The 144,179-nt window shown below is 40.6% G+C and overlaps 6 protein-coding genes across 9 annotated transcripts; 3 read left to right on the forward strand and 3 right to left on the reverse strand.

The window, feature by feature from the left end:
• The first annotated feature begins 2,342 nt into the window (after nt 1-2,342).
• Nucleotides 2,343-46,420, forward strand: tmem131 (transmembrane protein 131). The gene is made up of 41 exons (XM_050054569.1): nt 2,343-2,661; nt 7,512-7,573; nt 8,044-8,084; nt 12,808-12,876; nt 15,078-15,198; nt 21,495-21,611; nt 21,704-21,826; nt 23,991-24,071; nt 24,179-24,329; nt 24,414-24,470; nt 24,554-24,615; nt 24,700-24,808; nt 27,339-27,447; nt 27,545-27,698; nt 27,799-27,969; nt 29,824-29,934; nt 30,332-30,466; nt 30,997-31,101; nt 31,192-31,278; nt 31,434-31,586; nt 31,676-31,751; nt 31,833-31,947; nt 32,184-32,322; nt 32,453-32,562; nt 32,651-32,723; nt 32,860-33,011; nt 33,090-33,232; nt 34,417-34,603; nt 38,440-38,625; nt 39,017-39,172; nt 39,789-40,228; nt 40,323-40,507; nt 41,715-41,845; nt 41,934-42,052; nt 42,132-42,284; nt 43,031-43,181; nt 44,594-44,709; nt 44,810-44,891; nt 44,978-45,081; nt 45,199-45,347; nt 45,426-46,420. The coding sequence occupies exons 1-41, from the start codon at nt 2,490-2,492 to the stop codon at nt 45,690-45,692; spliced, it is 5,424 nt and encodes a 1,807-aa protein (XP_049910526.1). The 5' UTR covers nt 2,343-2,489; the 3' UTR covers nt 45,693-46,420.
• A 4,178-nt stretch (nt 46,421-50,598) lies between these two features.
• si:ch211-201h21.5 (uncharacterized protein LOC555526 homolog) lies at nt 50,599-58,540 on the reverse strand. 2 transcript variants are annotated; one of them, XM_050054587.1, is made up of 6 exons: nt 58,477-58,540; nt 57,195-57,383; nt 54,778-54,960; nt 54,585-54,696; nt 53,808-53,944; nt 50,599-53,726 (listed from the first exon to the last, which is right to left on the reverse strand). In XM_050054587.1, the coding sequence occupies exons 2-6, from the start codon at nt 57,375-57,377 to the stop codon at nt 53,364-53,366; spliced, it is 978 nt and encodes a 325-aa protein (XP_049910544.1). In that variant the 5' UTR covers nt 57,378-57,383; nt 58,477-58,540; the 3' UTR covers nt 50,599-53,363. The 2 variants fall into 2 exon arrangements, with proteins under 2 accessions (XP_049910544.1, XP_049910545.1); XM_050054588.1 differs by lacking the exon at nt 58,477-58,540 and adding an exon at nt 57,630-57,650.
• A 171-nt stretch (nt 58,541-58,711) lies between these two features.
• On the forward strand, nt 58,712-64,919 carry LOC126396470 (basic immunoglobulin-like variable motif-containing protein). 3 transcript variants are annotated; one of them, XM_050054582.1, is made up of 10 exons: nt 58,712-59,040; nt 59,993-60,553; nt 60,632-60,761; nt 63,092-63,187; nt 63,274-63,378; nt 63,477-63,571; nt 63,656-63,788; nt 64,250-64,333; nt 64,414-64,510; nt 64,607-64,919. In XM_050054582.1, the coding sequence occupies exons 2-10, from the start codon at nt 60,067-60,069 to the stop codon at nt 64,907-64,909; spliced, it is 1,530 nt and encodes a 509-aa protein (XP_049910539.1). In that variant the 5' UTR covers nt 58,712-59,040; nt 59,993-60,066; the 3' UTR covers nt 64,910-64,919. The 3 variants fall into 3 exon arrangements, with proteins under 3 accessions (XP_049910539.1, XP_049910537.1, XP_049910538.1); XM_050054580.1 differs by having other exon boundaries at nt 58,712-59,033; XM_050054581.1 differs by having other exon boundaries at nt 58,712-58,918.
• A 2,818-nt stretch (nt 64,920-67,737) lies between these two features.
• zgc:172121 (uncharacterized protein LOC337599 homolog) lies at nt 67,738-73,968 on the reverse strand. Its single transcript, XM_050054590.1, has 8 exons — nt 73,683-73,968; nt 71,292-71,359; nt 70,765-70,937; nt 70,573-70,676; nt 68,855-69,016; nt 68,549-68,754; nt 68,055-68,134; nt 67,738-67,969 (listed from the first exon to the last, which is right to left on the reverse strand). Exons 1-8 carry the CDS (start codon nt 73,785-73,787, stop codon nt 67,881-67,883), a joined length of 987 nt encoding a protein of 328 aa, XP_049910547.1. The 5' UTR covers nt 73,788-73,968; the 3' UTR covers nt 67,738-67,880.
• Nucleotides 73,969-74,452: 484 nt separating this feature from the next.
• On the forward strand, nt 74,453-108,655 carry nme7 (NME/NM23 family member 7). The gene is made up of 12 exons (XM_050054589.1): nt 74,453-74,563; nt 77,269-77,370; nt 77,626-77,792; nt 80,030-80,140; nt 84,245-84,295; nt 84,506-84,713; nt 84,826-84,931; nt 90,640-90,704; nt 92,259-92,327; nt 93,426-93,527; nt 106,240-106,347; nt 108,058-108,655. Exons 1-12 carry the CDS (start codon nt 74,561-74,563, stop codon nt 108,088-108,090), a joined length of 1,125 nt encoding a protein of 374 aa, XP_049910546.1. The 5' UTR covers nt 74,453-74,560; the 3' UTR covers nt 108,091-108,655.
• Nucleotides 108,135-118,142, reverse strand: atp1b1a (ATPase Na+/K+ transporting subunit beta 1a). Its single transcript, XM_050054591.1, has 6 exons — nt 117,891-118,142; nt 113,269-113,397; nt 111,722-111,877; nt 111,373-111,557; nt 109,606-109,689; nt 108,135-109,502 (listed from the first exon to the last, which is right to left on the reverse strand). The coding sequence occupies exons 1-6, from the start codon at nt 117,982-117,984 to the stop codon at nt 109,245-109,247; spliced, it is 906 nt and encodes a 301-aa protein (XP_049910548.1). The 5' UTR covers nt 117,985-118,142; the 3' UTR covers nt 108,135-109,244.
• Nucleotides 118,143-144,179: the final 26,037 nt, after the last annotated feature.

Raw genomic sequence — 144,179 nt, forward strand, 5'->3', positions numbered from 1 at the left:
AAAGGCTAATTTAGACTTAATATGCAGTGTTACCATAAGGCTCAAATATGTTTTGTGGCTCCAGGCAGATTTTTTTGGTCAAAAACGTCTCTTTTGATAGTTAAGGTTGCTGACCCCTAGTTTATGTTTTCCTTTGGAAAAAATTACATACACAATCAGGAATAAACAAGAATGGTTTCAATGTATCTGGGGCCCATTTATAAGATATTTATTTTTATTTTATTTTTTATTTTATATACTTTATTAATCCCCGAGGGGAAATTCAATTCAATTTTTCAGATATCCTAGGGGTAATGATTTATCTTGTATGTTGGACATAACTGGTGAAGAATAATTACAACCTCTGCAATAAAAGTCATTTAAACTTAATAAAGACAAAGTAAATGTAATATACTGTATGCAATGAAGGACTTGTAACAGTGTCTGTCATATAGTCCGCCAATGTAAATTATTCTTTTTTCTTTTTGTATTTTCCCTTTTCATTTTTTTCATTTATTTATTATTGCTGTTTGTGTCCCTATTTATTTATTTTTGTCTTCATGGGTGAGTGTGTGTGCTATAATTTTTCAACTGTTTTGACACAGCTTGTCACCATGTATGTATGTATTTTAAACAAATTCCAAGACTTTTGTAAACATTCATACATATTGTATGTATTCTGTGTTCTTTATTGTATAATGTTGAAAACTTAATAAACAGATTGTTGAAAAGAATTAAATAAAATATATTGAATTAAATTAAATGGAATTGAATTAAATTAAATTCAATTAAGTTAATAATGTAAACATTTTTTTTTTTGAATGAGTTACTGTGATGTAGAGCCTGTTCACTCCACTGCAGCAGGCAGCAGTATATACTGCTGTGAGAAACTGCAAGACGTTTGTAAACATTCATACATATTGTATTCCATGTGTTTATTTTTGTATAATATTGAAAACTTAATAAACAAATCATTGAAAAAAATTAAATAAAATATATAAAAATAAGATAAAACTGAATTAAATTAAATTAAATTAACTTAAATTAAATTAAATTAATAATGTAAACATTTTTTGAATGAGTTACGACTCTATGTGTTTATTTTTGTATAATGTTGAAAACTTAATAAACAGATTATTGAAAAAAAATTGAATAAAATATATAAAAAATAAAATAAAATAAAATTAGATTAGATTAAATTAAATTGAATTAGATTAAATTAGATTAAATTAAATTAATAATGTAAACTTTTTTAACAAGTTACTACTCTGTTTATTTTAGTATAATGTTGAAAACTTAATAAACAGATTATTGAAAAAAATGAATAAAATATATAAAAAATAAAATAAAATAAAATAAAAATAAAATTAGATTAAATTAAATGAATAACATAAACTTTTTTAACAAGTTACTACTCTGTGTTTATTTTAGTATAATGTTGAAAACTTAATAAACATATTGAAAAAATGAATAAAATATATAAAAAATAAAATAAAATTAGATTAGATTAAATTAAATGAATAATGTAAACTTTTTTTAACAAGTTACTATTCTATGTGTTTATTTTTGTATAATATTGAAAACAATAAACAGATTATTGAAAAAAAATGAATAAAGTATATAAAAATAAAATAAAATAACATTAAATAAGATTAGATTAGATTAAATAAAATAAAATTAAATTAGATTAAATTAAATTAATAATGTAAACTTTTTTTGAATGAGTTACTATTCTGTGTGTTTATTTTTGTATAATGTTGAAAACAATAAACAGATTATTGAAATCAATAAAATATATAAAAATAACATTAAATTAAATTAAATTAAATTAGATTAGATTAGATTAGATTAGATTAAATTAAATTAAATAAGATTAAATAAAATTTAATTAAATGAATAATGTAAACTTTTTTTGAATGAGTTACTATTCTTTGTGTTTATTTTTGTATAATGTCGAAAACAATAAACAGATTATTAAAAAAAATGAATAAAATATATAAAAATAAAATAAAATAATATTAAATAAGATTAGATTAGATTAGATTAAATAAAATAAAATTAAATTAGATTAAATTAAATTAATAATGTAAACTTTTTTGAATGAGTTACTATTCTGTGTGTTTATTTTTGTATAATGTTGAAAACAATAAACAGATTATTGAAAAAAATCAATAAAATATATAAAAATAAAATAAAATAACATTAAATTAAATTAAATTAAAGTAAACTAAATCCAATTAAAATAATGATGTTAATGAGTTACTGTGATGTAGAGCCCGTTCACTCCGCTGCAGCAGGCAGCAGCATACACCGCTGTGCGTCAGCCTGTGACGCGTCACCCATGAAGCGGAAGAGGAAGAGTAGAAGAAGAAGAAGAAGCAGCAGCAGAAGAAGAAGAAGAAGAAGAAGAAGAAGAAGAGAGGCCAACGTCCTGTTCAGTAGTTAGCTGCTGCTCAGTTTTTTTCCCCTCACGGCTATGATTGACAGAGTCAGCAGAGGTTTACACGGGCATGTCCGCTCACTCGCTCGGTTGTTATCGTAACAGACAGAACTGCAGCATGGCGAGTCAAGAAAGAGCCCAGAGTTCTCGCCACTCAAACACAAGAACAAGAACACCATGTATCGGATTATTGAGGATGTTATTTATTGCTTTTATTCACACGACGCGGGCCAATAAACAAGGTTTGTAACTTAGCTGGCTACGTCCGCATTAGCTAACTAGCGCTAACTTCCGTAGACATTTCTACGAAGTGTGGGTTGAGGTTACATCAACGGGCCAACTTTAACACAGCTAGCCTGCTGCCTCGCTAACATTAACACCTCTCCAACACCGCTCAACTGTACTTACTTATCTCTGCCATTAACGAAATGTCACTGAGCGCTGGGTCAGGTTGACGGTTGACCTGGCACATAGCGTTAGTTCAGAATGAAAGTGCTACCTTCAGTTAGCTAACTATATGTGGCCTTTAACGTTACAGTAAACGTTAGCTTCGTTTGTAGCTTGTTGTCATGTTGTCATCCCGTCCATATAAGGCTAAGTTAGGCTAACACCAAACATGCAAAATAATACAAGGCAGAGACAGAAGGAGCAGCTTGTTAGCATCATGGCTAGCTCTAATGTTAGCTTGTGTCAGCTACTGAATGATCTTAAATGATTTGAATTAAAAGACAATGTTTTAAGACATTGTTTTAGATTTAATGTCAGAAAGATACTTTATACTACCAGTAATGGACTACACTGATAGCATTAACCTGAGCACCTCTAAAACTGATCTTACCTTCAGTATTATTTATAACAGACTCTGCAGACTTTTACTAGGATGCTCTTTTAAATACCATTGCACAATATTAAACACTCAGGTGGCTCCTTTTAGATACAAGACGTCAGTTCCAGTGGTGTCAGTTTATTGTAAATGCTTTGCCAAAACAAAGTTCTGCTCCTCATATGACAAATTACTCACCAAGACGCTCAGATGAGATCCTCTTTATAGCTCATTTCATATCAAGGGAAGCTGCTAAAAAGCTTTTCTGATTAAATTAAGTTAATTGTAAAGTTTGTCAGCGTTCTGCTTATCTCATCTTAAATTGCCTGTCCCATGTTTATTTATGGATGGACCCTTTATCTTTTGATTGTGCTTAGTCTGAGGTTGTAACTCTCTCCGTTTGCTCTGTTTGTGTTGTGACTTACTGTGTTGTTTGTTTGATTATTTGCTGGATGTTTGTTTTGTCTCAACTGTTCTGTTTCCCATTTGTTTGGTGAGTCTTAGAAATGAGACGATACATCTCAAGGGGTTTACCCGGAGATAATACATCTCTGACAACACTAATGGCAGCATCGCCTCTCTGTCGCTGCGTGGCTGTCTGACACTAGTTCCTCAAACTAGACTCAAGAAAAGGAAATGTTTGAATCTGTCAGGTGACCGTTATTTGTGAACGTGGCTGACAGCGTTTTGATTTTCATGCTGGGTTTGGTTCCAGCTTGCCACTTGATTGGTCACGGGCCAAATGACAGCCGCATGTTATTTATCCAGCGCACTGAAGTGTCCAGCTGTCAGATCCACTGATCATGTCAGGTCACAGTGATAAGTCTGCTGGTTGTGAGTGGACAGCTGCAGTCCACATCCAAGATAAGCTGTGCCAACTCTGAAACGTGTCTGGTGCCTATAAATTGTTTACATTGGGTCCATGCACTTGCAACACAATCTGAGCATTTATCCAACAAGAAATGTACTTGAGCGATAAAGGAGGTTATTTGGCAAATGTTGTGAGGTCACTTTGCAAGTTTAGGAGATAGAGTCAGTGTTAACAAGATCACTGCTAGTTGTGCTTCACTATTTAAACTATCAGTACAGATTTCCACAGGCACATGGCAGGGGAAATGATGTGATTTATGAGAAAAACGGATCCTGCTTACTTTTAGCTTGACAATCACCAAGAAACCCACGGTTGCACTTGGCCTTAAGCCCACTGCTACTGGATGTTTTAGGCAGAATAGCACCAGTGAGAATTTTTGTTGAGGACAGTTTGGATATTGTCCTATTTGTTGTTTTGATTGTGGTTTTCTAAACCATATGCCAAATAACATGAGATGTAGTGGTTCAAAGTGATTAAAAATACTAAGTTTCACTTTGTGTAGACAGTCAGGGTTCTGGTAATCCTGTGTAACTTTCACTATTGCCTTCCCTTGTTTAGTCCTGCATGTTCCACTGAGGTACAGTTGGAAAAGTTATTTCTTTCCACCATATTCTTACCAAAATAGTTGACTTGAAGTTGGAAACATTCATTCCAACTCTGACCAGATGCTCACACATGGCAGAATAGCTTTAATGGCGTGTGGTGTAGTATTCGTGTAATGTCAGTGGTGGTATCTAAAACAGAAATGAAACTGTGAGTTGTTGCATGGGGTGATCAGATCACCCGGCTCTGCTGATGCATTTTGATGTAACGTGATTCTTGACCAGCTCGAATTAAAACTACAGTTGATCACTTTTATAAAAAATAACTTCTTTCATATTTGCTGAAATGGTCTCTATAGTCACACAGCACTTAATGAGACAAATCTGTGGAGAGAAAAAAACCTATTCCTCTGCCTACTCTGTTGCCTTGTGGCATATCTAAGAGCGGAGGAGTCTCACATGCAGCTGTCAATCATGTCAACCACCGCTTGTTAACTGCGGTCAAGCTAGGCAGCACTGATCAAATATGAATCAAGATTTTGTTTGTTACTGCATCGCCTATTTCTCACCTCAGATGTTGGATACAGTTAAACGGGAGTACCAAGCACTGCCCACCAGACCAGACTACTTTCTCATTTTCCAGCTAAACAGTCACAAAGATATGTTTCTGAAAACACTGGAGGTGAGAAACAGAATCTTGATTCATATTTGATCAGTGCTGACTAGTTTGACGGTTTGATCATAGTTCATGGGGCAGTTGACATGATTAACACCTGCATTAGACACTCCTCTGCTCTGACTGGTTGTTGCTGACTGCACTGCGATCTGGTTCTAGCAAATGCCATGAGAAGCAGTCAGAGGGGGGAGTAGGGATATGAATTTTTGACTATGTGTCTCATGTTTTTCTCTGACAATATTTTTACCGTTTTAGCAAATATGACACAAAGTTACTTTCATAAAAGTTAGCAACTGTAGCTTTAAAGCTGTAGTTAGTAACTTTTACTGCCTCCTCTTTGTACTTCTAATAGCATTTGCAAGAATCCATTGCACTTGAATGGAAGCAATCATTCAGAGCCGAGGAGTCTCGAACGCAGCTGTCTATCACTGCTCATGAACTGTGGTCAAACTGTCAAACTCGGCACAGCTGATCGAGTATGAATCAAGATTCTTTAACCGCATTCCTTATTTCCCACCTCAGATTTTTTATAAACATATCTTAGGACGCATTCGCACTGCCGCTATTTGGTCTGCTTTAAACGAACCCCTGTCCGCTTCCACGGATAGTTCGGTAAGTTTGGAGTAGTGTGAACGCTCATTTGAACTCTGGTGCGGACCAAACAAGCGAACCCTGGTCCTCTTGAAAACTGGGGACCTTGTTTCACTTGCAAGTGAACCCTGGTTTGGTTCGCTTACAGTGGGAAATGCACACGGACTATCTAGCGGACCAAAGAAGGGAAGTGAACCAAAGAGAGGAAGTGATGTAGAGCGCAGTGCATTTTGGTGTTTGGTGTTTTTGTGGTGACCAAGCCGGCCGTTTTTTCGGTCCTGGCCAATCGATGAGCCGGGTTTTCTTCTTCCTCATGCTTTTTTTCTTCCTCGTCAGTGGTCGTTTTGGGCAATACCGCCCGCAAACGAGCAGCTGTCGGAACGGCGTGACATTGCCCAGGTGGTTTGGTCCACTTTAAAAAGTGCAGTGTGAAAGTGAACTGAACCAAATGAAGGTGTGAAATTTTTTCGGCATTCCCCGCCCAATCGAACCGAGTCCCCCGGGCTATCCTGGTGTAAATGCGCCCTTAGTGTACTGTTTAGCTGTAAAATGAGCATGTTTGTGTCACGACCGCCATGTTGAAAACAATCAAGCGAAAACAAAGCATTACCAAACACTGCCCACCAGCCGGTGCAAACTTTCTTATTTTACATTTGAGGTGAGGTGATCGGCACTCCTTGGCTCTGATTGGTTGTTTTCCAACAGCTATGTTCGATTCTGGCAAATGCCATTAGAAACACTACCTAGAGGAAGAGGAACATGATTTTTTTTTTCACAGAAGGGAAGGCGAAGGAACAGAATTAAGTTACCATATGTAGCTTTAATGCAATGCAACAGTTTAATTATCCAACATAAGGGCAGGTTTCTATGCTGAAAGTGTGTTGTGAACATGACCCGCAGAGGCTGATCTTGTTGTGTGATCTCGGTGGCGTCAGGTGCAAAGCTTCTCATTAAAATGAAAGCGTAATAAATGCTGAGCATGGAGTTGAATTTTAGGCTCTCCAAGCGTGTAGATTTATACTTGGAGAGGGTCATATGACAGCCAGTGCAAGATACATGCGTGCCTAAAAAAACCTGTTGATAATAGTGTGATAACTAAAGATTTACTACCCTTTTAACACACTACTCAAGAATATGAGGGTGTGCTTCTGTTGCAGAAAGAAATGCATGATGGACGAGTATGTAATGTGTTCATAGATGAAATCTTTCTTCTCGGTACAACCCAGGCGCCAAACTTCACCAAACAGACTGTGAACATAGATCTCAAGCCTGATCTTTCTCTTGTCTCCCGTCTGCTGTGAAAGTACAAGAGATTAAAGTTCACGCAGGGAGTTATCTTAACTAGTAATAAAACTTTGCAGTACAGGAAGCTATAATGACCGCTAACTGCTGAGGAGATTTGGGAGGAGGAGCTGCGAGCAGAACGCTATTTTTAGATATGTCAAATTCTGCTATAGTTTCACCTTCCAGTGTTCCTTCCAGTAATTCATGAGGGTTAAATATTAAAAACTCTGCTGTTGTTAGAGACACAGTGTTCAGTGTGGTGATAATACTTATAATGTCTTCCTGTTTTTTTGTTTTTTTTACAGCATTCATTCAGTCAGACACAATTCTAGAAGTTTTACATTTTGGTGAGGGAAGCCTTTTACAGGTAAGTGCTGTTACTTTCTTTTCCTCTTTGAAATTGAACCGTTACTCACCACAGAAGCAGAAACAGTCACACCATTATAGGGCATGAAAAGACAGGAAAAATAAGGCCATTTACTTGGTTCACTGGTGATCTCTGAACGTAGTGGTCCTTTTTTTTGAAGAGAAAAAACGTTGGCACACAATAATTTTATCAATCATTAACAGTAGTTGGGGAAGTAACGAATAAAAAAAGGATCCATGTTGAATTTTAGTGAAATACAGTTCAGCACGATAACATCAGCAAACTCTTCTGTGCTAATTTCCTCTATAAATTATAATCATTCAATGTTGTTTAACTCAATATTTCACTCACCTGCAGTGGTTTTATGACTCCCCAGGGTGGCCCGCCCCACAGTTTGAGAACCACTGTCCTAATGTAATAATGAGTTAAAACACATGTAGATAATTGCTCATGTCTCTGTTCTTTTGCAGGCAGATTCTGACATTGATTTTAGTTTATATCACCAACAAAGGTATGTTTTTATGTTTTGCTTCAGAAATATCCTTCTCTCTTTTGCTGCAAGTACTTCATGCATGTTTATGTAGTTGAGTGTCATTATTTGAGTGTAGGTGTAGTCAGGTATGCAAGTGCTGTTGTTACCTGGATTGCATACTTATGCTAGTGTTGCTGGAAGGGGAATGAGGTCTTGAACTGAACTGACACAACACAACACAACAGCACACCTAAAGTGGAAATGGAAACGTTTTCTTTTCCGTGACACCAATGACACCATCTGTATTTAAGGTTTGTTTATATTAACACAAGATACAGTGGCGCGGGACTCCGTTGATCGCATGCTCGTAAGCATGCATAGAGGTGTTCATGCTCGACGCGTTGTTTGTTGTGATATACTCTGAAATGTCAGGGGTGTACAAACAAAATATTCTGTCGATAAGCAAGAAGTTGATAAGTTTTATGAGAAGAATGTTACTGGAGAAGTAGGCTGCCTGGCAAGAGAAGTAAACACCAACGTAAAAGCCTCTTCTTTCCCCAGTGTGGTGGCGATTTCTTTCCAATAATTTACCTCTACCATCCCTGTGGTCTCATTATTAAGAGTCGTCAATAGAGATCATTGTACAGGCAAACTTGCTCAGCGAGTCTTCCCTCAAAGACATCCCCGTTGAATTGACAAGCCCAGCGCACTCAGTTGGCGCCAATTTCAAAAATTCAGAGGTGTGTGACCAGGTGTGACAACTCTCAGAACCTTCATGGCCAACGAGCAGGCACTGATTTAGTCATTTCTGACATGCAAAACTCACGCCAGGGACTCAACGGCAAGTACGGACCACACTTTAGATTTAGATTAAGCTTTGCTTTCACTAGACGTTTCTGTCTGATGCTGGTTACGATCTCTGGGGAATGAAGGCTTGAATTATGGCGCAAAGGAAATGCATCAAACAGGAAGAAGATGACACTTTTCCCCCCAGTAGCTAATGGTAGCTATCTTTAGTTACCAGAAAGTATCAGTGTAAGTTCTTTGCAGTTACTATCACCTGTAGCGGAAATGGTTGACTGCGAAACAACCAAAGTAACTGTGGGATGCATTATCAGTCACTGTGGTCGTGTTAACAAGCATGTACAAAGAGTTGTTTTGGTCGAGGCTAACAAACCTGGGTCTGCATTTTTTTTGTTTGCATCTGCCTGGCCGCAAAGTATCAGTTAACAACCATATATGAAAAGCTTGAGCACCATACTCACAAGATAACGTGAAGCCACATTAACATGTTTGGTTGATAGCATGAAATCAGGATCCAGTTAAGGATGTGGTTTATTGCCAAGTTGGTTTACTAAAACTAAAATGAATGTGCAGTGCCTTTTATAGAAGTGGTAGTTTGTGCATAAATGTGCAAAACTAACAAAGGTGCAGAGTATGAAGAATGAATATATAAAAATAATGTCCATAGCACAGAGACGTACAGATATGTGCTGATGTTAAATCATTTAGAGAAAGCAAGATGCAAAGATCTGTTTCCCCTGAGATCATACCCATACAACCCCCTCGGCTCTCTGAAACGTGCTGGTTGTGACACGAGTCGTCAGGGAAACTGTTCAGTCTGTGTCACCTGTTGCTCCACCAGACCACAGTGTGCCTCTGTACTGCCACAGCGACTTGGAAGAGTTGAGATCTGGCAGGGCAGACCGCAGAGACAGCCAATATGAGTTTGACAGTTTGTACCCACACTGACAGGGCAGAGCGGAGCAGAGCAGACAGGCAGATGGGTGTGTGTTTTTATTACTTCAACCAACGGAGCGCCACTTCTGCTACTGACAGGCGTCCCTGGTTAGGTCACATTGCCTGTTAGTCGAGGATCGCTCAAATGCCTCGAGACAAACATGACTGAGTGAGAGTGAGAACTATAGAAGCTTTCTAAGAACCGTACAAAGTTCACTGAAATGCTCAGATACTGCACAGATTTTGCAGTGTGTGTCTTAAATGTTTGACCTGCTGGAAAGGGCTACGTGGCTCTGTGTCCAACAGGTAGAACTGCCTGAACAAGTACGCACTGTTTTTGAGGCAGGAAACATGTACAGCACAGTTGACTTATTAACATCATGACGTTCACATATAATCAATACTCTGTCCTTAATTGTCCCTACACGTGTGTTGTGTCTCAGTTCAGCGTACAACAGCAGGCCTTTACTGTTTGTACAGTATGTTCTAATCCATAAAAGGGTTATCTCCCACAGGCATAGCATGACCGCTCCCTAGAGTTAGGGGGGAGGAGGGTATTTTACTGTTTGACTGTGTTGTTTCAGGTTTTTCAAATGTTCAACTTCCCCTTTTCCTCACTGTGTGTGTGTAGTGTTTGGGAACTGTTGGGTGTAAATTACAATCTCTTCTTTATATTCAGTGTGCTCCTCTCACTCTTCTGTACAGACAGTTGTCAACATGGTAGTCACCACCACAGGAATTTATTTTCACTGTCACTATGTTTTCTTTTAATGCACTGGTATTAAGGTTAGCCTGACACTGGGCATATGCCGAGCTGAGGCCAAGAGGCACAGCCCTCCTCATGATCTCCCCGGCTCCTCCAATTACACCCTGACATTCAACACATTAGCTCTGAAGCGCCGAGCGAAAGGCCGCGCAGAATTCACAGCCAGGATCCATCCGAATCCTTAATCCCGCAAGAATTTTGTCAGCCGTTGTTCTGTTAACGGGAGAAGCGAGGACAGGCTGCAGATGACAGATTATCCAGGAGGAACAGTGCATGGCCGGGGCTCTGTCTGGATTACTGTGCGCCTCAGGGGATGGAAATCCATCCCGTCTCCTGTGAGCTCTGCTATTGGAGCACGCTGCTGCAGCCATTGTCTGCTCCCATACTCATAGGCCTGGTAGTAAATAGGTGAAATTGATCTCCGGTTAATTGTCTGACTCCAGGGTGATATTAGCGCAATTGCATGTGAGTGGTGTGTTAGTGGATGGCATTAGGTACCACCACATCCATTCTGGTGCGAATACCACAGTGAGAGTATGAAAGATTTCAGCTATAGTGTTTCTTTGCAGGTAATTTTTTTCTTGGCCATCTTAAAGGGACAGTTCACACCAAAATCCAAAATACATACGTTCCAGATTGTGTTGGTGTGAGTGTTGTAGATACCAGTTGTAGAGATGTCTGCCTTCTCTCCAACGTAGTGGGACTAGATGACACTCAGCTTGTGGTGCTCCAAGTGCCAAAAATTACATTTGAAAAACTCCACAGCAGTGTCTCTTTCCAGAAACAATGACCCTGTTACTATAGATAATCCACAGACCTTGTTGTGAGCAGTTTAATGCAGGAACTATTTTCTGTCTACCGAGCTGCACAACTGCGCAGAAGGAAGAGTGCATCTAGTGCTAGCTCACCGAGCATCACTGAGCTAGCTCACGTTAACCTCAGCTGAGGAGGACGCCATTAATGTTTACATCTCGCACAAGCCTCTTGTCCAAGAGTGGATGCACGCTTCCTTTTGCATGGTCATACCGTGGATGTATAAAGTGAATTGGACCTTCCAATCATTCCTATGAAGTTGCTCAATGGTGCTTGAAGCCAAAATAGCTCAATGTCTGTGGTATGATATTACCCGGATCCTCTGCGTGTTTGGGCCCATTGAGTACGCACATCAGAGACTTTTTGCAGCCAAGAGGCAAACTTCCGGTTTAGCCTTCTGCTAACTTGTGGAAAAGTTGTTTCAATTGTGCGGCTTTTCTAGACCAGGTGGATCAAATCCTGATAGTGAAATGAGTCATTTCACAGGAGTTGTGACACTTACTTAAAAGAAGTCTTCTTCACTATATAAGTCTATGGCAAAAGTTCTTATCAGGCCAATGGTGTCATGTGACAGATGCAGAAGTTGTAATTCTTCGTTTGGCCAATATATAAAAGTGGCTTCAAAGCCCTGCACTGTTCCTGGAGGCTTGACAGATACAGTTGGCACAGGTATAGCAAGGAAATATTTCCTATGTAAAACAGCTCACAACAAGGTTTGTGGATGATTGAACAACTAGGTCATGATTTCTGGAAAGAGACACTGCTGTTGAGTTTTTCAAATGCATTTTTTTGAGCAGCACAAACCAAGTGCCACAACTGCTTCATATTCTTGGTAAACAGAGCATGTGACACTCAGGTGTTTGCTTTTCAGCCATCAAATCACATAAAGCTCGGTTATGTGCCACGCCCGCATCACTGATGAACTTCTCTCCCTCTCTGTGAGATTTACATAGAGGCTCTCATTACACGCATTCTGTTGTATATTACAAAGAGGAGTTGCTTCTCTGCAGGGACGGCCATATCTATTGTTAAGTTACACCTGTTGTGGAACAGGTTTGGTGAGTTATGAGTGTGTCCTCATCCAGGCGGTTGCAGCCAATGCTCAAAAGTAGTCGACTTTGTTTGAGAGAAACACCCATACGCTGAAGGCTACAAGGAGAGATACGTGTTTGTTTTTTTGGTTTGGTTTTCTTGTCCGGTTGATTTATTTTTTGTATCTATGGATTTTCATGGAAATTTTACATATGGAAATATTGTGCCCTATATGGGAGTGGTCCCATGGCCATCTTAATGCTTTGTTAAAAGAGCCTGGGCACAGACTGCGGTGTCTGTGCTTGTGTGTTGAGCCTCTCATTTGTTTGAAATGCACATAAACATGGATACTGTTTTTCCTGTCCTGCTGTTGCTGCTGTTGCTGCTGTCACATCTTGATGTCTCTCACAGCACGTCCCCGCACCGTGGGAACTGCCGCCCTATACGATTTGAACCTCCAATGTTGGATTTTCATGAACAGTGAGTCTTTAACATTTTTCTCCAGTATTTAATTATATATTTCTTTGTATAATCTGTGTTTGCTAAGTTGCTTTTTTGACATGAAAAAACTCATCAACTCGAAATATTAGATCAGAAACAATCTGATAAATTACAAAACATTTTCAAAACCAAATGCATAGTTTACAGACTGCTGCTTCTACAGTTTGTCCTATAACTCTTCATAATGTCTCAGCACACCATTTGAGTTACTCCGAGGTGTGTAGCTTCTGCCTGTCAACAGTGTATGCATCACCGAATAAGCATTTGACTCCAACAAATAGCTTCACCTGCGGTAGGCTTAATAGATCACATTCCACTCTGACAGAGGGTGCACACCCATGTAGCGTGACCCAGCTTCAAGCGTAGCCTACCCGAACAGGGTGCAGAGTGCAAACGATTGAGCAGCTCTCAGAGGAGCGGAGTACCCTTACATTAACTCACAGTGAGAGACCCAGCTATCTCAGCCTGCCCTCCCCTATCCTACTTCCTCAATAAACAATTCACTTATCAGCCGTGAATGTTTTGAGGGCATGAAAATGAAACCTTGAGAAATTGTCACCCTGTCTCTAATACACTGGAAAGGAAGGCAGGGTTGGATTAGAGGTCTTAAATAAATCAGCCCATAGAGGCTCAACTCTATATGCACTTCATTTATGATATTAAGATGATGGACATGTTTACGTATGTCTTAATTATGTTGGAGGAACCAGACATGCGTCGTTATCCACCTTGTTTAAAGGACAATACAGGTGACTTTTCAGGTTTAATCAGATGGCCTAGAAACAATCCATCACCATGAACATGTCATGGCTTTTGTCCTTGAGCCAAAGTTACTTCGTCATTGCATGATTTTGTATTTTTGAGAAGGGAGATTCAAAAACTTTCAAGTCCCTACAAGTTGATTTTTATGCCTTATTGAAATAAAAAACCACAGGCTGCCTGGAAGGTAGGAATCAAAAAGTATATGACGTGTGTGGGATGCTGCTTAGCAGTAATGTAAAGTGCAACATATACCTTAGATGGGTTGTAACATGCAGAACTACTTGTACGGGCCTTTACAGTAAATTAGTAATTCGGGTATGGTAACCCAGAGGAATGTCAAATATCCAAGGGAGGTTACATCGGAGTGTCTGTTCATATGTTCGGTGTTTCCCCTATATGGATTTAGCAGTGCCAGAAATAGTTTGAAGGCCGATCAGACGACAGAAAAAACATTTCTCTACACACATCACTAAAATAGCTTCACCAGTTCTGACAAACTGTAGCTCACACTGCACACTCGCTGTTACATTCATGGTTTACTGCTAGCCTGATGTCCAGCTTACCTGCCTGTCCCGACTGCAGACACACCGTCACTCTCTCCTCCCTTGCCGTACATACAGCACTCAATGTATCTGTTGAGGCTGTGATACACGCCGCTGTTTTCTGACAGTGTTTACATTCAGCTTTGTTTGGTCCTGTATTGTGCCCAAACAACCTACATGACATCTATTTGTATCCCAGCTCTTTCTCATCTGCGTTTCTCCAGAATTTGAATCTGTGTTTTAACAGTCAATTGTTTTTCTACAAGCAGTGTAAGAGTCACAGTTTTGATTGAAACACTAGAAGGCAGCAGCAAGTGCGACTTTAACAGCATATGGGGTATCTATGAGAAGTGGCATCCACAAATGTGTATATGTATGTGTCTGGAGCCCTTCTCTTGTTAGCGGGTGCTAACAAAACCCGCTAAAACCCGGATTCTTCTAACATCTGGGAAAGGTTAAATCAGCATTCACACCTGAGTCAAATGACTCTGCGGTAGTCACAGGCATTTATCGGCTCCGGCTCTGATCTGCATTTATGGAAACATCTGGGTGAGGATGCTAATTTTAGCCCTTTTACTGGTGAGATGCAGTGATACCGTCTGTCTCAACACTTTAGTATTGATCTACATTAGTCTGCACAATTGTCTGAAAGAAAGACTAAATAAGTATGATGGTTACTTCTTTTTATATATCTGGTTTTGATTTGATGGCAATTGCAAAGGAGTCTATTGCCTTTTTTAGCGGGTTTCCTGTGTTGAAAAAACATGTACACGTGCTAATTTCAGTGGAAAAGGAGTAGGAGTATCCTCTAGCAGTGCAAAATAAGTGCATTGTTGCTAACTTGCTCTGACAAATGCTTCTTTTCTTTGTTTTCAGGCCCGTTGGAATGCCAAAAATGGAGAAAGTTTATTTACATAATCCTAGCTCAGAAGAAATTAGTTTGATATCAATATCAGCAACAACAGCACATTTTCACGCATCCTTTTTCCAGAATAGGGTAAGTACTTACTCACTCAGAAACATAACATTGATTTATTTTTTTTGTCACAACAAATCTAATACTTTGAAAATGCAGATTATTCTGTTGTTATATAAAAAAGCAGTTCCCTTCGTCTTAAGTCATGTGGCGTGTGTTGATGTCACCCTGTTATTTGATAATCATGCTTCATGTAGCATTTTTTTCAGTGTGATAACTTGGCTTGATTATTGTAAACAAGGGACTAATCAGAAAACACAGTGTACTGAATCCTCCTGTCTCTTACGTGGCATTTGCTTTGTGTCTTTCTTTCTTTTTTTAACTGAAGTAGTCAGGGCCCTTCTTCAAACACCAACAGCAGAAGTGTAAACAGCAGCATATAGACACTGATGATAAAGTGGGAAGTCCCCATGCAAATCATGAGTCATTAGAACATGTGACCACACCAAAGAAATGAAAGGCAGCGCATAGAGACAGTCCCAACACACAAACACACAGTAAACCAGACTAGGACTAGACACAGTTATTAAACATGACACACACTCTTCATTGGCATTTATTAGAAGACACTGCAAAAGTCATTTGAACCCACAGGATGCAGTGTCCCAAGAGGATGGGTCCAAAATAACTGACATTGACGTAAAGGGCCTGTTTACCTCATGCGGCTTCTTCCTGTTTTTATTTATTCCACCTCCGGTTTTATCTTTTAACCTCCAGTTGACATTGACAGCTCCAGTATGTACGAGTAAAAGATTCTTATCAATTCACATAACCTACTGTATGGTTCTCAAAGTTGGAAACACATGGCCACATTTATGAGGACACCACCGCTTATACATTGGATTAAATAATATGACCTCTGGGGCGACCTCTAGCTCACCCAGCACAGCGTGTGCCCCATCTAGATGTAGGCTGAGTCCTTGTTAGTGGTCAGGGTTCGAATATGACCTGTGACCCTGTTCTGTGTGTTACTGTGCGTGCTGCTTTATAATAAAAGGGCAGTAAAAAGCGCCCCAAAAATCTAAAAAATATGATCTTTAGCACTAAGTTAAGTTCAGTGTTTGCTTACGACCAATCTCAGAACCCATCAGATGTTGGTCGGACAATGTTTTAGCCTCTGGGGCAACGGCTGATTTTTCAGGGGTTGCGATGTAGCCGGTGTAGCTTCTTCTTCTGTGTGCTGATCATTGTTTACAGTCAGATTGTCAACTTTTTGTAGATGTTTTAGGTCCAGACGACATTTAGGTAAATCTTTATAAACAGATATTTGCATATAAATGGAGATAATTTAAAAACACTTAAAAAAAACCCAACTAAATTCTTGTCAGATGGTTTACGAGATTTTGATTTGGCCTACGCGTCCCGCCTCTTTTGCTCTACACACAGACTGTTTACCAAGTGAATCACAAGTTAAATAATGTTACGATTTTATGCTGATTCTTTGGATAATGACATGATATTTGCAGAGACTGTCACAGTACAGTTTTGATTAAGATCAGGTGCTTGTGATCGATATAAGAGGATATCGATTAATATCTTCATTGTCTTTTTCTTGGCTGTGTGCCATTTTTTCCTTGGCGCTAGGCTGCTAGCACTGTTTGAATGTTTAGGAAGGAGGCACACTTGGACAGAAATGGTAATACAGACTTGCTGAGGTGAATCTTAAAGATGACGATATGTATCAGTGTTTTGACTTTGCATCAGTGCTGTTTGATTGTTGATCATTGAATTGATGCATTGATCCAGATCAATATATTGTTACATCCCTACTGTTTTAGTGCAGACATTTAAAACTAGCTCAAACATGATTAGTCAGTGCTACAACAACACAATCCTTTAGATACCAAAATCTTGTTCCTGTTGCCGACAGATTCTGCATTCATAGGTGCCAATCACACAGAAAGCATTTTGCACCACCCCATCACCTACTTACCCTAACCTTCCCATGTAATAAATTTACCATTTAATTTTTTTTTTCACAGTTACTAGTAGTTCTAAAATGTTGAGGCAGAGGGTACTTGCTGTAGCTCTGGTTGAGGGTGAGAGGCTGTCAGCAAATAGTTTGTAGGGCACAGGGAAACAGAGATCTGAGTGGGTACATGAGACCCTAAAAAAGAGGGTGGATCATGGGGAGTACCACCAGTTGGTCCAGGAGCTTCTCCTCAGTGATGGCTGTTTCATGTACTGCACTTATATGCTTCCAAGCCTGTTGATAACTGCAGTTTGTAGTCATATAGCTCTGGGTATCCAGATCTGTGTGGGTACATGAGACCCTATAAAAAGAGGGTGGATCATGGGGAGTACCACTAGTTGGTCCAGGAGCTTCTCCTCAGTGTTTCAAGTACTGCACTTAAATGCTTCCATGCCTGCTGATAACTGCGGTTTATAAAGTCATATAGCTCTTTGTATCCAGCAACCGCTACCACCATTTTCTCTCAAATCATCTGATTAGACAATGGGAAGAAAGTGGAGATGATGTGGTGCACTTTTCCACTCTGCACATAAGTTTAATTCCCCTTAAAAACAATTACAAAAAGCCATAGGCAGATATCTCTTTGTCATACAACCAGCTGAACTAGCTCTGTGCTGCAGCAGCTATTTCTATGATGAAAATGGTCTGAACAGCTCTGATCTAACTTATCAGAACAAAATAGAATAATAAGCTTGTTATCAATAATCACTCCACGTCATGGAAAACTGGACTGTGCAGTGTAAGAGTGCAGCTAAACAAATGAGTCTCCACAGTGAAAATATCACGTTAACACACTCACACAGCTTCTGCCATGATGTCATATTATTACAAACAAATATATTACCATCTGACCAGTCACCATGACTGGTATGACAGAAAGCTGACCAAGTGATCCCAGAGCTGTGCACGGGAACTGATCTTATCAGCACTGCTACATAAATAGCTGTCGATGTTTGTCAGACTGCTGTTCAAGAAAGTCTTAAGTTCAAAGTTCAGCTTTAGCAGCCCTTCACTTTGTAGGTTACAGAGCTGGTCAGATATTTGATAAAGTCTAGATGCAAAGTGATCACAGGCAGCAGATGTCTATCTACACAACACACACGCCACTTTCAGAAGTTAAAAGACAAAATAGCGGCTTTGGGCACGCATTAGATCAACAGGATAATGACCTTGATTTAATTGTTGTTAGCAGCACTGTGATGCTTTTCCAATATATGTTTTTCATCAGAACGTATTAGCAAATATATCATGTCGTCTGCGCTGCATGTAAAGGCTGCTCTGACGGGAAAGAACTGTTCTATCACTCTGTTTCTGCACACATGATTTACTTACTTAAGATCACAGAGTAGTTTAGGTCAATGTATAGCCCTAAGACGTTGATTATGTAAGATATGTCAAGAGGAGGATGTTTGTTTGTGTTTTTGTCCAAGTGGTAATAGTTATGTCTCTGTAGGGCAGTAATCTGTATATCAGTGGTGAAAAATGAACTCAGCCTCAGGACACGACAGTCTAGTTTACAGAGACATTCAGGAGGAAGGAATTCAGTGCTGGTTTGAAGATAACAACCTGAGGCCTATCGTCCTCTGTCATGAGATATGTTTGTATAAAGGCTTTCTACATTACGGTAGATAAAATCACATCTCCAGGGAGATTCTCCATTTCACAGATTTTATTTTTATTAATGACGTCATCAGGTTTTATCAGTTGAGTTCAAAGGGAAGATTTTGGATCTATAGCTTTGTGTGGTAGTTTATTTGAAACGTCACGTCTCTATGAATTATTGGCAACTTTAGGAGCAGGGATTACAGGTTGTTTGCAGTTTAGAGAGCTGATATGCGTTAATATTTGGTTCTGCAAGCACTCAGACTACCCACTCCTCTTGCTCAAAGGCATAGAGCTAATTTATCATCCTAAAAACCTGATGGGAAAGCATACTGTGTGTGAAAGCTTTATTTTGGACCCATCCTCTTGAGACATGCCATGCTTTGATTTAACATGGATGTGTTTTTCTTAAATAAATGCCAAATACATGTTCACTTTATTAGCTGCATGGAACCAATGCATACCTTTGAATCTATTTCTGATTATTTCGCCGAGCGTCATTTTCCACCAACATTCTTCTTTGCACTCAGGCCCATATATAGTTGGAGAGAGAACAATCCCCAGAGATCTCTGCTGTGGTCACATGTTCCAGTGGCACACGTGTTACACATCAGACCAAGTGACTGTCAGCGTTTTTAGGTGTATCCCAACTTCATGATATTTATCAATACTTTTAAGTGTAATTTTCTTATGCAGTATAGTTTTATGTGCAACAAATGAATGTGTTAAACAGTTGGAGCACAGCTGCCACAGAAGAGATTGGGAACTTAAAGCAAAATGTTATTCCAAAGATATAATACTTCTTCCTCCTAAGATGTTCCCAGAGTTGTCTCTTTCTCCTTTTATTAGTTTCCAGCTATGTGTCACTTCTCTATTTCCTGTGTGCATTTTAAACCCTCTTCACACGGGGCTAGTATTACCTGAAGGCCTGTAGTAATTTGAAATAATTGCAGAGGTGGTCTCTCTGTGATCTTAATCCCGTGTGAATCTGCTGTGTAGTAAAGAAATTCTACTGCAAGTTACCATATTTCACCTAATACAGACATCATGCGAATCAGCATGTTGGTGATGTGGGGTTGCATTTAGGTTTTTGTTTCCTTCACACCTCTTTGCCAGTTGACAATCGCGGAAGCTGTTGTAGGGATTATTTTGTGGTGCAGGAGGCTCATCTTGCTACACAACATGGAGTCCCATTTGCAGAAAAAGCGAGCTCAAATCAAATCTGAAAAGATGAAATGGATGATGAGACAGTGTGTGGTAGAATCAGCTCAGTGTGAAAAGAAGAACTGCGTTTTACCTTGGAATGAACCATTTATATTTACATACGGAGCAGGTTCCCTTTTCACAGAGTTCGCCTTGTTGTTTCTATAGTAGCCCTGAACAGACTGACCAAACACTGCTCTTGATAGGGCCATTTGCATTTTGCCTAGGCCACCATAATTCCTCTATATGCTCGGCACATGGGAGAGGTTTCAGTTGGTTGCAATCTGCCACTAAGTCCTACACACTGGACCTTTAACCCACATTAAAAAAACAAGGGAAAAAAGGAGGTTAACACTGCACATCACTGTTGGTAATGCAGGAAATAATGTCAGTAAATCCCAGTAAAATACAACCTTTGCTTATCCTGTGCGAATGTGCTGCACAAAACACAGACTGAGGGTATTTTCTAAATCACACAAGGTCCCCAGGTAATAATCCTGTGCAAATAGGGCTTTAATTATAGTTAAAAATCTCCTAAAAATGACACATGAGTAGATCATCAATCAGAGGTGAAGCATGTGCAGTAGAGCACAGAACTCTGTGTACTAAAGATGCAAACACAAGATTATCTGTTATCTCTGTCAAGGAAACTAAACATAGATTGAAGAAGGTTTAGTGCATTAATAACAGCAGAGGTTTAAACAGTATTTCTGTTTTTTTATTTTTGTTCTGCAGCACTGTCATTATCATGGAAAGAACGACAGCCAGTTTAATTATATTTCATTTTAACCCGAAAAACATGCGGAGGAAGAGGAAGTAGATTGTTCTAAGTGTGTATAAATGCAGGATATATATGTTCACTTGTGAAACCAAACCCATGCCCCTGGGATGTTGATGAAAATGGCACAGCTTATATATAGTTTCCTGCTTGAAGAGGTTTCCTGACTGAAAAAACTTTCCTTGATAAATGAATAATGCACAGGTTAGAGTGTATGTTTCCTATTAGGCTTTATCTTTTTGCTCCTGCACTTCCACCAAGCCTTTAGCTGATGGGCAGTAAATTTCTCACGCCGAAGTGGCTGTTAAAAATGTTTTTAAAATCCCTCTGCCCTTTGACTCCCTCCACTATCTGCATTTTGAGACTCTCTAAACGTTCTGAAGCAGAGAAGATGACACAAGAAGATCTGTTCTGTTACATTCGTGCACAACATGATGTTTCAGTTTGTACGAATCAACAAGATACTCTTTCGGTCTGCAGATGTTCATGTTCGTGTAAACTAACAGGAAGGGATTCAGGGGACTCTGAGTCAAAACTCCACTCAACATTCACCACTTGCAAAAACAGTCACCACCAAAATGCTAAAGTTAAGAGTGTAGCTGTAATGTTTTTGTAGCAGCAGGTCTTTAAGGTCAGGTGTGTTCAGATGTTTCAGGCTGCCCAGCTGTTTGGGGGGCAGCACATACTGTAAACTGTATTCTGCTCTGTTGTACTGCACATCATGTTTAGTGTCCTAATTCTTTTCATCTGTTCTCTCATCAGATAATTCCACCAGGAGGGAACACGTCATTCGATGTCGTGTTTCTCGCTCGAGTAGTTGGGAATGTAGAAAACACTTTATTTATTAATACATCACATCATGGAGTGTTTACATACCAGGTACGGACTAAAATAAACAATACTTCATTCCTCTATAAAATGAATAGTGGAATTAATGTGACTCATTTTGCGTCTCTGTCTCTGCCCTGAAGGTTTTTGGGGTCGGCATCCCAAACCCCTACAGACTGCGGCCCTTCATCGGGGCTCGAGTCCCAGTAAACAGCAGCTTCTCACCTCTAATAAACATCCACAACCCGTTCAGTGAACCACTGCAGGTAAAAAGCTCAAACTGTCGAATGTGCACTTATTTATTTTTATATCTAACAGCTGCTTAAAGGTAAAATTCACCACCGTTCATGTTAGTGTTGATGTCAAGTGAAGCACTAAATTCCTCAGTGCTTGCTATAGTGACCAGGACAGTTGAGGTCATCCTTGGACATAAAGGCACTGCTGGCAACACTTCTGGAGCAGGAGAACTTTCTAGATTGGAGCTTCCAACTACTAACTATCATGTGAAATGACGGCGCTGGATGCACGAGGAACTACAGGCTGGATTTCGCCTGTGTGACAGACGGCACTAAAAAACAGCTGCTGTATTCACAAAGCTTGCTTTTATTTCATTTATGAGGACAACTCACATTAATCAACATTTCAATAAATGTGCCAGTGTTAGCCAGCTGTTTACTTAGAATTTCCCCTTAAAGTTAAGACTATGTCCTTTTAAAAATAAAAGTTATTCACAAAGCATCTTAGACCTTAAAAGAGCTCCTAAGGTTAAAAACTAGTAGGAGCAGGGAGGAGGACTTTTAACCCTATGGGCCCTAGGCGTTTTTGGGGTATTTTTACTGCCTTTACTTTTAAGCTCATATCACAGTCATTATAAAGGCTACATACACATGCTATATCTTGTTTTTTCAGGACAATCTGGGCTACCCAGATTTGCCATCATTACATGTCCTTCTATGTGCCTATATTTTGTATTGATTTTTATATCAATGAAAAAAACAAATCTGTGTTACTAAATTCTTACATTTTTACATGTATCTCACCATAGCAAGTTGGAAGTTGACATCTTCTGCCATATATGAAGAGGGGAGACTCTCTGGAATCTGGCAATATAAGAACCGTGATGGTGGGACATTCTGTCACTTCACAGTTGTCCAAAACATGTGGTTTGTGCTAGGCGGACAGATGACAGCATTTCTGTGCAACCCTGCATTCGTTGTGAAAACATTAGACTACCGACAAGTGCTTGGTCTTATCAGAAAGCTGCGGTTCCGCTGTTTCACGTGATATGCGTGGCGTCTCGCTATGACGCACAGCCGCGGAGAAAATCAATAGAACAGGTGTGAATTTGGACGATTCGGGCCCATAGGGTTAAGAGGCTCAAGAGTTTCTTAATCAGAGGAGAAAATGGTGGAAACACAAAGAGGTCGGAGAAATATTCTCCAAACACTGGAGAATACACACACATTTCCCACCTAACACTATTACGCCAGAAATAAAATGATCACAACACTAAGATATTTGGAAAACTGGAAAAATGCAACCATGCAGCAGTGATGACTTGAGTCTGTCTCAACCTTCCATCAGCAGAGTGATCACATGAGCAATGACAACACTGTCACAGTCAGCAGATCATTTCATTTCTACTACGTGTCCACACCTTACAGGCTCACAAAAGGGTGTGTCTGTGTCAACCAATCACATGTGTTAAAAGAATGCACCACACCTAGCAACAGCGTCAACCACACCTCCTCACTAAGGTCAAAGTCTCTGTCCCTTCCTCGCTCAGAGCTGCTTTTTAAACTTTCCTAAATCACCCCTAAGCTAGGACTCCTTACTAAAAACTTTTAGGCTAAGTTAGGAGCGCTCTGAGATTGTTCTGAGAATGTTTGTGAATACGGCCCCACTTTTATTTCAAAGATATGTTTCCAACAACAAATCATGTCATCCCAAAATATGAATGCAGAGGGATACATTTTACATGGGCAGTTTTTGGTGGATGCTGTTGCTGACGCCAACCCAGAGAAGACCCGTGTATTTGTTACTATGCACAAAGGTTTGACTCCTCACTTTGACAGAGGCGTATTGGAGACCTGGTTCCAGAATATGAATTGGAAAAGCCAACCAACACTAGTAGGACTGAGAGGGCAGATGACCAATGAATGAGTGTTTTTGTCACCTAAGGCTCTGTTTTGACTAACAAAGTAATAGCTGTAGGCTATAAGCTAACCGCTGCGGGCATTGGCCTGTGTTGGCACAGCTGGCACAGCTCCACAAGCAGGAGGAAGCAGCTGCCTTTGTCAATACAGCACACACTGAGGAAGTTAAAGCCGTGACTAGACATCCAGATAAAAGGTGGTGAACTTTGCCTTATGTGTTGGCGGATTGATTTGATAGGTATGGGCTGTGTTCCCTTTTCTTGTCTTACTCCAGGTTGTTGAGATGTACTCCAGTGGTGGGGATCTTCATCTAGAGCTTCCCACAGGTCAACAAGGAGGCACTGGAAAATTATGGGTTAGTCTCAAGTCTCAGTGTGTTTGTTCCAGTGTTTGTGTTGAAGATGAACGATAATCTTGCACAGAGTTGAGTCACCGTCACTGACACTGAGCTTCTGTCACCAGGAGATTCCTCCATTTGAGACAAAGGGGGTGATGAGAGCCAGCTTCTCTTCGAGAGATGTCGACAACCACACGGCTTTCATCAGAATCAAAACCAATGCCCCCAATGAGGACCAGTTCATCATCCTCCCTGTAGAGGTGGAGGTCACATCAGGTGGACTTTCAAACCTTTGTGAATTTGTATCACCCACACTATCGTACATTTATTGTGGTACTGAATGTTCTTTTGGTTCTGCAGCCCCTGGTATATACTCCTCCACAGAGATGCTTGACTTTGGTACGCTGCGATCACAAGGTGAGGAGTCCTACAAAAGAAGCAACATTTAATCTTTCTCTGTGCTTCTTCGCTCACTCCCCCGTTCTCTCTCTCATCTACAGATCGTCCAAAACTGCTGAATCTACACCTTTTAAATTCAGGAACAAAAGACGTTCCAATTACAGTAAGTATCTGTAGGCGCCTCTTTATATCCTTAAACTGTTACCTTATCGCTCGTCTAACTCCGTCCTTTATTTACGCTTTACAGAGTGTACGTACAACACCATCAAATGAAGCAGTCACAGTAGATTTCAAAGCAGTCACACTGAAAGCCGGGGAGAGCCGATATACCAAAGTTGCAAGTATTAGTTTTGACGGTAAGTATTGTTCTTTAATGTGGCAATATTTGACATTGTTGTTGATTCAAATATATATGATCGTTTTGGAGTCTGTAGTTTGTGATACTGTTGTATTTCATTATACTGACAGGTGTTTATATTATTGATGTATTTGAGTGTAGGATAAATAGCAGACTTTTCAATTAGACTGCATTAGTTTTAGCTTGGTGTACCTAATAAACTGGCAACCAATGGGCAAATTCACAAAAGAATTGTGCGGCTTTTGCGGCCACTAAACCTGCACAAATAAGACAAAAAGGAACTGTGTTACTGCGCTGCCAATCACATTGTGTCTTGGTGCTCCTGTGCTATTTGCATGTGTATAAATTTAGTCTATATGGATATATTTGGTGCAAAATCAGCCCCTTTCTATGCAAATAAACTGCAAAAATGGTCCAGTTCACAAAATTGCAGTCACAGTGAAAGTATCAGCATCTCCGGATAGTTGGTGGCAACTGAAGCGTGTTTCTTCTGACATGTTTAAAGTCCCAGTGAAAGAGAAAGAGAAGTTAGAGCGTCTTTGGCTTCTGTACTGTGACAGATTTCCCCGTGAAGTGGAACATTCAGTACAGATACAAGAGAGGTTTAAATCAAATCCTTCGTATTTGATTGGACCGCTAAAAAGTAGGCAGGCTTAATGTGATACAGATCTACAGGGCTGAATCCCTCTGGACTTGCGGACTGAGCCATCAGGGACTTAGTTGTACGTAGCGTGTCGTATTCACCGTCATCACGTAAAGTCTGCAAGGGCAGAGACTGCAAGCGGCTGATAGACAGCCCTCGAGACTTTTTTACCTGTTGCCGTGGAAACGTTCAACTATCTCTGCTGTCATATTCATATATATGTCGTGTAAATTGATGAACAGTGCCTACTCATCTGTCCCTGCAGATAACAAGATAGAAATACATCTATGGCCTTTTTTGTTACTGAACAAAAACATATTCATACGTCTCTATAAAACAGGCTACATGCTTTCAAAAACAGAAATGTGGATAATTAAATCAGTAAACTCTGCTGAAGTCTGCATCCCAAGCGGACTCTCTGGAAGTCTGCAGAAAGTCTGCACTCCCGGACTTCCCAGGAACGTGCCAACAAAGTCCGCAAGTGCGTTGAAGTCCGGACATTTGGATTCAGCCCAGCAGACTGCCGGCTCCACACACACCTCTGTTGCTACCGTTGTGATAGCTTCATGTTTAGTATTTTATGGTGACGTTAGATCAGGAAGAAGATGAGAGAGAGATGAATGAATTAGACCTCTGCCACGTTGTTTTGGAAATGAAAACAAAGGTTTTGCCCGCTGATATCTAAACGCACATCTCTTCCTGTCTCTCTCCATATTTCTCTGTTAGCTGCTACAACCCATGAACAGTGAAGTGTGGTTTTATTTGACTGGTGTGACGAGCGAGTCGCCCAATGTCTCATCTGATTGGACTGTAAACGCCCAGGAGTGCAGGATGAGTCATCAGACTTGTAAAACAGATTAGAATACCTCAATACTGATTTTTTTGACTTACGTTTGACATAAAACAAGAGATTAATGATCAGTTAAAACAGGATTAAAACTGGGAAAGTCTATTTTTCATTTCACTCGGTCTTTAAATTTCTTGCCTGAAGTTTTGAGGAATGCCTTCACACCTAGTTTTTTCTTTTTCTCTCTGCAGTTGTTCTGCCTGCTGTGTACTTGGTACAAAGGCACCATTTATACTCTGCCACATGGATAATTGCAATCAGATGCAAAAAAAAAAACAAGGGCAAATTTTAATCAGTTGCAAAACTTTATTGGCGTATTTGTGCTGGTATATTGTCGGTGAATCGGACCTTGAGACGGGACAGCTGATAGTGTTATCAGCAGCCGCAGCCATTCTTTGTGAATACACCCCAGAGTGTACATCTCATTTTATTCCTTAGTTCAACTCTTATCTTTTCTGCTTTAACATATTAATTCATATTAGATGTTTTTAGGGAAATTTAATTGCAAACTAAGCCGTAAAAGTTAAATATTGTCAAAATTAAAAAACATGAGCTGCCATACGCCTTCACCGCTGCCTCCAGCTGTGGTTAACCAAAAGATCTTAACTGATGAAAGTGCAGTTGTTCAGAGTCACTTTAAAATAGTGCAGCTAGATGAACCATTTCCACTGAAACTCCAGATATAGTGCGAAGAGCATGATGTCAATTTCCTCCTCTTGGTCTTCACCGGTTGACAGTGGCACAAAAAGTAATCTGAACAAGTGCGTTAAACTTCTGTCTTAGACTCTCCTATTTTAACTGAATTTTAGGTTTATTCATATACTTGGGTGAAAATTAAAAAAAGGAATCAGAGGTCAGTCCCCCTTGTGTGTGTCACAGAAATGAACTGGTCATGCTATTCTTCAGCTGTGAGAGTTTTACATCATGTCCTTACTTGAGCACTTTTTAGTTTGCACAATTTCCTCTTGTGGGGCCGTGTATATCCTTTTTCAGTGAACTTATCTGCTGTTTCGATCTTGTTCTTTTTATTCCTTGCAGCTTCAAAAGCGAGAAGACCATATCAGTTCTCTGGTAAGATAACTGTCAAAGCGAAAGAAAAGAGTTACTCCAAGCTTGAAATCCCTTACCAGGCAGAAGTTTTAGATGGGTGAGTTGCTCTGTGGATATACATTGAAAGAGTGGCGTCATGTATTATGTATGTGATAAATGTTCCTAATAAATGGTCTGTTTCTGTCTTCTGGCAGCTACCTGGGCTTTGACCACACAGCAACATTGTTCCACATCAGGGACAGCCCCGTCGACCCAGTGGACAGACCCATCTTCCTCACAAATGCCTTCAGCTTTGCAATCCGGATACACAACGTGTCCCTGCCCGAAGAGGCTAAAACCATGTTTAATGTGAGAGTCAGCAGGATGAGTTCACAGAGGTCGCTCAGATTGTGATGTGTGTGTATGTACAGAGGTCATTATGAGATCACTTTTCCTCTTCTCTGTTTAGGTGCAGAACTTCAGCGCGCCTATCCTTATTCCCCCACACGAGTCACGTTACATCTTCTCCCTCCTCTTCCGGCCAGTGCGACCCTCCATTCACATAGACAGCAACATCCTGCTCATCACAAATGCGTCCAAGTTTCACCTGCCTGTCCGAGCTTACACGGGCTTCCTGGAGGTATACAAAGGACACACAGTTTATCTGGAAGAGAGCATCCTCTTTACATGGAGCTAATTGACTTACATCAAAGTGGCACCGAACAAAGAGCAAATTAGTCTTATCAGAGACACCGACAGCCTTTATCCTTCATACAACACTGCCCTACAGAGGTTTACAGCATCAACTGCTGAAGCTGTGAAGTGGGAAAAAAGGGTTTAATGTTTTTAGGATAGCTGGCAAACTGCATCACAGATGGAACAGTTGCGATAACTTCATTTTTGGTATTTTATGGTGACGGTATTTTAATCAAAAATGATTGCAATGCAGCCTACATTATACCCAAACATGCTGACATGGCACTCTGCCTTTGGATAGGGAAACTTCTATGGAGGATGAAAAATGCCATAAGTATCAATAAATAGATAAATAAAGACATTAATAAATAAAAGAGCAAATAAATGCTAAAATAAATATTTGCAGAGATTGGACCCTATTTATAGTACAGTCACAGAAATACAGAAATAAATAAATGTAGTACAAAAATGTAGAAATAATTTAAGATATTTATTTATTTATGTCCTGTTTGAATTATCAGTATTTATTTATGTATGTATTTAACCATTTACATATTGATTTAAACTTTTTATTTATTTATTGTTTTATGAATTTATTTATTTTTAATTATTTGTTTATGCATTTATTTATTTCAGTATTTATTCTTTTTTTTTTTTTACAGGATTAATTATATTCCTGCATTTATTTATACATTTATTTATTTAAGTATTTATTCATTTTTATAGAATTAATTAGATTCCCGCATTTATTTATACATTTATTTATTTCAGTATTTATTCATTTTTTTTTACAGAATTAATAATATTCCCACATTTATTTATACATTTATTTATTTCAGTATTTATTCATTTTTATAGAATTAATTATATTCCCGCATTTATTTATACATTTATTTATTTCAGTATTTATTCATTTTTTTTTACAGAATTAATAATATTCCCACATTTATTTATACATTTATTTATTTCAGTATTTATTTCAGTATTTATTCATTTTTTTACAGAATTAATTATATTCCCGCATTTATTTATACATTTATTTATTTATTACATTTATTTTCATGGGACATAAATAAATAAATATCATAAATTTATTTCTACATTTTTGTACAACTACGTTTAGTTATTTCTGCATTTCTGTGTCTATATGTTAATGAGGTCCCAGTCTCTGCTAATATGTATTTCAGCACGTATATATTCCTTTATTTATTAAGACATTTATTTATTTGTTTATTTAATTATTTATTGATACACGAGTCATTTTTTTTTCTCCTCCATAAGCCACTCTATCTCCTAATAACACACGTTCCCTCAGGTTTCTTGCTCGTTTTAACTCGTTCTTTGAGAGAATAAACTTTATTCTGTATTTTTTTAACAGCCCATAGCTTCTGGGTACTAAATGTATTTCTGTTTTGCTAAGTGTCTGTCCTTTTACTATAATTTTTTATACCTAAATCAGAATGAGGAATTAGTTTACAATTTAATACATTTAAAACATTAACCACACCACAGAATTGCATGAATTCCACTGGAGTCAAAAGCTCAGACAGCAGACTGAGATCTGCTAAGCTGAGAATGCAGTAACGTCACAACCAGAGTGTATCAACTGTGGCTGTTAGCTCTGTCTTTTTATGGCAAAATGATTTGCTTTACAGTAAAACAGAAGTCAAGAAGTCAGATTCAGGTCTTAACTAAATTTTGACCTCTTTTGCCTGTTGTAGGACGGAGTTGATGTCATGACTGTTAGTGAGTGTGTCTGTATAACGTGGTGTTTGTTTTTGTCGCCTGCTGTGAACAGCCTCTGGTCCTGCCTCCCAGTCTGAAGGAGAACATCCTGGACTTTGGCGTTCGCAGTGCAACAGACACCAGCAGCATCACATTTGTGGTGGTGAACAGTAATCCCATAGAGGTGAGTTCATGCAGCATTACCACAGACATTGCTACAGCGCACAATACAAGAAACAATAGCTGATTATGTAACAGCGGTCAGGTTTTCTAGACAGTGATTCTTGGAAGGAAATTTAAAAAATGAAAGAGGGAAGTTACTTGCTGTAGCCTCACACAGTTAGGTCCATTGTGTGAAGTGGTTTTACATGGTATTTGAAATATGCTGACTTGTGCCTTCAAATATTTTGAACAGTTAAACCTGTTGCAACATCAGCCCTTATAATAACACTCGATTCCCCAGTAGTAGGTGATGGGTGAGCAATTTTAAGTACTGTCACAGCTTGTGACTCCAATTGTAGTGCGAAGAAAATTCTGCACTTTTCCTTTCTGTCCTTTACAAACCGCTGTTTGTCCTCCAGCTGGAGATCAAGTCCTGGCTGGTGACAGGAGACAGCCTGTCCATGGAGCTGCTAAAGACAGAGAAAGGAAACACAACAGTGGCCCTGAGTCGCCTGAGAGAGCTGCAGAACACCTCGGCCTCCAATCACAAAACAGTACGTTTTTCTCAGACTCCAGCTGCTGTGAGAGGCAGCAAAACATCTTTTATTTTTGTAGTCACAGTAATAAAACTCTCCACGGTATGAACATTGGTTACATGAGCTTCAAAACCAGCCACAGTTCAGCCCGGAGCAGAGTGAGCGTCCTCTATTGACCAATCAGACTGCAGTGTTCACAGCTCCACCGTTTAGTACCAGATCTGTGTGCTAGGTATCCCAACAGAGGGGGGACCAAAAACAACTCAGACACCAACAGTCATCACTCCTAACTGTTTTCAGTAAATACAGAATTTGATTTGGGATCAGAAAAGATTCATGAAGCACAAAAAAGAAAGGTAGCATAGAGAAACAAAAGTAGGAGGTGATAAAACATCAGCAGAAATTGACAGACATGTTAAAAGAAGAAAGAGGTACTTTCTAGCTAACAGCTTCCTCATGATAACAATCTGCAGCCTGAGCACTTTGAGGTTTTTGCATTATTATTAAAAAGAGAAATGAAACTAACACATATTTTTGTCCCTACAAAGGTGATACTAGCATCTGGCTATTATGCAGCATTCAGAGTGACACTTGTGGCCAAGGCGCTGGAGGGCACGTATGACGGAGCCATACACATAACCACAGACTATGAGGTAGGTAGCCGGTCACATCTGCTGTTTACTCTGTTCCCTCAAAGAAATGCACAAGCAGTTAGTCTAATGGTGACTTTCCTTTTCCCTCAGATATTAACCATCCCAGTTAAAGCTCTCATCGCTGTCGGTACATTAAACAGCTCTCCCAAGCACATCGTTTTACCACCTTCATTTCCAGTAAGTAACAAATTCATGAGTTAGATTTCACACCTGTACTGAGCTGGCAGCAAGCAGATGATGAGATGAAATGTCACCTGCAGAGGGCACATTCCTGTGAAAGACCTGCGGCGTTTTGACACTTAACATGTCTGTATTTGTGTTTTTGTCTTTAGGGGAAAATCGTTCATCAAAGCTTCAGCATACAGAGCTCTTTTACTCAGAAAGTGAGGCTACAGCAGATCCGCTCCCTGACAGAAGATATACGCTTCTATTACAAACGGCTCCGCAACAACAAAGACGAGCTGGAGCCAAGACGTAAATCAAAGGTAGACCCTCATCTGACCGAGCAAAACATTAGTGAGCCACAAGTGTCCTTATAAACATGAACTTATTTTCTTTCCTCCATCTTTTTCAGGTGGCTAATATTTATTTTGATGCCAGCTTGCAGTGTGGTGATCACTGTTATGTGGGGCTGCCATTTGTGCTTAAATGTAAGTTTTTTTTTGAGTGTGTGTAACATTAAGATCTCGTAAAACAAGAGTCTACATTAAAAAATATTTTAACTTTCACAGCTGAGTCAAAGCCTCACGGGCTCGCGCTCCAGGAGGATATCTGGGATGCTGACGTCGATCTTCACCAGAAACTCCTCAGGCGATGGAAAGAGCTGAAAGAGCGCTCGGGCCACAAGTAAGCATGTTAAGAGTTAGGACATTATACTGTTAAATTAGACTGATGAATGGTTAGCCGTTGACATCCCACGTGTGGAGAAACTATCACTTATTTTGCTGTTCTCCGTTTACAGCAAACAATTGTGCCCCAGTTAGCCTGACACTCATTAACCAGTAACTAGCAAAAGTAACTGAACGAACACCCCTGCTCCACAACAGCAGTCTAATTACAGATGTTTTCTTCTCTCACTGAAGGATTGAAGCCGTCTTTGAAGTCAACACTGACCTGCAGAAAAATGTGCAGGCTAAAATAACGGCACACTTGACCTGGCCCTCACTGGTCAACTCCTCGCAGCGAATTACATTCCCTCTGACCAACACAAACAGCTCCTCTGTGAGTACAAACAAATCACCCGCCTCTTGTTAGTACATGTGCACAAAAACACACATGCACGAACATCTTAAGGTGTTGTTAAAGTTCTGTGTTGTGAACTAACACGGGACATTTTTCTGTATTTCTGCAGGAGGAGGAGGTGATTCTGCAAAATCCGGCCGACGTCCTCGTCTATGTCCAAGTTCTCCCCCTGGCCCTGTTACCCAGCCCCTCTGTGTTTACTGGAAAGCTGGCTGACAGGTGGGAAATCTCCACAAGCCCAACACGTCCTTGCTCTTCACCCCCTCGTCTTACACTGACGATAATCACCTCTGATTTTATCTTCCAGGCTTCCATTAGCAAATTTGTCCAACATCAACATTGAAACAAACACCTTAGAGTTCCAGGTTCACAGAAATCAAGTGAGTGCTACACAAATTTTGGAATTCAGAGAATCAGCTGGTTGACATATAATTGCTAATCACAGCCCTCTTGTCCGTGACGGAGGCAGCATGTGGAAGCTGTTTGTCTCTAACAGGCGCTCTGTTTGTTTGGCAGACATCCCTAATGAAGAGCAGTACAGGGTTTGTAGAGGGATCAACCAGACCCTTTGTGTACAACCTCCTCCTGCTGCCCGGAGAAGTCAAGTCGTTCAGCGTGAGGTTCACTCCCACCAGCAACCACAGTGTCTCCTCCCTCCTCATAGTCAGGTACGTTTATTCTTTAATGAAAGTCAAACAGTCCCTGCAGTAAATTTCTCTTCTGACATTGTGCGCTTCACTGTTTAGGAATAACCTGACTGTGATCGACACAATCGTACTTCACGGCCGAGGTACAACGGAGAGCCTGAAAGTTGCAGGGAAGCCTCCGGGACAGGGCAGCTCGCTGAGGTTCAAGATGACCGAGGCGCTGCTGAAAGACTGCACAGAGAGTGAGTTCATGTCGCTGCAGTCTCATCAGTGTGACTGCGGGCCCAGTTTACATTCGCCATTTTATTTGTCACGTATCCAGATAAAATCCAGATGTGATTTAATACAGTTTCATTTACACAAAGCCACATATACACTGAACAAATATGTAAACGCACTTTTGTATTTGCTCCCACTTTTTCACAAGTTGAAGTCGAACATGAAACACTTTTTTGTGCTCACAAAATCCTTAGAGAATACTACGCAGGTGTGCCTTGGGCTGGTCATGATAAAAGGCCACTCTAAAACGTGCAGTTTAATCACACAACAACACAACGCCACTGTTTTTTTGGTTTTTTTTGCACCCTGACGAAGACCAGAGAGTTGAAACTGGTCTGTGTTTTTAATGTAAGCAGCCGTGTTTTGAAATAAAGGCTTCATTCAAACGCATCTGTTCCTGCTCCACGCATGAGTGCCTGAAGTTCATCTTTTGTTCCCACAATGTCACGGATGTTGCAGGTTTTGAGGGAGCGTGCCATTATCATGCTGACTGCAGCAACGTTCACCTGAGCTGTTTCCAGTGAACTGAATGTTCATGTCACTACCATAAGACATCTCAGATGCTGTCTCCAAACCTTGCACATCAAACCGGCCTCACAACTGCAGACCACGTGTAACCACACTAGCTCAAAACCAGCGTCTTTACCTGCACGATGGTCTGACACCAGCCACCTGTACAGCTGAAGCAACGACTGGTTTGCACAACAGAAGAATTTTTGTGCAGACAGTCAGAATGTGTGTCAGGGAAGCTCATCTGCGTGCTTGTCATCCTCAGCAGAGTCATAACCGACTAGTGTTTGGCACTTTGTACAAGTGTTTTCCTCATGAATAAATCCCATGTGTGTGACCATAGCCCTTATCATGTGGAATCCATTGTTCAGAGCGCCCAGTGAATTTATTTTTTTAAGACAAAACCACACATTTTAGAGTGGCCTTTTACTGTGGCTACGTCATCACTTTACACATTAAACACAGAGTGGTAAAACAAAAACATTATGATTAGGATTAAAAAAGATCCTACAAAACTGTGTGACCTGTCTGAAAGATAAGTCATAAAAACAACTGACCTGCTCTGAATGATATTAAAAATGTCTCTCTCTGAAATGTATCCAGTGTCCATTAATTACTATCCTTTCATTTATTTCAGAGACAAAAGTCAAGGAGCCAAACTTCACCCTGAAAAGAACCTTCAGGGTGGAGAACACGGGCCTGCTCCCCATCACCATCAGATCGGCAGAAATCAACGGACAAGCTTGTGAAGGATATGGATTCAAAGTTCTCAACTGTCAAGAATTTGCACTTAAGCCAAATGCTTCAAAAGACCTCATCATACTGTGAGTGAACAAACGTGTCGTCTGTCTTTGTCCACGAGTGTTTAGCTGTGTGTGATCTAGACCCAGAGTTGGAGGGCGGTTTAGGAATATGGTTACTGCATGGGAACTTCAGTGTGTGTGTGTGTGTGTGTGTGTGTGTGTGTGTGTCTGTGTGTTCTCCCCATCTCCCAGAAGCTCTATTAATACTTGTCCTCAGCCTCTCCAGCTGAGTAAGCCTTCAGTAAGAGGATGAATTGGCGCTCTGTCTCTCTGAAGCCTCAGCTTGCTCCCCTCAGGTCTTATTTTTCTTCTTTGCTTAAAGTTCACGTCCACGCTCAAAATGAACACATATTCACTTGTTAAATTCTCAAATGTTTGCTAGGAAATCTCAAATATTGAAGTCAGGACAGTCATCTTCAAGTTTTACTCAAAAGTTCGAGTGACACCAGCTCTGTGGGTATAAATTGTTGGAGCGAATCTGTTTGTCAGGGTCCTGTGTTCCCAGATTCAGTGTTCTCTTAACACACATTAACCTTCGTGTTGTGTTCAGCTCAAATTTAATAAATATTATCCAGTTAACTTATGCTGTATTAAATGAATACAGGGTGGGGGAACATCTTTTTCAGGTTCCCCTGATAAAGCTTGGAAACACTGGACCCTGGGAACTAGAGATGGGGCAGATCAAGGCTTGTTTTAACTGATCAGTATTGTCATATTGAGCCTGATCGGATCCTTTTTTTTAAAGTCAGCTGTTACACAGATGTTTTAACTCGTGAAGCTTTCATACACAGCAGCGCAGAGTGAACTCCACTGAGCTCCTCTGTGTTTGTAAGAGCAGGGTTGAGCTCTTCCCCCAGCAAAACACCACGCACCATAAATGACCACAAACTGCATTATGTTTGTGTTATGTACCTCAGTGGTGTTACTTGTTTAATTTTAGCTCAGTGTGAGACAGTCTTGCGTGCGGTAGAGAGCTAACTGGTCAGCGAATGAAGATTATTTTCTATTTCTATTTTAAAAAATTCCCCGACCAGCTCTTCTGACACATCATTGTTGTTCTGTGGCTGTCACCTGCTGGTTTCCTGTGAGAGATAACATCCTTCTTACAGCAAAGGTGTTAAAAAAAAGTCACGGTAGTGCACAGCCACCAAATGCCACGAGTTTGAAGATCAACTCTTCTTTCCTGTGATGCTAATTTTAAACTATGAAACTGCTGTAAACTCTCAACAAGTAATTTGCAATTGAAATGACAGAATTTGTTTTCAAAATCTGAACTTGAGTGTCATGTTGTAAAGATGCTACACATCCATGGCACACCCTAAAGGTGTTTCCATGTGTTTGCCTCATTGCAAACATAATCTGTTGTGGATTATTTATTGCTTGCAAACAAAAGCTTCCATGGCTGCCTCGGGGCACACGCACATGAGACTGAAGTAGAATTGCAACCTATACTTGAATATCACTGTTTGTTGCAAACAGATGCTTATCAGCTCTCACCTTCTGCCTTTGCCTCTGGGGAACTGTCTCTCATAATGCTCTCACTGTCTTCACCTGGCAACAGTTGTCATGCAGTTGATATGCAAATTGGATATTTCCACAACAGTGTCTTTAAATCTTACTGACACACAGAGAGAGGCTTGATACTTCTCCAGGCTGACATGATATCATCACAGTTTCATGTCACTCTCAGGTTACACTTCAGTATCTTTTGACACGTGTATTTTAACACAACACTTCCCGTAACGACCTCGTTCTTGTAACTATGTGGGTGTGAACTGACTGTTTAGTCACACTTGTTGGGGCGGGGCAGTTTACACCACATTCTTATTGGGTGCATGATCAGCCTTTTGACACGTCACAGTAGGTGTAAATATTTTGACACACAAACACACAGGTTTTAATTATTTATGATCTTTACAATAGTATTCATATTGGAAATGAGCAGCATTTGGAGAAGAGTGGTTCGGTGAGATCTGGAGGTGACTGCTGATTAAGGTAGCTCCGAGGGGTTGCAGGTGGGGCTTTTGGGTACTGGTACAGTGCAGACTGTATTTTGCCTCCCAGTAATTTAACAGACACATTTACTTCCAGTTGTTTGCAGAGAGTTCAGTCTTGTTGAAGTCTGAGTGCCAAAACCATGAGGTTGTCCAATGTTTAGCCAGTTTAATAGCGGGGGTGGGGTCGTACTCTCATTCAAGGGTTGCCTATGTGACCATTTGTCGTAAGCGTGTGAGTTAAAATTTCACATGGTGGCATTTATGCGAGGGCATGGTGATCATTATCACTGATGCCCCACCTGGCCCGTGATGTGCGCGTGCATCATAAAGCTCAATAGTTTAGTTTATAGTTTGTTTTTTTTAAAGCTATTAAGAACTCAAAGGTACAGAAAGATAAAGAGCAATACATAAAATAATACAGGTTATAACAAACTACTCATAGCAAAATAAGTTTGATTGCAACAACAAAAACACAGCAATAGTAGTGTCCATTTAAGAGCAGAAAATGTGAGTATATGATGTTTAAGTCGATGTTTGTTTAATTAGGCGTGTGCATGCGTACGTGCATGAAGGGAATATTACTTAATACTGTGTTGACTAGGGCTGCAACGATTAGTTGACTAATCAATGACTTATCGACTACTAAAATAATCGGTGACTATTTTAGTAGTTGACTAATCAGTTTGAGTCATTTTTCATAGAAAAGTAAAATACTCTTATTGCAGCTTCTTACGTTCAAATATTGGCAGCTTTACACACTCTCCCATGACGGTGAACTAAAACCCTTTGGCGTGAGTACAAAACAAGACATTAGATGACGTAATTTTGGGGTTTGGGAGAGACAGACCGACATTTTTCTACATTTTTCGATAAAATGATTAGTCGACTAATCGAAGAAATAATCAACAGATTAGTTGACAATGAAAATAATCGTTAGTTGCAGCCCTAGTGTTGACTCTTGAACAATAGTGAAAATGCATCACAATGAGTAAAACAAATTAAATTAAACCATTAACCATCTCCATTAAACGATGGAGAATGATAAACACATCATCAGAACTCGAACCTCCGTCACTGCTTTAAGCAAACGCCTGAGTTTGCAGCAGTGTTTCCATTTGAAAAAGAACAGTGACGGAGTCGGCCTTTAAATTGCACATTTGATGATAACTGCTCATACTAGTGCAAATGCTGACTGATAACTAAATCATGTTTTTATTAAACACGTATGGAACAAAGCTCGATGAAATTTAAGAGCAAAATCCTTTTTGTCTCACTGTGGTGTAGACTTTTCTCATGGCAGATATTTTGCCTTGTCATAGCAGGAAAAGCACAGGTGGAGCTGAAAACACTAAAGGCCTTTGACTGTTTTATTCTATTTATAGTGTCACTGACAGTCGCTGCCAAAGCACTTGGAACTGGCACCTGAATGGAATGTAGCCATTGTTAAAGTCATTAGTTGCTCCTTTTTTCCTCACTGCTATAAAAAAAAAGCCTGAAAAGTCATATTGGCAAATATATTAGTCTTCTCCAACTTACAGCTTGTAAGAGTAAAAACTTTTTACCAAACTGCACATGTGCACATGCTGTAGATTTGCCCGCATCAGTGCAGAGGCAGAGTAAACAAACATCCTCTCTGGAAGACCTTCACTTCCTCGAGTTTGTGACTAACACATGCTTTGAAAATTAGAGCATCAGTGGAAAATGCGGCAGCCTTTCTCAAACTGGTTTGCTGCATGCCTCACCTCAGGAATGTTCAATATAACAATTGTTTGTCAGACAGTCAGTAAAGGCCACACAAGGACACAGGTTTTTGTATCGTAGAGTGAGCAGCCTTTTAACATGTCCTTCCTTTCCTCACAGGTTTACACCCGACTTCACCTCATCTCGAGTGATCCGGGAGCTGAAATTGGTGACATGTGGAGGCTCTGAGTTTGTGTTTGTCCTGAACGCCTCCTTGCCCTACCACATGTTAGCTGCATGTGCAGAGACCCTGCCCAGACCGAGCTGGGAGCTGGAGCTCTACATCATAGTGTCTCTCATTATGAGGTGGGAACCACTCTGTACTCACAGTGTAGCATTAAAAGGGACCTATTGTGCTTTACCTCATTGTCTGTCATATATATAATGTTACAGTGTCAGATGTTGAGGTGAAACGTGGCCAGAGTTTCAAATAATGAGGCAAATGTATGTAAAAGTTATCCCTGCGAGCACCAGTCTCAGTTTCCAAAGATTTTTTTCTTCTTCTGAGACAAGCTGACGTCAGCTCGTTAATTTCTCTGTGGTCAAATTTTTACATTACATAGACTGCTACATGTAGCTACATGCTAACGCCAGGAGACATGTAAACTCGGGTGCCAGTGTTGATTTTTGTGCTACATTTTGTTTTGTATTTCAACCTGACCAACAGTTCATATTTGTTTTGTCTTCATGTCTTCAGTTCCATGTTTCTGTTGGTGATCGCCACAGCCTACCTGGAGGCTCAGAGCATATGGGAGCCTTTCAAGAGACGTGTCTCTGTGGAGTCCAACTCCACCTTGGAGACTGGGAGACCATTTAATCTCAGGGACATTGTGCAAATGGACAGTGATTCAAAGTAAGTGTAATGTAGAAGAAGCTGAGTAACATCTCGGGCAAAGGCTGATCAAATCACATGATGTCATCAGTGTACAGAGAGAGATAATGTTTATCTAATGGAGAGGAAGAGAGATCTAATGTTAAAAACAAAGTATTAAAGACTCAAAAGGAAACAGGCCAAGATTTTGTCAACTGTTGTTGAAATTGCTCTAAAATTCTTTTACGGATATTCTATCATTCTGATCGATGAGGCGTTAAAGGGACTGTGACACACAGACGACAGTGAATGTCTGTTGGGCCGTAGTCAAGTATCTGTGACGAACCATTGTCCACAGTTCTGGCAGTGTCTGATTCCTTCTGAGATTATTTCCCATCCTCCGTCTGGTGGAAAATATTACATCAAACTTCCTCAACAATTCCTTACAAGTCCACAAAAACACCTAACTCTAGAAACACAAGAGAAAAGTATGAAGTATTCTTTTTTTCTGCCACAGTATAATCCATAAAGCAATACCACACAATGCAGCACTGAAGAGATCCAAAGGAAGTTGGTTTACGTGGCAGAAGATATAACTGCAGAGGGGAGGTGCAGCATGTACAGTGTGTTTGAACAGGAATTTTATTTGACCTTTCAGGTTGAACGATTACGGCGACCCTCCCCAGAACTCCAGAGGAGTATATGCGTCCAGCAACGGAGCAGCCCGGGTCGGAGGCCGACAGGGCAACAGCCGCACCTTATCCGACTCAGACAGCCAAGATAAGAGGTCCAGGATCGGCTTCAGCCGCCCAACTATGCAAGCAACTTCCTCGCAGCTGACCAAAGGAAGTGCAACCTCAGGCCAAGAAGGCCCTCCAGCTGGCTGCCAGCTCACCAACCGAAAGGCTCGGAGCACCAAACAACTGGACCTCCAGGGTCAAAGTTTAGCCGGGTCATCGCTGCCTCACAGAGGCCTCTGTCCTGAGGATGCAGAATACGCCAACCTGATAGGAGCCATGGACAACGACCTCGACCGTCCAGATTCACTCAGTGTTGAGACTCTACAGGAACAGAGCACTCAGTCATTACAAAACAAAGGTACCCACATTTGTGTTTGTCACAGGAGAGTAGGACAGAACGCCTCTGTGATCATCTACAGGTCTTTTAACATGTGTGTTAATATCATGTGCAGTGTTGGAATCCAAAGGGAAGCTGCGAGGCAAAACAAAAGCCCAGAGGAAGAAGGAAGAGAAAGAGAAGAAATCCACAGTAAAGACTCAGGGAGACGAGCTCAAAGATAACCTGGCCGATAACGACGACAGCTCCTCCACCACCACAGAGACCTCCAATCCAGATGTGGAGACAAACATCAAAGAGGTACGCTCACATCCTGTGTTGGACATGTTTTCTGTCAAAGCTGTCTCTTCATGCATTGCATCTACCAGAGCCGGAGACTGGAGACTTGAACACAAAACTCTGAGGAGACTTAACTTGTTTACTAGAGATGTTCTGATGCTCCGCCGAGCTTCCGATTGGAGGACGACCCGCTCTGCCTCTTAGCCACGGCCGCCCATTCTTATAGCCCAGTTCTGACCAAAGATTCGCAATGAGACGAGATGAAACCTTTGTACATCATTGCAGAGGAAAGTTGCAGCGGTGTGAACTGGTCAGTCTGAGCTCGACTCAAGCCAGCTGATGGTGCCACCTGCAACTCAGCTGGGCAAATGGCCGGCGGCTGGTTTTAGAACATAAAGCACATTACCTGTTTCCACCCCCCTCACACTCACACATCTCATTGACTGATTAATTGGTGCTTACTTATGTTATTATGCCGTATTTATTATGAATACAGTCCATCTGATGCTCGTTTTGTTTCAGTTATTAGCTGTTTCATCACTACTACAAATGCAGCTGTAGCCAGTATCTCACTATCACTATCCTCAGTCATATTTTAAGAAGCTACAAATTATATTCAGCCACAAAATAAACCTGAAAAGCTGCAAATCAGAACTAAAGTACAGAGAGTTGTTGCATAGAGATGATACACCGTGTCATCTAGTTGAATTGGTGTGAACTGGCAGGTTTTCAGAACATCTCAGAATGGCACATTGGAAACAGCTGCATGTTTCATCTCTTCTCGTTGCGAATCTTTGGTCTGACCTGGGCTTTTAAACCTACCACTTACCCAGATACTGTTTTTACTTATACCTGCACTTAGCTGTCGGCAAAATGTGGATTAACCTAACTCACTCTAATAACCATATTATCTGGAAGGGTCGTAAAAGGCATTAGATGTAACTGTCTGATACCTGTAGACACCTTTTCTCAGTTGCACCTTCGTTCTCATCGGACTATTTAACACATTTAGATGCTTTGATTCATTGCTTGTGTTTAGCCCCCTGTTTTCCTGTGAAATGAAGTATTTGGAGTGATTGTGGCCTTGCTGTTATTATAATTTTCATACTAGCACTGACAGACTAAAGAAATGTAAGAAGACTACAGAAACAGCTCTAGCATCTACTGCTATGGAGATGAAATCATAATAAACATGCTGTTATTCTGCTTTTCTGAAAATTTTTTCCAGGAACCAGTGAAAAAGAAAGGAAGAACGGCAACAACAGGAAAAGTGAAAGAAGAGACTTCAAATTTCCTAATCAAACCCAAAACCAAGAAACAAGGAACCATAAAGAAAGAGAGCCCCGTAGAAAAATCCAGGTCTGTTTATTTAATCACAAATAATACCATCATCTTTTATTCACTGCATTTTTCAAACCTTTTTATGACAAATCTTTATTGTCCTCAGTTCTCTGGAGCTGCCATATGTCACACCGCTGGAGAACAAACAGCGCAAGAGCTTCACATCCAAAGCTCTGCACCCTCTCACCAACATCCCAAAGACAAGACCGCTGCAGAAACAGAGATGTGAGTGTCTTCACCTACATGTTGTCACGTTGCTGTCTGCTTCAGTACAGATGTGTTAGTGACACATTTGTTTTGACAGTTGATGGGAAGCTGGAAGAAGGGCGCCCCTCTCTGTTGGCCAAACTGTTGTCCAGCGGTCCAGTGCCAGAGTTGGGCCACAGCAGCAGCTCTGAGGGGGAGAAGGAGTTTGCTTCTCCAGAGTGGGATGTACCACTTTCCAAAAACAGCGTCCGTAAGTCAAGATCTTTTTTTTTTTTTTTTTGGTGATCAGATTTTTATTTATCAATGCTGGAGGTTTGATTGGATGTGAGGCCAGAGATATACTTTTAAACCATGGGTTTGCGGAGACGACTGGCTGCATCGTGAACGAAATCATTCACATACCTGCCCATGTGCTGTGAATGTTACTGGAGAATTCCACTAGAGGGCACACTTCCACTGTCTACTGTACTGGTGGTGGGTGCGGTTTAAAGGGTCGTGCCGCGTAGACTCTAAACGAAATGTAACTGCAGCTATGCATGTTTAAAAGTTAGCACGTCCACCCAGATGTCATGTTTCCATCACTGCTGGTCAAAGCCAGAGCTGTGACCACTGCAGTCATTTGTCCTGGAAATCAATCAATCAATCAATTCAATCAATTTTATTTATAAAGCCCAATATCACAAATCACAATTTGCCTCACAGGGCAAAGACATGAATGCTGATTGTAACCTTCCCCACTCAAGACAGAAGCCAGGTGTTAGTGGGCGTTAGTGGGTTTTGGTCTAGTGGGAAATGAGCTTTATTTGTCCCTCCAGTCTTTAAAATTTCCCCTCCTCATATCTTGGTGATGATTTGAACATTTGTATACCGTCACAGATGTTGTTTCACAGTCTGGGTAATTTAACATTTAAATTCAGACCTGAAACTGTCCTGTCATGTTCTGTGTCCTTATTCAGACGCTAACTGGTTTGATTTTCTCCTGTTCTCCATGTACAGAAGCAGATAGTCTTCAGCAGATCTCCCTCCAGACAATAAACGCAGACCCTTTCCTGAAGAGATCCGTCACAGCAGGGACCTGCTCCCCTCCACCCACCTCCCCCAGCTTACTGTCCCGAGGCACCTACAGCAGCGTGCTCAACAGTAGCAGGTATCCACTCGGTCAAATGTGTAGCTAAAACAACACCTTGTTTTGTTCATGTTTGAAATTCTGAAAGAACCAAGGTCTCTGTAAAAAAGCTCTCACAGGCGCCAGGACCTCTTGTTTCCCCACCATCACTGCCAGCGACTGTCAGAACCAGACACATATACGTTAACGCCACATTGACTGTGTCAGCCCATTGCAGTGATACGTCAACATCATATTAAAGAAGGCGAGACTTGCCTGTAAAGAAATTAGTCAGGGGAGAGGCGTTTTTTTCTGGATATGAAGCATATAACTAGGGATGTCATGATCTGATCTTTATGATGGTATCAGGGTATCAGAGCCAATCAAGGCATTTTTTAACTGATTAAAATCAGCTGTATTGAACTATGTACTATGTTTGCTATATTGAACTGAGATTTCCTCAGGAGGTTTTTGCTCTTGCATTTTTAACCTTTATAATCACAGCAGTGCAGCAGAGTTTCTCAAGAAAGCCAGCCTTGACCCTTCAACCCATATTTAAATTACCACTTTATCAAACATTTTAGAAACGGTTAGGGCTGGGCCATATAACGACTATGTACGATATATCCATATGTTTCCAGCAAGATATAGATTTAGACAACAGCTTTTATATCAATATAGGGTCAAGTTGCCTTACATAAAGCAAACCAATGAACATCGCTCCTCTCTCACACTCTCCGTCCCACTCACTCACTCACAAGTTCTCCAGCAACACTCACAGAGCTGCTCCTCTGTTTAATCTGTCAGTTAGTTAGTCTATGTTGGTCTATATGTTGCACATGCTGCGCTAAATCAGTCTGTGAGATGAAATTACAGCAGCAGATGTGCAATCCAGCGCTGTACTCCTAGTTTATGACTCTCACTCCTTCCCTCCCTCGGCCTCTCTGTTAATGCTCTGTGCATAAATAAGATTAATAGCTTTAATAAATGAAAATATTTAAATCATTTTCCAGCACTAGATTCATTTGAAACACTCATGTTATAGTTTTGTGTCCTGTGCTGCAAACCTTTAAACCTCTGCAGCTCCAGTGCTGTGTGCAAAAAGTTAACCGTACAGCCCTGCTATTTATGTTACATAATTTTTCATTCACATGTTGTTCAGCTGTATATTTTCAAACAGGGTATAAAATTCCTGTTTTTGCATTTTATTTTGATCACAGTCTGTTTTTATAAAAGTGCTTGTGACATTTGAAACGTGGCTTTGACTTGCAGCTGAAAACATGTCGCCCATTTTGTAGAAAAAAACCCCAGATATGTGTTGTGTGTGCTAGTCAGCCTGTAAATACTGAGATAAGAATTTTAGCTTTTATTATAATAAAGCATGTTATTTTGGTTTGGTATTTTAAATGTGTATCTAAAATCTAATCCAGATTTTTTGTGAATTTCTGTTGCAGTGAGGGAAACCAAAAGAAGGCCCCAGGAAATAAATTGTCTGCAGCCACTCCACTCCCAGGCAAAAATGGGAACCCCACCTTCGCTGCTGTAGCTGCTGGTTATGATAAAAGCCCTGGTAAGTATGAAACCATGAACTAACTCTCCATCAAAGTGTGTTCATTGTTGCTATGGTGGTTAGTTTATGGGACAACACTGATGTTTGATGTCGCTGACAGGTGGCTCTGGCCCAGGTAAAACTGACAGCCAGGGGAAGAGTCTGGCACACATGACATCAGTGGAAAGTGACAGCTCTGACAGGTAATGTGACAAAATGAATACATTTGCATCCAGACGTGACATCAAGATTTAGCTCATTTAAAATTCTGCTTTTCTTTCTCCCATAGCTCTGGATTGTGGAGTCCCATTGACACAGCCAGCAGTCCAAACTTCCATTCGGCAAACTCATTCTCTGCTTTTGGACCCAACAATTCCTTCAACCTGACAGGAGGTAACCCGTGCACTTTGATTTACCATCAAACAGAAGAACATAGAATAACTGGTGTTACAGGTTATAGCTGACTGGCTGCGTCCAAACTGAAGTGTGTGTGTGTGTGTGTGTTGTTAGTTTTCAGTGGAATGAATCTCCCAAAGTCATCAGAGCCTCAGCAAAGCTGGCCTGAGTTCACCTCCGCCTCCTCCATCTGGGACATACCGAGCAGTGACTCTCTGCACTCCTGGCCCAGCAGCTCCAGCTCACCGACTGCCCCAACAGCAGTAAGATCCCTTATTTGTGTTTAACGTAGCTCCTCGTGCTCGTGATACTATTGTGAAGCTTCTCTTCTCTTTTTGAAGTCACTCCTGGGAAACACCCGCAATCCCTGGTCTGCAGCCACACCCTTCGGCAGCTCCATTTGGTCAACAAGCGCAGATTCAGCCTTACACCCTTTCCCTCCAACGACCAACTCAACAACGCTCACCGACCTGGTCAGCAGTCCCACCCCGTCGCCGCCAGCTTCAACGGAGATGAGTCGGACCTACAACCCGTGGAGCATGTGGCGCCCCACCCTGAGCAGGCGCAGCTCTGAGCCGTGGCCCAGCTCCTCTGACAACGGCAATTAAACTGCACATGACTGCACTTAACAGAAGCACGTCATGGATTGGATGTACTCTGTACGCTAAATCTAATTCTTTTATAATCAGAGAATCCCAACAGAAAGCAATGTTACCTGAAGTGTAATGGGTTGGGTAGCCCAGTGCTGTAGGTTACCAGCCCAGCAATTTAGTTCACTGCAGCTTTTTATTCATGGGGGGCAGAACTTTTTATTTGGATTTGTTTTAACAGGTGCCCCTAAATTAAAAATGGTAATAGCATGGTATGCTAACGCCAGTGCAAACGTTTTTGCTGTTATAGAAAGGCTGGTAATGCTGCATTCCTTCTCAAAGTTGGGTACACGGCGCGGAGTCTCTGGTGTTCAGTATTAATGTTGGAACAGACATCTTATTTTAAGCCATCGGTCTTCTTTTCACAATCATTTTGGTTCTTATTGGTTTCTTATACAAATTGGTTTGAAAAAGTCAAATTCACAAACATCTGCATCTAAATCATTGAACTAGTCTTTTATTTGGCAGCAGCGACCTTTCATAATCTGAAATGTGATTCTTCAGAACACCAACGGCCCCAAAAGCTTCATGGACATTCATGTTCCCATTTTAAAGCGGGCTCTGCCCTGATAATATCGAAGCCTTCGGTGAGAATTAATTGGTGATCAAAGAACACTTGCGTTTGAGGTTTGTATTGTACATCACCTCTATTTGTCAGCAAATTTAAATAAAGGATTTCAGCAGAACATCTTGTTTTTCATGTCTTTTTGTATTCTGTTTAAACCTGCAATAACTGTTTTCTCTTTCCCACATGGGAGCATTGGAAACACGTCAGTTGTGTAAAGCTGAGGAAAGATGGAGACTCAAATCATACTGTACATTTTAGTTTCTGTGGAAAAGTGGCATGTGTGCTGCTTGATTGGCATTAGCAGTTAGTGCTAGTGATTAGCATAAGCGAGTCACAGGCTAATGCTAATAGAACGGCTAACGGCTGTCATTAAATACCATTATGATAAATTATATCATTGCTGTGCACATTTATATAAAGTCAGCGACATTTGTGTGGGTCTCGTTTTATACTGTGAATTTAAGTTTACGCGTAAAACTGGCATGTGTGCTAGCTGGATTAGCATTAGCGAATAGTGCTAGTGATTAGCTTAAGCGAGTCACAGGCTAATGCTAATGGAACGGCTAACAGCCATGACAGTTAAATGACAGTTTGTATCAGTGGAGTCAGGAGGCTCTGAACTGTTTCAGTTCCCCGTCGAAAAGAGCTGTCTGACGGCCAAGGTAAAGTGGTGAAAGTATTCTAAATATATTTTAAGACCACTAAAACATAGCCTATAATATATAATTTCACAGACCTCTGGAGCACAGTGAATTTATTTAATAATATAAACACTTAGGGACATTTTTACACGCATTTAAACACAAAAACATATTTTAGCAGGTCAAACAACCTAAATAAACACAACATTAAATGAAACAACAAAGCATAAGAAGAAATGAATACATGAATAATTTAAACTTTTGTAAAGTTTGGAAATGTTCCTATATTATTTGACACAGTGGCAGCAGCAGATAATGTCCTGTGTGTGTATCTGCAATGGTCTGTCAAAGGTCAGCAGAGGGCGCTCTGAGCTCAGCTGTGTCAGGGTCCAGTTCACGGTCAACAGCCGATGCACGAAAGATGGACGTTGACTTGAAGGCCAGATATGAAGAATGTTAGTGACTATTGTTACAGAAATGTCCAGGTAAGGGTGCTGTAAAGGGGCTGTTGTTGTGAAAAAATACGATATAACGTTAAACCACTTGGCATAAATAGTTTAAACCCTTAAAAACGTCTGTGAAAACAACAAACATATGTGTTATTATTAACTACATTATATTGTTAATATGTAAATTCTTATTAAGTCATAAACATTTGTGTGGGTTTCAAGTTATACTATGAGTTTGACTTTACTTGTAAGACTGGCATGTGTGCTAGGTAGATTAGCATTAGCTATTAGTATTAGTGATTAGCATAAGCGATACACAGGCTAATGCTAATGGAACGGCTAACGGCTATAATTAACTACATCCTGCCATTGCAATGTAAAGTCATACAAAGTTTTGAACATTTGTGTGGTTCTCAAATTATACTGTGATTTCAAGTGTACGTATACAATTGGCATACGTGGTGCCAGATAGATTAGCATTAACGGGGGTCAGCCCTATGTTCCCACAGCCCTATGTTCCCACATTTCTAAGATTTTTCTTAAAATTAGGCCCTATGTTCCCACATTTCTAAGATTTTTCTTAAAATTAGGCCCTATGTTCCCACAGTTCCCATATTTCTAAGATTTTTCTCAGAATTAAACCCTATGTTCCCACATTTCTAGGACATTTTCAAAATTAGGTCTTGTGTTCCTACATTTCCCTTCAATTTAAGCCCTATCGTCCCACAAGGGTTAGGGGTTAGGGGGATAATTAATTATTAATATTATTTTACTCTTTAAATCTTTAATTTTTAATTTTTCCTAATCTTACATTTTTATGCATTTTATGATTACTTTATCTCATACTTGTTTTATGTTATCGTATTGCCTTTTAGTCTTTTAGTCGTGTGTGTGTGTGTTTATATGTGGGGGTGGGAGGGGCGGGTTTTCAATATGTATGTATTATTTTTGTTTGTTTTTATTCTGTGAAGCACTTTGTTTAACAGAGTTTTAGTTATTCAGAGCTGTGTAAAAGTTAAAATATTGCTAGTACACAGGCAGCACGTTGGCAGAGTCCAATCTGTCAATGATGTATTAATTCAGTCAGGTAGTCTGGAAAGTCAGGTTGTATTGTATTGATCTGCCAGCACTTCATTTGAATAGTTTGCACAATCTTTTTCACAGACAGCACTTTGTTTGCTCATATAGTGGCCACTTAATGTACCTAAACTGCAGAAGGTACCAAGCCTTTATTTGAAGGTGGATTATTTTACAGATAGGCCTTTATTTCTACTTCACTCTGTTTGATTCAGTCATATTATAATGAAGCATCCTCCTTTTCAGAGCTGCTCCTGTTTGCCCTGTTACATGTTTATGGCGTTATGATGTGCAAACTTCATACATTCGGATTCCATTTGAAGTTAAAAGTCCTGTAGCATCTGAATAAAGGGAAGCCCTTTGTTTTATCACAAGGCCTTTACTGTGAAACATTTGCAGGAATGTGTTGTGAAAAATTAACTGACTTATACTGCTCCTTAAATGTAGCTTTTGCTATCTTGTGGCAGTTGTGTGTTACTATAAAATACAATTTGGCTGGGATAACAACACAAAGACACACATATTGACTGAAATAGGACATTAAAGGCCTTTGCACACCAAGTTATTATTTTTCGTCCAAACTTATTGCATGGTTAAACATAAATATGACCTCTTATTGTGTCAATCATCTTTACACACTGACTCTGAAACTCTAGTCTGCTTCCTCGACAAAGCCTATCCAGCAGAATGCAATGTAGTTCGCATGGTAATGGAAAACCTGGAAATGACATGCAATTACATAAGCTCATTTTGATGTAATAAAATTTAGAGGTTATAATCAAATACATTAGGAATACAGTGATATTATAATCATGTCTGTTTTCCCTCATGCTTGAAAGTCAGTGCCAGACTGATAAACACTAAGTGCTCGTATGACTGGGCCTCATTTCGTGCAGGTCGCCATGGTGCAGAAAGAGGGACGTACCTCAAGTGGAGAGACACAAGCGAGTAAAGGGCTCTCTCTCTCATATTGTGAGTTTTCACAATGAATATTTTTTATTTAATGTTTATTTGTTTAGGGACAAGTATGCAGCATACTTAAATGCCACACATCACAGCATTTATAGCCTAAGCTAATTTGCAATGCCCGTCCCTAGCTGGGCCTTAAGATACAAAAGACTCAGCAACAACAACACAAGTAAAAATACAAACAACAGTAAAAATACAGACAACAATACAAGACACAAACTGCAATACATAATTAGGACCATAGAATAGGAAGCACCAAATTATTCATGACTGCATAACTGATTCCTCCTCCTTCGGTTTCAGTTTGAGTTTAAAGTAAACGAAATCAGCAACCAATTTGAGCTCTGTAGATAAAGTATTCCACAATGGACAGAAAAGGCTGTTTGTCCAAAAAAGGAGTTACACAGGGGAACCTTACAGCTCCCACTGGCTGCTCCACGTGGTACTGAGACTGAAGCTCTAAGTGGAACCACAAGGTCACTGAGCACCTGGGGAGCCTAATTATTTAGGCGTTTATGGATGAGTTTGAAATTAATGAAATTATCAAAACTTTGTATATTTAGTTTCTGAGGAACATGGCAATGATGTGCTCTTATTGGTTCCCTGTCCAAGATTTTTTTTTTTTTTTTTTAGATATTTTTTGGGGGCATTTTGCCTTTAACAGACAGGACAGCTAAGAGTGAAAGGGGGGGGAGAGAGGGGATGACATGCAGCAAAGGGCCACAGGCTGGATTCGAACCCAGGCCACTGCGGCAACAGCCTTGTACATGGGGTGCCTGCTCTATCCACTAGGCCACTGGCGCCCCTCCTGTCCAAGATTTTAATTGCTCGATTTAATATCATCATAAGAGGTTTGGTTATTGTAAATGCTGCTTGTGACCAAGAGGTTACACAGCTAACTACAGAAAAATCAAACAGCTCGCACACTGCAGGGCTCCAATGCTCAGTCGTAATTTATTCAGGTGAGTAACGTTTCGAGCGTCAGGCTCTTCATCAGACTGACGCTCGAAACGTTTTCGGCTCAGCACCTGCCCTTCTTCCGGTTTGGATGTGCGTGTGTTTTTCTTTGTTTGTGATACACAGCTAACTGAAATAAAAAAAAAAGTCATAGCATGCATGAAAATAGAACAATTAAAAAAAAACATATCAGACTCAGTGTGCAAGGTTTATGTGCACAATGATTTTTATTGGGTGATGTATTAAAAAAAAAAAAAACATACAAAAAATCCAGACTAATACAGACTTGGTGTGCAAAGGCCTTAACACTTCAGATGAGGAAATCCAGAACAACAAAGATTTAAAAATAGCATGATTATAGTGTTGAATTAATTAATTTATAGCGATAGAAATGTACATTGTGCTTTGCTTATCTGTGTCATATGACAGGCACCAGGAGTTTATCCACCCTTGGATAACGGCCATGGATCAAACATAGATATGAGAGAGGACAGGGGACCTTAGTGATGCACAGATGAGGAGAAAGGAGAGTAGGCAAGGAGAGGACGGTGTACGGGTGACGAGGGCAGGAAAGGAAAGAGAGATCAGACAAGTTCCAAAAAACTTCCAAACACAGCAAGTCTGGATGGGACGTTCAATCCTTGGTTACACTATACGTGAAAGGGTAAGTTTCAAGCTTTAAAATGTCAGTAGTGTATTCTTGTATAAGATCATGGAAAATGACTTTTTAAACTGTATTAAATACACATTTTCTTACACCCCCTGTAACATTGCCCCATCATCAAACTATTGCATTTCCTGCACATCTGGGCAAAAATGGGAGCCCCAGGTTTGGTGCTGTAGCTGCTTGTTACGACAGAAGCCCAGTTAAATATGTAACAGTGAACAAAAACTTTATGAAGGTGGCCTTGTAATGGTTTGCAACAATTGACATTTTCTTGGCCAATTTTTAGTTTGACCTGCCAATTCTGATTCTCTCTCTTTCTCCATCTCTCTATAATGGACAGCATACACGAACATGATTGTCACTTTCCTTTAATGAAAGGTTTGAATGTATGTTCATTTTAAACACTGACTATTAAATAACTTTCCCATCTTCTCCAAAGCTGCACCAACGTACCTGACCTTCTCTTACTCTCACTTCAACTCCAAATAAAAAGTACAGCAGGTTACTGGACAGAGCTTTTCTGTACAAATATAATCCAGCTGAAAATGACTTGTAGTATATCTGTGTAGCATGTTTTACTTTTCAAAAAGAAAAAAGGAGCAACAGACTTTCATATGCTCAAATGAATTATTTACATATCAGAGAAGAACAATCAGAGAAAACAGTAGTCTATACTGTGGATGTAGTGATATTACAGAGAGCCTACTATTCATCATCTACTTAAAACTATAATTATCTATTTGTTTGTAGAATTAAAAAAATATTTATGAATTAGTATCAGATTTAATCGTAGGCACGTGTGTATGTGCATGAGTGCCAATCAATAATAAATTGACAGCACGCTCGCACTTGTAAGCAATCAGTGTACATCCGTGCCCATAAATATGTCAGTGACGACCATATATGGAGGTGATAGTTACTGTCCTGTCCTGCCGACCTGTGAACATGGAGCAAACAAAGAAAGAGTAAAGATAAACTTGTCCAATGCTGACTCTGAAGTTATCTTAGGTGAATTGGGATTGAGAAAATTGAAAAAACACTTAGAAGCATGTTGTTTGCCTGACAGTGTCATTTGAATCGAGCCCCTGCCCCTCCGTCGTCAGCTTCCCTTGTGTCAGCTGCACGCAAACCAAGCACCCTGCAGAGCAGCATCACATCTCCCTCATCTGCCGTCATGGACAGCCAACTAACTACTGTGTTTGCCCTGAGCCTCGGCATTCTCTGTCTCTGTTGTTAAATGAAACCACCATTAAAACATCTTAATGCAGGCAGTCTGATGTCGGTAATAACCCACCGTTAAATTTAACAACAAGTAATATAGTCTGGCGTAAAACCACATCGGCTTCCTCTAACTCTCTGGCAGATTTGAGTTCACCAGCAAGACATACGCCGAATTGCTTTCCCACATCCACAGGTCTTTTTAAACCAATATTCAATTTGAAATAATGTTTACATCTCCTACGTCAAGTCTCTGATAATTAAACAAAAATGACATGCAGTTTGGGACTGCAGTGCCTAAAGAGGGCAGAGGAGGAGATGTTATTTTATTTAGTGGCAGAACTGTGTTTTCCAGTTTTGTATTAAGTCGATTTAAATTATTACTTCATGTTTTTAAGAATCTTTATCCGAAGCCTAAATCTGCTAAATACCAACTAGTCTAGCTAAATGTGTTATTTCTAATCTTTTGTCATGAACATAACAGCACAATACAAACTAAAATTGTAATTTCTAATAATGACAATCAACAATTCTGTGCAGTATCTTATTTACACAAGCACTACGAGCAATCAGAAAACAGGTGTAGACTTTGTTAGAATCTATGAAAAGATCGGAGCTATTAACATATTGATGAATGATGAAATACCCGTAAATTTCCTTCTGCGAACAGTTTACACACAAATTCATTCTGCTCAGGTTTAATGAATAAGACCCAGTGTGTGCACGGCTCAAGAGGGGAGAGAGGGGGTAGAAGAGACCCCGCACCTCTGGCAAAAGAGACAGTCACTGCGATTACTCTGAGCAGCATGCATGGAAATGAACTACTGACTTTTTCCCAATGATCTGAATAAGTTGCTGAATTTGTTGCTAGTCACTTTTAAGAGATAAAGTCGCTCCATTAGTGCATCCCTAGTGAAATTTAGAACAGAGGTTGATATTGTACATCACCTCAATTTGTCAGCAAGTTTAAACAAAGGGTTTAAGCAAAAATCATATTTTTTTAATTCAATATACTCAAAAATTACTTGATTGAAGGCAGAACATTATCTTTTTTCTCCACACCCAGATGCATGTCATCAATGATTACTTCTCCGGTCGTCTAACAGACTTCATGAGTAACTTACTAAACTTAGCAACATCACACTTGGTGAGAACAAACACACTGTGGCTCTTCTTCAGCTCATTTGTGCGGTCCAGTGCCATCATGCCTCGAGTGATGGAACCCTGCAGCTCCACACGGACGGGACACTGGATTGTCTCTGTTACCACACTTTCGTCAATACACGCGGCCATTGCGTAGGCGTCGTAAGAGACGAAGCCAGGTCCAAAGTACACGTCTCTCTTGCTCTTCATAACGTTTTTGGAGTAAGCCCAGCATTTCGATGTTATTAACTTCATAAAGTTTGAAGCAGGTGTGTCCTGATTGATCAGCTCTTCAAAGAACTCCTGCACAAAAATGAACTCAAATAAGTTTTAAGTGGAAAAGACATGCAGAGTCATAGAATTCTTTGCGAGCGCACGTCTTACCCACGTCAGTGCGTTTCTGCACGAGTACTCCCAGGATGCGAGGAATGTAGGGCAGTGAAACTCCTCAAGAACAATATAGGCAGACTCTGGATCCAATGCAAAGTTGAACTCGGCACATAGTGTCACATTTCCTTTTCCTGCAAAGACGAAATCAAGTTATGCAATCTTAAAGGAGCAGTGTGTCAGATTTAGGGGGATTTAGTGGCATCTAGTGGTGAGCATTGCAGATTGCAACCAGCTGAAACTTCTCCAGGGATTAAAACCAGTAAAAGCAGTTTCTCTGCTGCTGTTTGGCTCATCACAGACGGGCCACTAGTCCAATACCTGCTAAAGTGCTCACCTTTCATTTAGGAGGTTTTTGCCTATTTATCCACAGAGGTTTCTGCCTCACCAAAACAAATAAACCCAGTGATTTAATACGGTGATAAACAGTGAAGAAAGCAGTTTCACTTTAACAAATCAGTGTTTTTCCAACGTTGCTCGTTGCTGCTAACTATAGTGGCTGACATGAAAACACAAATGGATCTATCTAGAGCCAGTGTTTGGTTTGTCCATTCTGGGCTACTATAGTAATATGACGGTGCAACATGGCGATCTCCGTGGACGAGCATCTGCTCCCTATGTAGATATAAACTGACTAATTTTCAGGTGATTATACACTAAAGAAAACATATTTATTATATTCCATTTCTGCCAATAATAATTTCTGCCTAAAACCTACACACTGGACCTTTACATGTTTCAAAATCAAACCCTATAATCATGTGCTGGTATTACCTTCCATGTTGCCTCCCATAATGTACAGGTCTTTGAGCTTTTGGGGGAAACATGGGTCCAGTCTGATAGCCAGTGCCAGATTAGTGAGAGGGCCAAGGGCCACCAGGGAGACCTGTGGGGAGCACATTTTAGTGGTTGAACATCAGAGACCAGCCACACACACTCACAGACCGACCACGGAGAGGTTTCTCACCTGCTTCTTGTTTTCATTCACCAGCCTAATCATTGCATTGACTGCATGCTCTCTCTGGATTTTCTCCGCCCAGTGTGGGTCTTTATCTTCAATCACATCCCCGAGTCCATCAGTTCCAAAGTGGTTACTAACGGGGTTACTGGCTCCAACTAGAGGACCAGCAGCACCTCGGAACACAGGGATCTGCAGGAAAACAAAAGGGAAAGATAATCCTCATGAATACTTAGTTATAAACCACACTGTTCTGTTTTCTTATTACAAAATGTCCCAGTTTTTAGAAACCAACTGTAAAATAAAGGAACTATACGTGACATTCAGAGCATTAATACAGCAGCTGTAAAGATATATTGGAGTGATGGTGTCCTTTTCTATCTAACTTCGCCCTTTCCTACTTTTCTATCCATCTAACGGTTTGGCTCCCACACAGACCCCCAGATGGCACTATTACTCCCACTCATAGTCTCAAGTATGTGCATCAGGGATTTTAACATTTTGTCCTAAACTGAACTATGTAAAGATATAGTGGAGTGATGGCGTCCTGAGCAGATAATGAAGTTGTGCTCCCTCTGTGTGTGTGTACTCCGAGCTTCTCTGTTCTTTGTTAGCCGGTCTGACCGTGCGTCGTCGTGGAGGTGTAGTGCTCTGTCAGCACTGTTCGCGCCATTAGCACTGTTAGCTGCTAGCCACCAGCTCAGCTACCTTCATGTTGTGAGTTGTGTGCAGACAACTACTGAAGCATAGACATGCTCTGACTGTCTTACAGTTCCTTTAATTCCTGTTGAGAGTGATCGCCTTGTTTATTTAAAGCGGAGCTCATATTTTTTTCTGCTTCCCTCTACTGTACTTATTTTTAAATCAGCTCAGAAATATCTCTGCTAATCTGATGTATGGAGACATGTTAACACCAACATGTGGGCCTATTTGGGGACCCATATAACTACAGAAAAAAGAGCAAGACCCCACAAGGGTTGTTGTAATGTCAGCTGCAGAGATTCTCCTGTGCGTCTCCAGCTGAACGTCAACATCTGTTACAGATCAGTTAAATTAAAGAGGAGCACAGTGAATATTTCATTCCACGCGTCTTCCTGTAATGTTAATCAAATCCAAATGGGGCTTAATGAATACAATATTTATGTACAGTACAGCACCAGCTTGTGTAAAAAGATTTGAATAGTGTCACTTTTTTGGTGTAAATAATCACATGTCCTGAGTGCACTCAGTTTACCAGCTGAAGTCTTTGGTTTTAATGCACCAGGAAATGATGTGTTGAATGAAAATTATAGGGTGACTGCACTGCTTGTTTTAAAAATTGAGTACCACTCGTAAGAAAAAACAAAACACTTGTTGCGCCTTTTTATTGTTTACAGGCAACCACCCTATCACGTCCTTACACCAACCTTCCTGTGTAATCAATCTACTTTTTTTTCTCCCATAGTATTTAGTAGCTATTTCTTAAAATGTTAAGGCAGAGGGTACTGTCTGTAGCTCTGGTTGAGGGTGAGAGGCTGTCAGCGGAGACACAGAGATCTGTGTGGGTACATGAGACCCTAAAGAAGAGGGTGGATCATGGGGAGTACCACCAGTTGGTCCAGGAGCTTCACCTCCATGATTGCCGTTTCCAGGCATATTTTAGGATGACTCGGGGGCAGTTTGACAACCTGCTGTCTGTTGTCGGGCCATATAGCTCTGAGTATCCAGCAACTGCTACCACCAGTTTCTCCTCCATTGTTTAACAACTGTAAACTTGTTGTTGTGACCACTACAAAAAGCCCGCCTCTCAAATAATCCAATTGGACAATGGGAAATAAGGTGAGGAAAAAGTGATGATGTGGGGCACTTTTCTGCACAAAGTTTTTTCAACTTGAGGAGTTCAGAATGCTCCGTCAAAAATGCCAGGTGCCTAGAGCGCAGAAACACAAGGCGCGTCACGTTGCAAAAAACCCAAGCAAAACGCTTGATTCAGTTACAGAAAGGTGCCTCCAGCTGCTAAAACGGTTTCTGTGTGATCGGGGGCCTACAGACTACAGACGACAATACAACTCCACTGCAAACATCCCTAACGATCCCACCCTCTAATCTCAGGCTAGTGAGTAAACATAGTGATGCCAGCACAAAGCAAAAAATCTCTTTAGGGAGGAAGTAAACAAAGTGAAGGCCGTTGTTTATTACCTACCCATCAGCTGTTAACAGCCAACAATGGTTGGTTGTTTTAACAATGATCACTATCACCTTGTGACCTCAACCAAATAGGTTATGCACCCAAGCCTAACTAGGCTGTCATTAAAGTTGTGCCAGACCACAGAAATCATTTCATATCAACCATTTTAGAGAAAAAAAAACTGAGTGGGACAGTGACAGTGAGTTTATATTCTGTCTAAAAACATGTGGTCATTTAAAGACAGCCTCAGAAAACTTACCCCCTTGCGCTCACAGACGGAGAGCACCCTCAGAACATTCTGACACACATGGTTGACTGTTGCGTTTCCAAACACACAGGTGATGCCCACGATCTGAATGTGAGGTGCTGCCAGGGCCATCATGATGGCCTGAGCATCATCTATGCCGCAGTCAGTGTCGATGATCACCTGCTTGCTTGCCATGGTTTCCTGTAACATATACATTTCCAAAATCACTGTAAAAATACTCCATCACGTCTTTCAAAGGCTGGAAGCTACAGGCTCAGTTAACAAAGACGTTAAAAGAAGTTTGTAAGTGTTATATTTTATTCACACTTAACACCATGTTACCATGAACTTAATACAACTGATTTATACATAACCTCCCCTTTCATGTGGTAATTAATCCTTTAGTGTAAGGTATTTTTTTAATAAGGTACCAGAGTAAAAACTAACATTAAAATATAGCTTGTTTGTATATTCTTTAAAAATCCCAGGGAATGATCCCCCCGGGCCCCCGTAGGAAATCCTAGAAACGCCTCTGGCTTTTAAACCCTGCATTCCTGCGGCGTCCGGAATCATCGGAAAAAGTGAGTTACTGGTTGGGAAAATTCAACTGAACGCCCCCTCAACCTTGAACAATAACTCGGACATTTTGGGAAATGAGTAACCGAGTTAATGTCACATATGCAGAAACATGGCGGACTAAAGTAAATGTTAACATCATGGAAATAAACTTTTATTAATTCACACATTGCGCGCCTTTATGTGTAACTCATATGTATTGTAACCGTTAGTTGCTGCCCATGAAGAGATCCGTTAGAAAAGTTATTTATTAGCATCAGTCAGGTAAAGTGATATCTGTAGTTTTAGGGATGTTCTGGTGCAGAGATTTCTGCACAGTAATACAAAGATTCAACTGTTATCACCGTGTTGTTAAAAAGCTCTGGGCAATAAAATAGAACACAGCTCCTTTGTAGCGTCCATGTTGTTTCCCCGTTACGACTTAAAGCTCGTGAACACACCCAAGTCGGAAGAACCACTTCCCAATTATTATTATTATTATTATTAATATACATGTATGTTCCTCAGGAAACGGGACCACCCGAGGAGCGCGTGAATGCAGCATAACACTTATTTAGTCTTTTTCACCTCTGAAGTGTGCGTGCGGTTTAACAAAGCGCGTGGCTGATAATGCATACGAATTAAAAAAATGCGTCCATGCCAACATGAATTATAGTGTAAGTATATTATTTATTATTTTTAGTATTCCGCTGGTCAGTAAAATATGGGACAGACTTACCTTCAGTGAAGAAAAGTTTAAAGAGTCGCCGAAGACGCTCCTGTGATTGGTTTGAACTGTTGGATTGTACCACTGTGTACTAACACGGGGGTCAGGCCCTCTGAAAGTGACGTGTATATGTAAAGTAAATTTAATACAACTCATTGAAACACGGTCTTCAACAGGCAATATTACTTTTGTGTTTGTCTACAGTGTTGACGCGAGTGTTTTAATGTTGTAATACAGCTTTAATATTTTCGGACACCCCGGTTGGCTCTCAGAATGGTACGGTCCTGTAAACCTGCACAGGAAGAAGATACGGGTCAGGAGGACGACGTTTGGGATTTATTATCGCTCATTTCTAACATGTCCGGCGGTAATGTGCACCTGTGTGGAGTGATGTGTGGTTAGCTTGACGTTTAGCCGGTTTCCACCCCCGTCTGGCTCTGAGCCTTCTCACGAGGTATGATGGGAAAGAATAACGGACCAGCTGGGCGTGTTTACATCTGCTAACTACAATACCGTGCAGCACTGATAGCTGGAGCTGCGTGCTCGTCTCGGTTACAGCGGCTGCACAGGTGAAATGTTAGTTAATGTTCAATAACCGCGCAGCTTCCTACAGCCGGGTATTAAAGAGGCTCTGTTCGTAATAGGTGACTTATTAGAGGTTAAAGGTAATATTTGTGTGATGCTGTCTAATGTGGCTGTAAGTTAGAACAAGGACATTGAGGGTAGGGCTGTAAGCAACGATTGTGTTAGTTACTGATCAATCTGTGGATTATTTTCTCGATTATTTGATTAGTCGTTTAGTCTTCAAAATATTGCAAAACCCTGTTAGAATATCATAGAGCTTAAATGACTCCATCACACGTTTTGTCCAACTAATATTCCCATTAAATTTATTATAATGTAAGACCAAGGTAAGGAGCAAATCATTTATGGCATCATTATTTAAAGATATAACATGCAGGATTTCCCTAGAAAATAATGCACAGACTCATACAGAAGTAATCCCTCACACTTACCACTTGTGACCCGCTAGAATTATGTGGTGTTTTCCTGCAGAGACTCAGCCCTCTGTTTTGATTTTTGTGTTTGGGACGTTTATGGGCATGTACTCTTACAGCGCTCTGGTGCTTAATAAAAGGTAGCGACCATGTGCCAGGCTGCAAGCAGAAGGCATCCAAGAGACACAGTGCTTGAAAAACTCAAATACAGCGAGGTGAAATGCCAAATTAGATTGAATCTAGAAGACTTTCGCTCTCCCTTTTTGTGGCGATTGTGTCTACAAAGTGGGCAGTATACCTTTACATGATTCAGTTAGTATCAGAATAGTTGCCGATTACTTTTCTGTCGATTGAATATAAAAGTAGGTCCGCAATAGGTCTGTTTCAGAGTTACCACTTTGAAAACAGTAGTACAAAATGATGTATGTGATCAGATGTCCCTGCATGCACAGTGTGTGTGGTCTCTGTCGCTTTAGCTCCATCTTCCTTTTATATCTGTGTCTAAAAAATGCCTGTCCTTTCATCACCAGAAAAGCCAGCCATCACTTCAGCATCACAGTCAGCCTCAGCTAGCTCTGTCATCCATCATATAAGTGGCTGTTCAATGCCTAATACATCAGAAAGTCAAGGAGCAAACCTATCTGGGCCAGCAGAACCGTCGGGGCTGCAAAGGCCCACCAATGGGGAGGAGGAACACGGTCTGCTCAGCTCCCTCGCCCGGGACGCTGCCAGAGTAAGGAGGGCTTCGAGCGCCGAGCTCCACCTGCCGTGGACCTGCCCGGTCACACACTCCCGTGAGAAGTTCTACACGGTCTGCTCTGATTATGCTCTTCTCAACCAGGCTCCCTCCGTGTACCGTCCCCCAAATGCAGCCAGGGACGTTGTCACGAGCAAGCAGGATGACGGGCTGTCTCTTGTGAAGCCAAAACCTGCATCTGATTTCGGTGCTGGCCATTCGGGAGGGGCCCACGTGGGATCAGATGGGGATTGTGACATGGTTGAAGTGTCCTCCAGCCACGCTAAACCTATTTTAGCCTGGGAGATTGATACCACAGACTTCAATGCGGTGCTCACCAGGAAAACAAGAACAAGTAAGAAACATGTTAGTAGAGAAGCCTGTGACAGTTTCAACCCTTGTTTATCCGACATTGACTGATGGTTTATTTCAGGCAATGTGAAGAAATGCAGCACCAAGAAGATGAAGTCATCAGACAGACCCAGCCGAAATCTGCAAGACGTCTCTCCTCATGCCTCGCTGGAGGAGATCAAACAGAGGAAAGTGCTGGACCTCAGAAGATGGTAATGTTATATTTAGAGCCTCAAGAGTTTAAAAGAGAAACCCATTGAAGTGAGCTTCACATCAGGCTGCAGGAGTGCTGTTAGCTCCAGAACATTTTCAATCATAGCTTTTTACATTCAGTGACAATTATGTACTCTACACTGAGTTTAGTTTTAGGTGTCTTTTATTTGTATATTTTTTCAGCATGAATTAAGATTGCATTATAAAAAGAAGGGCACCTCTTTACTGCATGGTTATGTCACTGTGTAACAGTATATGTCAGAGATGAATCAGAAATGCTGCAAAATGCTTCAGTAGGCTTATTTCCTGTTTGCACACAGTAATTTAAAGTGAACAAAATGAATTAATGTAAATCAAATAACACAATATAGAACTACATGTATTCACTATACATATATGTTTAGGATAGATACAGATATAGAAATATAGAAAACAGTGGTTGTCAACCCTGTGTTCTGCATCATTACATGCAACATTAGTTCATACGTAGTGTCAAATACATGGCATTCTTAGAATTTAAGCTCATGTTGTGTAGAAAGATGTTTCAGTATATTGCTCGTGTTTCCATTCTTACTAGAAGAATCAGCACTGTTGTCATCTTTCTTTGTGAAATGAAGCCAACTTAGGGATGTTGATTCCTCTCCGCCATGACTCCTCCGTGTTCCAAGTTTCCATCAGTGCAAACACTTGAGTTTTACCTCATTGTTTTGCTTTGCAACTGTCAGAAAAACATGCGGGAATTGATAAGCTTGGAGGTGTACAACTCAGATGGATGGGATTTGGAACCAGTTGTCGAATGCCATCCCTACACGTAATTTCCTCTCTTGGATCTCTTTGTGTGCCTGATCCGTCCCTGGCAGTCTTCTGCAGAACTGTCCAGACATCCAGCATTTACTGAGTCCAACAGGGACATCTGATGATTTGGCTGGTGGTCATAAACATTCCAGCTCCATATGGAGCAGAATTCCTCTGTTGGGTTGAGGAATGGAAAGTAACGAGGCAGGAAAAGTGACTCCGTCCTGAGACGAGCTGTAAACCACTCTGTCACTGGAAGAGAGTCTTGAAGCGTCACATCATCCTGTACAATTACTACAATTTTTGTTTTTTTTTGGATGTGAAATAACGGAGTGTAGCATATTGTCTTCTAATTCACAACAGCATGCAGGGCTCAAAATACTTGGCTCTGATTTAAAATTACATGCAAATTTTGTCATCTTGTCATTCCACCCACACATTTCTTTTGCACGACAGTTCAAATATGAGGAAATTGTCAGTGCGTCATGATGTAATCTGAGTTAACTTACCCCAAAAATCTGTACAGTAAAATAGCTTAAAATTTTACTTGATTATAATCAGGGTCATTCTGAGTAAGATTACACTGACACTTTCCTCAGAAGGAAAACACATATTCATTTAATTTAGGAGAGTTTAAAAATTAATATATTTTCAATGTCACACATATCATTTGAGCTGAGTTTCCCTGTACAGTAATGTGCAGTGAAATGACCTCTGGGAACTAGCAGGAACGTTATTTACAATGTTCAGCAAACCTAATATGGAAACTAAACTAAATTATTAGTAATGCAAGTTTTGCAAGCATCCTTTTTGGCCGCTCCAAGTACCGGTGTTCTATCAAAATGTGTTCGCCCACTGAATAGCGTTTCCCCCCTGTTAACGCGTAGCGCCCCCCTTGTTGGTTAGGGTTAGGGCTAAGGGTTTGGGTCAGGTTTAAGTGGAGGGGAAACACATATCGACAGAGGAACAGTCTGCGACGTAACACTGGTACCATAGCAGCAGTAATAGACATGTGTCAAAAGCTGCTGCTCTGTTTTGTCTGTCAGTGTCCTCTTTTTGCATCGCAACATTATCTATTATAAATTAATTTTCATTATGTGAGAAAATGGACGTGTGGCATGAAAGGATGTGGAATGTGTCAGTCTGTGAGTGTCAGGGTCAGTGTGTGAGAGTGGGCAGCCCTGCACAACATATTGTCTGTACAAAGGTCCGTGCATTGGTACATGTAGAGCTAAGAATTACGTGTGTAGCTCAAATTTTACCTGCACTACAGTAAATATGTAGGTGGTATTTTGAGCCCTGGCATCTGAACATTTACAAAGTTTAAATGCACAGAAATTTGGTTGAGTGTGAGTTAGAAAAGTCACTGAATGTATTTTATAAGCAATGAAAAGTCAGTAGTCCACACTGACGTCTGTTGTGCTGACTGTGAGAGAGGTTTTACAAAGTGAACTCAGCACTGAAAAATGTGTTACAGTTGTAATGTAATATATTCTGTTATATTTAAATGTCCTGGGGATCCTTTGTGCTTCAGGTACTGCATCAGTCGGCCACAGTACAAGACTTCATGTGGAATCTCTTCTCTGGTTTCCTGCTGGAACTTCTTGTACAGCACTCTGGGTGCCGGGAGGTGAGCAGCACATAATGTCCTCTGTCAGACGCTATGTAAAAATGCAGCTCCTCTGACACTTAGTGTGTATTTATTTGCATTGCTAGTCTGCCGCCCATCTCTCAGGAGGAGGCTCTGCATATTCTGGGTTTTCAGCCGCCTTTTGAAGAAATCAAGTTCGGTCCTTTCACTGGCAACGCCACCTTAATGCGGTAAACAAAAGTGCTTGTTTGTTTCTATAAAATAAACACTACATTTATATGTATGTATTTATGTATGCAGCTCAGTTATCAGTACATTGTTCTTACAGGTGGTTCAGACAAATCAATGACAATTTCCGAGTGCGAGGTTGCTCCTACATTCTGTACAAGCCGCACGGGAAACACAAGACAGCAGGAGAGACAGGTGAGTCGCCCAGCTGTCAAACTCAACTGCATGTCTGCTAATACAGACACAAAACAAAAGTGATCACCGCTCACGTCTTTTTAGCTGAAGGAGCGTTGATGAAGCTGACACAAGGACTGAAGGATGAGTCTATGGCCTACATTTACCACTGCCAGAACCACTACTTCTGCCCAGTGGGCTTTGAAGCTACGCCACTCAAAGCAGCAAAGGCTTATAGGTAGGTCCCATCGCTGCACTGTAAGTTCAGTATTTATATTACTGGCTGTTTTGCTGATATGTATATTTTTTGATGAGTAGTTCACAGGGTTCCTACACAGTGTGGAAATGATGGAATTGGATTTTTGTAATTTCCAGGTCTGGATTAGAAACTAGTATAAATGGACCAATTAAAAAAAATTGGTGTTTCTTTTGTCTCTCAGACACAAAACATGGGAACGTAGAGTCCAAGTTAGCCTTTAAAGGAAAATAATATGAGTATAATAAGTAGCACAGGTAAGTTTACTTCCTCTTTAGGCAGAGATGTTTGACAGTGGAACCAACTTTGTGTGTAGGAGTGTGGACTGTACGGCCACAGTGGGTAAATGCAAGTTTTCCAAGGGCTGGATATTTATACTCACATGTCAGATACGGCCTGAAAAGAGTTTAGAAACTCATCAGTGGTGTCCTTTCTTTGCAAAGGGGCCCTTTACCCACCAATGAAATGGAGTACTGGATCCTCATTGGCGAGCCCAGCAGGAAACACCCAGCTATCCACTGTAAAAAGTAAGCGCTGTCTCCATTCAGTTTCCTTATTTGATCGTGTCCTGTATTTCAGCTGCTGAACATGAAGCGTCTCTTTTCAGGTGGCTCGACATTGTGACGGACCTCAACACACAAAATCCAGAATACCTGGACATCCGTCACACAGAGAGGGGGATTCAGCGCCGCAAAACCAAAAAGGTTCCCCTTCCTCACACCTGTTATTTTAAACATTGCTGATTGTGTTAACATGTCAGGGTCAGAGGCTAACTGAGAGAACGCTCCCTTGGCTGACAGGTGGGTGGCAACCTGCACTGCATCATGGCCTTCCAGAGGGTGAACTGGCAGAAGCTCGGCCCCTGGGCTCTTAACTTGGAGAACCTGCGCCACGACTTCCACCAACACGGCACAGAGCGGCCCCAGGGGAGCGCCGCGGAGGAGGCGGAGGAGAGGACGTCATCCAAGCGCCTGGCCAACCTGGGACGCTCACACAGTATGGGAAGTCAGAAGGACACCAGCTGGAAACGTCTGTCCAACACCACAGAGTACAGACAGAGGAGCTCCCCTGACAGCGACCTTGAAGAAGACATCACAGACTGAAAAGGTTCACAGGACATACAGGGGGAGGGGGTTAAGTAACAGATATTACAGTACAGTAGCTCTGAGATACATTTGAGAGGATAGCTCTGCTGTTATTCTATATTTTACTGCCAACAAATCTCATGCTAAAACTAAAACCAACAACGTGTTAGTCTGTTTCTCAGTGCTCTCCAAGATCCTCGGCCTGTCTCTGGCTCTCAGCCCAGAGCCCATTTACTGTTGCTGGGGACGTGAATTGCAAAGCTTTAAATAGCTGATATACAGTAGTTTCATTGTTAAACGTAAACTGTTTTTTTTCCATTTGGGGGAAACAATCACATTAACACAACACTGACATGTCATCGCCTTTAAAGGGATACTTTAGATTTTTTAAAGTTTGGTTTTATGAAGTAATATATGCCATATTTAGAATATTTTCACTGCTTTACCTGGCTACCGCTGCCTCGATCAAGTAGTGTGTTTGTTATTATGTGACTTTGGTAAATCCCAACTAACCCTTTAAAACACCAAAGTCACACAGTAACACGAAGTGGCAGCCTGACAGCTGAAGCCCATCATAAAACCCCTTAAAGCCGAGGGGAGGTTTTGATTTGGGTGACTTGGGTACTGTCTGTAGGTTCATCACTATGAGAGACCCTTTTCACATTTTCATTGTCACTTAATACATTTTGATTATAAAAACGTTAATTATAGCAGCTCTAAATAAGCAGAATAGATTTAAACAGAAGAAAATAGCGCATTTGTCGGGGACTATTTCGAGCGGGGGATTAATTCACATTAGCTGCATCAGTGAGGAGTCGTGGCAGCAGGACGGCGTGTATGCGATTGGTTCAACAGTGAACCCCTTTACACCTTGGGTTACAATGTGTCCTTTTTCCAGATTGTATCTCGATATATAGATATGATTGAACCTGATTATATTTACAGCTGCATTAATAAGTGTCCCCAGTGTCCTCATTTATATCTGATCACTCTGTCCAGCTCAAAGAACCAAACAGGCCCCGCCCCTGCCTGTCAACAACTGTCATGATAAGAATACAAAAAGAAGTACGTAGGATGCACAGTATTTATTATATGATGCATTTTTAAAGACACTATTGGCATAAAAAAATGAAACAAACATTTAAAGAGTTTCCTTTGTTACCTGTTACCTGACTGTAAAGACAGCAATCGACAGGACGAATATGCTACGTTGAGGGAGATGAGGGAACATCAGATGAGACGGAGACCACCGTGTGCCCTGTAGCTTCAGCGTCACGTGACGGAGAGCCACTGCTGCCTTGCTGTTTTGGAAAAACTTGCGCGTGATTACGTATTTTTGGCCACATAGTTGGATGGAGATCGAAAAAGCAGTTGCATTTACACTTGAGTTCATTGTGGGCACCATGATTTCCTGACACTGGTCAGTGATGTGTTTTTAGTAGTTTTTGAAACAGTGGTGCTTTGTGGGACAGAGGAACATCATGCTTTGAAGACACAGACACTTGGTAACAGGATCAGTTCAGTGTTGGTTTTGGTCTCTTCATGGGATTTGTTGACAGTATAAAAATATAGTTTATCACCAGACTTGTACTTGACAGTTTTTTAAGACTATCAGATGTGGATTCAACTCAGCTGTCATTTTTGGGGCCATATTGTAGTCGTGAGTGCTTTCAATCAAATAATCTTTCAGAGTCAGGGTCGGTGAGGTTCTGCCTACTGTTCCTCTTTGTCTTCATGATTTTTGACATGTTTCCTTCTGTCTCTGCCAGCGTCTACCAACAATACACCAACTGCTTTAAATCAAAAACAACGGCAGCTACTCCACAAGTCAGCCACATCAAACTACCATTGAGCAGTGTGTTAGTTAATAGACTGTTATTGTTTGTTTTCCACACAATGTATTAAGAGAAAACTTCACCTGCAAAATGATCATTTGTATAATAATTACTCTTAAAAACTTAATTTGAATGAAGAATCCATGTGAAATGGAGGCTTGAGAAAAACAGTTTACTATTGAAATTCAAGGCAACATGGGGTGAGTACTGAATACACAAATAGATATTTTGCAGGTGAAGTATTCCTTTATTGTACAAAATCTAGAGGCGTGCAGATAGTCGCCGTCTGAGCTGCTAATGCATCTGTATGTTCTGTAATAAAGGTGGAAAGTCTCAAAAATCATGATGACGTATAACAAACATATAAAAAAAAATACAATTTTCCTGACAGCACATCAAACTACGGCCTCAAAAATTGACTTCTAGTTGTATAAACTTCATGGCCACTGCACTGTAAGGTGTTTCTGTTATTTTGTCCACCCCTGTGTTGTACTAATAGATGGAGATTAGATGTTCTCACAGGTGTTCACACCACAGGATTATTTTATATTTCACCCGACTGCTAATCACATGCACATTCCTCTGAATCTGATTTTGTTGCTATCACTTCATGTTAAACTCACTGCAGTGGTTCTGTAAGAGTGCACATTATATTCCACTAGTGCTGTTAGAGAACACGACGTCCACACATCTGCTGTAAATTCTGTTCAAACATGACACACCTCCACAACTCATTGTACAGGTAAGTGGGCTTGTGTTGCGCCTGTGGTTAGTTCAGTGGAAATGCCGTCCAGTTTCAAGTGTTGTGAAAGCAGCTGACATTTTGTTTGTGCTTTGTGAAACCTCCAGTGAGACTGTTGCGTAGATGATCCCAGTTTTTAAAAAGACAGGAGCTGTACAGAAGTGATCGTGGAATCCCTACAACTCTTTGAAAATGTGAAACCACAAAGTGAAGACTGCATGGTTTAGCTTCATGTTGATTTGTGTACAGCCACAGTTTGTCCTCACAGTTCTGTTCACCTTTGACCCCACACAGACGTCATTGTGTGATTTGATGTAGTGATTTATTTATTTATTTTACAATAAATTAAGATCTTTTTATAAACTCCTGCAACAGACATCTTTCTTCACCACAATCACTGCTTCCAGTCCAGTCACACAGCCGAGGATGGAGACGTGCAACTTCCTTTTAACTCTCGCCGTAACGCTGCTATGTGAGCGGGACCGATGCGACAGCAGCCCCCTGATGAAGAAACATCAGAAACTCATCAGAGGAAAAACAGAAAAACAAAACAAAACTTAAAGGAAGAGAAAACAGTTGACCTTACCTATCAAAGCAGCACCTTGTTTCATCCATGTGTGACCCAGTTCAGATATCGATGCTGATGTTTTCTCTGATGTCAGCCACCTTATGAAGGATAAAAACAACATGAAACAGTCAGCAGTAGAAGAAGAATACTACACTGTAAAATATTCCATTACTAGTAAAGGTTCTGCATTTAAAATTCTATATATTTAACATAACTGTACAAAAGTATTATCAGCAGAAAGTCCTTACAATATGAAATTATGATGCAGAACAGCTCCTATAATGTATTATTAGCCATTTGTGTTAATGAGCACTTGAACGGGTGTACCTAATAAAGTGGCCAGTGAGTGTATAACACAGCTGCAAATCAAGGTTAAGCCAATATTATTTAACCTTAGTAAAGCAATGTAATATGTTGGACAGCAGAATAGCTCTGCTTTTGTATAAGATGTCACACTGATGATGTCACTGAAGCTGTGACCTTGATATTAAATCTCCTGACCACAGACTCACCCCTGCTCAGAGTCCCAGTCCTCTCCACTGTTCGGGTACACCACCCAGCTCATGTCCGGGCTCAGCAGCGACCTTGCAGACTGCAGCAGCGGCTCCACCAGCGCTGGGGAGCAGCAGTTGACTCCGACAGCAACCAGCTGCGTGCATCTGTTCGCCATCTGCACTGCGTCGCTGAAGGAGCTGCCATCTGATATACACGTCCCATCCTGACAGGGTGTGAGCACAAAAATGTGAGTTATTTTGAAACGACGTACGACAGTTAACGAGGAAGCCACAGTAACTACAGTGATGATGAGCAGTGGTTACCTTACAGGAGAAGGAGAGCCAGGCTTTAGAGTCTGGGAACTCTCTGAGCAGCTCAATCAGGGCCTCCGCCTCTTTGATACTGGGGATTGTCTCGAAAGCGAGGAGATCAGCTCCTGCTGCTGCCAAGCAGTCGATCTGAGGACGATGCCAAACTTTAAACTCCTTGGAAGAGAAAAAGAGACGCCTGAGATCACTGATTGTGACTTAATTCTACAACAAATAATCTACAACGGGAAAATACGACCAAACATGCACTATGATAACACAAGTTCACACGAGTCAGTAAGAAGGTCACTGCTGTGGTGCAGAAACATTTCTCTCCCCATGAATTACCTCCTCATATTTTCTTTAAAATATGTCACATATTTATAAGGAATGGCTTCCTCTACAGATTAAGATCTTTGTTATCCACCTTCTGCATAAAAAGACTACAATTCCATAGAGACCATCTTCAGGAAGTGACATCATTTTTTTGGCGGGAACTCAAAGGAGCAAAGTGTGGTGAGCTTAAACTCTACCTCATGAAGGAAGTTGGTCCTTTAAAACATATTTGATATAGTTATAAAAGTTATATAATCTTGAGGAACAGCCGGGGGGAGGAAGGGGTCCAGTTTGGGGACCTCAGAATTGCATCTCTGCTTTTTACAGATGATGTGGTTCTGTTGGCTTCATCACGCCGTGACCTCCAGCATGTACTGGGGCGGTTTGCTGAGTGTGAAGCGGTCGGGATGAGAATCAGCACCTCCAAATCTGAGGCCATGGTTCTCTGTCGGAAAATAGTGGATTGCCCTCTCTGGGTTGGGGGAGAGTTACTGCCTCAAGCGAGGGAGTTCAAGTATCTCGGGGTCTTGTTCACGAGTGAGGGTAAAATGGAGCGTGAGATGGATTGGCAGTTTGGTGCGGCTTCTGCAGTGATGCAGGCGCTAAGCTTGCTAAGCTAAGCTAAGCTTTTGATTTACTGGTCCATCTACGTCCCAACCCTCAACTGTGGTCATGAGCTCTGGGTAGTGACTGAAAGAATGAGATCGCAGATACAAGCGTCCGAAATGAGTTTCCTCCATGGGGTGTCTGGGCTCAGCCTTAGAGATAGGGGGAGGAGCTTGGACATCTAGAGGGAGTTTGGAGTAGAGACGCTGCTCCTTTGCGTCGAAAGGGGTCAGTTGAGGTGGTTTGGGCATCTGATCAGGGCTGCTCCTTTGCGTCGAAAGGGGTCAGTTGAGGTGGTTTGGGCATCTGATCAGGATCCTCCTGGGGAGGTGTTCCAGGCACGTCCTACTGGTAGGAGGCCCCGGGGCAGACCCAGAACACACTGGAGGGATTACATATCTCATCTGGCCTGGGAACACCTTGGGGTCCCCCAGGAGGAGCTGGAGAGTGTTGCTGGGGAGAGGGGTGCTTTGCTCGGCCTGCTGCTCCCACGACTCGGCCCCGGATGGGTGGATGAAAATGGATGGATGGATATAAAAGTTCTGTTTGTGTAGACGGTTAGCTGAAGAAGTCTGGTTCACAGAGCTAAAGGCTAACTTAGCTCAAAATCTTCCACCCTGTTAGAGCTACAGACCAGTATAAACCAGTCCACCCATAAAGATTATTAGCCGAGTGCCTGAGACTGGCTGATATGTTTTCCTGACAGTTTAATATTCATATGACGTAAAAGAAATCCTCCACACAGCACGAACAGTCACTCCTTATGTCAGCAGCATCTGACAGCCACTCACTTCAATACTCATCTCCTGTGCATACGCCCCAGTGTACTCTGAGCCGTTGTGCAGAAAGGCCCCGTACGGTCCAACAGAGCCGGCCACCAGGGGACATCTCTGCCCTTGGAGAGGTACACAAACAGCATCACAGCTCACAGAGACGCAGTGTTTCACAGCTTTAAACACATCACACACTGTAGAGTTTCCTACCTGCTGGACGAGCGTCACAGACAAATGTCTCTGCCGTCTCTTTGGCCAGGTGAACTCCAGACATCAGCAGCTCTCGGGCACGTTCACAGCTCACATCCAGGTGATCGATGAACCCTGTGATACTCGCCTGATACGTAACTGTTGTGATAACATCAGCACCGCTGAGGAGAAACCTGTTAATGTGTCAGAAATATAATGGTGACGGTGGGTTTGAGTGGTTGGAACATGTCAGGTGGTATCCACATGAATGCCAGAACCAAAGGTTTCCCAGCAGAACAATGCACTGGAACAAAATAATCAAAGTTATTCACTTCACCTGTCAGTGGTTTGAATGTTTTGGCTGATCGGTGTATATCATAGAGCGCTAAGTCATGTTATAAATGTTTTGTTGTGTCCGACTAACACTCCAAAACCCCAAACTATTCACTTTACTTTAATGTAACACAGAGAAAAGCAGCAGATCCTCTCATGTGAGAAGCTGGAGACAGACTGTTTTGTTGCAGCTGTATTATTTTGAATGCACCCACCTGTGATGAGCGTCTCTTATGGCCTGAGGGTTGGTATGCAAGAGCCTGGCGCTCCACAGAGGATCTCCCTGAACACACACACACACACACACAGATACAGAGACACTTAAATCTAACTTTATAATCTAGATGTGTTTGACTGATAAGAGAAATATTCATCCCAGTTTTTCAATTAAGTTTTCAGATGTCTCCTAATACATGATGTTTCATAAATATCCCAGTTGTGCAAAAAAAAATATCTCTCTATATTTTTTTTTTAATATGAAAGCAACCTTTCAATTCAAATTCATTTGCATTATTTTGCTTATGTTCCAACATATGCACATGGAATATGGGCGGTATGAAAGAGTCACAGACAACAGTCAGTGAGCACAGGGCCAATGGCGCCATCTAGTGGTTTTATTATTTATCTAACAACAACTGCAAAAGCATGCCTCCTCTCCAGTGGAGGAAAAATAACTCCAAAGAGAGTGTACTCATTTTAATTGATTTAATCTTTTCAAAAAATGGAGAGGTTTAATAATTTCCATCTGTTTAATTCATCTGTAACCTGGTCTGTTCATTTAAAAAAAAGTTAATTTCAAATATCTCCTCCAAGTTTTTTGGAATTAAAATCCCTAAGTATTTTAGTTTATTGCATTCTCATTTAAAATTATATTTTCTCTTGACTTCTTTTCCAAGTTGTTCTCCTATTACTGTATTGTCCTCATTACCTCTGTTTTTTGAGTGTTGAACTTATATTATAGACTAGAGTTTTCTATTTCTTTGTTAAAAATTCTAGCGGTGTGTTTACATTTGTTCGGGTTATCATTACGTCATCTGCACTAAGTGTTAATTTATATTCTTCTTCTCCCATCCTTAAAGTAAAGTACTGTATTTAAGTACATTTCTGAGCTACTTGTACTGCATGTAATTATATTAATTAATGCTACTTACTCTCCATCATTTATTTGGCAGATGTAGTTACTTGTTAGTTTGCAGATGAATATTTTAAAAAACTTTAATGAGCATATAAAATACAATGTGTTGTTATACAGTAAATTAAAACACCCAACAGTGTTTAAAACTATTAAAATATTCAGGGTGTCTACAGGTCCTTAAAAAGTCTTAAAATGTCTTTAATTCAATGTTGCGACAGTCATTAAATAGTCTTGAGTTTAAATTTGTGAGGTTTTAACTGCTACAAACATTTTATCTAATTTCATTTATCCATTTTTTAATTTCTTTTTCAATCAATCAATCAGTCAATTTTATTCATAAAGCCCAATATCACAAATCACAATTTGCCTCACAGGGCTTTACAGCATACGACATCCCTCTGTCCTTAGGACCCTCACAGCGGATAAGGAAAAACTCCCCCCAAAAAAACCTTTAACGGGGAAACTTATTTTTGTGAAAATGAGTGAAGCCTTTCTGTGTAAAAGTCCACATTTCTAAAATACAAAAATCGTTAAAAAGCTAGAATACTGTCATTTTACTTCATACTTGCACTTACCTGTAATAACCATATTCCTACGTAACATTTACCTCTACAAAAGACCACATGTACTGTATACTACTTGCCTGCCATGCTTAAATAAGTGAAACATGATTTGTCCAAAAATCTGTCCTAAATTTGGTTAAAAGGTGTCTTGAACAGTACTTAACAGGCATTAAATTTAACCATCTGATACCTGTAGACACCCAGTATTAACTTTACTGCAGCCAGCTGCAACATTAAAATGCAGCTCACATGTCACTGCATCCAAAATAATTAATAATTCAAAAGTACAGTAGATATTAATGTAACAGTGACAGAGCCCATTCTGGCTGCATACTGAGTACTTTTATTCTGTGCTTACATTTTTTGTAACACACTTTCACACTTAGATTTTAATTATTGTGGTGTAACCTTTACTTTAAGTAAGTAAACTGTTCTTCCACCACTGTCATTCTTATTCTTTTTTCATCAGTTGACAACCACTGTCATTGGTTGTTACCATGGAAACACAACTCCTATGCTAGATTGTTTAACTCTACAAGGTCAAAATGACTCTGCTTTAACCTTGTAACCCAAAAACAAACATTGCAAGAATAATAATGGTCAATTAGTCTGAGGCATCTTCAGTATTTTTAAAAAATCAGATTTAGAATCTGAATCAGAAAAACTTTATTGATCAACGAGGGGATATATCTACATAAGATGGAGCTAAATGTGGTCTTAGCCAACAAAACACATATTATTTATATTGTATGATTTAAAAATTACATGATTAAAAAACCCAGCTGGTAAACAGGAAGCTGTGCAGCTGAGAGATTATGTCTTAAAAGAGAAACCATGGCTGATAGAGACCAAAGTTGACGCACTGAAGCAGGTGACTGTATCTGAATTATTTATCTGTAATGTTTTACCTGTAATTTGGCTCCTTGCGCTTCCAGCTCAGTCGCCAGTCCACCATCCAGGATTAATGGTCCATTATCATTCATGTAAAGTCTAAGACGAGCAGAGGAACCCATGGAGACAAGAGACACTTAAATAAGACACTGAGGTTATGTCAAAGACTCTTGTTCACTCTAAACACACACAGTCGACGGGATAGAGCAAATAACATAGACTATTTTCAAACAGTTCAAACTCCTACTGCAGAAACTAAAGTCATGTGTATGTTGTTTATCAGACTGTTGTTGTTCCGGGTAAAAAGGTTCAGATGTTGCGTTTATAGCCGCTCGAAATTTTAAGAACTGACTTAATTCCGACCAACGCAATAGCAGCAGACGACCACTAGATGGCACGTGAAACTTTGACAGTGCAATCAGATAGAGCTAGAAGATGTGAAGGGTTGTATTAGAGTTGTAGTCCATTGTAGTCCAGCACTTGATTAGTCAATTCTTATGGGTTTTTTTTAAAAACCTGAAGTGTAAAGTTGCTTCTTGAACAAAGCTTATAAACATCAGGTCATTTTGCAGTTCAAGATATCATTATTTCCCCACTGATTTTCACTTATGTAATTTTAGCTAATAGCACGGTGTAACTACACATTTTTTTACTGTATAATTCATGTTATCTTTGAAAATAATGATTATCTGCAGCAGTTTTCTTCACCGGTGAAAGTTGAAGTGATTAAACGTCCCCTCTCCTCTATTCATGTCCATTGTTTGTGAATGCACCCTGAACGCACCTCAGCCTGTCACTACCGTTACTATAGAAACGAAGCACAGCCCGCCATGGCTAATGTTTGCTAGCTGTCAACAGTGTCGGAACACGTAGTTTTTGTTAATTTGTCCAAAAAATGGTAAGTTAAAACATCTCTGTTCAACAACAATGACCAATATTCGTTGGTTAGAGATTCAGCACCGTTGACTTGTAACGCTTTAACGGACCAAACGGAAAACGGTTCGCTAACGTTAGCATAGCAAACGCTTGCTAACAGCTAACAGTTAGCATAACAGTTAACGTTACCAACTGACCTAACGTTACCGTTAAACGACGACGTTAGACTTAGTAGAGTTATTTTATTGATAGCGGCATTATGGAAAGCTACATTTATTAATAAACAACTTAAAGCCCGTTTTATTACAACAATATTTTGTGGTAACTAACTAGCTAATGTCCAGAAGTTGAGCATCGACTAGCTAACGTTAGCTCAGCCTGTAGCGTTTACACCTGTTCCTAATTTAACGTTATAGTGCAAAGTTAATAGTTGTGACTAATTTACCGATTAAATAAGTTTGATATCAATATAACGAGCCTGCCATGAGTTGCGGAGTGTGTTATGCCAAGTTAAGTGGTCAATATGTCCAGTTTGTGATGACACATGAGAGGTACACACAGGACTAGCACTATGTTAACAGGGTCCTGTGTTCTGAATGTTGCAAGACGGCTGTCTCTGCAGTTTAAAATGTAAAACAACAAAGACAAGTAGACGTTTAAAATGCATTTTGAATAGTAAAAATCCGTTTAGCCATTGTGGCGCTATCGATCTGTTAATTCAAGAAGAAAATCTGAATGCTTTGGATTCAAGGAGAATAACAATACACTATAAACTGTGTGTGATTTCAACATATAGACCCAGGGAGGCATATATTGAACATTTCACCTAGGTAGAAACAGTGCTGAGAATATTAAACCATTTAAAAGATCTCCTTAGTGTATCATAATAAAAGGATATTGAGCTGGAGAGCATAGAACCCTGGGAACATGGATATACGCCTGGTACAAACTAGAGCTAGATGGTCAGTACATTTAAGTGTGAAGGAAACCAAATGTCTCAGTCTGGATATTAGCTTGTGAACTACCATTAAAAGTTAGTTTTCATTTAACCTCACAAAATCGCTGCAGGTTGCTGTGGCGAAAGTGACAAAAAAAGCACCTGTTCTGCTTAAATGCCCTTGAGCAAATATTGCAACTGTGGCACTGGTCTCAATGTCCATTTTCTTGTGATAGTGGGTAAGCTCACTGGTAAAACATCAAAAATGTGTCAGTATGTCTTTAGTCTGTGTTTGCGCTAAGCGAACTATCTTATTCCTAGATGATTTTTTAACTCTTTTGCCCTTTTAAGAGAAAACTTTGGTCAAAGGCCATATGTGACCTTTTTAAAAAAAAAAATTGATCAATTCTTCCAGGGTTTTAATTGCATTCTTTTTATTTAATTGTTTTATGATTAAATGAAGTCATTATTTAATTAAATATTAACCCTTTACATGCCAGTTTGTATCATACACCACCAATTTGCATTTGTTAATAAACACATATATTGAAACATTTTTAATAAGATTATTTCATCATCCAATATCTAAATTCTCTGATTACATTTTACACCCTTTTATAGAGCAGAAGGTGGAGGTTGTTAACCTTCTCAATTACTCATTTAGGGTCAAGGGGGCTGGAGCTTTTTTGAAGTTACCAATGAGCAGAAGATAAGGAAACACATGAAGGACATGTTGTCCTTCACTGAGACAAACAAACACACCGGCTTCTTTCATTCACCTGACTTTAGACTGAGTGAGGAAATTGGATCGCCTGCACATAAAGTGCTGGAGGTCAAACACGGGCCCCCGTTGCTATGAGGTGACAACGCTAACAAATGAGCTGCCACTTCAGTAACCTTAATTATGTTTAAGCCAAACTGACAAATTAACCTGAGGCAGTTATTTATTGATGTCCATAGCTTTTAGTCCTCTTTGGTTGATGAAATAAATAGAAGCAGATCTGTCTCCAGTCAAGTGTTGATATTAGATTGTTCTAAGTCAGACATCATTGCTTTTAAATAAGCTGCCATTATAACAAGACATTTCTTGAAACCTTTAACCTTGAGTTTGTGAAAACCTTATTACCACAGTCTGCCATCTCACTCAAGTCCGCTCTTTAAAGAACCTTACTGGTGTATTTGGATGTGTTTATTTAACTTGCAGCAACTTGAAACATTCCTAAATTAGGTTATCCAGCACAATGATCAGTTCTACATCTGTTGTTGTTAGAGTTACATTTTTGTTGTGTGGTTGTGCAGTCAAAAATCAGATTTTAAAAAAGGTCTGCACAGCAACGTAACTTTGCCTAATTCAAAAATGTTTCAAGCCTCTGCAAGATGATTATCATAATCAAAACAATACCATGAGGTGTGATGGTGCAACCAAAAATCTGAAACACTAAGGCGTGCATTGGAACATAGCTGAAGAGTTATATAAAGCATCTGTGAATTGTAGTTGTTCGTATCCAGCAACAAATACAGAGCCGTTAACACAGACAGAGATGCCACTTGAACTTTAATAATTTGAACTCATACACAGTGTGTATCTTCTCTTATTTGTGGTAATTGTTATTTGGATCTATATCAGGGACTGAGACCTACACAAATATCTTTGAGCAAACACAAAAGTTGTTACAGTATCATAGCCTCCTGGTTCAAAGCGACATTATGACGTGACCTTTCAAAGCTCGCTGTGGGTTATTTTGTGTCTCCTTATTACTCTGATTTGTTCTGTTCCTTGACATTATCAGGAGGATCGCTATGCCTTTCTTGCTGAGTGGTATGACCCCACTGCAGCTCTCCTGCGGCGCTACCAACTGTTCTACTACCCCAAAGATAGCTCGGTGGAAATGGTATGCATTCGTTACTGTACTTTGTTATGCCTTTTAGTCTGACTGAATATTTAAGGAGAATACAAGGGCCAAGTATTTATTCTGATCATGTATTTTTTGTCAATCTACTGTGTATAGAATTTTGCTGATGTTTTTCACTGTTAACATCTGAAAAAACTGTTTGCACACGGGTTCTATGCTCTCTGGCACATTCATATCATGAATGACACAAGTCTGCAGCTTAATAAACCAACATGTCTGTTTTTTTATTTGTAGTTTGATGTAAAAAACCAGCGGATATTCTTGAGAAGGACCAAATATGACGACATCCATCAAGAGGACCTGTTTGTCGGGAATCGAGTGAACGTGTTCTCACGGCAGCTGAATCTGATTGAATACGGAGATCAGTACACAGCAAACAAACTCGGCAGCAAAAAAGAAAGGTACGATTGTGTTGGTTATGTGATATGTCTGAATGATCCTCTCCAGTTACACGTCTCGCGGCTTTACATCACCTCTAACTGCGGCTCATACCTTTTATTTTAGCATTATTTATAGAGAGGTGTGATCTGTTTACACTGCACACTCCTACACGTTGTACTTAGTCCACAGTATGATGATTATTAAAAATAAATAAAATGTGTTGTAATGCGTTATATCTGCTGTTAATCAGCTGTCAATCAGATTTTTAAGGCAACAGCATGACTTTGATTTTATGTGTTTAAATAACTTGACGATGACTATATTGATTAATCACATTTTATTTGTCATTTTACTTGTTATGTATTTATTTTGGCACAGATACCAAAACAGTACACATTAAAAGAATATTAAGACCATATCCATTATGGATTAAAGATAAACTATGTAGGATCCCCCCCAACTCTGCCCTCTACCTGTATTTTCTTCTTATTTTCTGTGTTCGGTAGGTTTATGGGCGTGTATCCCCTCAGTGCTCAGATGAGGTCATGGTTTTATAAGAAGATAGTGAGCGACCAGGTGCCAGACCGTAAGCAGCAGGCATCCAAGAGACACAACGCCAAAAAACACATATATAGCGAGGCAAAATGCCATAGAGAATCTGGGGTTGGCTTTTACTTTTAATTTTGCTGGCAAGTGTGTAACCGACAATCCGGCATAGTGTACCTTTAACATTAAAGATAGCCTCTCTTTAAATACTTGCTCGAATGTCTGTGTCGCTATAGATTGGGACAAGGGACCAGTAGCATCACTGGGTTTGTCTGCTGCATGCTCTCTCTGTAATCAAGGGAATAGCAAAACAAACCCACATCGCACGCTTAAAACACAGTTTTAACAATAATTCAGATGTGAAACCGTGATACTAACCACTGGAAGTTTTACCGTGGTTTATCTTGAAACTGCTAACTAACTAACACGGTATCTAAATCAAGCAACATTTGAAGAATAAGTAGGGGTGTGCCGTATCATCTTATTCACTATAATACAGGTATAATTTTTGATATCATATAAGAAATTCATATCGTGATAGTCATGATATTTCGACCTGTTTACATATTGATGTACTATTAATCAGGACAACAACAAGCATGGCAAAAGCAAATTATTACCGACTCTGCGATGGTTCCAAAAAGAGGAGCAGCTTCAGTAGTGTGGAATAAACTGTGGCGTCCTGAATGTTTTGTGAACAGCCCCGGACTTCTCAGACTCTTTTAGTGACTTACCACTCAGAGGGATCTCAGTCAGTGGCTCCTCTGGCAGCAGCACAGCGGCTCTCGCCGTGCACGCACGGGAGTCAGTGTCATCAAGTGATTTTGTCATAAACCTTTGGTAATGTAAACCTATGTGACGTTTGCAGCTCGACAAACGTGTGATAGTTGTGGTATCATAACAGCCTGTCACAGGTTACAGCGTGATGATTAGAGGAGAAATGGCAGAACATAAAGGTCCAGGTGGGAAAAAAACAATCATTTAGGATTTTACTGAAAGAAGGAAATCACCTGTTGATTTATATATAAATATAGATCCCAGGGGACATTTGTGTATTTGGGAGCTGTTTAAATGTGTAATTGGTGGTAGATCTTATTTTGCTGAACTATTAAATGCAAAAATACCCTGAAATATCGTGATATTATTTTAGGGCCATATCGCCCAGCCCTTAGAATAAGTCCTCAAGACTGACCGAGCTCTGTGATCTTTGGTTTGTCCGTGTGCTATGGACACAATTCACTTGCTACCCTGTATATCTCGAGGTACGATACCCAGCCCCACACATTATAAAGCATTCATTACTGTAAGTGGGACAGTGTTTCTGGTCTGGTTCTCCTGAGTTGCCTCTTATTGGCTTATATGTAATACTGAGCAGCAGCGGCTGTGGTCGTCCACTAATCAGAAAATTGGTGGTACGAACACGGCTCCTCCAGTACACATTGTCAAATTGTCCTTGGGCAAGACACTGAGCTCCAAATTGCTCCTGATGTGTGTGAGTGTGATGTGAATGGTTATCTGAGGAATAGGCTGCACATTGTTAGAAGCCTCGGCCACCAGTGTATGAATGTGTGTGTGTGAGTGGGTGAATGTGACATGTACTATAAAAGAGTCAGGACACTAGAAAGGCACTATACAGGTTCAAGTCCATCCACCATCCATCCATTATACGTCAGCCATGACTCACTTTCTATTTTTCTCCCCATGTTTCCAGAACTCTAGCTGTGATAAAGCCAGATGTCGTCACCAAGATCGGAGATGTCCTTGAACTGATATACGCCTCCAACCTGATTGTGACCAAAGCCAAAATGACAACGCTGACATGGTAAGGTCGAAGCCTCGCCAGTGAGAGTGTTTAATAAAACTGCAAATCACACACTGTGGTAATGTATCAGACAAACTCTTCTCAGAGAGGCAGACACAGGCAGTTTGCTGCCAGTATCCTCACACAAACAGATGGATGGCTCTGCTTTCTCACACACATTAGGAACATATGGCGTTCCAAGGGGCAGACAAGGTTGGCGTTTAATTACGGTTTTATCAGGTGCTCAGTTGTGGTGCAAACATATTATCAAACTCGTCTCAGGCTCAGATGAAGCAACGAGTCTAATGTGCACTTTTTAGTTTTACATTTGATGCCTAGGTGCACTTTGCTGATAATGCTTCTGTAGTTTGTTCATTGTGGTGTTTTAAATGATCTGAGTAGTGATGGGCAGACAGATTCTTGTCACAGTATTGGTTCCTTTGAGTTTTGTGAAATATGGTGTCAGTGTCTCTGTGACTCTGTTATAGTACATGCACGTTCAACAGCTAAATCAAATCAAGTTTACTTCTATGGCACATTTAAAAACAACAATTTCCCTTCTGTAGAAAAATTAAAAGAGTGACACACACATATATAGCAACATAACATGTACACAAATATAAAACAGAATAGCACAGATAAGAACAATTACGTACATGGAAAGATTATAAAATACTAAAATATTAAAACCACTACAAACAACCAAAGGCCATTGAAAACGTGTACGTCTTAAGATTTGTCTGAAGTGTCAATGGAGGAGCAGCTCGTGCTGCTGCCCCATAAAACTTGTCTTTAGTGCATAACCAGTCATCATGTATAAGTTTACACTAATAAAGATTAAATATTCATTTTAATTCATTGATTCAGCTCCGACTTGTATGTAGGAAAGCTCAATATGATGTTACAGATATGTCACTGACCAAGGATCCGTCGTTCTATGAGGGGGAAGCAGCAGAAGTCCCATTTACCTTCTCTGGTGCTGCATTCATGTGATGTTGGAATAATCTGAAAGATGAGGCCTTTACATTTCTTTATCAATGTGTTGTTGAAACACTCTGAGTAATAAAACGTAACACATCTTCTTTGTAGCGTCCATGTTTTCACATTAAAACTCAAAGCTCATAAACACACCGAAGTCGGAAGAACGAACATCTATAGAGCATGTTAATGCACCATAAGTGGCTCAAGTCTGCTGTAATCGATCTCGCCGTTGCTGCACTACGTTACTACGTTACGATTGTCAAGTATTCAAACGTTTGAAAGGCTGACCTGGTACATACCAGACACTAAAAAGAGTCATTCAAAAGATTTGTTAATTCATTTTCGCCCATCACTAGATCTGACAAATATTAGAAAATATTTGAAAGCATATGACGGGTTTAATTCAGAGTTGTAGGTGGTATTTTAATTAGCATTAATATCTTGGAATTTTTTTGATTTTATTTATTCAGGTCAATAAAAGTTTCTGAAATATTTCGGTTGAAAATTAATTGTTTGCATGTTTCATTAAAATTGAGCAGTTCTTTCAACGATGTTCCTCTGCATAGATAACTAAAGTAAAACTGTCTCTTGCCCAGTATGAAGGTGACTACTGTTTCAAAGCTTTCTCCAACTGCCAGTAATAAAAAATCTGCATCTACAAATACTACAACCTGCTGGAAAATGTGTACATTTTTTATAGATATATTTATTGGGTATTTACAACATATAAAATACAGTATGTAGGTGCACTTAAAAGTATCTGCTCATTCTTTTTTATGATAAAAATTGACAAAAATAATAAACAAAAACACAACATATCAAAGTAACCCCCACCCCTGTACTGAGCATTGATTACATCATTCAAATCAAATCATCATGTGGTATTAAAAAGGTAGAGGTATAACATTATATGATAAATTAAAAACATAACAAAGTCCAGAAATAGTTATACATTTTTTTAGCTGCAGTGTTTGCAATCAGGATAAAATACTTCTCATGATGACTCACATTAAAGGGACACTTTTCTGATTTTCAACCCGCTTTGTGTCATAGCAGTTTGGTAAGTCTGAGTAAATGTGGTGAACTTCCCTCTATGTTGACAACGCCCAGATCTCCCTGCTCACAGCTGACTTTAGGGCTGATGCTCGAATTACAGATTGAACTTCCGCATTTTTGTAACCCAGCCAACATGGACACAAAGAGCAGTGGTTCCCAACCTCTTTCCTTAAAGGACCTCTTCTGTCATTGAGTAAACTGACGACCCCTGACTAAGTGACATAACTTATGTGTATTCCATATTATTTTCAATGTATAACAATAACCGTACAGAACAACATATAAACTGTGCAGTGAAAACAAAAGCCAAACTGCAGGACGTTTGTGTAAAATGAGCAATTATAACCAGATTTAACCAGATTATTTCAGGTGAATATTGCATCTGTTTTCCTGATATTTGCAGGAGCTTTTTATGGGATTCTCTATATTTTTATTTATTTGTTTTATCAATCATACAAACGTAAAAGGCTTATATTTTTGAGAAATTCAGTGTTTTCCTCTTCCTTTTCCGTGGCCATTAATCTGTTAACTCTTTGGTTTTTTTAAGTGCATGCTTTCCCTTGCAGATGAGGCTGTTAAGCAGCGAGTGAAGGCTCTGTGAATGGAGCTTGTGTTCAGTCTTCACTGTGGCCTGTGAAATTATTTTTTAAAGTTCATATCATGAGTAATAATCTGTACTTAAAAAACAAGAAATTTCATTTAGTTTTCTTCAAAATAATGATTAAAATGCAGAAATATAAGACTACTGTTTATATTTTTTTAAGTTTTCATACACCCCTTAAATGAAGAAGGTCTCACCACCGCCTTTGAAGCTTTGGCGACCCCTAGCCGGGGTGAGGAGTCACAGGTCGCCAACCTCCAGGGCTGAAAAATGAAGCCAACATGAAAGTGCCAAACACTGCAGTTCTTTGCCACTTGAGGCTGGTGTCAGAAGCCAGTCAATCCTTATAGACCCCTGTGTTAAAATGCCCGACTTTACAGCAGAAATAAACGTGTTTACAGCCAAATGCAAAAACAGGTTTTGGTCTGTATAGTTAATTTTCCCGTTCATGACAACTGTACGGGGATGAATTTTTATATGACTCACCTGTTTACATTTTATTGAGGCTAAAAGTTGTGCATAATTAAGGGCTGGCCACTTTGAGTGACAGGCTGTCAGCCGATAGTGTCCTCGGCCTCTCAGTCAGATCCACCCCTCGCTCCTCCACAGCTCCAGATTCGACAAAATACGGTCACTTCTGGCTCCAAAGTCCAAGATGGCAACGTCCACAATGCCGAACTAGAGGCTTCAAAATGGGAGTCCAGCTAGTGACATAGTAAAGAAGAGTAAAGAAGCGCTTCAAGAGAGAGCTGCCCCTCTCTTTCCCCGCTTTTTCTCAAACTTAGGCAGTGCTGAATCAAATGTAAACCAAGATTCTGTTACTGCGGTGCCTATTTCTCACCTTAAATGTTTTCAGAAACATATTTCAGCTTACTGTGTAACTGTGATATGAGGCTGTTTGTTACCAGCTGGCCACCATATTGTTTTCTGAGTCAAAACGGATGAACTCGCATTACGTCAACCACCAGTGGGAGCATTTTTTGGTCTGGTGCAGCCTACTGCACAGTGGTAGTTGTTGGTTTTCTTTCTCTTGAGCAAAAGCAAATGCCACAGCCCTTTTCCTCTGTTTTCTCTGGTCATGCAGCACCAATGTCAAAATTACTGACATCTTTTTACAGCATAGACGGCCCAGTTTTATGATAAGACCATCCTTTTAGCAGTTAAATACCTCTTTAAGTGAGCTGACATCATGCAAATGTGTACATTTTTAACTGTTGAATGAAAACTTGACATCAGTATACATGTCCTCTGGGTTTTCACAGAAAAGTGTGGAGTAGTTTCCAAACTACTAAGAAGCTAAAACCTTGCACACCAAAAAGCATAAATTTCACACAGCTGCTTTTTACTCTGGCAAGAAATTACATAAATATTATGACCTTTGTGAATGTCTTTGTCGGTAGTTTGGTATGTAGAGTTCACACATAGTATACCTTAGATAATGTGGCCACTCATTAACTTAATTGTTTTATGGTTTTCTTACATCACAGGAGGCAAGCGGCAGACTTTTATGCAGAACATCAGTCAAAGCCTTTCTTCAAGTAAGTGCCTGTAAATGATTTGCCAGTTTTGAGCAGGTGTGAGCTAACAGAAAACACCTCTGGTAGCCGGTCGTTATCATTAACAGAACCTGTGACATTGATCTTAATGACACTGTAGTGACATTTGAACACAATTAACACAGCTGACCTTCTGCTCGCAGGAATTCCACTTGTATTAATGGGTTATTCCATCGTTGCTCCATTTTGCAGTAACCTGGTGCAGTTCGTGTCCTCGGGCCCTGTGGTTGCCATGGAGCTGATGGGTGATGAGGCCATGTCTATCTGGAGGAGGCTCCTGGGACCTGCAGACCCTGCTGTGGCGCGGAAGGAGGCGCCGCAAAGTGTCCGTGCCCAGTTTGGAACAGATGGCATCAAAAATGTTGGTCATGGCTCTGACTCACTTGCTGCAGCAGCGAGAGTAAGAATGTGCAGCTTTAGCTTTATTCATGTTCATGTGTGCCCTTTGTGCTTTGTGCTTCACACTCAGAGATGATTACACACTCTAAAGTGTTTTGTGTTTGTTTTGTCAGGAGCTTGAATTTTTTTTCCCATCCACAATTGGCCACGGTCCTTCAAATACAGCCATCTATACAGACTGCACATGCTGCATCATCAAACCACATGCCATATCAGAAGGTAGGGAACATAACCTGTCTGTATATTAATAAGTATGTGTCTGTCTGTTGATACATTCCTAAATTATGCAGTGAGGCTGTCAAGGTCAGCAGAAACACTTGAGGTCATGTCAATAACTGTATGATGTCGCTGTTGTGTTTACATGTGCGAATGTCGCCAACATTTTAGCCAACATGGTGCCAGAATAAGAAGTGTGGCATGTGGCAGACCCTGGATATTGCAGTACCACTGTTTGCCCACTATGAAAATTGTCTCACTTCCGCTCGGTTCACTTCCTCTGGGCCTGGTCAAAGCATTGATTCCTCCAGAGAACGAGCTGCAGCTCATGGCTGTGGCTAAAATGTCTGATCACAGGAGAACAGCTGCTATGGACACTTGAAGCAAAAGTGTCCTGGAGTGCTGTGTCAAATCGGCAGTCAGACAGCACCGTCCTGTTTACTTTTTGTGCTGAAGTCTCTTGACCTTTCTGCACTACTGCTGACGTGACACCATGCATCACCTAACATTGTTATTCAGCCGTTTTATATTTTCTGTTTACTTAAATGGCCATGCACGAGTGAGAAAACTGCTTAAACTAACATCAGAGAGTGTTTTTACAGTCTGTGAATCCTATCAGTTCTTCACTGAGGCAAAAATACACCTGCCAGTGATTATCTAAACTGCATATTATTCCAGTGATGAAACAAATCCATGTTATAGCCATTTTAAGTTGAAGCCAAGTGCTTAGGAAAGTTACTGGTTGTCCTGTACGGGGAAAAGTTGTTGAGATACAGTGATTAAATTAAGCACTGCTGCTGAGTTTGAGGTCCAGTAATTTTTTGATCAGGCATCTGACAAATAGGGTCGATTATTATTAATCGTACCACAGCAGTGATGTGGAAATAAGACTAATTTTAAAATGTGCCGTTATTATGATTGTTTCTAAGAGACGATGACTGAATAAGAATAAATACTAATGAGACAGGTTTTAAATCTTTATTTTATAAAATTATTGTTATATTAATCGAATCTAAAGATATATTAGTCAAGATTAGTCAAGAAAAACATAATGGATAGGGGCAGTCCTAGTGACCAGCCTGTGACTTTTATAACTTCGTCTCCCCCTCCACCTATAGCTGATGTTAATGTCTTTGTGTCACACAAAGGCACGACGTACCAAATTTGGCTTTGGATTTTTCCAAATCCCTGCCCTGATCCCTGTTCACGGAGCATGCCACTGGAGCTCTGACCTGTGAAATGTGAAATTCTCTGGACGGCACTGAAGTATGCACACACAGAGTTGTTGACAGAGGGGAGACCTGGACGACTTGTCCCGGACATATAAGCTCACACGCTGCTCATTAGAATAAACAAGCTCACTGTGGTCCTGTATAAATTAATTTAATCTTTACTGCTGATTTGATCTCAGCGGTTATTTGTTTGGTATCTGATGTAGAGGAGGTTTATATCAAGTTTCCATGGGTGTATCTGAGCTCTGTGTGCTGTGTTCATTCTCTATTTTTAGCCATGCTAACGGCATTGCTTTGGGGATGGCGTTGAATGACTCTGGTGTTCCTCTTACATTTCTCCTAGCGCCACCATCTGGTCAAATACCTTTTGACCTAACACCTTCAAAACTATTGACATTCCTACCAGCCTCAGCTGTACTTTCTGTTGTGTGCTAATCTTAGTATGCTAACATGCTAATGTTGGCATTTATCTCAAAGCACAGCCTCACAGTGTTGCTGCAGACCCTTTGTCTTGTTTGGAAACACTTGACGACACTTCATTAGGGAGCCCTGAAAACAAAAATCAGCAGAGACAAACACAGGAACATTGTGAGCTGAGATGACATTTAGATTGGAGCATGCCCCTCCTTGCTTGTTTATTTAAACATCAGAGAGGAAGCAACATAAGTAAAAGGACTCCACATAAATGATTCCATTAATAGCATTCATGTGTTTAATGTTGTGTTATTCTCAGTGTATAGTGCCTTCTCATGGCAGGACATTTTGATCCATCAAAATAACATTAGTAATGCCTGTATATGGGCTGTAGGTGTGCCAGGACCCTGGTGCTGTTCATGCTGCTCCCTGGCATAACATCCTGCCACACCTAAATGGAATAAAGCCATCATTAATGTTATTACTGCAGTTACACCTGTGCTTTTCCTGCTACGACAAGTTGAATTGTCTTCCGTGAGAAATATCTATGAGAGTGGATCCATTAAAAAAAAAAGTACTGGCACGCTTTGTTTTGCTGCGGGGCACAATTTAGAAACGGCTGATCTCTCTGTCTGCTGCAAAATTAAATTCCTCCAAAACATAAAGCACACATTTGTATAATGTTTCAATTAATGCCATTGTAATTGCTGATGGTTATCTGCGATTACACTGATGTGACGGTGTTGTAATTTAGGCAGTGTCCGTATATCAAGAGTGACCAAATATCTCTCTTGGCTGTTCTCCTTTTGTCTTGTTTTGTTAACATTTATTAAAAGCCAGGGGCTGCAGCCTGCTGCTTGGTATCAGTTCAAAACAAACAGCCACAAAGGTTCACCAGTGTACTGTTGATTTATAGACCTATTTATTAAACATGCTCTCTCCGTGATGGTAAAACACATTTCATTTAAACATTTCTAGCACAGGCCTGTATCTGAGTAGGAGTGCATGTGACCTTTCAAAGTCAGCCCACAAATTTCTCTGTGCTCATTGTGGTCTGGCTGCCTGATGGGTATGTGCTTACAACAGGCTTTACTGTCTCCAGTACAGTAAAACTGATACTGTTCTTTAGCTCACAAAGACATGATCATGACACGTTCCTTAAAGGAATACTCTGCTGATTTTCAACCAGCTTTGTGTCTTAACAGTGTCATTAGCATGTGTAAATAAACTGTGGTCAACCTCCCTCTGTCTTACCAGTGCCCAGATCTCCCTTCTCATGTGCCGGCTCAAATCACGCCATTAGATGGATTTTTGCTGGTTTCTAGGGCTGCTGCTCAAACCACAGGTTTTACTTCCGCAATTTTTTTAACAGAAGGGGATCGAGAGAGAGATCCGCCCCTCTCTCCCAAACTCAGACCAAACTTATCAAACAGTATAACTAGGCAGTGCTGATCAAATATAAACCAAGATTCTGTTATTTTATTGCCAATTTCTGACTTCAGTGTTTTCAGAAACACATTTTAGTACCCTGTTTAGCTGTAACATGAGAGTGTGTGAACAGAAACTCCACTGTTTCCTGTACTGTGAAAATCAAACGGTAAAACTAGGCGTTCATTTTCTGTAACTGCTTATTGCTGCAGCGGTGCTGGAGCCTATCCCAGCTGAGATTGGGCGAGAGGCGGGGTTCACCCTGGACAGGTCACCAGACTATCACAGGGCTGACACATAGAGACAGACAACCATTCACGCTCACATTCACACCTACGGACAATTTAGAGTCACCAGTAAACCTGCATGTCTTTGGACTGTGGGAGGAAGCAGAGTACCCACAGAAAACCCACGCTGACATGGGGAGAACATGCAAACTCTGCACAGAGGGGCTCCCCCACCCTGGGTTCGAACCAGGAACCCTCTTGCTGTGAGGTGACAATGCTAACCACTGTACCAAAGTGCCACCAAAACCTAGATGTTCTTCGCTGCCTATTTCTCACCTCAAATGTGATACGAGATTGTATTTCTGGACGAGCAACTCGCATTATGTCACCCACCTGTGGGGGCGTTTATTGGTCTGGTGTGGTGCAGTGCATTGTGGTAGTTGTAGGTTTTTTTTTACCTCTCCAGCAAAAGCAAATGGAATAGCCATTTTCCTCTGTTCTCTCTGGTCAGGTAGCACCAGTTTCAAAAGTATTTGCATCTTACTTCTGCATAGACAGCCCAGATTTATGAGAAGACCATCTTTCCAGAAGTGAAATACTGCTTTAACACACCGCCATTCGCCTTCTGATATTCGTCCTTCCCAACAAAATCATTTTCTGAGGAAATTTGATGTGAGGAGCTTGTTTAATTTTATGAAACTTGTTTGTAGAGGTAGTCGCATGCTGCAGGTGTTTTGAGTAGCAACAAGTATTCCCATCCCTCTTAACAATTAGTTGACTGTTTTGGCGTCTGCCTGCCAGAGTTCATATTCAGTCAGTTTCAGATTCTTGTGAACGCGATATTTCAAGAACACCTTAAGGGAATGTTTTTCAAATTTGGCACAAACGTTCACTTTGACTCACTTTGTCACTGACATCACAAAACATGTTTTTGGACATAACTCAAGAATTTATATGCTACTAATGACAAAATCTCACACATACCGTATGTCCAATGAGATAAAATGATGACATTTCATATCCACAAGGTCAAAGGTCAGCATCACTGTGACATCATAATATTCTGCAAAAACACTTTTCTGGCCATTATTCAACATCATATCTGAGGAACAGAAGGGGAGACGTTTGGTCAGATACTGAAATGGTGACACTCTTCTTGGGTGTCCACCTTCAAACTGTGCTGCTTGTATAGATCTTCTTTACTGCCCCGAGGAGAAGATGTGTTTGAATTCTAGTTATCAGACTAGTCTTGTAGGAAGGCGACAGGTATTGTAGTAAAATACAAAACAACTGCTACTACTACTACTGTCACTATTTTAATGTGACAACAGTGTTAACCTTCAGACGTAAGGTGATACATTTGGTCCGAGCCAAAAGTAGTGACCCAATCTGAGGGGTTTGCCCAGCCGAGCTCAAACCGAGACAGTCAGCCAGTTCAATGACAAACATTTCCCCTGAAGATCACTTAGGAGGCCAAATTACGTTACAGCTACGTGTGCAGGACACAGCCAATCACAGTGGTGATAAGGGAAATTGTGGCTGCACATGCACTCAGACATGACTGGAATAGAGAAGCTTCTGTTGCCAGGCACCCAGAATAGGATCTCCTAGCAACAGCACCAGCTGCTTTTGGGAGCTGCGCTGAGTGTGTGCCTATCCTAGGCAGGCTGCTGTGTGCAGCCCAGGGAGGGCACAGAGGACTCAGACGGTGGTTACTCACCTGATACACACATGTGGACTGTGACCGAGCAGTCACCCAAATAAGAGAGAAATTCATCAGCGCTCGCTGGTCCGAACTGAAAGTCACGATTGCACACAGCAGTGTTCAGAATTAATGGAAACTGTGGACATCTATCCTCCCTGACGAGAACACAGGCTACTTTTTATCAGGATGTCTGAATGAGATTATGAGACTGGCGCCCTCTTTCAATTATGTGTGTCTGCAGCTGTCTGACCTTCACTGTCACTGCTGCACCTTTGTCACTGTGGTTGTACCATTTTTACATTAATGCTCCGCCTCAGTGACGAGGAACAGCTCTGTATCTCTCTCTCTGAAGTGTTAACTGTCGGGACAAAAATAATGTCTCCTCTGCTCGAATAGATAGGACATCTGTAAGACAATCACACTGTACTTTGTACAAAGGAGTCCATACAATCTGAGGTCATTGCAACATAAGATAACATTTGATGTTTGTATAGGAGCAGTATGATGGCTTCATGGCTTATTCTGTAATAATAATCCTTGTCATTTACCTCACTTCAATTAGTGAAGTCTGCCAAAGACATTATTTACTTAGGATCACACTGAAGACTTTATTGTAGCAATAAACTCCTTCCTTGTCACTCTGTGTAAACTTAGAATAAAGCTCATAAAAGCCTATAAATATGAACAGCTTTGATGTGTTCACAGGTCTGACCGGGAAGATCCTGAACTCCATATCTGCAGCTGGATTTGAAATCTCAGCCCTTCAGATGGTAAAACTTTAACAGCTAATTCTCCTGTGGTCTCGTAGAGTCTGTCATATGTTTTCTGTGTGTTGTCAAATTTATAGACGTGGACTATAGTTATGAAATGATGCCTCACCGTGTTTTTTTGGGGGGATAATTAAAAGGCCACTACCAGAGGACCTGAGGGTTCATACGATAAAAGCAAATCTGATAAATAGGTAGGACTCAAACCATTGAGAGCTTTATGAACCAATAAAAGGATTTTAAAATCAATTCTGAAGCACACAGGAGGCAAATTCAGAGACTTTAAAATTGGTGTCATGTGTGCTCTCTTTCTGGTCCTCGTCGTATTTCTCTAAATGTTACAGTTACCGTGGAAATACTTAACATACTTAACATACATTTGTGAAAACCAGAAAACACTTTATTATCATGTACAAATATCAAATGCTTCGACTGAAATAATGGCAGCTTGTTATCAAAAACAGTTCTGAAAACAAGGAAGAAAATTGTACTTGAGTCAAATTTAAATTTGCATGTAGAAAAAAAAACTTAATTACACAAACCAGTATGATTCATCAACTTAGTATTCACACACATGGTGTTCCAGTTGTTCCAGTTCTTGCATGAAACCACTGAGCGCTCCATAATGACTGCTTTCTGTGTGAAGTTGGAGCAGCTACATGTGTAGGCCACCCCAGAGGATTCCTGCTGCTCGCAAATGCAGACTGTGATTGGAGTCATAGTGTTTCTACTGTTGGCTGTGATATGTCAGTACTGAACTTTACTACCATCAGCTGGATATTAAGATGTATGACATTTGTTCCAACGAGGCCAAATGCCCTGTGTCGCAATGTTAATGAAAGGGAGAAATAATTTGTGTATCTGCTCAGTGATTCAGATCTGCTCCAAAATTTAATAAGCTCTTTCCAAGTATCATGAAAATCAGGCCCGTAGTTTTTCTGTAATCCTCCTGACAAACAAACCTAAAAACATAACATCCTTGGTGGAGGTAATTAAACGATACATATACTGTATTTAATATAATGTTCTCTTATGCCCGTGTATCTTAGCTTTACTCGTAACCAATATGGTCACCGTATTGACTTCCTGTGATCCAGCCTGACCTCATAATTGAGCTGCTGCAAACAGTGACCTCCCAGTCCATTCATTTTGCCACATCAGACGTGATGCACATTCTGGGCTGTAGGACAGAAATAAATCAATCAGGGTTTTATTTCTGTAGCAGCATGTAGCGTGCGGTGTGCATTAATGGGAATAAAGTTGGAGTACATTAACAATTCATGCAGTGCCTTTTGTTCCCAGGACATGATGCCACAGCCTTGACGATGTTAGTACTGTACATCAGTATTTTTTATTGAAATTACAAAAGGTTGTCTGTGATGATGGAGCTGTTGTTACAGTTCAAAGCAACATATACTAAGTGAAGTATTTCCATTTGATTAAGGGGAATTCCTTCACTGTGCCTTTATTGTTTTTCTTTCTCATATTTAATTTCATCTATATTCCATTATCAAACTTTCATTTTTGTTTTTCACGTGTAATATTTCCTTTTCTCAGTTTAACGTGGACCGGGCGAACGCAGAAGAGTTCTTTGAAGTGTACAAAGGGGTTGTCACGGAGTATCCTGTGAGTATAAACACTGCGTTGTTGTGCCATCATAGCAAGTACCTGCATCGTGCTGCTGCCAACTGTTACTTTTAATAAAAACACACAAACACTGCCTTATCTTTAGTAAAGATTTCGAGAAGTGACTAAATCTCCCTGATGGTGTTGTAATCTGTTTGAAGTTGAGTCATTGCATGTTGTCACTATCAGTCCCATTGTTGTGAAATTCCTAGAAAGACTGTTTCCAGGCAGGGAAATGGTTTGGAATTAACAAAATGTTTTGAATATACTTTGTCTTAGCTATTGTTCAAAATATTTCCATAAAAATCCCAAAATACGTTATGCAAAATACCTTCTTTGTATTGCTAATATAAAATCTACTGCTGCACAGGGTGACCTTGGAAACATCACCAGTATCACGTGATATAACACAGACCAGACCAGCACCTTCTGGGGGAAAGAAACGTGCTGTCACATAAGGAGAAAAACAGGAAAGCAGCAGGTTAACCGTGGCTGTCACACTGATATTTAAGGCACAGAAGATAAACATTCAGTGTCAGTGTGGTATGTCACTAAATGATGCTGGTGACAGTTACAGATGGACAGCTAACGTTAGCTTGAGAAGGAGGCTGCTGCAGTACAGTCGAGCATTTGGCTATTAATAGGTCCGTTATTTACAGGCAACACTTACCCCAACGATACCTCATGATTCAATCAAATACATTTTTGATTTAATCTGGTATCGTGGTCCAGATATCTATAATATCTGGCATCTGTGTTTGGTCATTGATCCCCTGGGATAGGGGAAGACTACCAGGACATGACAGCGATCAACTTAATTTTTAAATAAGGTATCGCATACCCTCAGGTACAGGCAAGGTCACGAAATAGCTATTAGATGTGTCCACAAAACAATTGCTGGTGTGGTTTATTGGCATCTACAGCAAGTTGGCGGCAGGAATGTCTAACGAGCAAGTAAAGTTACCAAGTTACCACCTAGCAGTTTAGCAGTTTTGTAACTACTTATATTGGATCAAATATTATGAATTGCTTTGAAAATTCAGCTGTAAAAATGTTGGGAACCCCTGGTAAAGTGTCGCCATGTCTCTCTCCCTGCAGAGTATGGTGACAGAGCTGTGCTCCGGACCCTGCATGGTCCTTGAGATCCATGGCACCGACGCGCCGCAGACATTCAGGGAATTCTGTGGACCTGCTGATCCAGTGAGTCTAATATTATTTGCTATTTCCTCATTATACTCCAGACTGGAAGCCTCTCCTGCAATTGAAATGTCAAACGTTTGGTTACATGTGGTAAAAAATCAATACGTCTTCTTCGAATGATTATCCATCCGTCAACCTCCTTTTGAAATGAGTTTTCAAATGTCCTTGTTGTCAAGGACAGCCAACAGATAATCTGGTTTTGATTGATTGATATATTTATTTTGAACATGCAAGACAAAAAAAACAAAAGAAAATAATTAAGTGACATGAACAATAAACATATAAATACATTCTTACAAACAACACATGCCATTTTCATATGTAACATACAGTCAGCTGCCACTTTATTTTGACTACAGCCAAACTTAATGCAGTTTAATACAACGGCACTGCTATAAATGCTCCCCTCAAAAATGTTCCAATAATATAATTTGTTTGCTTTACTTTATAAATGAAGCCATTTCTGCTGCTGTGTGAGTTTGACTGTTTAGCCTGGAAAAAGCAACAACAACATTATTGTCCTTCCTCTGTGTCCCTTTTTATTTTAAGTTATTTGTGTATTTCCCCTCTGGGGATCAATAAACGCTTATCTTATCTTAGAGCCTGTGCAGCCAACTATTTGGCATTCTCTCTGTCTTGTATCCTGCATAAACCTGACTAAATCTTCTGAGTTTAGGTTTTACTGTGTGATCTAACTCTGGTGTACAGCGTCATTAAGTCTGACAGCTGGAAACCAGGTGACTGAGGAGCTCCGTATTTTCTACATAACTGAGCTTAATATTTATTTCATTTCAAGCTCTGATTGGTTCAAAGCTGATGACATGAAAAGTAATGCAGATGTATCGGGTTTGAAGAATCTTGAATGAGACAAAATAAACTCATGATAAGTTGGAGAATGTTGTTTTAGCCGAGCTCAGTGCACACTGTCAAGACTTTGTGGTCTTTATGACCACATAACAGAGCTGGTCTGTGTGTATGTGTGTGTGAGCGAGTGTGTGAACACGTGCAGTACATGTGTGTGATTTTGGGTGCTGTGGAACCAGTGCTGCAGGGCTGTGCTGGTTCGTGATGTGAAATCTAATGATAAGACGCTCTGCCACCATAAAAATGAGGGACTACACACCTGCACAGCTCCCCCACCAGTTCAGCAGTCGTCCATGACTCAGCTGTCAGTCTTGTTAAAAATAATTCTGTTCTTTCATGTCTCGTCATTTCTGCTGTTTCTTTTTTTAAAATTCAGTTTATTTAATTATTTTGTTGTGCTTTCTGTCAGTCCTCCAGGCCACTATCAAAATGTGACCGACAATGCAGCCACAGAGCGGGAAAGGGGTCAATTAATTGGCTAATGATTTCCAGGTCACATGACAGTGCACCAGGGGTCATCAGCTACATTAGTCCAAGGGACAGAGTTTTTCTAAGCAGACACTGTGGGGAGCAGACTTTCAAAAAAAAAGAGCCTAATCAGCCTATTTTTTTTTTATAATATAATACAATTATTTTAATAATGATTAAAAAAATAAAACACAACATTAAATGAGAGCTGTGAGTTTGCCCCTATTAAATAAAGATATGGCAGGAATTTGTTTCAGCTGCCTAAGCGTATCCAATTCATATTGTCCAACCAGCAGAAAATATGACCCGCACACTGTGAACTTAATACATTATAGTAGCACAATCATCAGGACTCAGACCTGACAGTGACATAGAGAGGGGATGAGAAGGTGGAAGGTGGACTATTGCACGCAACATTTCTATGAGTTATTAATAACTTACTCGGGACGCTGCTTTGTTGCTTTTTGACATTTCAAATTTTAATATTTTTCTAGTAAGCTTGCCTGAACCTGTCCCACAAGTTGAGGGTCAACTTGCTAATTATAATAATTACTGTATGTGGTCCGCCAAAGCTTCAGCCAGTTGACGATCACTGAAATACACCATTGGTGCCAAAATAATTTAACCTTTGTGACCACCCTATCTTATTGTATTAGTTGCCCTCTTCAGATCAGTGTATGGTTGGGTGAATTCCTGCAATACTTAAGCTACATTCAGACGAATGATTTCCTCTTTTGTGAGTTTGATCTGTTTTTTTTTTTTTGGTTGGTTTGTTTGTTTTTGTTTCACTGAAGTGTGAAAAGCACAAACAACATGGAATCTGATCTTTTTCAATTCTATTTTGGGCCCTCTTTCATATGTAATACTAAGTCAGATACAGGTCCGGTTTGTGCAGTGTGACCTCAGTCTACACATATTGGCATTTATGCGACTTTTACATCAGTCTAAATTGACATTCATCACAGTTCTTACTGGCAGGAGTCACTCTGTGAATACAAACATGGAGGATGTAGTTAAAAGTAGCCCTTGCTGTCCTGTAATTTATTGAATGAAATCTGTGCCAGTGAAGCTTTAGCCAGGATCCCACCACTCCTTGCTCCGACTCCGCATCCGTGCACACCTCTGAACAAAAGGAGCAGCCATTGCGCCACAAAAAATGTGTCTCACTTTCTCCTCGTCCTTGTCAACATGGTCACAAATTTGTTGCACATTAGCTTATAGATAAAACTGTTAACGCTGACTTCACCGGCCTCTTCTGCACGTTTTGGTCAGTTTAGGTGTGAACAATTGAAAAAAGGGGATCTGAGCAATAAGGTGGCATCAGTGTATACGGGGGGAAATAAATTTCTCACTATATTTGACATAGTTCAGGCTGCTGCCAGAGGCTCTCTCCTTCAGATGCTGTCATTCATTCTGACACTTTGTTCTCCTTTAAAGCCTCTGTAACCTCCTTGATTGCTTCAGACTCAACTGACTAACTGGGAGTTGAAGCAGTTTCATAACTCCGTGACCTCAAACTCACCACCTTTCTGTTATCTGACAAATAACCTAAACATCAACACTCCTACTCTTCGGTGGAGGTCGGTCATTTGATACACGAGATAAATGGAAAGTCTCAGCAGCACCGAGCCCTCAGAGGAGAAATGTTGTGGTCTAGATCAGCGTGTTAGAGGCTAGCTGATGAGGTCACTGGGAGGGCGTGTGTGTCTGTGTAACATTGTTCTGCTCAGTACCAAAGTACAGGACATTTTCTTGACAAAAGAAGTGTGTGAGGACATTCCAGACGCCATTATCAGGCTGACAGGTTGGACTGAACAAACACTGGAAGGCCAGACTGTATAAAGAGGTCAGAATGCTTATTAAAAAGGAAGGGTCAGTTGTTTGTGCTAAGAACGGGCTAATATTGATAAATTGTAGTTGACTTAAGACCAATCTATAAACAATACAGATCTTGTGTGAATAAAAACACATGACTGTGCAGCTGACACACTTTTTACTTTATCATGTTAGAGTTGATGCTAGATCAATTTAAAGGGATTGTTTGAATTCTTTGAAGTGGGGTTATATGAGGTACTTATCCATAGTCAGTGTATCACCTACAGTGGATGGCAGTCAGCACGCCCCCGTTTTGGCCACGGAAGATAAGCAAATGTGCTGCTGTGGATTGGGGCAGCAACAAAAAGTATTTTAGCCACCTAACAAAAATCAGAACAGTTTAGAAGTATGTTTTTTGAATAGTTTTTCCACTTGATCATGATAAAGTGGATCATGATGATCATCTATGCCCTCTTTAAAGCCACCAGACTCCTTTGACAAAATGAATCATTTTACCTCACAGAAAACAGGAGTTGTTGGTCTACTGCTGCCTCAATCACTTAGTTTGTTTGTGCTATTGTGTGACTTTGGTTTTAGAGGGATAGAAAGTCACACAATAATAGAAACAAACTAATTGATCGAGGCAGCAGTAGACCGACAACTCCTGTTTTCTGTGTAAGAATGTGCTCTGCTGCTGCTCTCCCTGCCTTAGGCTTTCCATGTAGGCGCATGGAAGGGCAGGAAGGTTTGCCTCTTCCTCATTTGCACGTGGAAGGGTAGAGGTGTGCTCTCTCCACCTTATGCTTTCCACGTAGGTTTGTGGAAGAGGCTTTCTGCGTAGGCCCAAGGAAAGGCTGAGGGGCCCCAGAACAGAGCCATACCGCCAAATATAATACTGCAAATGGAAATAAAGTTTCCTTTGACAAAAGTGTTCCTGACTGAAATGTAAATTGGCCAACAATGGAATACATGTGTAATTTGAAATTCCTTTATTAAACAAGGCTTCAATTAGCCTTTTAAACCATGAATTCAAAGTTAACATAAGAGAAATCAGCAAACTTTCTGTTGCTGCTGTTACAGAGGTTGATAACTGTTAGCCATGTGATGCTAACAGTTAGCTCTGTCAGTGCTCCCACAGCAGTAGTCTCATGATAAACAGAGAGCGAGCGACAGCAGGGCAAGGAGGCACTGAGTGAAGCAATACGCTGCATGCAGCTCTACAATGAAATATTTCACCCATTTTAAATATGAAAAAATAAAAGTAAAAGTCACATTCACATATGGGAGGTTGGGTGGTGATTACTGTAAACGTTAAACAAATACTGACGTCCAAATCGAGTACTCGTGCCCATCCTGAGTTCTGTGAGATAAAATTGCTGTTTTTGTAAATGGAGTCTGGATTTAAGGAGAGCATTGACAACAGCTTCAGTTCTTCATTGGAAAGGGCTGTTTGACAGCAAGATAAAGCTATGAAAATATTCTAAATATAACTTACACCTACACTGATCAAGATTTTTTTCGGAGGTACCTAAAATAAGTTTTGCAGCTGCCCCTGTCTTCTGTGGTGGTACTCCTGCCTGCTTCTTCAAACTGGGGCGTGTTGACCACCATCTACTGTGAGCAATACAGTGATTATAAGTCAGTACCTTGTACAACCCCACTTCAAAAAATCTGAAAAATCCCTTTAAATTGATCTGCCATCAACTCTAATATGATAAAGTGTGTTTGAGGTCATCGAGCCGTTCAGCTCTGTAGTCATGTGTTTTTATTCACACAAGACCTCAGTTGTTTATAGATTAGTCTTAAGTACTCTGGAATTAATCAATAATCTGTTCTTACCACAAACAACTGACCCTTAACTATTAATAAACATTCTGACCTCTTCATACAGCATTCATACATCCTGTACTGTATTTTTGTCTCATGTATTCACACCTCCACACCCATAGCTGCTTTGAATTGTACCAACTCAGGCATGTGACCGTGCTCTGTCTTGTGATGTGTGCTGATATCAGAGTGGACAGACACAACGGTCCTGACCCAGATTTAACTCTCTACCTTCTTCCATTGTGTTTTATTACTTCCTCTTTAAATCAGCACCTTAATAAATCTGTGCCCTCCACTACACATGAGCAGAGCATGGTGCCTCACTCTGTCTTACTGTAGATGATGGGTGTAAGAGATGATCAAATAGGCCTGAACTTCCTGTTGCAGGAGGCTAAGACACTATCCATGCATCATGTTGGCTAAAAATATGCTTTTCCTATTGATTTTTGACCCATCTGCGTAATGCTTTTGTGGAAAAAGATATCAGCTGTTCCTGGTAGCCAGTCACTATGCTAAATTTAGTGCACTGTAGTACACTCAAAAGATCCATCTGAGCAGGACAGAAACTTGATTCACCCCGTTTACACACGTCAATGTTCTTTTTTTAAAACCAAGAGAGTTTGTCGTTGATTAAACCTAATGTTGAAAATTGTAACAACAAACTGGGATTGCTTTTTTCAAGTTTTGTAATGTGAGGGAGATTACAGAAATCTATGACTGCTTTTAAAGACAATATTTTTACACAGAGCAGACATTTTGTATTTACATTGCATATATGTATTCTTTATATGGTTAATTTTTATATAGAATAAAAACACAAAAGGACAGTGTGCCAACAGACAGTAGTAGTAGTAGTAGTTGTAGTAATAAAACATGAAAAGATAGTATGGTGTAATAAAAACACAAGAAATACCATTCCAGCTATAAAGCTATAAATCTATGATAAGACAAGAGTTACATGCCTCGTGATTGAGGTCAAGACACAAGATGTCTGTCATAAATAATAACGCACATGAAATTTAATTTTATTACATTTTTCAGATTTGTGATGGCAAGATTTGTGTTTCTCTGATTATTTTATTTGATCTTATATTATTTTATTTCATTTGATCTTATATTATTTTATTTCATTTGATCTTATATTATTTTATTTCATTTTATATTATATTATTTTATTTCATTTTATATAAGCCTAGTTTTTTTTTTTTTATTAAATCTAAAGCCACCCCAACACAGTATAATGTCAGATTGTATTTTCATAGGTAAGACATTTGTCCAAGGTGTACATGGCACTTTTCTGCAGCTTATTTGTTAAAATGAAATACAGTAATCTTTAGATAAATCTCTAGATAAAAACACATTTTGGGGATTTTGATCAAAATGGAAATTCAACCACAGGCCTTTTTTTATTTCACCAAGCTATATGTAGGTGAAAAGTTATGAGTTATTTCAAACGTTTACGGCAGTTGTTCACCTTAACTAGCATTTGTCAAGCCAAAAATAACACCAGATATTCATTACAGTGTTTCCCCCATATTCATTCTGCAGAGGTGCATCACTGTGAATCCATGAGCAAGGAAAGTGTCTGTGGTCACTCCACATGTCTGTAACGACAGCAGGACAGTGGAGCGTCTGTTATTTTAACTGCTAAAGTCAGTTGAGTAGGTGAAGTGAAGATAATGCTGTCAGTAGGCTGCAGGTTACAAACAGGCACTGTAGTAAACGTCACTCTAACATGCTGAGAGATTCTGTGTTTTTGTGTTTAAAGCTGAGCCACACCAGAGAATATTTGGTTTAAACGGATCAGTGATGCTGTTTTGCCCTCATTGTTCTCTGTGAAGTTTGCTGGAAGTGATGTAACGTGGCTGCAGTGCGTTTTATGTGGACTGTGCCGGACCCCATTTTTTATAAATAGCGTTTTAAAATGCCTCATTGGCCCAGTGTGCTCTGTGTGTGCTTCATTTGGCACACATTTAACACAACAGTTAGGATTTTGTTTGAATGAAAACTCAACTCCTGGCATTTGATCCTGGAGTTGTTCACCACTGTTTTGGAAGAGGAAAATAATGGGAGTAACAGCTGTAATGTAACCAGCTTCAATAGTGACATATTTTTCTTACTGAATAATTGCAAAGTGTGGTTCATGTAGACTGTGGACTGATACATATTTAAAGAAGCTTTGAAGAACTATCAGTGTTGCATTTGAGAGAGGGATTTGGTGTGGTGGTAGGTGATACAATGAATGTGTAATTGGGTTAGCATGAACCCTCCCCCTCTCTGCCAGGCTAACGCAGTCACTCCAGGGGAAACACTGTTCTATTTGCATGTTTGTTAGTGGTTGGGTTGGCAGAATCCTTCGATAACACAGTGACTGAAATGGAGCGAGCCTGGTTTTTTTAAATGTGCCTAAACCACACTGGTATCCACTGTGGTCAGACTCCCTCACTTCAGCAGGGCTGGACAGTCAGCAGAGCATGAACAATCAGACGTGAAACTTTTAGAGTTCTGGACGGTCATGTAACTACCAGGTCACTCTGCCCCGGCCATTACTGTCCACAAAAGGCAGCAGTCGTTACGTGAACATCGGTCTAGCACACTATGGGACTCATTAAAATCAAATTAAACTCTGACAGTAGGTCACTCATGAGTAACTAATGTAATTACAGAGAGCAGTGCTTTGCAAAGAATTCTTTTATCATAAGTAAATCTCTAAGTTTATCTCTAATTTTCCCTTTACCATCATTGGCTTCAGTCACGTGTGACATGGGACACATAAACAAGAGGCCACTGCCTGGTCAGGGCCATTTTGTAGGTTGTTACTGTACTCACAAGCTGCTGTATTGTGTTTCCTGAGACACATACCAACGACATACAGACACAAATCATTATACTGACAAAGATTATTATACAGCTGAGCAGCCATGTAAGAAGTTCTGCTTTAGTTTCTAATTGTTGAACGTCTGTCTGACTGATACAATCTGATTGATGCTAACAATTATACCAATTAGCCAGATGATGGTACTTGAAAAACCACTGTTACAGTTTAGCTGATAATAACTGACTTTGAGTTTTATAATAACCGTTTTTGTGAAGACTTTCTGTAGTGTTAATTGAATTTGCCAAACGATCACTGGACTACAATGGCAAAATTTATTACAAGTCATTTTGCAAGCCAGTTCAGTTTGACCACCAAAAGTCTGCAGCCATGCTAGCAGCTCTGTGAGGCTGTAATATGACACAGCAAGGCTGCTCATCCTGCCTTTTGTTTTATATCTGTCGGCTTTGCTGACAGACAGCAAACATGTGGAAACACGCCCACTGCCCACCCTTGGGTCTCCAGTGGCTCATTAGCTGCTATGCACCATGCTCCACCTGGGTAGGGTGGGAGCTAACATCAGCTAGCTGGTGGTACCACTCAGTCAGCAATTACAGCTGGCAAATCTGTCCTGGTGCCAAAACACGTTGCTGCTGAAACATTGTGCCCACCCTCCAGTCTTCGCCAGGTCTACCCCTTTAGTAAGCAGCTTCATTTTGAGTCACAAGACCCCTTTAGCATTGTTAATAACAATGTTAGCACCATTAGCAGTGCTGACACTGCTAATGCTGGTAAAAGAGCAAACAATGATAACACAGTAAATGTTAAAAGGGCTTTACAGCTCAAAAATTGAGCCACCTACTCACTGGGGTGAGCTTGGGGAGACAGGAGGATGAGCACAATGTTTCTACAGCAACGATGTGGGTCGGGTCTGCGTTACTAGTGGTTATCACTGATTGAGCAGCACAGCTAACCAGCTCCTACCAGACCCAGGTGGTGTTCAGTGCAGTAAACTGAAGATGGCAAAATTAACCTATAGACTGACGTGTGTAACTGGTCAAATTCTCTGTGGTTAACCGATTACCAGTTAACTCTTGACATCCCTAATGCTAACATGTTAGCACCAAACATAAAGTACAGCAGAGGCTGATGGGAATGTCGTTAGTTTAGCAGGTATTTGTATGCGAAAAATACAATTTTGATCTCATGGCTGGTGGTGCTAAAGGAACAGTTGATTATCAAGTTAAGCAGGATTCATCCTCTGAAGACCATGAATGTCAGCTAGTAGCTGAGATATTTCTCTGGATCAACTTCGGGTAAGAGAGACCTGTGAGACAGAGGTTTTTCCAAGGTGCTAGGTTGTTGTTGATGTAGATCTTTACAACATCTCACTTAAAGAACAAAGCAGGCATGCCTTACTTACCATCCAAATCTTCATCCTAACTTGCCTTTTTCAGTGTGCAGGTTGTTAGCTCTGAGGCATGTGTTGTTTTTCGTAGTGAAGGGGATTTGAAAAAAGTAACACAGATAGTGAAAGGGAAGGAGAATGTCGTGCCTACAAAGCCAGCCTGTGGCAGGCTTATAGCCACAGTCTACATCCCGTGAGTCGGACTACTGGTGGACTGACCAACGATTAACATTGCCATCCCTAGGGCCATGCCACTCAATATTTATAACCCCAGAAGTGCGGGGGCGTATTAATGTTCCCAGGATCCTATGTTCCTCAGCTCAGTATCATATGACTCATTAAGGAGACCTCTCAGAGGGTTTGTGTTCTCAGCATTTTTTTTTTTCATGTCAGATGTTAAGTGTATATTTTCCTGGGTCAGTATTTTTCTCTTGGCTTCATCATGCCGTAACCTCCAGCATGCACTGGGGCGGTTTGCAGCCAAGTGTGAAGCAGTCGGGATGAGAGTCAGTACCTCCAAGTCTGAGGTCATGGATCTCTGCTGGAAAACGAAGGATTCCCCCTATGGGTCGGGAGAGTGTTACTGCTCCTAGCGAAGGAGTTCAAGTATCTCAGGGTCTTGCTCGTGAGTGAGGGTAAAATGGAGACTGGGATGGATAGGTTTTTTGGCAAAGCGTCCACAGTAATGCGGGCACTGAACTGGACAGTGGTGGTGATGTGGGAGCTCAGGCGGAAGGCAAAGCTCTTGATTTAACAGTCCATCTACGTTCTCACCCTCACCTATGGTCATGAGCTTTTGGTAGCGATCAAAATGAGATTGCGATACAAGTGGCTGAAAATAGTTTACTCTGTAGGGTCACTGGTCTCAGCCTTAGAGATAAGGTGAGGAGCTCAGACATTTGGAGGAAGCTTGAAGTAGAGCTGCTGCTCCTCCACATTGAAAGGGGTGAGTTGAGGTGGTTCAGGCATCTGATCAGGATGCCTCCCAGCTGCCTCCCATTGTTTCTGGGCACATCTAACTGGTAGCAAACCCTGGGGCAGAGCCAGAACAGGCTGGAGGGATTATGTATCTCATCTGGCCTGGGAATGCCTCGGGATCCCCCAGGAGGAACTGGAAAGCGTTGGTGAGACCCCGCGACCTGTCCCTAGGGACGGACGGAAATCACCCGCTTACAGCTTACAGCATACTGATGTTATGCTCCTTTAAACACATGTGCTTAAATTAGATAGATAAACACTGTATTAATCCCAAGGGAAACTAAGATGAAAGAGTTTTCCCTCGCCTTCAGACGTTGACATCTCCACAGTGGCTGAATGTATAAATGGAAACTACCATTTGAAACGTCCATGTCCCTTCGTTCTTTTGCAATTTGAGCTGTGAAGCTTTTACAGTGTTACTTTATATCACGAGAAGAGAGGTTTGACCCCAGAAGGACTTTACTCTGATCTAATGAGATCAAATTGATTGACATGACTGCCATTTGGCCAAAGATCATCACCTCATTGACACTGTTGTGTTTGTTGGCATGCTTGAAATTTGGCTGCTGCTTCTTTTTTTTTCATGTTACCACCTGGCTTAAGGCTGGGAACCAAAAAAAACCCAGTAACATGCAGTATTTAGACTTAGGCTTATAGATCCTTTGTATGTTGTATGTTGCATGATGGAACTTTTGTCTGACTCTTTTATTGCCCTGTTGGAAAAACACATTAATCATCATAAACAAATGTGTAACTTTAAAAACCAATAGCTAAAAAAAGAACTCAGCTGGCCCGTAGTTCCCAGGTGATCCACATTTCCCATGATCCTTGAACCCCGCAGCAGATTTTATTTCTTACGTAGTCAATTCAATGCTGTGTCGTACAACCGATCATTAGAACCGGGAGACTTTTGTTTAAGTTGATTCATGACCTTGAAACTTGTTCCTGCCTTTTGTGTGCGCTCTCATAAACCACAGGAGGATAAAAAACTTGTCATAGGGAATGTTTCCCTGCCGTAAGACACGGTAAGATTATTTATGAGACGAAACAAACTTTGTTATATTGTTGATTCTCTGATAAGAAGAGAGACGTTAAGTAACAGTGGCTGACTTTGATCAGATTGAAGTATATATGCTTTGATGTTGACCCTACTGCTCAAACATCAAACATGTATGTCATATACTGTTTGCATCCCCTAAGAGTTAATAGTCGTCTTGGGGAATTAATTATTTAGACATTGTCCCTCCCCTGATGGTGGACCCTGTGGGAGGGTTGCATTTCCTGGAGGCACCAGGAGTAGCCCGGCTTTGACCTTGGGAGTGTCTGATGTTGAAAGAAAAAGAGCAGACACACAAGATGAAACTACTGCCTGGACAAAAAAAATGCATTTGTGAGCAGTGAAAAGGGGAACTAAGTGTCTCCTTAATATATTTGCTATGTACAGTAATGAGAGAATATTTTAAGGTAAGAATGTTATATTTAATTTGTTGCCTTTTATAGCGAGGAGTATGGAAACTGGAATATGTCGTTTAAACATAAATCATGTAGTGAGCCAAAAGTATCAATACCTGCTGCGGTATATATATCAAGAGACTGAGATTTTGCTTCTGGTTAACATTTAAATTCTGAAATGTAAAAAGCAAATAGTAGTAATCTGTCCCTTTATTACTATTGAGTGTGTAAAAAGGTTGCTGAGTGTGAGTGTTTGGTCACTTCCTCTGCTGGATCACATGTTTAGTTGCTGAGTAATCACTGTGTCTCGGTAACATGCAACAGTACAGGATGTTCAGTTTCAAAACTCCACTCTGTCTTTCACACAGGACTTGTTTTTATATTTCAAACCTTTTACATCACTGGTGTTAGTTCCATGTTTGTGGTGCCGGGTAGAGCTGCAACAATTAGTCAGTTAATTGGCAACTATTTTGATCATCAAATTATAGTCTTTTTTTAAAGCAAAAAAAAAAGTCAAACATTTGCTGATTTCATGCTTTTTAAAGGGACAGTTCACCCCAAAGTCAAAAGTACACATTTTCCATCTCATCTGTAGTGCTGTTTATGAGTCTAGATTCCTCTGGTGTCGGCGTTGCTAGTTGCTCCAGCGCCAACTAGTCCCATTAAACTGGAAAGAAGGCAGACATCTCTACAGCTGACATCTCCAACACTCAGCAACTCACACCAAATTAATCTAGACTGACAAACAGCACTGCAGGTAACAGGAAAAATATGTGCTTTTAATTTTGAATGAAAGAATTTGCTGCTTGTCTTTGTCATACATAGTGATAAACTGAATAGTTTAATAAAACATACTTTTTAAAGATGTAACCTTTGGCTATGGGAAATTACACACGGCATGATTTAATTATTTTCTTTCATTTAAGTAATTAAATAATTGATTAATTGGGAAAATAATGGGCAAATTAACTGATAACACATACAATCATTAGTTGCAGCTCTAGTCAAGAGTTGAATATTAATAAGATGATTTGTCTGTGTTTATGAGTTGAAGGAGTCACGATCGAGATGTTTTCATCCAACAGGAAATTTCACGGCATCTTCGTCCAAACACGCTGCGTGCTCTTTACGGTAAAGACAAAGTGAAAAACGCCGTCCACTGTACAGACCTCCCTGAAGACGGTGTTCTGGAGGTGGGTGCTATGTCACTGACACACACACACACACACACACACACATTGTACGCTCCATGTGCTGTGGAGTACACCCACGTGATTCCATCTGTAGTTTCTCTGATCCTGCAAATAGGTTTCCTCATTGTCTTTGAGTCCATGCATAAATAACTACCTTGCGTTTGGCCAAGAACAAAACCCCCGACTCTGTGAGAAGCCGTGTCTCATGACTCTGCTCTGTGGGCCGGGGCAACCTCAGCTCACACTGCGTTTTGAGGAGAACAAGAATGGCAGAGGAATTTGAAACAAAACCATTGTTTTGTAGGGAGTGGGTCTGACCCATCGAGCGTCATTGTTCACTCCTGATCTGTTGCCCGGACAAATGCCTCCTTGTTAAACATTAGCCTGTGACTGACTGAGCTGCCATTTTCCCAAGACCGGGACACAGTGGCCAAGAAAGGGCTTGTACAGAGAATTTACTCTCAACGTTTACAGTGTCATCATTCTGATATCACAGAGAAAAGACTGGCTCATACTTTGATGTTAAAGGGACAGGTAGCCCCAAAATCAAAACTAAGTATTTTTCCTCTTCCTCTAGAGCTTTTATTAATCAGATTGTTTTGGTGCGAGTTGTCAAGTGTTGGCAATGTTTCAGCAATGTCAGCAAAGTCTCTTACCAGAAATCATGACCTTGATATTTAAGATAATCCAAAGACCTTGTGAGCAGTTTCATGTCGGAACTATTTTCTTTGTAACAAACTGATTCCAGCAACCAAATCACGACACAGAAGGAAACGTGCATCTACTCATGGATGGGTATGGATGTGTTAAAAACACCTGGATGTAGCATTCGACGCGGGACCCCGTTCATTCCAATGAAAGTTGCTCAGTGGGACCTGAAGCCACAAACTGCTGCATGTAAAATCACCTGGATGATATGCGCTGCTTCATCATCATTGGTGGCTGAGCGGCTAACTTCTGGTTTAGCCCTCGGCTAACTTGAGAGGAAATAAAATGATCCAATCTTGTGACTTTTCTAGACTTTCCAAATGTTTGTGGACTGAATGGGTCTGAACTTAATAGTGATACAAGTCATTTCACAGGGGTTGCAACGCTAAAAAATTATGTATCAGCTGATTTACAGATGTCTCTTTCAACATGTTAAGTCTATAGGAAACAGCCTTTTTGGGCCTAGTGGCATCACATGACGACTCAGAAGTTGTAAGTCCACTGTTTGGCCAAACAAATATTGGCTTTAAAGCCAGGCGCACCTCCTGAGGTCTTGTGGACAAGAGCCTCGTGCATTAATGGCGTCCTCCTTGGATGAACTGTAACAGTAGCTAGCTCGGTGGTGCTAGGTGAGCTAGCAGTAGATGCACACTGCCCTCTGTGCAATGATACGTTTGGCAGGTGTAGTTTGGTAGAAAGAAAATAGTTCCTACTTGAAACTGCTCATGACAATGTCTGTGGATTATCTTGAGTAGCTAGGTCATGACTTCTGGAAAGAGACACTGATGTTGAGTTTTTCAGATGTATTTTTTGGTGCCGAGTGTCATCTCGTTCTGTTATACTGGGAGAAGGCAGACATCTCTACAGCCGATTTCTCCAACACTCATCAACTCACACCAATAAATAGCACTACAGGTTAGGAGAAAAATCTGTTTCTGTTTCGAACTGACTCTTTGTTTAAATTCAATCGGTACTGTAATTTATTTTCTCTTCCTTTTACAGGTGCAATATTTCTTCAAGATTTTGGACGGATGAGCGCAACAAGAAAACATTTCACTACATATTCACAGACTTCACAGTTGTCTCATTTTTCTGTTTTATTGTTTCAGCCTTATGCAGATTAAATAAAGTGACAAGAGCAGACTCCTGACAAGTGTTTTGATCTTCAACATTGAATTAAGTATTTTCACACCGACTAAACATCTTATTACACGGGATACTGCATTGCCTCTGATATTCTCTAACTTTTTGACCAGCGACTTTGGTATTGGATTCATACATTACACTTTGAAAAAAATGTACAACTGCATAAATATAAAATTCTTCCACCATGAAAATGGCTAAAACATTCAATAGTAAGTTGCATCACGTCATGTGATGTCTCCAGCAAAACAGATTTCAAGCACTGAGTTGCCACTGTTTCCATGGAGGTGACAGTCTTCTAGGCTGGACCCACAAAGCTCTACACTATGAGTTAAGAATGAACAGATGTAAGAGTATCAAACAGAAATGTCATCAAACCATATCCTACAGCTAAGGTGAACAACAAAGAAAAGGTGTACAAACATATCCTTCCGCAGTCAACTTGAACTTGGATGAAGAAACATGCCAAAAAAGAACAAAAGGATTCCATGGAGCGCAGTCATTTACTCAAACATGGGCCGTAAAGGTTCAGAGTACCATGCTAGTATTTCAGTTAGTCAGAGCACATTGACACACACCCCACGCTCTCACATTGAGTAACACACCTGCACACGGACACGAGCGTACACGCACACACCTTGGACCACTAAAGCTGACATAAGACAGAAGAGATTACAACAGGACTCGACTACAGCACTGGACACTCCAAAAATATATAGAAACCACATTAGGATGAAATACTTTGGGGACAGAAACACAGCTCGCTACACGTCAGTAGTGGAATTGCGGTTTTACAGTAATAGATGAACACATCCCATGGCTCAAGGAATATTTTCATGTACAGTAGAATAAATATTTGCTATTGCTACTCTTGTATTTTACATTCTAACCCTCGACAAACACACAGAAAAGCTAGTGTAAAGCACACAGATTAAGTGTAGGTCCTGTATATTATGAATGTTCAAAGACTAGTGGTGTTTTATCTGAACTCTTTTATTCTCTACATTTTAGTTGTTTCAAAATGAGAGTGCTCGTCATGGCTGAGGTCACGACTCGATTTGGAACTTAACATCAAAGCGTCCTTGATAGCGGTCTTTCTCGCTGTAGGCGATGTTTGCGCCATATGCTTTGCACTCGATGCGGATATCCTGGCCTATGGTGAGGTTGGTAAACTGAATGGCCACCAGAGGCTGCAGGTACTGGGGGTGCAGCGCTTTGCCGTAGTACGGGTAGTACTGGAGAGGAAAGCCTTCGCCCATGCCAAAGTACTTGATCTCTCCGATCTTGCCTTCGTCCTCGACTCTCTGCAAACAGCAAGGTTGACTTTGATTCGAACCTTTCTTACGGCATCAATACATACTGTATGTACTTATACATCATGGCCAAATGCTGTCAAATCAAACATACCTTATTTTTGCAGTGAATGGGGATCACGTTGGGCTGAAGTCTGCTCTGCAGAGCGTCTGGGAGGGACTCATTGTTAGAAGGAGCCTGAAATAAGAGAGACATGTTCATGAACATCCTGGTGTGTCGTTTGTAAGGTTTTATTGTGGTCGGCAGCAGAACCAGGGTGATGGTTGTAAATGGTGCAACTTGCATGCAACTTGGTGTGTTGCGAGTTTATTTAGTATTTAAGTAAGTTGCCTCCAAGACCACGGCAAGGTTGCAAATGTGTAAAACAGCATGTTACTTTTGTGTAGTGAGTTACAATTTGTAACTTGTGGAGTATTCCACTAATGTAGCTCTGTCTGTAACTGTGTTTCAATCATGATGGACAGTTTAAAAAGATAAAAACTGTTTTTTAGTTCAGCCGCCTACATTACCCACAACTCTACCAGCCCACAGTTCAGTCATGTGTTGTGCTTGCATCGGCTAATGTGGCTGTAGGAGCGGGCTACAAAAATCTAGAAACGTCACTTCTTTTAACTTCACATCATTTTGAAACTTGTAGTTTTCAGCCCCAACAGACGCTGACTCATGCGTCCCTCTGGAGACACTGAAGTGTACACAGCTTTGTTCACATATGCAGCAGTTAACTGACTATGATGGGGAATTTTACACATATTACACATCAAAGACATGGAGCACATCTTCGCTGCATTCAAGTGACGTCAGAACAAAAAAATCCATCACATCCAACTTGTGGCCTGCAGCTGGATGCATGAAAATGTCTTGTAAAGTTAGTCAATCAGTACTGAAGATAAAGTATGTAAGATAGGCAAACATACAGTATGTTCTGCATGCTTTTTTTAAAAACCAAACTTCCTGATTTACTGCTACTGAATGCGGCTGATTTACCTTCCAAGAACTGTTTTTGTGCTGCTTTAAGTTTCACGATTTTCACAGCTGCTTTACACTGTGTGTCACGTGGGCTGCCAAGTTTAAGTCCTTGGTGGGTGACGTTTCATAGTAGTTAAATTAGGTTAAACCCGTTTCGTCAGTCTTTAAGAATCTGCTCTCATATATTTTTTTCTGACACATTTAAACATTACTGGTTTAAAGGGGACCTATTATGCTTTTCCTTATTTTCTGTCATAAAATGTTACGATGGATGTTCGTATCAAACTTGGCCAAAGTTTCAAATAATGACTTAAAAATAATCTGTGAGCAAAAACCTCAGGCTTTAGACCATTCTGAAAACTGTCTTTTCTACTTTTGAGACAAGCTGACGTCAGCTGGTGACGGATTTCTTTTTATGGTTATCTGCTCCAGGCGTGCTACTGCTAAGTGTTTAGCCTACACTGCTACATGCTAACGTTGATCGTGTAAATTTTTCTCCGATTTCACGTCATATTCCTGCTGGAAAATATCCGCTTGTGAAGATTTTGGTTCCGGAGCTCTTATTGGTGATCATTCACGTTCAAAGGTGCCGCTATACCCTGAAATCCTTACCAATCAGAGCAGACAGGGCTTTTTTGAGAGGGGGGCTTAAAGAAACGCGGAGTGTTTGAGGCTGAGGGGGAATACAGGTGTTCCAGTACAGACAGTATGAGGAAAAATAGTGTTTTTCTAACATTAAAGCATGTAAACATGTTCCAAAAACCCAAAATGCAGGTATGAACCCGACAATGAGCATAATAGCTCCCCTTTAAAACTTATTCTTAACCCTTGATCAGTGTGAATGCACCTGTAAAAAATAAAACCTATAATGTTCTAAGTGTGCTGTAAACCTACCTTTGGTTTGAAGTTGACAATCCTGTTGAGCTTGACGATGATGCACGGCTTTCCATCCTTGAAGCCATAACTTGTGTCGGGAGTCCCTGAGCAGCTACCGAGCCAAGCCCTCCTGAAACGGCAGGCTTTCCTCTCCTCTGAGTCGGTCTCCAGACTGCCGCGGTCCTTGTATGTTGAAGGAGCAGCTGCAAACGGTACATTTAAGAAGTGTTATTAAGATGTTTGTTATGAGAATGTATTGTTAACTGATCTAAAGACATAAATATGAGTGACAAATCTTGATTGTTACATGCTAATCAGGGATCAGCCAGAGAGTATAACAGTCCCTGTGTGATTGGATTATACTTGCTTCCACAGTCCTCGAATTTCTGCTCACTCTCCTGAAGCGTATCATTGTAATTCGCAAGGAAAGTGTCTAGGGCATCGATGTACTTCTTGTATGTTTTCGGCGAGGTCAAGGTGAAGGAAATTTCGGATTTTTCTGAGCGTGGGGTGTGTGATAGACCTGAAAAACACAAAACAGTTTTTGATAAGAAACAAAGTAAGTGGGAAAAGATTGAGTCTAGGAGAGTTAAAAACAACAACTTGAGAAAAACAATAAAAACTATTTGTTGTTTTTTTTCCCCAACATAAGCTGTATGTCATGTGACCTATTCTTTGTAGAATCTGGAGAGAGCCTCGGGTCTATTATCTTAGGACAACACACAATGTAGGGTCTTGGGGATTTCCTCAGATGGTCTCTGTCAGCTCTTTATAGCTGTAATTTTCCACAGACCTTGTGCACAAGGCCCGGGTGAGGCGTGGCATGAAGAGAATGAGATGGGTAAGAGCAGTGAAAGCAAACATGACATGTAATGTGCTTTTTCTCAGTCTCCAATCTTTATTTGTTGCCACAGTTATGAGGGAAATTAGAGTTATTTGAGCTGCAGAGACAGGGAAGTTTAGTCATTTGAATTTCAGTAGAGGCTTGTGAAAGTTCACCAACACCCTGCCCCCACCCATCCACTCTCACGTGTGTCTCTCTCACAATGGAAACTTTTAGCCCCAGAGTGAGAGGCGGGCTTGAGCTCTGAAAAAAAAAATAATCTAACTACTCCCTGCTTCCTTTATCATGCCACTACTGGAAACTCACTTCAGCTCAAAGCGCGCCACACTTCTGTCTCTTCCAGGCTACTCTTTGATTGTCGACAGCAGTGGACGGCTGACAGACAAAACGGCAGGCAAACTAACCCGCGTGCATGAAGCCAGTCATTTACAATGACTGCTAAAAATACCGCCAAGGCTAGAGCATGTGCTGTGCAAACAAGTACTGGCACAACAAGACAAGGCTGGGCACCTAAAATCTACACCGTCTCCAAGCTCTCAGGATATTTCAAAACACTCGTAGTGTAACTGTAACAGCGTTTGATGTTCTCACAAGATTACAGATTAGAATTTTTCTGCAGCAAAACAAGCTTAAAGGCTTCTAAGCTGTGACAAAACCAACCCATTATTATACAGAGAGTGAGCTACAAACTCTGGTCACACATGTCTATGTAAACATGTCGGCTGTGACACAGTCGTAGCACACATGAATCATTTCAGTCACAATGGGTGTAAGCGACAATAGTTCCCCTGTTGCCTGAGGGGGGGAACATTGACTGGCTGAGAGGAGTGAAGGACAAAATGGCTGAACCTATCTAAGGTCAGAAAGACAACTGATTGAGTAGCTGCAAGGCACACCCCAACAGTCATTTTTTACTACATGAACCACAGACAGCTGCAGCATCACAGAGACTTCACACAGCCAAAAACATTTCTGATACAGCCCAAAACAACTCTTTCTTGAGCTTGAACAAAAACATCCATCACTGCAGCAGGACACTTAAAAAGTAAAAATGTGAATGGTGAATTTACCTGGGGGAGCGACTCTGTCCTGGTAGGTTGGTTTGTAGGCGCTTAACGTGAGCAGCAACGCCTGAATGGTCCCAATGAAAATTCCAGCCAAGCATCCATAGAATATCACGTAGAAGAGGAAGATTTTAACTGTAGGGGTAAAAACAAACATTTCATTAATAGTGTAAAAGGATTAGAAGTGCAACACACCGCAGATTAACTGTTTAATTTATGTTTTCAGTCATTCATGAAGGAAAAATACCAAACATTCTCTGATTTTAGTGAAGATGTACTGTTTGTTTAATATCATTGCAAACTAAATATCTCTGGATTGTTGGCGAGACAAAACAAGACATTTAAAGACCTTGAAGTGGAAAATCAGGATGAGCTTTTTGTTTACATTTTTTGACATTTCATAGACCAAACCATTAATCAATTTTGGGGGAAAGCAGACCTAAAAATGATTAACGTTTTTTCGAGTGTTACAGTGCGGAAACAAGTTTTAATTCAATGACCAGTAAACATAAAAAAACGAAGATTTTTTAATTAAAAGCAAAGTAAGGTCAATTCTCGGGCTGCAACCTTGATTAAACAATTAATCATTTTGTCAAAAAAATGTCTGAAAATAGTGAAAAATGTTGGTAATTGCCCAGAGCGACATATAAATAAACAGTAAAACAGTAAAATATAAAAACAGTCCAAAAATCCTAAGCTATTTAATTTATTATCATGTATGACAAAGAAAAGCATTAAATTGTCACACTTAAGAAGCATGAAACCAGCAGAAGTTTGGCTTTTTAATTTAATTAAGTGATTAAAATGGATATTCAAAAATCAAAATAGTCGCAAATTAGGTTTCTGTTGCAGCTCTAGTCAGTTCTAGTCATGAGCAAAGCTTTTATTCTCTCAACTTCGTTTGTGTCTCAAATCTTTAAACAGCTCGCACACTTTGGACAAACCCTTCAGGCGACAAGAAAAACCTTGTAAGCTGCCTTTGCTAGAGCCTCCACACCTCTCTTCTCATTATGGAAGCCATTTTACATCAATAGTGACTCCATGTAGGATTTTCCTTTTTCACCTGATTTAAAATTTACTCCAATTATGCAACAGCAGGAGGGCCACGGTCCCAGTTCAACAGAATGAGTCACAAGCCACTTCTCACGCAGACCCTTCCCCCCACCGTGTCGTCACTTACAACAGGTTCGACATGAAAACACTGTCCTCGCCTAACTGAAAAAAAGGCTCCACTTTTTCTTCCTCTGTGTTTATTCATGTCGTCGTTGTAGACAGAAAACTTTCTTGTTTGCCTACTTTCAGTCGGTTTCAGTAGGGAAGACATAAAACAACAGTTAACTGTGTGTGCTCTCAGTAGACGGTGTGTTTTCTGTCTGTAATTAAGTTTCTGTACAATCCTCTATACCATGACTCTGAGATGTAACACTGTGGTCATAACTGGTGTAAAAAATGTTTCTGTGGTGATCTCAAAGACCAGTGAATCTCCAAACACAACATGTTTGTCTTCTGTGATCTCAAATGAAACCTTAAAATTTACAGTTTATGGTCTGGTCCTACTGCACACCCTAAAAACTGACCTAAAATAACTTTACAATCCAGTTTTTACTGGTTTATTTGATTTCCCATGCACCTAAGGGAGTAATTGATATTTAATAGAACAACAAATATATTTTGAATTGATGGAAAGATCTTAAAATTCTCCATACAAATATTTCTGTTAAAGGAATGTAACTGTTAAGAACAAAGGGCCTTGAAATCCATGGAAAAACTCTACCAAAACTTTATTTTTCTTTTGGCTATCTACATAACACAAGTCTTTTTAGCTGCTAGATTGTTTTTCTATCACTGTCAAACAGCAACAGCCATCTCCTGGCTCCTGATTTTGGGTTCCTGAAAACCGACAGACAACCATCAGCGCTCCCAGATTCCTCATGTGTTTGCTGTTATTGTGGCACCTTCCCAAAAAACGTCTCCCCACTGCCAGTTTCATGTCCAAATCAGCCACAGCGAAACCAGTTTGGTGGGTTGATAACAGGTTCAGCTCCGCGGCCTTATCTCCTGCTACAGGCCACGTTAACTGAGAAGTCTGCAGGAGATTCAGTTGGCTCGCTGTGCCTGCCCTCGTCGTGCCGTGTGCTACTCTGATACTGAGAATTTTGGCATTCAAAACGCACTGAAAGGACACGAGCAGTGTTTCCAGCACACGTGATCAAGAGAGCAACATCTCTTTTTCTCTTAAAGACATCTTCAGAACTTCATCAGCGTAAAAGCACAAGTAAAACATCTGAATAAGTGTGACATATCTCCACTTCAACATGGCTACTTGTTGTCACAGCGCCGGCCACCAAAGTAAAGGCATGGTGAGCTATTTTCTTATGAGCGTGCCTGCAGCCATAGCAGGCCTGCTGCGCTATATGCACCTGTTGAGAGGGAAACTATACACTGACACCCGTGCTGAACAGATGTCTAGGATTGGAGCTATGTGCAGGGATTTCTTTAGGATTTAAAATTAAAAAGCAGCACCTAATGTCTCTGCAAAATATTTTTTCACATGGATGCAGGTGAAATGAACAGGGTTGTGAAGTCACAAGTCAGAGCCACTGTTTGCTTCAGTCAGCCCTGTCTGGCTCTGTGACTTTTCATTTTAGTATCAGTATCACTTCTTAGTTGACTAAAAGCAGAATATGTGGGCATTGTGATAGTTGCCGCCAACTACCTGAGCTTTGTGAGTGCACGTGGGTGACAGAGGCAACACCATTTTGTCGGCACATATCAACCCTGTTGCACAGATACGTAAATAGCTCAGAAACTGGCCTACTGGTGGTGACAGGCAGAGTTTGAATGGAGAGCACCTCCCCCCACCAGACTGCTGCAGCGTGCTGTGAGGAAACCGTCACCACATTTCACACCACACTTAATGCATGATCTCTCCACACTTTATACTTGAAGCCCAGTCGACGCTAAGGTGCATATATCTCTGACATTACATAAGTCAATGTGACTATAACACTGGTGGAGACGATCTGAGCCGCTGTGTGACACTCAATCTGCCAAATATCAAACAGCAGAAATAGAAACAGCTCACTTTAATCACCGTGTAGCGTTGAACATTGCTCACGCGAGCTGCACAGACACACTGAGACTGTTGCAGCAACTCTCTGCCTTCAAGGACATACCTGTTGCTTTAACAGCAACATCGCTCGCTTTTACTGAAGTGCGACATCACCTCCCCTCTGGACAAACACCACCAGTAACCATGTTGTAGATGCATACTAGTCGTGCAACTACAGGAGAGGTGATATTACTGCACCAGTAGCGTGTTAACTGAAATTTTCCATCTACAAGTAGCTGCTGTAAGTTCGCCCATAAACTCGCCATTGTTGCCACACAGCAGCTGTGACGATACCACAGCAGCATTACTGTGATTTCTGCCCCTCGCTATCATTCTTTCTCGGAAATCAGCTGTTTATTTGATGAAGCTGTGAGGAATGAGAGCTTTAAAGTGGCACAGACATGCCGAGCACTGCTTCGTTTCTTTCAGCGGAACATAGAAAAAAAGCAAAGGCTGTGAGATGGAGAGGGGCGGCCCTTGAGACATGTGAGTCGTGATCTGTTCAGCACCGTGTTACCAAGCGGTGTCTGGCCGAACCCGGCTGTGTTCCACACAGGTTGGGGAGGCAGGAAAAAAGGGGCATTTGTAATTTTTAAAACGGTTTAACCAGCTTAATGGGCGCTGTATAATGACCCGTGTGGTTATCCTATCAAATCAACAAGCAGTGCTGGCCGCATTAAGGCGAGCATTCCCCCGACTTAAAGTCTTGAAAACGGGTAAAACGATTAGATCCATTAATCTTGGGTTTGAGTGAGAGCAAACCGGGCCTGCTGTACACATGAGCGACTCATTAGCCATTCAGCTTATTATATAGAGGAATAAAATGTCCTCTTGTTGGTTCTTTACTCTCATTTAAGAGGCTAAAATACAAGAGCAGTGAGGCAACCCAGCCCAACTTTCACCATTTGGATTACTGAAAAGTCCTGGCCCACCACACACTGTCCTTCAGGATGACCTTTTCATAAAGGACGTTTATTAATGAATGGCCCGGTATGGGCTACGCCTTCGGTAATCATCTCTTATTACAATGCATTAACCACAATTTGCCTAATTTGAGTCTTGTAAAACTCACGCGCTAACACTCAATGTGTAAAAGGAACCAAAAAAAGCGAGTTAATTGATTTATATTAAATATAATTAGCATTATTTTAAACTATATTCGACCTGTAATGTGTCTACGAGGCTATATCAGTGAGAAACGCCCGTTTTGTGCTCCACAGTTGAGTTTAATCAGATTTTGACAGAGCAACTTCTAACGCACAGCCTCCATTGAAAAGCGAAGTCACGACGCAGCATGTCAAAGGCAGTCAGCTCTAACAGGTGCTGTCTGTCTGTCTCTGTCTGTCTGTCTGTACAGTCAGGAAATGGAGAAGAAGAAGAAAAAAAGATCCCAACAGGACACCGACAGTTCCCCCTCTCTGAGCTAACCTCCATCACTGCGTGTTTGACACGGTAACCGCCGTCTCCGCACGGTTAGCTCGCTCGTGGAAGTTAAATAAAGGAAATGAAGACTTACACCAACTGCTGCCTGTTCGTCCCAGAAACTCCTTTTTCTCTGAATTCCACAGAAACGTCTTCCACCCGCCGTCGCTCTCTTTGTTTCCAGACATGTTAACTCCCCCGGTAATGTCCCCCTTTCTCTCTCTCGGTGATTTAGCGGTTTGGTTTCAGGTGTCTCGAGCTCAGACTGTTGACTGTCCCTCACAGGAAACGCGAAAGGACAATTTCGTACCCGACTCCTCCAATAATACCACACACAATTTATCTCTCGGGGAAACCGACTCCGCCTGCAAACTCCCGTAATAAGTTACCCCCTGAAGAGGGAGGGCTGACTCCAGCAAATCACATTCAGCCTCTGCTTTTTGCGTAACAGGGAGACGAAGAAGAAGGGGGGGGGGCTGCTACAAGCTAACACACTAATGAAATTACACAGAGACCCGGGCTCACACAAAGTCTCCAACAGTTGACACAAAACGGTTTAAATGATGCCAGTGCCATGGTAACCACAGGTGGAGGGACGTTACTGACTACATTTACTCAACTACTGTAGTGTACTTTACTTTGGTACTAGCATTTTCTGCTAGTTTATACTTTCTTCCCAGCTAAAATTCACAAATACTGCACTTTGTAACCAACATTTAGACTTGTTTAAAACTGAAGTTACAGGATATGTTGAAGATTTACACTGATAATACCAAATATAAATAATCAATAAATAAGTTATGATGTCTTGTTATTGGTTAAGCTAATATTGCTAATAGGCTAGTAGAACCTTACAAGGTACATTTATTCAAGTCCTGTAGTGTACTTTACTTTGGTATTAGCATTGTCTGCTACTTTATACCTTCTACTCCAATACACTTATACATGTTTTAACCCACTACATTTAGGCTTATTTTACTTAAAATTAAGTTACTAGTTACTTTGAAGATTAACATTGATAATACCAAATATGAATAATCAATGGTACCAGCATTTCCTGCTAGGTTATACTTTCTACTCCACTAAACTTCACAGGTAAGTAGTGCACTTTTTAATCAACTACATTCAGACCTATTTTAAAACTTTAGTTACTCATTACTTTTAAGATGTAGACTGATAAAACCAAATATAAAAAACAAATACATAATTTATGATGTCAACATATTGGGTAAGATAATGTGCAATGTGTAACAATATATATATGTATATATATATATATATTTATTTACGTTTATGTTTGTTAATAATTCCTGTTTATTTAACTATATATTTGTAAATACTATTGTTTAAATTTCTTATATTTTCACGTATCTTTCCTCTCTTGCAAGGAGCACCTGTAACATAAATAATTTCCCCTCGGGGATCAATAAAGTATTTCTGATTCTGATTCTGATTCTGATAATAGGCTAGTAGAATCTTACAAGGTACATTCACTTAAGTACTGTAGTGTACTTTACTTTGGTATTAGCATTGTCAGAGGCGGTCCTGGCTAGTTTTATGGTATTAGACGCCTCGGCGCCCCCCCAACCCCCCACCGCTCCCCACCCCCCACGGTACGATACCAGTGAAAGTATCACAGTTCTGAGTAGTATCACAATACCACAGCAAAAATGAGGCAGATGTGCCTTTTGTCATTTATAAAAAGATAAATCACTTTTCTATAATACATCACTGATATTTCAATGGAATAAATTACTTATTGACTTATTCATACTTCAAAAACAGCATCAATCAGTGATTAACATAGGGGGGATCAAAATAAAATAAAAAAATTAAATAAAAATCAACCAGCCACCCTCCTCCCCTGACAAGTAAAGAACAGTCCCTAAAGTGCGGTGAGGTTTGTGGGCCGTTACCTGCCACAAAGGGAGAAATGTGAACGGCTCGTTTCTCCTCTGACACACCACATACCTGTGTGCCGCCATGGCTCAGTTGTCCAGGTACTTTTGGGTAGTCATGACACCAACGAAAGAGGAAACTACTGGATCTGGAGTCGGACTTCTCTGTCGCCGGTAAGCCATTATCTTGTGCCGCAGAGCACTATGAGCCTCCGCCGTATTCCTGTCTGTGACCCCCGTTCAACCCACAACCGCCAGGATTCGCCTCCTTTCTGCTGCTGATAATAGGGGCGCCCCAGCGCCCACTCCACTAACTTGACGTGGAAATGAGCGGTAGTCTAGAAAACTGGCGAGTTTTGTTTTGTTTTGTTTTTTTTTGTTTGTTTTTTGGAGGGCGCACATGCGCCCTCACAAAGAGTGCGCCCTGGGCGGTCGCCCACATTGCCCATAGCAAAACCCGTCCCTGAGCATTGTCTGCTACTTTATACCTTCTACTCCAACTACACTTTACAGGCAAATATTTGGCTTTGCAATCCACTACGTTTAGTCGTTACTTTGAAGATTTAGACTGGTAATATCAAATATAATTAACAAACAAATCAGTTTTGATGTCAAATTATTGGGTAAGATAATATGCTAATATTGCTAATAGGCTAGTGGAACATTAGCCTAGGCCTACATTTACCCAAGTACTGTACTTAAATAGGCTAATGTTATGAGATATTTATACTTTACTCGAGTATTTGCATTTTCTGAAACTCTATACTTTTTAGTCTACTCCAGTAGCAATAATTGGCAAATATTGTGCTTTTTAACCAATAAATGAACAAATAAATGAATTATGATGTATTATTAGCCTATATGTTAAGATAATGTGTTAATATTGCTAATGTGCTAATAGGCTAGTAAAACGTTACTCGGTACACTTACTCAAGTACTGTAGTGTACTTTATGTTGGTAATAGTATTTTCTGCTACTTTCTACTTTCTACTAGACCACACTTCACAAACAAATATTACATTTTCTAATCAACTACATTTAGACCTGTTTTAAACTTTAGTCCCTGGTTAGTTTGAAGATTTAGATTGATAAAACCAAATATAATTAATAAACAAATAAGGTATGATGTCAAATAGTGGGTTAAGATAATATGCTAATATTGGTAATATGCCAATAGGCTAGTGGAATATTACTAGGAACATTTACTTGAATACTGCAGTGTACTTTACCTTGGTACTAGCATTGTCTGCTACTTTACACTTTCTACTATACTACGCTTCACAGGCAAATGTTGCCCTTTTTAATACACTACATTGAGGCCTGTTTTAACACTTACAAGTTACTTAAGATTGATAATACTAAATATAATCAACAAACAAATAAGTTATGATGTCTTTTATTTGGTTAAGATAATGTCCTAATATTGCTAATAGGCTAGTGGAATGTTACTAGATACATTTACTCAAGTACTGTAGTGTACTTTACTAAATTTAAGTTAATTACTTTCTAAGATCATATGCTAATATTGCTAATAGGCTAATCGAACATTAGCCCACTAAGCCGGCCAACATTTAGTCAAGTATTGTACATAAATAGGCCACGTTTATGAGATACTTGTACTTTACTTGAGTATTTGCATTTTCTGCTACTTTATACTTTGTAGTCTACTCCATTACACAGGCAAATATTGTACTTTTTAATGCATTACATTCATTTTTACACTTTAGTTACCATTTATTTTCAAGATTTGCATTGAAAATATCAAACAAATCAACAAATACATTTTATTATAATGTAATTTTATACGTTAAATTAATATGCTGATATTGCTACTAAGCTAATAGGCTAGTAGAATGTTACTGCAGTACATAAATATGCTACAATTATGAGGTACTTGAACTTTACTTGAGCATTTGCATATTCTGCTACTTAATACTTGGGACCAAGTCATTGTTTTGCAAGTCACAATTCAAAGTCTTTGCAATTAATTCCCAAGTTAAGACAGGCAAGTCCTGAGTCAAGTCCAAAATCAAGTTCAAAACTTTGAGTTTCAAGTCCTAAATATAGACTGTAAAAACAATGGACGTAGCCACTGTGCCATCACCCAATGATTGTGGACTCACATTTTGAATCCTCAAGTATGGCATTTCAGCCATAACTTTAAGTCTTAAAAATACTGTTGACAGGTGATTTATTTAAAACTTCACACCCTGTACCGTTGTCATGAGCTATCATTAGCTATAAATACCTAAATGGGTTTTTTTTTTCTACCAGGCTGTAAACATGTTTATTTTAACATTTCAAGATGGGGGTCTGTGAGGATTGACTCACTTCTAGAGCCAGTGTGGCCATAGGTGGCCATAAGAGGAACTGCAGTTTTCAGGAGGTTGCCACTTTGTCCTGAAAAAGTCTTAATAATGTGTTCTTGACCAGATGTAATTCCATTTTACCAGCATAGTGATAATATAAGTCTATTAAATTTACAAATATCGTGATTATTTTGTAAAATTTGTACTTATTTGTTAAAAACAAGCCAAAATTAGCTCGTGAATTTCCTTGGGGATCAATCAAGCCTTGTCTTATTTTAACCTATAATAATACATTGTTTATTCATTTATTTGTATTTACATTTTTGTATTATTAGTAACCAAAGTTTTGAAATAAACGTAGTGGAGTAAAAAGTAAAATACATGAAGAATAAAGTAGCAGAAAATACAAATATTCAAGTAAAATGCAAGTACCTCCACCATTTTATATTTGGATTCTCATTTTATTTTTAGATGTGTAATCTAAGACTTCAGATTCTGCTTCTTTGTAACTGTTGATACATAAAGAACATATTCCATGACATGACTAAGGTGACTAAACAATTTTCTACTAAAAGAAGTAAACTGATTTTAACTATACTTAGTCTTCAGCACAGGTGCAGCTTAAGTAGCTTAATCCAGCAGTTGCTTATTGCCTGCTGTACATTTAGACCCACTGGTATGGCACCTTAAAGTACTTTAATCCTATTTATTTTGGTCACCGCTACAAAGGATGGTCATCTTGATAAGTTAAATATCAGTCAGCTGGTTTTGGCCATGAAAGTGGTCTGGCAATCATCCCTTTTGTTTGTAGAAGCCAAAGCTGATAAAAAACTGAAAACGTATTAAATGTGTCATATGGTGAACAGACTGGAGCATAATGACAGCATGCCAGACACAAACAAACTGCTCTGAGAAAGAGGAGCAGCATTCACAAGTTGAAAACTAACAAACAGGGATTTGAGAGGCTCCACTTGTAAGGCAGCGTCTGCTCCAATAGCCAGCAGCGTCAGCGAGACATAATATTTCATGCTAACCTGTCTTTTAAAAAGTGCAATCATGATATTTGGGTTAGGCGTCAAATTCCAGCTGAAACAAACACTCACATGGAAAAATACACAAAGAAGTGAGTGTTGATGGAACAAGAGCTAAACAGGATGGGAGGTGGGAATTCAACCTGCTTTATAACATGTAGGCTGCAGAGTCCTCAGAGTCTAACTTTTGCTTTGGAACAATCGGGAAAGGCTTTATTTGTTGTGATCAATAGTCCATATTAAGTTGAATCCAACACTTGGTCACATGTCCTCTGGTACTCTAACTCAGTGTCACTTGGTCATGAGTCACAGAATGATGACACTGAGTGCTGGGAAGTCTGTGGGTGACTGCATGGTTGCACACGGAGGAGGCGCTTCCCTCCACTCATCGTGTTTATGAGTGAATACTTCATCTCGTATAACATTAAAACATTCGCAGAAGATTGAAGTGAACTGCATAATACTGTTTTCCATCATGCCAATTCTAATCTTATCATCATAAATAATGGTAATGACATCGACGGTACTGAAGAATTGTGTCCTGCAACTTTAGGAGGGTTTCTGCAGAGGCCAAGAACAAAATGTGCTGCTATGCTAAACAGTGTCTTTTATTAAGCTGTGATATGATCAGTTGAATCAATGCCCAGTGAGTGTTAACAAGTCTCATCTCAGCTCATCGTTTAATGTCATGAACTCACAATTGTTGGTAATGAAGTTGAAAAACACATCATATACACTGAGTTACTGAGTCTGCTTTCTGTCCTCCCTGCAATGGGAAGTTGTGTAAATTCACAGCTGTCCTGCAGGTATTAATCTGTACATCTTTGCATTGATGCATTTATTTATGTTACACTCTTAGGTCAGTTGTTAAAACACAGCAGTCCCTGAACATATACAGTGCATTGTACAAGTTTTACATCATGGATGGATAACTGAGCAGGCCTGTCAGACACAGGCACAGTTCATATTCATTAATTAATTCATTATCCATGACTATCCTGTTAGGGGTCGCGGGGTTGCTGGAGCCTGTCCCAGCTGAATCCCACCCTGGACAGGTCGCCAGACTATCACAGGGCTGACACATAGAGACAGACAACCATACATGCCCACACACACACACGCCTACAGGCAATTTAGAGTCACCAGTTAATCTAACCAGCATGTCTCTGGACTGTGGGAGGAAGCCAGGAAACCCCAGCTGACACAGGGAGAACATGCAAGCTCCACATACAAGGGCCCCAGCCGGATGGGCGGGTGGGTTCGAACGTGGAACCCTCTCACTGTGAAGGGACAGTGCTAATCGCTCTACCACAGTGCCACCTATATAGTTCATATATCCGTGGCTTGCAAAAACAAAACATACAGTGCCAACAATTATTCTGACATGAAATTACCACAGACACAAAATGACCAAAAACGGCACAAAATCACCTCGAAGAAACGCAAAACAACCACAGAGAGACATTAAATGACCACAGAGAGACACTAAATGACCACAGAGAGACATTAAATGACCACAGAGAGACACTAAATGACCACAGAGAGACTTAAAATGACCACAGAGAGACATTAAATGACCACAGAGAGACACAAAATGACCACAGAGAGACTTAAAATGACCACAGAAAGACATTAAATGACCACAGAGAGACATTAAATGACCACAGAGAGACATTAAATGACCACAGAGAGACATTAAATGACCACAGAGAGACTTAAAATGACCACAGAGAGACATTAAATGACCAGAGACATTAAATGACCACAGAGACATTAAATGACCACAGAGAGACATTAAATGACCACAGAGAGACACAAAATGACCACAAAGAGACACTAAATGACCACAGAGAGACTTAAAATAACCACAGAGAGACACAAAACAACCACAAAAAGATACAAGATGACTACAAAGACACACAAAATGACCACAAAGAGACATTAAATAACCACAGAGACGCTAAACAACCACAAAGAGACATTAAATGACCACAGTGAGACACAAAATGACCACAGAGAGACATTAAATGACCACAAAGAGACATTAAATGTCCACAGAGAGACTTAAAATGACCACAGAGAGACATTAAATGACCACAGAGAGACTTAAAATGACCACAGAGACATAAAATGACCACAGAGACTTAAAATGACCACAGAGAGACATTAAATGACCAGAGACACTAAATGACCACAAAGAGACATTAAATGACCACAGAGAGACATTAAATGACCACAGAAAGACACAAAATGACCACAAAGAGATACTAAATGACCACAGAGAGACTTAAAATGACCACAGAGAGACAAAAAACAACCACAAAAAGATACAAGATGACTACAAAGACACACAAAATGACCACAGAGAGACATTAAATAACCGTAGAGACGCTAAACAACCACAAAGAGACAGTAAATGACCACAGTGAGACACAAAATGACCACAAAGTGACACAAAGCAACCACAAAAAGATACAAGATGACTACAAGTACACACAAAATGACTACAGAGACACATAAAATGACCAAAACATTACCTCAAAATGACATAAAATGACCTTCAATAGGTCCAAATTTACCAAAAAGTGACCAAAATGACCTCAGGCAGACACGAAACAACAACAAAAAGGGCATAAAATCACATCAAAGAGACACAAAATTACCACAAAGAGACATTAAATAACCACAAAGAGACATTAAATAACCACAGAGAGACACAAAATGACCACAAAGAGACACAAAATGACCACAAAGAGACTTAAAATGACCACAAAGTGACACAAAGCAACCACAAAGAGATACAAGATGACTACAAATACACACAAAATGACCAAAAACACATAACATCACCTCAAAATGACACAAAATTACCTTAAATAGATCCAAATTTACCCTAAAGTGACCGAAATTACAAAAAGGGTATAAAATCACGTCAAAGGGACACAAAATGACCACAGAGACACAAAGAGACACAAAACAAAAACAACAAAAGAGGCAAAACCACCACAGAGTCTGTGTGTCTGGAGAGGTGGAGGGGCCTTTTGCATATCTGTGCCCAGGGGGCCCATTGCCTCATGATCCGCTCATGCTTCTTCTGGCTCACAGGAGGTGCTTTATAAGCTTCTGTAGCAAAGGAGAGCAACAGTAGTTTTGTAACTGAAGTATATAAAAGTACCAGCTGTCACCATGAGCGCTCACAGCCGTTGTGAAACAAAAGCAACACTTACAAAAATATCAATTAGAGAGGTACAAAGTCATCAAAAGAGGTGTGACAGCACAGATGACACATTTAAATAAGATCTGACAGAAAGTTTTCAGTACAATATGTTTAGGATATCAGAAGAGTGAGTTCAAATAAAATGATACAAACCATCTTTCTATAAACGAACACCTCTGCTCTGATTCTGAATTCCTCTTTTATTCTCAAATGAGATTCAACATGGAGTAAACCACAACTTCCCTCCTTCATCTGATTTATCAGTTAATTCTGTTTGGTGCAGAGTAAAACAGCCAGTGTTATGTGCTGGTCTGTTTTCACACCACTATGAGTAAACAATGTAATACACTCCTTTGTGAAACTATTGATTCCGCAGTGATAACATAGCAGCACACTGTTTGCATAGATCAAGGGTTTGCCAAGATTACCAGGAGGTGCAGCATTCTGAGACAGGTTGTGGATGGAATCTGGTATGCAGCGTGTGAGCTCATCAACAATACTGTGTCTATGCAGAGGGCCGGAGGGACGATGGCCTCCTGGACTGGCTGTTTGACAGCGCTGTGGATACACACTGTACGCAGAGCAAAACAGTCTTGTGTTATCAGGTGAGACAGAGAGGCAGAGGAAAGGACTTTAAATAATTCCTTCGAGCTGAAGCCATGCTGGTAATTGTTTCCCTGCCGAAGCATTTTACAACAGATTATGACAAGCATGTAAACAAACAATTGCTTATTTACACATCAAGCAGATAAAATAATTGGAGTTGTTTTTCTGGCTACTTGATTAATGTCTTCATTCTCCTCTTAGCTTTTGTTTTGATTCCTGTTCACCAGCTAGTCGCTAACTTTATCTTTGGTGCTGGACAGGAAGAATACAGTGAGTCTGTCTAAGGGCGCATTCACACCAGGATAGTCCGGGGGACTTGGTTCCATTGGGCAGGGAATGCCAAAAAATTTCACACTTTCATTTGGTTCGGTTCACTTTCACACTGCACTTTTTAAAGCGGACCAAACCGCCTGGATAACGTCACGCAGTTACAACATCTGCTCGTTTGGGGGCGGTATTGCCGCCACGACCACTGAAAAAAGCATGAGGAAGAAGAAAACCTGGCTCATCGATTGGCCAGGACTGAAAACGGAAATCCACATGCAACTGCGATATATAGTCCTCTGATCATCAACAAGCGACTGCACCTCCTCACAACTCTACGTCTGCCCACGAGACATTTTCAAACTTTTTCTTTTTTTACCTCTGCTTCTCCCGGTTCACACTGTTGGCTTTGTTTTTTTCTACCCAAAATGCACTGCGCTCTAACTCATTTCCTCTCTTTGGTTCACTTCCTCTCTTAAGTTCACTGGATAGTCCGTTTGCATTACCCACTGTAAGCGAACCGCACTAGGGTTCGCTTGCAAGCGAACCGAGACCCCCGGTTTTCAAGAGGACCAGGGTTCGCTCGTTTGGTCCGCACCAGAGTTCACACCACTCCAAACAAACTGAACTATCCGTGGAAGTGGACCAGGGTTTGTTTAAAGCGGACCAAAAAGCACCAGGGTGAATGCGTCCTAAGCTTTTTGCAAAATTAGATGAGCACTGAAACTGAACCAAAACAGTAAAGGTGGTGGTCTGAAAATCAAAACAATTAGCTCCTGGTTAGAATACCTCCAGTGTTCATTGTTCAGGACATTTGTCCCAGGAGCCGAATTGTCCACAGAGGTCTCTTACTCTCCAAAACAAATAGATAAAGTGATTAAAGGGAAACCCTACTATACAACCAGAAACAATGATTATCAGCTGAAAAAAATGGTTTTAGGGTTTAGTTACTCTTTAAAACCGGTGTAAATACTGAATAAAGTAGTTTCACATTACAAATGAGTGTTTCCTGTATACTGTTTGGCATGTCGCACCTGATATGTGTGCTCACCTTTATTTTTTATCTCAAACATTCAGGAGGTTTTTACCATGAGTCGGATTATTCGCAGAGGTCTCCTCCTCTCCAAAATAAACAGACCAGGTGATTAAAAATGGTAAAAACACTGAATTAAGCAGTTTCAGGTTTCAAATCAGTGTTTCTCCTGTGCTAGCCCAGCGCCTGGTATATATGCTCACCTTATTTCTGATCCAGGCATTCAGGAGGTTTTTACCATGAACCAATTTATCCCCAGAGGTCTCTTCCTCCCCAAAACAAACAGAACCGCTGATTAAACTATAAAAATACAACGTAAAGCTGTCTCGTGTTACAAATCAGTGTTTCTCTGAAGCTGTTCGGCATGTCAGAGACGGCTGTTAGCCCAGCTCCTGCTAACGTGTGCTCACCTTTTTTCTCTAATTACTTAACATCCAGACCCTCAGGAGGTTTTTACTGGGAGCCGAATTATCCACAGAGGTTTCCTTCTCTCCAAAGCAGACAGATGAAAACGAGAATGGCCCTGTCTAGAGCCAGTGTTTGGTTTGTCTGTTCTCACTCTGCTCTCTACATGTTCTTCAGTTTGCTACATTACATGGAGGAAAAGAGACAGACAGCAGTTCTGATCCCTGAAGTGTGAGGTGTGAAAGCAAGCAGTAGTTCTTAACTTGACTTGTGATGTCAGAGATAGAATACCATTACATTCGAGCTGTGGCAGTGCCAGACACCTCGTTCTCTGCACTTCGAAAGAAACCTGAGCGAAGGTGATAGCTCTCTGTCCAAAGCAGTAATCATGTACAGCAGGTGCACAAGATGACGACCATAAAAAGTCTGAGAATGTTGTTGGTGCAGTGAGTCTCAGCCTTTCACTAACTCTACATTCCAACTGTAGCAGCTGTACTCCACCTTTCTACCTCTGTGTTCCAGTTCTCACTTTCAAGATAACAGAAGAATGATCAAGTGTGTTGCAATTATTGTCCTAATGACAAAGCAGTTCAGGCGCCACAAGAAAATGCTGGCACTGTATGTTTCTGCACACCACCTGTTACATTTGTACATTTCATATGAATCATATCAACATTTCTAAAGTGACATAGCTCTGATTACATGTAGGATATGAGTTTACTTTGTCACTGTGAGGAGGAAGTTATGAGGCCAAGGCGAGACAGCTGCCAAGCTGCAAACTGCTGCAAAACGGTTGTTTTTTAGCGGCACATTGAAGCATTTCTGTGACTGTGCCCCCAACATTGGGTATTTGTCTTTGTGTTGGAACATACAAACCACACATTCACCACAGCAGCTGATGAAACGTAAAGACACGGTAATAATAAAAATAATAAGCTTTATTTAAACAGCACCTTTCAAAACACAGTTACAAAGAGCTGTACAATAAAACTGAACACATTTAAAACCCAAGGAGAATGAAACAAACTAAAATGTCACCAAAGTAAAAGCTAAAATAAAGAATGCCAAAACTAAAATTAAGATAATAAATAGGAAATAAAATCAATAAGATAGCAATAAAATATACAGTTCAGATAAAATCAGGATATGCTTTGTGTTAGAGGTATGTTTTTAGGAGACACTTCAACGAAGACAATGACTCAGATAGCCTTATATCCTCGAGCAGGTCGTTCCAGAGTCTCAGGGCCTTTGGTTGCAAAAGCTTCAGCCTGGACTCTAGAACGAACAAACACAAGACATATCAGTGGTTTGCAGAAACGCACAATGCCAGTATTTATTCTGGTGATTGACTTTCTTCAAACCCACAGCTCATGCTGTTTTAAGACATAAAGATATTACGACTTCTTAATGAGACTAATACTCATTCTAAAGGGAGACTTTGCTGATTTTCAACCAGGTCTGTATCACTGTGTTGTGGACAGTGTGTGCAGATTAATGGTTTTCTTGCCAGTCAAAATCCACTGTAGGATGTGTAACGGGTTAACTGATCACGTGAAATGTCTTGTTGCTAACTTTTGCTCACAGGGTGGGAGGGGAGTTCCTGGTGCTGAATAGGGGAAAGGCAAACACCATTTATCTGCACACACTGCATTAACCACAGTGACACAGACCTGGTTGAAAATCCAACCCTAGCTCACTCTAAAGGCATCGAAATCCGGGGCTTGAGCTGTGACTTGGAGCGTCAGACACCAACAAAAAAAGCCATCCTTTAACGTCGGCATGATACGCTGCCAGTCACCGTCATATTTTAATAGCGCTCAGTGATGTCAGGGGGATACGGGCGGAACAAGAAGGAAAGTTAAGGTGGTAAAGGTCTGAGTGGGGCGGGCGAGAGGCGAATATGCTTTTCGTAGGTGGAATCCGGGAAAATCATGAATATTAATGAGGGGATAGCCGGAGATTATCCAATCACGTTGGTTAAGTCCTTGATCCAATCCAAAAAGGCCAAAATCCGTCACGTGACTGCATCGCTCGCTCGCGCTTCCCTGCCGGCTCGCGCTTCATCGCAGGGAAGGAGACTGTGATTGTAAGGAGATTCTAATGAATATTTATTATTAAACTAACATTAGTCAAACAAATTTCTCTGATTCGCGTGTGTGACCACCCCTATAAGAGGACAGGGAGGAAGCCAGCCGCTCCTCACAGCTTGGCTCACTGTGTGGAAGCCAATATGTCCCTAGGTGGAACACATTGATGTAATATTAAAAAAAATTTGAGAGTGCTAATTTTTTCTACCCTTCTACCCATGATTGTGATGCAGAAGTTGGACTGTGTAGGCCGTGTTCTATATATATCCATGATGTAGGCTACCAGTTTGACTTCAGTCTGATCTGACATGATATTATCCAGTTTTGCAATGCTGTGCGGGCTGATCTGATCACCTACCACAATTCAAATAGCCTAGGTCTAAGCCAAGCACATTAGAATAATTATTCAATATATAAATAAGTTCTACATAATGGAATTATAGTAATGCAAGTATTCAATATATAAATAAGTTCTACATAATGAAATTATAGTAATGGCGTGATTAAGAAGAACGATGAACTATTTACAATGTAGGCCTATTAACACAGCCTAATGATCAAACAAAAGAGCAAACAAATGAATCAACATTTCTCTTTTATAGAAGTATCCAAGATTACAAAGGCAAACGAATCAACATTTCTCTCTAGCCTCACAATTTCGTTACAGCTGTTTGGTGCATGAAGGCGAAGTTGACATACATTTTCATTTCTAAGTAACAGTGGCAGACTGGCTGTAGAGAAAATATGAATGAAGGATTGATGACGTAGCTCTGGCTGGGGTACGAGTTTGACTGACAGGCTGCCTGTCCAATCCTAGCGCTTGAGGGCGGGACTTTTGCGAATTTTTCCCAGATTCCACCTACGAAAAGCATATTCGCGGGCGGGAGAGTGGTGTTCACGTCCCGCAAGAGTATAAAGGAAAACTCTGTTCTTTTCTCCTAAACCCAACCTCGTGCGTAGTTGTTGAAGGAAGAAAAAAAACATAAATTCGCAGTGTTGTACTGGCGTAGTGCAATCATTTTGAAAGACCCTGTATGTAAACTTATTTTGAAAGAAGACAATGCATGTAACAGGCAGAACTTGACACAGCGTCCCAGGACGTCAACAACCAATGCACCCAGGGTACCTTTAATGTGGTATCCGGACGTGGAAAGTCAATGACCGGTGATATGTGTCGAGGTCGGAGTGAGAATAGGTTGGAAAATCAGCAAAGTTGTCCTTTAATGCGACAATAACTCATATTAAAGGTTGGGTATTCATTAAAATTTTTCAGTCTGCCCTCAGATATGTGGTGAGTGGTTGCATTTTATTAATCTTTATAGAGCCTCAATGATTAATCGATTAGTTTATCGACAGAAAATGAATTAGCAAAGATTTTGTGCGTCTTTAATGTGAGACTTTGATGTTTTCCTTTGTCATACATGATGATAAACTGAATATCTTTGGATTAATGGACTGTCGGACGGATAAAATGATGTCGCCACAGGCCCTGGGAAATTACACAGGGCATGTTTAACTATTTTCTGACACATTATTGACAAAACATTTTATCGAGAAAATAATAGGCAGATTATTTGATAATGAAAATATTCATTAGTTGCAGCTCTAAACTTTCCTGAACTATTTAAATAATATTACTACTATGCATGCAGTATAAAAGTAAGTATATATGCAGTATAGCAGACTTGTTACAGTCCCACGAGAATGTCCTCGACCAGCGTTTAGTGGAAGAAAGCTCATTTTGTACTCATTAACCTGGGCTGATCCTTTTCCTGTGTTGTATCCACAAACAAGCATGTCTTTGTTACCAGCCATCAAATTACACACTGAGGTTTGAGTGCCGCCTGGAAAAGTTGACGTGAACTTCTCATTATAAGGATTAGTCGAGAAGGGCCTGCACATCCTATCCTTCTTAAGTTCCTGAGCAACACGTGGACCCTTTGATGGTTTGACCTTTACATTTAACGGGGCAGCCCTCCTCCCTGTGTGCAGCCCTCCTTGTTCTGCTGTCACAGGTGAATAAGCAGGACTTAACATGCGGTCACGCTGTGCACAACACGATCAACAAGACACTGGAGATACAATAACATCCTATAGAGGTGACACAGCTGAACATTTTATGGTAATTGACTGCCTATATCAGATATTTATTCCAGGAGATTAAAAAATACAACTGAATACTGTCAGTGACTTCCTAACACAGTTGCTGATGATGTAAAGTCAGTGAAAGAATAAAAAATACTAAACGTGTGTAGTAGATGTCAATGTTTAACACACTGCTGCATGAACTGTAGCCAGATTAAAAAGTGAAAGTAAATGCATGCTCAGTCAGTAGGCTAATAAAAAAAGGCCCTATTTGACAAATGCATGACTTGAGGCTTTTCAGTTTATTTTTGACTGCTCACAGGTCTTTCTTTGACTTTGGCTTTATTGGTTTTGTTTTCCAGCACACCAGGAGTCAGCTGCTGTTTGTCAGTTCAAATTTAGCCCAGCCTGGTCAATGTACTTACAAAGAGGAGATTTACACGATCACTTGATTAAAAGTGACTTGTGTGGTTGTACAATCACAAGCTACAGCACTTGTTACTTACATTGAAATTACTTAGCAGGCATTCTCGGAACCCATCGGCTGTATTTGGCGTCTGACTTCCGGCAGATGGCGATACAGCCTCTGGGGGCAGACCCCCGATTTTTTGGCATTCCGGTTTGATTTGTCAATGTCAATGTCAATGTCAGCTTTATTTATATAGCACCTTTAAAACAGCCAACGGCCAACCAAAGTGCTTTACAGTTGGGCGGAGGAGGCGAATTTCCGTTTCCAACTTCCATTTATATATAAGTAAATATGCTGAAACATAGAGTGTGCCAGTAAACCCGGAACTCCGTTAGCGCTTTTAGCACTTCCAATTCTCTCGTCTAAAAGTCAATACGTTTTTTGAATGGGATTTTGGTAAAATGCCTCAAAGGTTTTATTATATATAAGTTTTTACGTGTCGTAAAAAAGGCGGTTGCTAACAAGATGCTCAATACGACTACAAACCCTGTCGGGGACATTAAACGTCATCACCCCCGAACAGGCGAGAGTGCTGGCAGTCCGCCATTACAGCTTCTTATTTAGCTTAATCAGTCCGATTTCCCCATTATACAATGTTTTTAAAATAAAGCGGCAGAAATCAGTTGAAAGCTTAGTGGTGGTGACGTCAAGAGTCATGCGACCGTGGAGTAGTCATGTAGTNCCAGGGCTCTTCCGCTCTTCTTCCGGAGGCAAGCTCTCCGGGGTTTGCCTACAGACTCTACATTCACTGAATGTAGAGTCTGTATATAGAGACTACTTAGCGTGAAACGTCACATTCTCAGTCCGACCTCGTCACAATTCAAATTGTTATGAATTTTCCACGTTCAGATACGACGTGCCAGGTACCCTGGGTGTTGACGTTGGTTGTTGACGTTGTAGGACGCTTTGTCAACCCTTCATCCTGAACATGCGTTGCCTGTTTTCAAAATACACTTCCATTTTCACAGGAAATGTGCAGTTTGCATACAGCCTCTTTCAAAATAAATGTCGGCACAACACTCCAAATTTGGATTTGTGGAAGGATTCGCACACATATAATATGGGAATAGTTGGTGCAGTTTAATCCAGTACATCATCAGACATCAAACACCAGGCAGAGAGAGACAGTCAGATTTGGGATACTTCCTGCATATTCTAGTACAGTTCAATATTAAAATGTATGACTCCTTTATTGACAACCTGATGAACAAGAGACGAACTTGCCGTTTGATCAGCAGAGTTCTGTGTGTTTGCGACAGAGACTCTCACAGCTCAATGACAGACGGACTGAGGCAGAGTAGGACGTGAGGGATGTCTGCTGTGGAGCGTGCCGATGGAGAGTGTGCCCTGCAGGGTAAAATGATGGGGGAGCAGTTGTCCGAGTTACGCGGCAAAATCAATACCCTGCACGTCACATTATTTTCCATACAGTCACCACAGCAAGAGCTGATCCTCTCAGAAGATAAATTATGTTTTGTTTTTATCACAAATATCTCCAATAGGGTTCAATCCTGCATCACTACACAGTCCAGATCCACCACAGTTATTCTCTGTAATGTTTAGTATGGATGGAAGTGCTTCGATAAATACTCAGTATTTGCTGGTGCATTTCGTCTGGTGTCAACATCGTACATTCAAATGTGCCAGTTTGATTTTACTGTATAAAGTAGATTTTATTTAACTGAGGTCCTTTGCAGAGCATGAGGTAAAGCTGGCGTTAACTTCAGCTATATATAGAAAATAAGAAGGTATGATGAAAGTGTGTTTGGATACCTTAATTATCTTGTGACATACGACCTACCCCTTTGGGAAACAACCCATGTGTATGATATGGGCTGTGACATGAGATAATGTGCGGCTGGTCATGGGTCATCGCTCAGTCATCACAAGGTTGTCGCTGTGACGTCATTGAAAGTGGTCATTAATGTGTTGTTATTGTTGTCGGAGAGTCAACATAGTGGATGTGATGTACTGGTTGGTTGTCACCCCTCGACATTTATTTCTTTATTGAGTCATCCATACAGTAACTCATGTTGACCGTAACATGCCAAACTGAGCTGTGTCGAACCTGCTGGTTGTTGACATGTTGGGGAAGCCAAGTTTCTGACTAAATGTGTTGTTCTCTGTTCTCTGACAGCATTTTATTATTCTCTCATCATTTTCACAGTCGTCTCTTTAAAACCTTAAAAAAAAGAAGTCACGTCACAGGTTGTATCTTGTAGTGATTTTTCAGTATCACTCCAGCAGTGGAGTGTAGTAGCTGTGTTGACATGCAGCTCTGTAACCCAGTGTCTGTCAGCAGTCACTGACCCAGTTCTTCAAACACGGTGTAGAGATGACTGTGCTGTGTAGGTGTGTAATTTGGAAATGGAAAAAAAAAAAAGTGTTTGCATCAACCCAAGAGAAGGAACCAGAATCAGCAGGATCTGATAAAGGTTACATTTCACACATGTTACAGTGAAATTGTGGATAATTTGGAGCAAAGATAATCAGTTTTTAATGGTGAAGAAATAAGGTACAGCCATTTTTATTACCTACCACGAGCATGCTTAAATGAAGTGTTATCAGCGAATAAATTAAATGCATGAAAACTGACCTTGGACATGGTTCACCTTTGATGCTAACAGCACAGAGTTTTGATTTGAATTTCAAATATGCTGCAAACGTTGAACTGAGCCTTAGGAGGGAAATAAATTCACTGATTGTTGAAATAGTCATTTGAATAACATCAACATCTGAGGCTGAAAAACAATACAGCATTAGCAGAGTCAGTGCCACTTACCACATGTTCCACTCTGCTGTATGATTTATGATCATTTCAGCCCACTTCTCCCTGCTGCGGATTAGATTACAGATGCCATGCCTGTTTGTCGAGATATTCCATTAAGTGACATGGAGATTGGAGTTAACTGAATTATATAGGAAACAGAATACTCAACAAAACAAGCCCTCGTACAGTACAGTACAGTAAAAGTAAAATTCAAGTTTAAGTGAAACAAATTGAATTTTTGCTAAGAAGTTCATATATTTTTGGTCTTTAGTTTAACTTGTGTACTTGTACTCAGGGGCGTACCATCAAATTCTGGGCCCCGTGCATAAGCAGTCTCTGTGGGCCTTCTACCCTTCCTCTCTTGATCCATGTCTCTCTAATGCACTTTTTGAATTTTGCTTCTCTTTGTTTCTATTTTGGAACCCTGATTTCTGTGTCTCAGGGAAAGACATGGCAGTGTAGTTGGTGCTCCACTTAGAGAGGAATCCTACTGCAGGGGCGGACTAAGCCCCCGATCACACAGAATCCGTTTTAGCAGCTGGAGGCGGCTTTTTGTAATTGTTAATAATAAGAATTAAGCTTTTTGCTCGCTGTTTTGTAAACAATGCTGTTTGCATTGCTACGTGCCTTGTGTTTTTGAACTCTAGGCAACTGGTGTTTTTGCCGGAGCGCTCTAAACACCTTGAGTTGAAAAAAACCTCAGCTTTTCAGAATGTTAAAGTGCCCCACATCATCTCCACTTTTTTTCCCCAATTGTCCAATCGGATGATTTGAGAAGCAGGCCTTCTGTGGTGGTCATGACAACAAGTTTACAGTTGGTACACAATGGATCTCAATAGAAAACAGCAGGCGTGGAAACATATAAGTACAGCACTTGAAAACTGGTGGTACTCCCTGTGATCCACCCTCTTTTTTAGGGTCTCATGTACCCACACAGATCCCTGTTTCCCTGTGCCCAACACACTATTTACTGACAGCCTCTCACCCTCAACCAGAGCTACAGCAAGTATCTCTGCCTCAACATTTTAGAGTACCACAGGGAGCACCACCAGTTGGTCCAGGAGCTTCTCCTTGATGATGGCCGTTTCCAGGCATATTTTAGGATGACTTGGGGGCAGTTTGACAACCTGCTGTTTGTCATAGGACCGTATAGCTCTGGGTATGCAGCAACCACTGCAACCAGTTTCTCCTCCATTGTTTACCAACTGTAAACTTGTTGTCGTGACCACCACAGAAGAAGAAGGCCTCATGGGGTGGTTGCCTGGCAACAATAAAAAGGTGCAGCAAAAAGAAGTTTTTTCATGAGAGACATTCAATGTGTGTGGCGCAACTCGTGTTTTGCAACCTGCAAAACACTTTCTGTGTGAACCATTTTGCACCTTTGAGGGGTGAAAGGGGCTTTTTTTTTTTACACAAATTCAGTCTTTCAGCCAATTTATAGTTTGTTAGGGTGGTTATAGACTTTTTTTTTTACTTCTTATCATGGGCACAGTTAAGAGACCAGTGTCTGATGATCTGAGCATTCTGGAGGGTTTGTCTGTGATCAGAGGAAGAAACTTCAGTTCAATGTTTTTGGCAGTTCAATGTTGTTGTTCTCAGAGGAAAAAATATCCTGTTGGACATGTTGACGTAGGATTTTAGTCATACAGCATCTTTTAAACCAAAGTTACACCATACTTCACAGGATACAGATACAGAAAAATAAGAAATACATTTACAGCTCTGAACAGAGAGGACAAATATACAAATACAGAGGACACAGATCCTGCATCGAAAAGGCAAGTCGAGTCAGGAGATGGGTGTGAGAGCCAATGAAGGGATGTGAGGATTGGTGTGATCTATGTTGGAAGACAGGTGGAGCAGGGCTGCTTGTCTGAGACAGGAAAAAAAGAGCATCGCTGTCATTAAGGTGTGATTTAAGGGTATGGATATGTAATTTTAGCTCTCTGGTTGATTGCATTGATTTGATTTTGTGATGTTCAGGAGTTGGAAGAAGCTGATTTGCATAAGCATGTTTTATATGGGTCAAAGGTAAGATTCTGGCCATAGATGTTTTACATGAAAAAATAATTGCTCACAATCTGAGAACACAATAGTTGCCTGATTAATCCTGATATCACAACCTGTGATCATGGTAAGGATTGTTTCTGGGAACATTCAGGGTTATAAAAGTTAAAGAGAAAACAAAGCTCTGGACGTTGTCAGCTTGTGTTTTTGAGATGCTACAAGACATATCACGAGCAAAATAAGCATTAAGCACCACGGCGGAACATTTTCACATTGGAACTTCAGTTTTGTAGCCTGGGAGGAACATTCTGTTTCGCTCTCTATATCAGTCTGGACTCGATGCCACCCCAAACACTGAGTGGACAAGAGTACTCGCCTTGACGGACAAACTCCTTCCGCTAGTCAGTGTAACAAAACACCAGAGAACATCTTCTTCATCACCAATGGGGTCAGTTAATAAATCAGGCTTTTGTCAAATCCAGTCAGAAGAACGGCGAAAACGTCTTTTCCTCCAAAAAACTCTGCGAATGCATGCTTTTGTTTAATTGTTGCCGTTACTCCTCTGCAAGCTGCAGTCTGCATTTTACGTCATCAACTACAGTGCAGATCCCTGATTGGCCCCAGTTGGATTTTAATTTCTGGAAAGTGTTTGGGGCTTGTACAGAGAGCGAAACAGAATGTTGAGCTATCAGTTTCCCAATGACAGTCTCAGTAACACAGATTCAGACTTGCAGGGTTTGTTACATCACACATCTAAGGAACAAATCTCATCAACTTGCAGGATGGGGCTTTCCATATCATTAGCATAACGCTACAGAAAAACAAAAGGTATTGGAGCTGTGGGAAGATGTTTGCGCCCTTTCTTGGTGGGGTTTAGGAAAAAGATCATGGCTTGGGTTAAAGTACAATAACAGGTAAACTTCTCCCATGTGCAGTATCAGAGGAGAGGCCAGACTACGTATCAGTGTTTTGCAAGTTAAGTTTAATTTTCACTTAAACCTGTCAGAACTGGCCAACGAGTCGTCATCCCAACTCATCACATATGGCCACTTTGTCAGTGCTGTTCACGTCCACATATTACACATTAGGTATCCTCCTGCGTTTGTTGTTGTTCCAGGACAGCATGTCTGTTTACGTCATGTAGGCACAGGGTTAGGGATAGGCAAGAAAAGCACGTTGTTAGGTTTAGGGAAAAAACATCATGGTTTGGCTCTAAATTCATACGGGAAGCAAACACCGGCCTCCCAGGTGAAAGTCCAGGATTTGTTGGACCCATTCAGACTTTCCAGCTCCTTATCTGACGTTGCTACCAGGAGCAATTCAAACTGACGCAACGTATCATACTGCCGTGAAAGGTGCTGTCCAGCCAACTGGCGATGTATCATACCACTCTGAAAGAAGGCTTTTGGCATCGAAATCACTGACAGAGCGCTGGTATCTGATGACTTCAGAGTGAAAACGGGCTGAGCTGGCGATCAGGAGTGAGGCTTATCTTTGTTAGATTTTTTTTTGGCACTTTTGCCCTTATTTGAAAGACAGATAGCGTGAAAGGTGGAGCAAGAGGGGATGACATGCAGCAAAGGGCCGCAGGCTGGAATCGAACCTACAGCCGCCCCAAGGAATGAGGTTTATCTGATATTAGCTTCTTGTTATTGGCTGTTTGATGACGTAGTCAAGCTAAAGACTCATGTTACTGTTTACAAGCAGAGGTTTGATGAACAGAGTTGAAGGTGAGCAGGTGTGCTCGAGCTGCAGGTGACTGCCTGAGGGATGGCACTCATTTGCATATTCATAGTTCTGCGTACACTAAATGAGGCAAAGTTGAAAGTTCCATCTTATGAGAGGATGTTTTTCCTTATAAATATGTGATTCTGATGAACAGAGGTGAGTTTTCAGGGTTTAATCTGTGCCAGGGGAGAAACTTTTCTTTGGTGTTGGTCACCACAGCCTCACATCTGCCTGTATTGTAATTGATAACATCCCTATAGTATTTGATAGTGACTGACAGTATAGGGTTTATGATCCCTGTGTCCTCATCCACTTAAATATAAAATATATCACTGTTTTTTCACTTGCTATATTTACCTCCCCCAAGGTTACGATGATTTGTTTGTCTGACAGCACGGTTACATAAAACCTACTGGCCTGATTTTCATGAAACTCAGTGGACGGCTGTAGCATTGGCCGAGGGAGGACCCATTAAATTTGGAGAGGATCCAAACACGGGGCTGACACACAAATTATGTTTCATTTTCGTTAACATTGTGAGATAGGTCATTTGGCCTTGGCGGAGGTCTGACAACAATTCAGAACACCCAAGAGCCTCACTGCATTATATCCAATTATGTTTTTTTATTTTGAATTGACACCTTTCACCTGAAATCTTTTACATAAATAAAGACATTTCCACCATAAATTGGTGCACAAAAATTCACCAGAATGCAGGAAATGCAAACACTTTTCCACACCCCCTGCCGAATGTGGTCACTCCTCTTGTTTTATTTTCAGCAGAAACTGTTATATAATTACCCATAACTAAAAGGATTTGGTGTTTGCATGGTTTTAATGGTTACCTCGCAACAGTCTGCTGCTGGTTGCACAAAATAAACTTTTGAAGATCTGCCATATGTAACTGCACGATCGCAATTGTAAAATGTCATTGAGATACAGATGGGACAGATACCTGCAGATGGCTCTAAAGGAAGTCAGCAGAGTGAAACAAAGGCCTGCACAATATCATCACTATGATCTATGTTCTCTGCGTCAGAAGGTACCATGAAAAGTTGGCGGCATATTTCTCAACAATGCCAGCTCTCAGATGTCCGTCAGCCGCTGCCAGTGTAAACCATGAGGCATGAAGCTTTGACACGTATTCCACATGTGTCCAAACAACAGTTTTACCCTCTTTTAATTATGGCTGTCAAGTGATTATAAAAAAATCAAATTAATTACATGCTCTGTGATTAATTAATCTAGGGCGGTCTGGTCTGCAGTCCATTGCAATACATTTTGCAAGGGACCTATTCACAGGTAGACTTACTCAGTTTGCATCTGAACACCTGGTCAAGGGTAGCTTGATGAGGCTGCATGCTAATGCTAGCATCAGAGGCTGTGCTAGCTCGGACCTCTGGATTCACTGCTAAATGCTTTGGATTGAGGTGATATTTCAGGCTTTTAGTACTTTGTTAGTATGAAAATTTCTTACTGCATAAACTGTAGAGAACGGTGCTCCTATCAACAGTTTAATCTGGGTTTTTGTTTTGTTTTTTACATGTAAACATGCCATTCACGGGGCCAAGCAGTGTCTTCTCGTCTGACTCTATCATGTGACAAAGCCTCTGGGGCTTTCACTGATGAACGGGGTCACCACAGAACGCAATTAATCAATGTTGTTCTTTTTAATGTATTATTTTTTCTGATTAATTCATCGAAATTAATGCGTTATTTTTGACAACCCTGCTTTTAATACAGCTGTGGTATCACAGGTTGTTCTCATTCACTGTTCTTATGTATACCTAGCTAAAGTAACGCACTGTAATCCGTATTGAACCTATGTAATCGTGAGCCAGGAGGCTGTGATCACATGACCAATGTGCTGCAGGCCGTCTCCCATCATATGATTAGATTTACTCTAATCATATGATGGGAGACAGCCTGCAGGAGGAAGTCAAGTCACGTAGTATAAAGAGCAACAATATCCGCTTAGGGAGATGGTCGGGGTGGATGGCCGGGTCAAACAAACACAAAACTTTGACCCAAGAGACAGGAGTTCATGCGTGAGACCAAAAGTCAGAGTTATCTGAAGTTTATTCTTGTGCAGCCAGTCCGATCTCCACAGCGCTACAGAAAGGTCTGGAAGCTTCCATTATCATGGGCCAAGTTCAGCTTGTGTATTGAAATATCAAGTGCTTTGTTTTTCACTGATACAGCTTTTACCCTTTGTTCCCACTGACGGTATTCACAAAGTTTTCTCTGAAAGAACTCGAGTGGCTTATTGACGTGACTGGAGTGTAATGTTTCTAAGTGTCTTTTGTTGGGTCATACTGCTGCCAGAGTTTTCAGACATAAATTACACACTAGTGTCTCTTCATCTCCCGGTGTATTCACTGAGAACCTAAGAGTAAGACAGTGTTCGTCATATTTTCTAACTGACTTGTTTTTTGGTTTATTATCGTCAGCTGGGCAATTTGTTCTGTTTGTCTTGGAGGCAGAGGCGGAAAGGAGTTACAGGTGGCAACAGTGCACGCTATTATGACGGGCCCTAAGGCACGCTAAACTAGCTATTGTATAATCTCATCGTCACATGATAAAATAGAGACTTGACATTGGATAAACACAACATACATATTACCCAAAAATAATCATCACATACTGTATATGGAGATGGGTTTGCTATTTCAATGGCATATATAGAACACAGGCATATTTCTAAAGTAGCAATCTGTAGTACTCATAAGGGCCTTTTATCTGTCTAACATTTAGTTGAAAGAACCCACTCTCTCTGTGGGCCCTCACCCCATGGGCCCCAGTGCAGTCGCCCTGTGTCACTGTCTATATTCACGCCCCTGCTCAGAGGCATCTCCAGTTTTTCTATTCGTCCCTGTCAAATATCTGTCCACTCTGTAAACCTACAGACTGTCTATCTGAGTGAACACCGTTGAGAAAGATTTCGATTTTGATACGTTAGTTCCTCAAAACATTAGTTCTGCATCACATTGTTGACCTGTCATGAGTGCCTGACATGCCTGTGCACCCCCACAGTCATCTTGGGTGTGGCTAAGCCAATGATGCAGCGATGATGCCCTTGTAAAACAATGGCTTGCAAATAGCAGAAGGGGAGTGGGTAGTGGTGCTAGGTGGTAAGATATCATACAAACTGTGTGCATAACATTTCACAAGAAATCCCACCTACAGCTTCAGGCAAGTTAGATTTAAGACTTCTTAAGACTTTTTTATTGCCATGTGGACAATTGCGGAGTCTAGACACATTGGATAGGCCGCACTACTGCAGGTTGTTGGGTGATTTGTTGCCGCTGACCTTGGTGCTGGTATGAGAAATAGGAGTGGAGGCATAGTGGAGGGAAATACCTGTTGTTCGTTGGTGGGTTTTATTGGCGATTTCGTGTTTCTCACTCTGCATGTGGGATTCTACTACCTTGATTCCCCATCGTGCTGAGCCTGAAAAACCTTTTATGTAGCGACTGTACCATCAATGAAAAAAGCTGCTAAGAGGCTGAGAAGGCTCGTAACTATGACACGTTGAATAAAATCCATGCTGAAGTCCAAAGATGCATTTTATGATGATTTATTAAACAAACAACTAAATAACTAAAGCAAAATGAGATGAAACGAAATAAGTGATGTGATTACAGTCAACAGGAAATATCAGAGCCAAAACCGCACCTAGCCAGTGAATGAACAGGTAAAAATAATGTGAAACCACAGCCACCCCTGTGCCGATTACTACTGGAAGTGAAATTGACCAAAATAATGTGTGCGGTGTAATCAAATAATAAACAATAGAGGTTTAATGCACATTCTGGCTCTTATACCGTACTCGTACCAGTTTCAGTCATGCCGTGAAATCTGAATTTGCAGTTCCCCATGTCGCCCAGGGTTAAGTGACAGCTAGCACGCAGTTACTACAAAGATTCATAAAATCCTCCTTCCCGTGTCTTTGCATTTTTAAGACTTTTTAATACCATTTTAATACCAGTTAAAGCCTTTTTTAGATGAATGAACTCAGTGCATTTTCAAACTTTTCAAGCATCTGCAGAAACCCAGTACCAAACATTGTGTGAGTTTACGCTGGGTATCACCAAAGTTTACAGTTTCCTTTCCCAAAAAGTGAAGAGATTTCAAATTGTAGTTTGACTTCCATAGTAATAGCTGGGTGTCACTGCAGTGTCGCTGAGCCACTGGAAATGAATTTGTTCTCGGTCTGGTAACCCAACTTTCTGGGATCTGTCAGAGGAGATGAGACAGAGCTGGTGAACTGTTCTGGTTTTCTGAGCAGAACTAATACATTTGTTTAATTTGTGAGCACAGTGTCAAAATATGAGACACAGATATGCAGTTATGTACAAAATGATAACAGACAGTGTCAGTGTTTGGCATTTATACAACACTTATGTTAATTCAATAAAAAAGAAATGTGAGTGCACCTTGCTCTGGTCAGTGTGAAGATCAGACAAACGTTTTG

Source organism: Epinephelus moara, chromosome 10, assembly GCF_006386435.1.
Source record: "Epinephelus moara isolate mb chromosome 10, YSFRI_EMoa_1.0, whole genome shotgun sequence".
NCBI lineage: Eukaryota > Metazoa > Chordata > Actinopteri > Perciformes > Serranidae > Epinephelus > Epinephelus moara.

Bases quoted from the DNA above. Each gene is read 5' to 3' on its own strand.
- tmem131 (XM_050054569.1), top strand. From the start codon at position 2,490: ATGTCCGCTCACTCGCTCGGTTGTTATCGTAACAGACAGAACTGCAGC. The intron at 24,809-27,338 runs GTAAGTATTGTT...TATTCCTTGCAG, and splicing joins TGCAAGTATTAGTTTTGACG to CTTCAAAAGCGAGAAGACCA. The intron at 45,082-45,198 runs GTAACCCGTGCA...GTGTGTTGTTAG, and splicing joins TTCCTTCAACCTGACAGGAG to TTTTCAGTGGAATGAATCTC.
- si:ch211-201h21.5 (XM_050054587.1), bottom strand. From the start codon at position 57,377: ATGGCAAGCAAGCAGGTGATCATCGACACTGACTGCGGCATAGATGAT. The intron at 54,697-54,777 runs GTGAGAAACCTC...TGCTCCCCACAG, and splicing joins TGAATGAAAACAAGAAGCAG to GTCTCCCTGGTGGCCCTTGG. The intron at 53,727-53,807 runs GTAAGACGTGCG...ATTTTTGTGCAG, and splicing joins GCAGAAACGCACTGACGTGG to GAGTTCTTTGAAGAGCTGAT.
- LOC126396470 (XM_050054582.1), top strand. From the start codon at position 60,067: ATGCCTAATACATCAGAAAGTCAAGGAGCAAACCTATCTGGGCCAGCA. The intron at 60,762-63,091 runs GTAATGTTATAT...TTTGTGCTTCAG, and splicing joins GTGCTGGACCTCAGAAGATG to GTACTGCATCAGTCGGCCAC. The intron at 63,379-63,476 runs GTAAACAAAAGT...TTGTTCTTACAG, and splicing joins GGCAACGCCACCTTAATGCG to GTGGTTCAGACAAATCAATG.
- zgc:172121 (XM_050054590.1), bottom strand. From the start codon at position 73,787: ATGGGTTCCTCTGCTCGTCTTAGACTTTACATGAATGATAATGGACCA. The intron at 70,938-71,291 runs GTGGGTGCATTC...ACACATTAACAG, and splicing joins ATAAGAGACGCTCATCACAG to GTTTCTCCTCAGCGGTGCTG. The intron at 68,135-68,548 runs GTGAGTCTGTGG...ATCCTTCATAAG, and splicing joins GACTGGGACTCTGAGCAGGG to GTGGCTGACATCAGAGAAAA.
- nme7 (XM_050054589.1), top strand. The intron at 77,371-77,625 runs GTATGCATTCGT...TTTTATTTGTAG, and splicing joins AAGATAGCTCGGTGGAAATG to TTTGATGTAAAAAACCAGCG. The intron at 80,141-84,244 runs GTAAGGTCGAAG...CTTACATCACAG, and splicing joins AAAATGACAACGCTGACATG to GAGGCAAGCGGCAGACTTTT.
- atp1b1a (XM_050054591.1), bottom strand. From the start codon at position 117,984: ATGTCTGGAAACAAAGAGAGCGACGGCGGGTGGAAGACGTTTCTGTGG. The intron at 111,558-111,721 runs GCAAGTATAATC...TACCGTTTGCAG, and splicing joins GAAATTCGAGGACTGTGGAA to CTGCTCCTTCAACATACAAG. The intron at 109,503-109,605 runs GTATGTTTGATT...TGCTGTTTGCAG, and splicing joins CCATTCACTGCAAAAATAAG to AGAGTCGAGGACGAAGGCAA.